Source organism: Haemaphysalis longicornis, unplaced genomic scaffold (assembly GCF_048455015.1).
Source record: "Haemaphysalis longicornis isolate Haplotype H1 unplaced genomic scaffold, Haemaphysalis longicornis Haplotype H1 scaffold_16, whole genome shotgun sequence".
In the NCBI taxonomy this organism is placed as follows: Eukaryota; Metazoa; Arthropoda; class Arachnida; order Ixodida; family Ixodidae; genus Haemaphysalis; species Haemaphysalis longicornis.
The window spans coordinates 14,436,949-14,581,127 of NW_027526266.1; the positions used below are offsets into that span (position 1 = coordinate 14,436,949).

The window sequence follows — 144,179 nt, forward strand, 5'->3', positions numbered from 1 at the left end:
TGCACGTCCTCGTTGTCTAGTCCTTCGAAGGTTCCAGCGTCGTCATCGACGATAATGTCGTCCGCGACGTCGGGTTCCCTCTCCGGTGCTGCAACGGGTTGCGTAGTCGTGGCAGTAACGACGACCGTCTTCCTCGCTTTGTCCCCGGCTTCTTCACGACTGGCCTGGTCGCGGTGCCGCTTGCGAGTCGAGTCGGATCCGGCTGCGGTTGTGTCCATTTCCTGGATTTCTTCACACTTGTTCTCCATTTCGTCGCAAGAACACGCGGCGAACGTCGGGGCGGCCTCCAAGGTCACCCGGGTAGCTTCGGCAGCCGTGCACGTGGCCGCCGCCGGCGCCGGCGGCGTTAGGCTTAGCGAGGTCGGCTCAACGCCGGACGCTAAAATTGCCGTATCTTCGCCAAAATTGGGTAAAATGGCCCAAAATTGGTATCCACGTATTCCTTGAGTCAAAAGGAACACTCACGTACCAAAGTTGATCGAGTAGGGGTCGATGATCCGCTGTTAAATGGCATAATTGACGGAGCCGGTGTGAAGCACGTCTGAGACACGTGGCACGCGCCAGCCTCCTCTCAACGGCAGTAGAGGATTTTGAGGCCTGGTCGTCAATGCAGCGTCACCTCCAGGTGCTGCATCTCCTAGTTTTCCGGCGAAGTGGCGTAAGGGGTCGGAGAGGACGAGCGGCGAAACGGCGGGGAGCGCGATTGGCGACGCTGCGGGGACGTTGAGCGGTCGATGCGAGAGGGCGAAGTTCGGGCGGCATCGTGTGGCTGGCGTCGAGGCAAGAACGAACGGGGGGCATCGTTGGCGTACTGGAAATCCGGGTAGGGGCGGCGCGTAGGCCGAAGAGGACGGCTTTGGCAGTATCTAGCAACATGGCCAGCCCTATGGCAGTTGAAGCAGATCGGCCTGTCGTCCCGCGTCGTCCATTCGGCTGGATTCCTGTAATTGGACGTGCGGTAAGTATTTCGGCTTGCCGTTCGGAAAGGGGTCTCGTGGCGGCCGGGATGGTCCACAGCGCAGACGGAGCGTATGCCCAGGTTTTCGATCTCCTGACGTACGACGGCTTGTATAAGCGGGATGGACGGGTGGCTGCTCTGAGATGCGTGCTGAAATAGGGAGGCTGGTGCCATTGCCTCGAGCTCGCGTCGTATGACGCGCGTCAGACTCTCAGGAGCATCTCGGCCAACGTCAGACGGGGACTGTCGGCGAGAGGGTACGGGGTCCTCGCACGAAGATGTCGGAGCGGTGTTCGGCAGTCGGGTGAACGGCGCTGTGATGCGGCGGCTTTTGGCCTGCTCAAACTTCTGACATTCTTTTATAATAGCGCTGACGGTGGTGCAGTCTTTGCAGAGCAGCAAGTGAAAAGCGTCATCCGCGATTCCTTTGAGCACATGGCCTACTTTGTCGGCCTCTGTCATCTGGGCATCAGCCTTCATGCAGAGGGACAGCACGTCCTGGATATAAGACACGTAGGACTCGGTGGTTGTTTGTGCACGCGTCGCCAGTTCCTTCTTCGCCGCGAGCTGACGTACTTCTGGTTGCCCAAATAGTTCCTTCAATCGGGACTTGCAATCGTCCCAGCTCGTCAGGTCGTGCTCGGTCGTTTCATACCAGACTTGCGGTGTCCCCCTCAAGTAATATCCTATGTTGGCCAGCATGAGTGTCGGATCCCACCTGTTATGGCCACTGACGCGCTCGTACATCTTGAGCCAATCTTCAACATCGACGCCATCGGTGAGGAACCCGGGCTCGCGAGGGTGGGAGATAATGACGAACGGTGGCGCGGATCCAGAGGCTCCAGAAGCCAACATCGTTCCTGCTGGGATGCGGCGGCCGCTCCGAAGCTCCGTTTTGGGTAGCACCTCCACCACAGATGTTGCAGAGCAAGGAAAACGCTTGTTCACAAGTAAAGGAATGTGTCTCTATTGGCAGATAATTAAGGCAAATTTGAACAAACAGCTAGGTCTTTCAGCTCGTGCACACGCTAGACCACCAGAGCGTCTTCTTCTTCCTCGACTGATAGCCAGGCTGCCGCACAACCACGGCACATGCCCACTTTGGGGGATTGCGCCCTTTGCAAGTCGAGTGTCTGGCCAGCTCATTTCTCTAACACGTTCCACGCAGCAATATGAAGTCTATATCATTATGATGCTCCCCATTCTGACACTTCCACGTTCACTTCCGGCTCTCCAGTGTGCGGAATAAGGTATTTATGATGTGTAGATTATTGCGTTCTGCGAACTCTACTAGTAAGACCCCTCCGTGTTTTCTACCACCAAGGCCATAGTTCCCAACTTCGGTGTCTCCAGCCTGCGTCTTGCCTACTTTTATTTTGAGGTACCCCATAACTACGGTGTACTGTGTTTCTACTTTAGCTATTGCCGATTCCGCATCTTCATAAAAGCGTTCAACTAGCTGGTCGTCGTGGCTGGTTGTGGGCACGTAGCCCTATACAAGCCTGAGATTTTATCTCAGGCTGGTATAGGGTGATTCTTCCGTTAATGCTGTAGTATTCGTCTATGTTTCCAGCGAGGCATTTATTGACTAGAAGTCCCACTTCCAGTTATCTTCTGTCCGCTAGGCCACGGTGGCATAGCGGGGTCCAATTTTCAACACTGCGAAGGCTTCACCATTCCTTCTAACGTCACTAAACCCTCTTACATTCCAATTATTGCCCTCTAGTTCCTTGAGCAACACCTCTAGACTCGCCTAACTAAATAAAGTTCTCCTGTTAAACGTTGGCAGGTTCAGATTACAAAGGCGGCCTGTCCAGCTCCAGGTATTCTTAGCACCCTCTGCTGCGTCACAGGTCTGACCGCCGCCGTGGTCAGTTGCTTTGCAGGCACTGGAGGCCGAGGCCCGTGGGTTAATTGGCGTATTCATGGGAGGTTGTGGCTATTACTGCACAAGGGTGGCCAATCCTGCTGTAGTGAGGGAGTGCGTTGCCGCCAATGGTCGCCGGGATCAGGCCGCACCGCAAGCCTCATTCTGCAGATGCATAAACATGTCGACTTTTTATTCCGGTGGGAATTGTGCGGCACCGGGATTAGAACCGCGGTCTCTATGCACGCGTAACGAGTGAGCTGCCTCTACGCCACCGTTGCATGTGTCAAGGCATTTGTAACAGTAACTTCTTGTTCTGTTGGGGCAGCAGCAACGGAGGACAGACGTGTTTTTACCTAACCAACTGAGCATAGTTACAGCTGCTGCACTCCGCCTCCAAAATTTCCGTTATCGTTTCCTGCACGGAAGGACACATTGCTGCCCCTGGAACTCCATCTACTGTTGCAGTGCCCAAGACTACACCTATGAACATTCCTGCTTACTTTATAGTGCCACAGCATCTCCGGGGTCACACGGGCACCACCTGTTAACTAGAAGCAGACGACACTTCCGCTGCAATCATCTGTTGTAGGAAGCAGTGCAAGAGGACAGACGTCCCAGCCGCCACGGTGGCTCAGTGGCTAAGGCGTTGCGCTGCTGAGCACGAGGCCGCGGGTTCGATTCCCGGCCGCGGCGTCGCTTTTCTGATGGAGGCGAAAAGCAAAATCGCCCGTGTGTACGAGATTTCGGCGCACGATAAAGATCCCCAGGTGGTCAAAATTAATCCAGAGCCCCCCACTACGGCACGCCTCATCGCCTGCGTTGCGCCGGCGCGTTAAAACCTGCAATTAATCAATTAGGACAGACGTCCCTTTGCCTAATCAGCTGCGCATCTTTACACTTGCTGCACTACGCCCCGCGCCCGCCAAATTGCCCCTACTGTTTCATCTGCGGATAGACGAATTGCTTCCCCTGGAACCACAGCTGCCGTTCGTGTGCCGAAGACTATAACTTCCAACATTACTGCGCACCTGATTGCATTATCTTACGTCCGGGATCACATGGGCACCGCTATGAACTACAAGGAGACGATGCTTTCAATAAAATCGTCTGTTGCGTGTACAAGCGTGGCAGCACAAACGTGCCTCTACTAACCAGCTATGCGTCATTACAATTGTTGCACTACGCACCCCAAATTGTCGCTATCGTTTCCTGCTTGTAACGGACGCATTGCTGCCCGGGAACCTCAGCTGCAGTTCTTTTGCCGAAGGCGTGAATTTGCAACATTCCGGCGCACATGACTGCGTTGTTGTTCCACAAAATCTCTGGGATTACATGGGAACCCCCTGGCAACCAAAGAGAGAAAATGCTTTCTATTTAAATATTTTTTTTTATTTTGTCGTATGGAAATACAGCATTGTAGAGGAGGGGAAGCTTACATAAAAGAGCAAAAGAATCAGCAAAAATGCATGCGACAAGTATACCAGATTGTACAGACACAAGAAACGATAACACATGTAGTGCAACAAGCGCAATGAACACAGCAATAAACGCAGTCAGATTAGGAAGAAGAAACAAAAACAAACGAAATGACTTCATTCACAGTATAACAAAAGTGTGTACTTAGAAAACACGGGTCGATACAAGCGTGTAATATACTGACAAACAAAAAATAAACAAAAAGAAAAAATACACATTACAGTGAGCTTAGTCAAAGAAAAATAATTAAAAGAAAAAAAACAACAAATTTCAAATCGAAAGCGCTTCCAGGAAACGGTGAGGATTAGTAATACAAGCTATTGAAGCATGCAGGTGTTTTCACTAACGACAGGTATTCGGCAAATAGGAATGAGAGTAGGTCACAGTACTTTGTTGCGTGATCTGAAGTTTGCGATGATGGTCAATGAGTACAGATACGAAATACTCGGGTTGTAGCCAGCGTAGTTTGAGCACCTGGTTCTTGTGCAAAGCTTTACGAAAGATGCACAGCCGGGACAGTTTTTCACGTTTAGCCAGGGGCAGTAGACATCATAGAAATTATCATTGACGAGGGGTTATATTTTAAAAATAGGTACAGCGCGAATGTAAACATGGACGCAGAAACACGACGGTACGAGTGCTATATCTTCTGTGTCCTTGTTTATATTTGGGCTGTAGCTGTTTTGAAATAAATTACCAACTCGCCCGACAGTACACGTTGTGGTGCGGTTACAGTTAGTATAAATCTCACGGAACGGTTTTGTGCAGATATAAGTGATTGGCTGGAGTCACATAGCCAGGATACCATGCTGATGAAGCATAGGGGCGCACATAACGCACCACTGGTTTTTTGGAGAAGCGGGTGCAAGGCAAAAATTGCGCTTCATGTGTGTAAGTATACGGTTAGCCTTTGAAATTATTATATTTATATGTCGAGAACAGGACAGATTGTCAAATATGTGCAATATAAGATATTTGTATTCGAGTACGGATTTTGACAGGGTACTGTTAAGAAAATAGTTAGGGCACGTTAGTGGCGTGCGGGATACCCTCATCACTTTACACTTAGTTATGTTGACTATCATATGCCAGAGGTTGCAACAAGAAGTAACAATATCGAGGTGATATTGCCTGCATTCAACCCTGCAGGTATTACTAATTTCAGGCTAAGGCACACAACTATTCGAAAAGGCGCAAATACAAGTAGAAATATTAGTAGGCAAGTCATTAGTTTTTACCAGAAAACGTACGGTCCCAGCAAACAGCCCTGAGGTACACGTCCGCACACTGGTGCATCAGGGGACTCACTTTAATCAGCAGACACAAATTACGTTCGGTTAAAAAAAAGTTTACTCATTGTGTGATTTCAGGGTCAATTTTAAATTCTTTTATTTCTATAAGGAATGATGGTGAATACTTTAATCTAATGCTTTATAAAAGTCCCAAAATACCAAGTTCGTTGCAAAAGATAGGTCAAGAGATGCATGCAAGTTGTTTGTAAACGTAATAAGTTGCGTTTCACAAGAAAAGTGGTTTTGAGAACCATGTTGCGATATTTGAAAAAAAATGATTGGGCTCAAGCACGTTAACTAAATGAGTGAACATTATGTGTTCCAGAATTTTACAAGGTATAGATGTAATTAAAATGGGATGGTAGTTTAAAGGGTTATGCGTGTCACCTGACTTGTAGATGGGAACCACCCTTCCGGTTGTCCATTCCTTTGGCAAGTAACTGTCGTTAATAGATTTTCTGTATATGAAATACATTATAATTGAACTGTACACTTCGGTATTCTAAAGCCATTTCGAGGTTACGTCATCAGGACCACACAATGACGATCTTTTTGATCGGCTTCCTGTCCGAATCGAACGAATGACGAGAGCATCCAGAATTATCTGAAATCGTCTGTTTGGGGCAGCAGCGACGGAGAACAGACGTGTCCTTCTCTAACCGGCTATGCTTCGTTAGAGGCGTGTACTTTGGGTATACATTTGCTCACCGCCACTCTGTTATACTGTGCTTCGGCGATGCTGCTCCCGTTTGGTCTCATCGGGCTTTGTCTAGCGACATGGCCTTGTGTGCTTACCCTTACACTGACGTGCAAATAGTTTAAGTGCATTGCTGAGTATAATTTCAAGCACTAAATATCAGGTCAGTTTTTCTTCCGAGGGAATGCATGATAAAATGTTCCGAGTGCCCTGGGCTGTACCATCTAGGAGTGTGATCCGGGATTTAAGTAGCAGTTTCAGTACTAGAGGAGATGAACACAAAAAAACCTGAAAATGTGAGGATTCCGTGAACTTGGCAGACGCTGCTTCACCGAAAGAACCTTTGGATCCCGTTGTTTCCCTACTTGTGACATAGGCCGGAACCTTGGAAACTTCATGACGTGATACCACTAAAACGACGGTTCCCGAGATAGAAAAATGAAGAACCGTGATATCAAACAGGTATGTCTTTGTACCCACAGAAGTATACATGCATTACTTTGAAGTTAAAACTCTAAAAAGTCGTATCGCGTCACTAGAAACCACATTACCTGAAGCCGAGCCTCACAAATTTTCCACTGTCATAAACAATCTTGGTTACCAGAGTAGTGAGCTCAACACAAAGATGCATGTCATCGCCCAAGAAAAAACTGAAACTCTCCTCAGCAAAGTCAATTTCATTGACAGCGCACTAAACATTGACACCTCACTAAGCAAGGGGTGTCAGCCATGCATCTGCTTTCATCCAAAAATGATAGAGTACCGGCATCATGGTTCGCTTCACGAGTAAATTAGAATAGTGGCTTGAAGAAAAGAAATGTCTTCCCGATTTGATGCCTGGAATTATTTCACTGAAACTCTGTTGGCATATGACAGGAGAGTTCTAAAGAGCTGGAGAGATGGGGAAGAAGAAAAAAACTTTAGGTACTCGTCAGGCGGGATGAAGGCGACCGCTCATGCGTCATAAAACGCTGCTGAACTTGACAGATTACCGTAGGATAAGTGAGGAAGCACGGCGAACTCTTCCATATGTATGTCGTGCGCAGACTGGGTGTGCCCCATTGTATTTCAATCGTTTGTTGGATCCCAACATGAGAAAGTGATAACATGTGTTGATACCATTTGTAAGTCAGGGACTATAAAATACAGGGCAGCTTGCACTCATGCGCAAGTCTTCAATCACGATGCTGTTTTAGGTTATCATTAATGGACAGTTTCAGTATCACGCCCTGCCTTTCGGCCGCGGCCTCTTCCCTGGTCATGCCAACTATCTGCGGGCGGGCCATGCCCAAAACTGCAATGACGCTGCGTACAGTCTCTTGTGCCATACTGAGCGCATGCGCACGCTCCTGTCGAATGTTGCAGGGGCCGCCCTCGTGTGCCTTTGCAGTGCCAAGTGGGTAATATGAAATCTACACTACGCCTAGTGGTATCGTTCCTCGCGGGGAGTTTTCGGTGAGCAAGAACCCCGAACCTATGGCCAGTAACAATAGATCCGCTGTTAAAACAGAGGAATTAGCTCGTTTTTCAGCACAATGCTCCAGGGTTGAAATGTTGTTTTCCAGCACTATCCAGGTTGGTGAGTCAGGAGGCTTATATTTCAGAAAGATGAATCGTATAGCGCGTGTTTGTACTATTTAAAGCTGGTACTTATGTTTTTTTATGGACGGAGTGCTTCCGAACTGAAGCATATTCCAGTTTAAGAAATATAAAATCTTGAAGTGCAGTAATTTAACATGCATCGGCGAAGCCTAACGTTTATGCCACAAAAAGCCTTACTTGCGCGTGGCGGATTAGCAGATATTTTTTGTGTTTGGAACTAGACATAATATTGGCAAACTTTACGGGAAGCGATTTTGTCGGCATTTATTCTTATACCACTGGTAGAACACAACTGATGAATTTCTTTCAAACTATTTTTTCTCTAACCTTGTTCGTCTGCGCCCGTAACTTGTTCTAAAAAAAGGCAGTAGTCTCAAAACAATTTTGTAGAAACTCTCGGGTTTATAGCAGATGTTATGTTATCGATGTAAATATAAAAAAGGACCGGTCCTAAAACAATGCCGCCTGGAGTGCCAGGTGTTAACGGGTTATGGTATGGTACGCCTTAATCAGGGGTATGATCCTCGAGTATGATGCTATGATGGTATGGTATGTTTTGATATGATGTGGTATGATATTAGGGCATGATATGGAATGATTACAACAGGGTATGATCAAGCATCGACGTCCTGCGTTTTGGCCAAATATAAATATTTCATTGAATCGCAATCGGACTCGCGTGTCGGTGGTATGCTTTATTTGCTAATTGAGATTTGAATGCGAGGAAAAGTGATCAATGCAGTTGCATTTCAAGTTATTATGAAGTGATATCTGTTTTATCTACCAGGGCGGTATACCCTGTTTTTTGCAGCCCACCAGAAGGGAATATTGAGTGATTGTTTTTCTTTGCAGGATTTTCGATACGCTCATGATAATCAGTACAGTGCTGTTTGTGCTGGCGGCTACAACACTAACATATTAAGGAATCCAGCAGTAAAGCTTTCGCTTGAGATGTTACTGAAATCACTTGGGTATTTTAATGTGGTACTGCCCCCAGCCAAAACCAAGTGTCACACAAGCTCTTACACTAACCGTTTTATTACAAATCGCCCTATAGAGGATACCAAGGCAGGTGTTCTCTCTTAAGATTGAAGCGATCCCACGCCAATCCTTTCAGTGTGAAACGAGAGGATAAAAAAATTCAAATCAATCATGCATTGTCGTTAAATTGAGAAGACTAATCGCCTTGAATGCTGAAATAGAGACATTAAACTGGAAGACAACTTTCACTTACAAACAAGGCAATTCATATTATGCAACAATTTTAACGGTCTTTAAACAAATATCTGAAAATATATTTCTTTCCTTATATATCCCTTCTGTCCTTCTAAGATACGGAAGCCATGTATTACCTGAGAAGTGTCTCTCAAAATCAAAAGTAAGCCGAAGTTACGCAATAAGTTCATTAGTATTTGGGGCCCTATAGATCTGTTGGGTTTTACAAAATTCATAACTAAAGAAAACAGTGAACTTCAAAAAGAAACAGCTAAATACTATGTTGAATCTCTTTATTCATGCAAAATAGACCCAAGAAAAAATGAGAAAACACTGTAGAACGTACTAAAGCGACTGCAACGGTATTGTTGATAGACACAGTTTCTAATAGCGGCGTGGATGTGCCCCCAAATTTACTTGCTGATGCCTCTCACGATCATGAAACCCAATATTACCGTAACACGTAATATGCATTCGCGTATATAGCGCATCATTACAAAAGTACAGTCTTTCGAGCACCTACTACAGAAACAGAAGTAATAAATGCCGTTTCTGCTAGAAAAATGTCGAAACATTTGACATAGACAACTTTCAAATGAACCCTGTGGAATTTGAGACGATATTGTAGCCCCCATTCCAACACACATAAAGAACCTACTTCTGCGTACGGGTGCATTTCTGCGATAATGAAACTTTCCAAAGAATTTGGTTTTTAAATAAGGTGACAAAACTAACGTATCAAACTACGGGGGTGCTATTCCAGAAAGCCCGAGTTTGAGCGAAACTTGGGCAAGGCGGAGCTGTGGTGATAACAATAAGCTCATGATAATATTTCAGGGCAGGGCTAAAACGCATTAAAAAGGCGATTCATGCCATTTGCGGATTATTCGGGTGACGTGATCGGCACAGGGCAGCGCGGACCAAGGATGCGCGACTAGGGCGTGGCGCATCTTTCAGTGGTTTCTCTCACTCCCCTGCTACACTGGTGGCTACTGGGGGCACGCAAATCTAATTACTTCATTTTATTGTACTTTTATTTTATGAATCTGTATTTCACTGCAATATCCACTTCATTTTTTTTATTTATTGCGTTCGTATGAGCTTTTTGTTTGGAATTGTTTGTCCTAAGAAGTAGTTTCTGCCGTTGGTGGCACACAGTGCAATCACGTGACTATGGCCGACTTTCAAAGAAAGAAAGCAGGTGATGAAAGCGCGCCACATTCAAAACAGTTGCTGCTCCTATTACGTTATCGAAACCCTCCGGTTTTTCACACGAAATTTTCTCGGCGTGGTCCAGTCTGCTTACGTGCTTTTAAGGCGAAACCCTGGTGAGATGTGCTAGCAATTTCTTTTTTAATTTATTGTACGTGTGCCATTTTCCTCGCTTTCCTTTGTTTTTCTTTTGGCACGAATTACTTTAAACGGCTTTTTTTTCTTTTTGCCTGTTTGCGTAAGTTTCTGCTGTTTCATTTGTTCGTGTTACAGTGCAAGAAGACTGAAACACGCCACAGCCTCCCTAGAATTGGGGTTCTGGGGGGGTGGTGTATCACCTGAACTACTCCCGTGACATCACGTGCAGGCTTCACGCTGCACGCACTATCCTACAAGTATTACATTTTCGAATCCACAGTGTTAGGAGTTTTGCGAACTGGGCACGTTAGTTCCTGAAAGGTCCCAATTCCTGGCCCATCCCCCAAGTGGCCATGTGTTACGAAGGATGGAATAGGAACAAGGAAAAGGACTTTTCATGTTTGTTTGCTTTATTTTATTTTGCTCTTCACCTCTCTTGTTCGAATAAGCTCTTCAGAGTCGTTTGTTTTTCGTAGAGTTCAATCCCCTCACAACCATCTCTTCCTTCGCGCCCTTCCCACTACCGCTTACCCTTCCTATGGCGTCACGCGGTTCCATTAATTCTTAGCTCTCCCCTTTACTCGCTTTCCATGCTGTGCTTCCTACCACGGTGAAGCTGAACAAAACCTATTGAAAGATGTTTGTTCTCACAAACCTCTCACAATAGGCACGCTTCGTTAATTGTATTGTAGAGAGGATAATGAAAAGATGCAACAGGCCATCAAGCTATCGCGGTATTCGCCGTTACAGGCTCGACCATGTGGAAGAGGAAGGCAGGAATATGTCCAATCCAGACCCGGGATATCCGCCAAAGACGTGCCAGGGGAAAGAGATGAACTCCAAAGGTGCATGCGCAAGAAACTAGCTGGGTTATCGCAACGCTCGGACCACACCCATTGTTATGGCCGACTTTTTAGCAATAGCTCTCGCCCTACGCAAAGTACCGCAGCATGTATCAAAAATCATCATATTATCTGATTCGACGGCAGTTATATCGGCATTAACTTCCTCTTCGAACTCTCCATTGTACCGCACACTATTATGTTTTGTCCCCAGGCACGTGAAGGAGGTACGCTTGTCTTGGGTACCTGGCCATAGGGACATCAGGGGCAACGAGCAAGCGGACCATTTAGCTAATCTCGCTGCGACAGCTCCCATTCAATTCGGAATTCCTAATCTGGCTCTATTTGCATCTGCGAGATTAAGACGATATTGGCATTTAGACGCCACCCGTTCCGATTCACTTTTATCATTTCAAGAGTTCCAACATTTAATGTTCGCGTGGAATGTTCTTTTTTGTGGCTCTCGGCAATGCGAGGTGACCTTCACCGAGCTGCGCTGCAGGGTTCCAAGGCTTAATTTCTATCTGTTCAGATCAGAACTTTCACCTACAGAACTTTGTGTGCGGTGCCAGGTGCGCGAAACAATCGAACATTTTTTTCTCGACTGTCGCCGTTTCTCAACAGCTAGACAACTGTTCTTGAAGGACCCAATTGAGCGGATGGGGTTGACCTTATCGATAACACTTATATTATCTATTGGTGCATCAAAGCTGGGGTTTGCAAAAAGGGATATATATAATTGCATTCAAAATTTTCTTTCTGCCTCAGGTCGTTTGAATTGCTAAACGGTGCTGAATAATTGTAATTCGGGTTTCATTCACAACTAAGTTTCCTTTTACAGCCTCTTTCCGGAAATAAGTATTTTGAAGTCCCCACGTATTTAACCGGTTTAGCCCTGGCCAATCCCCCCTTGTGGGTACGTGCCAAAATATTTGAGGACATTATCATCATCATCATCATCATCATCATCATCATCATCATCAACGCTCGGACCTGCGTTCCTATCGGCTTCACCACTGCAAATACACCCCGTAAACCGATTATCGGTGCGCCGACTGTCTCCTGACAGCATATGTAATACGTATAAGCTATTCTGTCAGTAACGTCTTCACAAGAAATGCGCGCTACGCAACCCCTCGAGAGAGACTGTCCGCCGCGCTCAGGATAAACAAAACACACGGTCATGAAACGCTTCGTTCGAAACTGCTTTGCGAGCAGACGATAACTGAAGCGCACGCTCTGGCTGCAGACTGATCGACGTGCGGCAAGAAGCTGCGGAAGCCATGTCCGCCAAACCACCTAAAAGAAAGGCGAGGTCTGCAAAACACGTCTCCACTGATTATATTGCGCACACACTCACTGACAGTCGACTGGTGACGGTCGATGGTGCGGTCGCCGCCAAGGTTTCTGTAAAAGCTGCCCGCCATGTAAAACCGCAACACACACTACACTTGCTCCTCGACGTTCATGCAGCTAAAGCCGCCTTAAGTAATAGCAAACGGTGGTCTGTCGCCAAATGACTGCACAGCCAATGTAACGCACTTTTCGAGAGAAAGAAACGGGCTCGAATTTCCTATTGCGTTTTAAAGACCTGTCGGGACAGATATAAGCGTGCTACGTAGGCCATAAATATAAACCACGCCGACGGGCGTCCTGAGTTCAACTCGGCCGTGCAAAATCAAATCCGAGTTTCCTCCGAGTTTCAATGTCAGTCCAACGCATCCAGACCCTTCGGGGGCGCGGCGTAACAACCGAAGCCACACCCACCCTTGGCGTCCGCTTTGTGGGGGCGTAGCATTGTAGCCACTAAGTCGTGACTTGATGCCCCCTAGCAGCGACAAGAACTTAGCACGAAACAAAAATGAAATCACCAGGCCACCGTCAGCTAACGGTGCCACAGTCGCGAGGGTGTTCGGTCTGAACTGGAGTTCACAATTGTACAAGCCGACAGGAGAGGCAAAAACGACACGATTTTCCCACGGGAGCCTTCTTCATACACCGTGAAAATATAGTCTATGACTAATGACACAACTTCGACGCCTAAAGCGCACTCGCCAATTCTCAAACACGCTCTTCAATTGACCGGGACGATTTCTGATAAGCGCCCGCCGTGCACACTCAAGCAAGCCGTAAACAAAAGCCATATTTGATGGTCGGGGCCGGGCGCGATCGATTCCCTACAGTGGACCCGCTTGATTACTTGGTTTGCGCTTGCGCAGAGCTGCACTGGGACTGCCCTCAGCCCACGTTGCAAATATAATTCAGTGGAAGAACAGAACACCGAGAAAAACGGACCGCCCCTTACTGGGCGTGGCCAACAGCCACGCTGGGGACTTAAAGAAGCAGTGGGGTTACCTAGTTTATGCTCGGGAATGAGCATTGCCGAGCGATTTAGGAGGGTGCTACATGCGGAAGATAGCAGGCGTCGTACTGTATCAGCGAAAGTGGCCCCAACGCAGCACGCTGAATATTCCAGGCGTGCTGCGCGCGATCCCGGCGGTTTCGCTCTAGGTTCATCGAATACTCCACTATCTCTACTTTCATAACCCAGGCAGCTGGAAACTCGGGAGTAGCTGATACTGGGGCCTTCTTGAATAGCGCCCCAGGTCGATTTCCATATGTCGTACATTTTCAGAAAGACTTGTACTGAATATGTTTAAGCGCATATATGATTTCCTTCCATATAATAGGCTACTAAGAACCCATGAATATGGTTTTACGAAACAGAAGTCTGTGGAGCTCGCATTTGGAATAAAATGTTTGGTATTAAAAACTCTTCAGGAGGTTCAGCCTATTCCTGGGGTGTTAATAGATTACAGCAAAGCATTTGACAGTATCAATAGACAAAATATTATGCTATAGCGTTCGCGGAGTCACGCAAGAGCTCATTAAATAATATTTAGGTTGCAGTCATCAGTTCACCCGTAGAAACGGCATTTGTTCACTACAAAAACTGATAAATGTTGGCGTTCCACTTATAGTATTGCAGGTCCTGTTCTGTTCTTATTGTGTAAAAAAGAGCTTGTTAACGTTGACGATGATACCAAATATATTATATACGTGGAGTAATTCACATAACTATAAAAAGCCGACAATCCCAAAAACATCGTTATTATTCTAGACTCTGCAAAATAAAAAGCAAGCATGGTGCATACAAATGGCTTAAGGATCAATGTTAACAAACCAAAAGCAATTCTATCAAGACTGAAGGTACACATACAAATGTTCATTACGATCTTCAAAAAAACTGGTGTAAAATGTGGACGATATGTTCTGCAGAAACTCTCGGTGTCTACTTTGACCAAGCAATGTGATAAAATATGCACATAGGTTGTGTTGCAGGTAAACTTTCGCAAGTTTGAGGACAACCATAGTTAATTTGTCATCTCTATCATCACCCGAAACTACTCATGTATTGTTGTCTTTTTGCAAGCTGACCTAACTGCTGCTGTCTTTTTTAGGGAAGGACCACCGCGCCGAATATGCGCCTATCTCACCACCTAAAAGAAAACATTCGGTTTGTTTGCAACCCCTGTTGAGCTATCTCGGTGTACTTCGAGTACAGCACCACTCAATCATCTACTTTGCGTTTATTTCCCTCTAGAAATAAAGGAATACTAAAAATTCTATTATTACCTTAGTAATCCCAAAACTAAATATTCACCCCTCAGGTATTCCACCAAAAAACTGCAACGGTAGTTTATCTCGCTTCGGCGCACGTATTACGTCATGCCAATACTTTCTTACAACTTTTAAAAATTACTGAACCGCCTGTTATTTCAGGGAATTGGTGTAGGATAGATTGTGTTCAGGTGCTAGCGTTATTAGTCACCTAGTCTTATGCAACTCTCTAGCCTTCTTGCACTTTAGTGTTAAGCCGCTACACGTGCAAACACGTGCTTTTTTTTGTCTCTTCTTGTTTTCAATCTCCATTCATAGTTAATGCGTGTATATAGTCCCACCAGATTGCTTTCAAAACGAATACATAAGAATGTGTGGTGCATTAATTTTGGCTCTGCACCCCTGCACCCCTCCACTCTCATTTTCGCAATGTTACTCTTTCTGATTGTGAGCGTATACTGCGAGATTGTTTTTTTTTCAACGTTGTTTTATTGTCTCCTTTTGTATAGCAGTGCATGCTGCTTTTGCTTATTTTGTCTTGTTTTTGCACTCCATTTACGAGAAAAGTAGCTTGATTGCATATTTCCCCTATTGTCTTCCATAAGCTCGTTTCGGGAAATAAACATTTATTCATTTATATTATTTTCATGGGCACAATAGCATATTCAATGTACCTATATAGTTTTCGCGGATGTGGTATATTTCTCCTTAGAATGACGTGGGCTCCCGTGCAGGCATATTCAAGATTGCTCTCATTAATTCCAATTATTCATCACACAAGTAAGCCTTGTGAATACAGCTAGAAGTGCATGTTACTAATGAATAATCGATACCGAAAGGCCAAACTTACTCTTTCTGTAGACATACACGCTCTCAATACTCTCCACAAGCGTAAATACATTCCTATTACAAATAAACATAAATCAGGAAGGAACCTCCTTCTTGTGTGAAGGGTTCGCGATTCTGGAGAAGCCCGGCGAAGATACGCTGACAAGCAAAATAGAAACAACTAGTTTATTCTGGGACAATAAAAACAACATGCGGAAAAAATATTCTCTTGTACCAGAAAGCTCATGCGAATAATGCGATATTGAAAAGGTAGCTGTCCCAATTGTGCAGAAACCCTTTTGCTGCATATTACCAGGAACCGTCAACCTGGTGCCGACCCTTGTACTGCTTTCGTTGTGCGAGGTATGCCAGATCCAGGTGTTACCTAGCCTCCTTGAGTCGATCAGGCTACTACGAAGATCCTGCGCATACTTCAGTGATGATGATTTATGTTCGTTGGCGCAAGGCTAGCTGGGAAAAAGAGCGCCAAAGACACGGGTACCTATTATACATTTGGAAGGGTAAAACTAAAAGATTACAGTAGAAACAAAACAAAGGTGAAGAGAAATAAAAAACAATTTCGATGGCTGGTGCGTAGGGCTAGTTGATTACCACTCAAGATAAGAGGTGAGTTGTAAACAGTGACTCAAGGTCGAGAACTGGGCCAGTTGGTATACATTCATTCTGAGGGAGCAGCGCAAACTAGACAGGACAATGGGTAGGACACAACACGAGCGCTTACTAACAACTGAAGTTTTTATTAGAAATTAGAAGAACATATAAAGAAGCCTGCGTACTAACACACCGTGACATAGGCCATGCGCAGAACACTTGCTCACACTGAAAGTTGCAGCTCATGCGCGGTCAAGGTAATCAACTTCACAATCTAGCAAGCACACCGAGGGGGAACTAATGCACTCACCACCATTCTTTTTGATAAAGAAGGCTTCGGATATCTCCCTTGTGTGTGCGTCTTTGTGTGAAAACAAAATGCTTGTCCTGTTTAGTTTCGGATAACATCCATGCTTAGAACAATGTGACGAGAGTTGGGACGAAGGCTTGCCCTTTACATCGGAAGGCTTACCCTTTACAGCGTTGCGATCTTCCCGCAGACGTTCATTTATGCATCTCCCCCTCTGTCCAATATATATCTTATCGCACGACAAGGGAATGCAGTACACGACGTTACTTCTGCACTCAACAAACTGTGAACGGTGATTTACGCCACACCCCTTTTGCACAGCCTTACTTTTTCTTTCCGCCTTCCTGTCAATTGCGGGACAAAGATTTCCGAGCGTATTTTTGGCGGAGAAAACAACGTCAACATTAAATCTCCCGGCTATCTTTTTAAACCTGTGCCAAAGAGCGTGAATGTACGGAATAACCGCAAACCGCCGGGGCTTTTCCTTTGCCAGAGTGCACCTTCCAGAATTTTTCAGTTTTGAAAGCACCTTCCTGGCAGCACAATCAATTAAATGATACGGGAAACCAGCCTGCCTTAGTCTAATAACCTGGGACGCAAAACTGGCACCCATACTGTGCACACATGACTTCGTTACGGACGAGTTCAAGCTGTTTACAGCTATTCCCAATTTTACCACCTTGGAGTGGCAAGAAGAAAAACATAATAGAGGTTTTTTTGATCTAGGCAGGTAAGTCCAACACACGTGCTTATCCTGGAACAAGAGTGACAAGTCTAAAAACTGAATAACGCCTTCTTTGGAACACTCGGTGGTGAAGGCCAACCCATGACCGTTATTCTCAAACGCACACATGATACGAGACATTTTTTGCTTAAAGTTACTGTCCCGGACAACCAAAAGGTAATCATCGATATACCTAAAGGCCTTCACAATCAAGGTATCCAATTCTTTCTCAAGAACGACATTCATGGCACTTAGAAAAATGTTACTCAACACAGGAGCCACGCGAGAACCAATGCACACCCCCGATTTCTGAATAAAAACACTATTGCCCCAGGCGACGAGGGTAAACTTCAAGTAAAAGCCCAAAAGCTCCAGGAAACTCGAGATGGGAATGCCACACCTGTTAACAAACTGCAACTCGTCGTTTTGTTCTGTAATGCAATTATTGGCACAGGACATAAGTTTTTCATGGGGAATAGAGTAGAACAAATCGGTAACATCGATACTAAACGCTGAACAATGGGTAGGTTTCTCTGTAGACAAATATTCTACCGCCTTGTCAGAGCCAGAGACAAGAAACGGGTCTACACATATTAGCGTGCACAACTGGTTCTGCAGGTACGTAGAAACCCTTCCCTGCATTGACTCCCTTTCTATGATGATAACCCGAAACGGGATGCACGTTTTATGAGTCTTCGCAGAGGAGAAAGGCTCCAACGTGTCCTTTTTCGACTTACTGACAAGAGTGGCTAGCCGGTCCAACTTCATACCATTAGGCAGCGCTACGGCTCGCTCCTTTACCTCGCGTGGTTTTAACAGGGTTTCTCTGAAATTTTTATTAACAGCAGCAAGGGCCTTATCACCAAACTGGTCTCCTGGAAGGACAACAAAAAACCCTTCTTTATCTGCCGTTAAAGTTTGTTGTCCTTCCAGGAGACCAGTTTAATAACCAAGACCAGTTTGGTTATTAAGCGATAAATTTTAAAAGCACAAAACAAGTCCATGTACCTCCGTTGGTTCTCATTGAACCGATTGATGCACTCGATATACAGACTTTGGAATGGGCTAGTGCGAGAAGCACCCGACGCAAGATGCCGACCCAAGTGTAGCACTGGGTCAAGCATTCGCAACGCTGTTTTAGTCGCCGACCCATACACCACACTGGCATAGAAAGAGTGCCAACCAAAGCAGTATACAAGCGCAGCAGGACCTCTTTGTCAGCCCCTAAATGGTGGGCAAGAACCTTAAGGATATTGTTTGTTTTCAGACATTTATGTTTAAGTTCCTAATGTGGGGAATAATTGTGATCACAAACACAACAGCTAAAAACTTGTGCTCCTTGATCACAGGAATGGGCACGCCATTACGAGTAATGAATGGGTCTGGATGAACCCCACGTTCCGTGGAGAACACAACGCAAGAGCTTTTTCCAGGGTTAGGTTTAAAACCATTTTTGTCTGCCCAGCTGGCAAGTTTCTTGATAGCCAACTAGACTTGACGTTCGCAGGTGGCCACATTACATGATTTAAACTATATCTGGATGTCGTCTACATACATTAAATAAAATTGTGCTGGCAATGCCTTTCCAAGAGAGTTCATCCTAACGATGAAAAGAGTGCAGCTCAACACGAAACCCTGCAGCACACCATTTTCTTGCACGTGAACGTTTGAGAGGGCACAACCAACTCTCACCTGCCGCGGTGGCTCAGTGGCTAAGGCGTTGCGCTGCTGAGCACGAGGTCGCGGGTTCGATTCCCGGCAGCGGCGGCCGCTTTTCTGATGGAGGCGAAAAGCAAAAACGCCCGTGTTTACGAGATTTCGGCGCACGATAAAGATCCCCAGGTGGTCAAAATTAATCCGGAGCCCTGCACTAAGGCACGACTCATCGCCTGCGTTGCGTCGGCGCGTTAAACCCCACGATCAATCATAAACAACCAACTCTCACTCGAAACGTTTTTTTTGACAAGTAAATAACAAGGGTGGTTAACACTTTACCCGAAGGACCGAATGATTTGATGTTACTAAGGATCCCGTAACGCCAAGCGGTTGCGTAGGCCTTCTCGAGGTCGAAAAACAGTTTCACAATGCTGTTCATTTGGGGAAGGCATCCTTAATGTACAAGTCAAGTTCGACGAGTTCATCGTTCGTCGTTCGCCCCACCGTGAAGCTTGCCTAGCAGCTCTCGCGAAGGCCGACGTGCACAAAGGAAGTAAACGAGCCTGCGGTTTATAATCTTCTCACGGAGCTTGCGCAGACAGCTCGTCAGTGCTATAATACGGTAACTTAAGGGGAACGACGGGTTCTTTTCCTCCTTCATGAAAGCCACTACTATTGCCTTCCTCCAAAAATGTGAATTGTGCCCCGAAAGCCATATTTTATTATATAGATGTAGGAGTGTTTCAAGTGTGTCTGCATGTAGGTGTTGCATCATTGCTAATGTGAAGCTGTCTCGACCTGGAGCTAAGGGTTTACACGGGCTCTGAGCAGTCCTCAGATAACGCAGTGAAGAATGAGTCATAAGAAGTTGTTTAATTGTCGTTATCTAGTAAAGTATTTTAGGCCTATTGTTTGTGTGTATAGGTGTGTTTGCGTAGTTCGCTGAACTGGACAGGTGTTCTAATTGTTGTGCAAGTGTGTACAGCCTGGTTTTTTAGTGTGTCCCCGGTTGTGTTCCCCAGAGGCAGGCTTGCGTGTGTGTCAACGAGTTTACTGATGTTATGAGTGAGTGCAAACTCTCTCATTTTGCCTCACGCCACAAACGTTTTCCGAAAGCCATTGCCCTTTTGAACAATAAAAGGTTACCCGACTCGGGGTACCGATGAAGGATGCCCCACGGCTTGTGCTGGGACTTTCGTGCCCGCCTACTATCCTCATTGGACCACGGCCTCCCTGGGTTGCCCGGGGCACCAGAGGCCTGGGAAATGGACTTTTCGGCGGCGTTGAGGATGTGCGCCGTGAGCAGTTGGGTAGCTTCTTCCACGTGTAGGTGTTTTATAAATTTGTGGTGTAGTTAGGTGTCTCTGTAAATGTGTTTTAAATTGATGTTCCTTCGTTGAACCTATTAAGGGAAGATAAACTGCTTGGGCCTTTACCTATATATGTTAGTGAAGTGAGAAAGTGGTCACTACAATATGGGTCCGTGCCAACGCTCCACTCAAGACAAGGATAGAGAACTGTGGACCCGATACCAAAATCAAAATATGAGCATGTGCTAAGTCGTAAGTTATGGTATGTAGGCTGTTTCTTGTTGAAACGGCATGCTCTAGGGAATGGTCAAAACGTCTCTATCAGGCGACCTCGGGCATCTGTGCGAGAACATCACTAAAGAAAATTGTGCGTATTCAGGTCGCCTGTGAGGATGTATGGATCGGGAAGCTGGTCAACCAGCGCCTCGAAGTCAGAGCTAGAAACCACAAGATCAGGGGGAATGTAAATGGACCTCCGTTATCATCCTATCGAATATTACTGTGCGAATCACTACAGCGTCAAGGACAGTACTCAGAGCGATAAGTGGCAAGCTAAGGATTTCTGGGCGATTATGGCCACACAGCCCGAAGAGTGTGTAGCCATCAGTATCATTTCTGAATAACATATAACTATTTGGGAAATAAGTGTGGCTTTGATTTAAATAGGTTTTTTTGACACACATTACACTTCGCTGATTAGCAAGCAGTACCTCGTACACATCGTCAAGTTTATTAGAAAGCATCTGCAGTTACGTTAAACAATATTTTCTCTTCCCCTAAATAAATATTCAAAGCTACCAGAGTGTGACTATTTATGTAAGGTATTCCAGGATTAGACTATTGGAAAGGTTTTCTTATCTTTTTTTGAGCTTTAGATGAAGGGGCCCGCTCCTTCCGCTGCGAAGGGGACAGGGAAGCTCCGACATCCACCACATCATCAGATTTGAAGGGGGGGAGGTGCCGTACCCCGCGGACCAGGCCCCTGGACTTGGCACCTATTCCTGTGCCCCTCGTTCGAACCGCGACCGCCTAGGGCGTAAGGAGCGCCCCGGGTTGCACAAGCGGTGTGGTGGGTATGGAAACTGCCCCGGGATTCTCGGTCTCCGTTTCCTCCGTGCCCGTGCGTGTGCTTCTGGCTGGTGCAGAGGTCACAGTGGCTGTAGCCGCAACCACTGTTTGTACTGTTCGGACAAGAGGCTTAATTTCAACTGATTTCGTTATTTGGGAAAAAAATACATATAATACCCCACACAGCCAACAGCATGACCAACACAACGTGACGTCAACACTTAATCTCTAGCCTTCAGCATATTGCTAAGGTTGCACCACATATTTATTTTCTTTGTGCGAGAGCGCGACAGAAGGCATGCTTATACAACTTTCTTAAGGCCGCTCAATTTCGAGCGCTTCGACAACCTCGCGTGCGTGAATATTCTTCACTCTAATGATGGTTTCGCACTCACCAAGCAACGGGACACAAGCACATTTACTGCAGTGCCATTCGATATGTCGAAATCAAGTCTTTTCCGCGAGATTGTTATGTTTCCTGAGTCTCTCGTTGACGCACGTACCCGTCTAGCCTATATGTCCTGCCATAGTTTAACAGTAGAGGGTAAACAACGCCTTCGTTACAAAGGACAAACCGTTCGCGGTGCTTCTTCCAGCAGCCCACGTTTTCTCTGCCCCTCTCATTTACCATCGGACATAGCTTAGACAGTTTGAAAAACAAAAAACGTCAACGCCGGCGCTCCTACAATACTTCTTGAGATTGTGCACAATCCTGTGCATGTATGGTACCACCACAAACTTTTATTTCCTCTGTATTACCGCCATGCATTCCTGGTCGCCGCATTTGACCTCCTTCAACAAGGCACGAGCCACTGATGCCAGCAAATGATGTGGGAAGCCCGCTGTCATCATGTGAGTAACCTGAGCACTGAAACTTTTTTTCGATGAATGGTCACATTATTTAAAAAAGAAATTTTTAAGGCAAGACTTCAAGATGCCCCGTTTTACAGGTTTGGTGTGGTTGAAGCAAAACGGAAGCAGTGGTTTTGAAGCACGTGGCAGCTGGTGTGGCATGGGTGCTCATGCACAAGGGCAAATCGTGCTGTCAGCATCCTGTTCAGTACACTTGTCGATGTCAATTTCCAAAGATAAAAACAGACGCTGTACGTCTGAGCGGAAAGATGAAGCTAGCCTCCCTCGCTCGATCTGTAGCCAGGAAAAAAGGCACAAGCCTCAAGGTATTCTTTTCAGCAAAACTCCATAAACCGCACTTCGAGTTTTGTGCCGTTGTCATTGACTCTTTTATCGTACTGTCCGTGCCGTCGTCAAGACCATTGGTGATGTCGTATTGCGCGATATTTGTTTACACAGCGATGGTTCATGGGCGCCGTAAGGCGTTGTTATGCTGTGCCCAAGCAGGCGGGTCCGCTTTGTGGCAGCCGTGGCCGCTTTTCTGACGAAAGTGAAAAGCAAAAAAACGCCCGCGTGTTTTAGATTTAGGCACACGTTAAAGATAACCAGGTAGTCAAAATTAACCGGCAGTCCTCCATTATGGCGCTTCTCATCGCCTGCGTAGTGTTGGCGTGTTAAGCCTTTTAATGAATGGACCAATAAAAATATGATGGCAATCCTAAGAAGCTACGATGGCCTTTTTGACGGTCTGGGCGGGGAAAATCGAGCACAGCATTGACTATTGGATTCTTGTCGGATTATATCCTCGCACACCGGGCGACCTAACGCCGTAACATACTTACTTGCAAACCAACATTTCCTTCTGTTGAGGGTAATGCCAGCATTAAATGGCAAGTTAAAACTTTGATGGGACGACGGAGGTATTCAGGGGAAGTCGTAGAACATATAACTATGCCGTTCATTTAGGACAGGCACGTCTTCCAGTTCAGGCCGCGTAAAAGGGCATGAATCATGTTTTTATTTATTTATTATTTATTTATTTATACTTGCATTTCTTGTTTGTTGCTTATTTTTTATTTATTATTTATTTAGTTATTAGAGATACTGCTGCCTCAGTTTCTGAGGTATAGCAGGAGTGGGTGAAGATGTGCACAACAAAAGAGCGGCACAATTAAACAAAACACATTACGTCACTCTTTTCCTAATATTTCAGTACCTAGTCTACGCAGGAGTTCACCAAATTCATTCTATAACTCAAAAGTACAAAGGACATAGGAAACTTTAAAACAATGATTATTTGACCTGAATGGCACTATGTTCGAGGGACCAGATAGTTAGGTGCACCGTGCGGAAGGAGCAACAAAAAAATGGGCGCCAGAACCCTTGTACCCATGTGAACCATTTTTTTGAGGGGGTGGATGGGTCTCAAGTGGGCCGATGTTCGAGGGACTACAGAGACAAATCATGCCATGCGAAAGTGGCGAAAACTGCCAGTCGTAGTGACGGGAAATAAACCTCATTGCCTTTTTTGATATGTCATGTTTGTGATGAGTACAGGCGAGAACAAGGTTTTAAGCGCTGTCAGTTTGCCCACTTTTTTCGAATTGCTTAATGTACGTCTAAGATACCTAAGTTCTGGAAGAGCATTGTTGCAGATTGTCTCGACGTGTTTGTGCCACTTTATATTGTTTGTTAACGTTACACCGAGGTACTTAAACTCCGCGGCATCTGGTAGTGTGACGTCGTCATTTGCATATTTGAAAGGAAGGGGGCCTTTCTTGTTTGAAAAAATCATGGGTAGAGTGTTCTCTAAAGTGATAGGCATTTTCCAGATCTCACTCCTGTTACAGAACCATAAAAACGTTATTTAGGGCCTGCTGATCTTGAGCATTTGAGATCCTATTGTAGATGACACAGTCATCTACATACATTTGATGTTTTACTCCAGTGTCACCGATGATTTCTTCTCCGTCGTGTATGAACATAATGAACGTAAGGGGTTTAAGAACTAAGCGTTGAGGTAACCCAGAGGCACGGCGGCTGGATGAGAGGGCACGCAAGGTGCGGCCTGCCGCGTCGCCCGGATTTCAACGGGCGAGGGCGTGAGTGGCGGTGGTTACGTTTGCCGCCGCTTGACTCCCTCGCGGCGCTAGCGTTCGGGGACTGGTTTCGGGACGCAGCGGGGTGGTCCCCGTAGGCGAGCGCTTGCACCGACTGAGAGAGACAGCCAGCGCACGGGTTTTAAAGATGTGGTTGTCCTTCCTGGGCTACTCAACCGCGAAAACTGTTTGTCCGTATGTATGTAAGTCTGCCAGTCTGTCGCTCGATCCAGCCGCCCGGCCGTGACTGAACCAGCCAGAAGCTAAAATAATTCTTGAATAAGATATAGGCAATACATTTTAAATCTAACAAATCTAGAACGATGCTCTATATTCGACAACATTGTTAAAAAAAGATAGTATTCAACAAAAAGATAATAACCACCGGTTAGCTTTGTACAAAGCGTCTCACACACAGCACGTAAACCGCGTTGCACAGTTTAAAGCCGCAAGTTGATTAGTTACAGTTCAAGCGGCAGGTATTTGGTGGGACTTTATTCGTCCGAAATTTCAAAAATGTCACCTTTTCTCGGGAAACGCGGTGTCGACACACGGGAGAGCGATGAATATTTGCCGGCGACGGATTAAAGCTTGCCTAAAGACACTCCTTTGCAAAAACATGTTGGCCGGGCGGAATGCGCACCTCATAAAACGAGGAAAGTCGATAGGATGGCAGAAAAAGGATTTGAAAAGACTAGACATTTTGCTATGCGTGTCTTTTTTTTTTTGATACTCTTATACTGGCCCGATCATGTCTTGCCGCGCATAGAGATTAGGGTTGTTTTATTTTCGCAGGCATGACAATGCCTTTAAACGCGCTATGAAAACTTGATTACAGCTCGAGGTTGTATAGAAAGAAAAATAAATGCACCGTGCTGTGTTCAAGAAACAGTGCGTACGCGGTCCACGTTGCTAAGCATTTTTCAAACTTTGCGATGAGAACAAGCGCTATATCCTCAGTTATTTCACCGCCGATTTAAACCCATACGCATTTATCCCTGAAGCTAACGGCCGGGCTCCTGGAGCAGCACCAGTATGCGCTCAAATTAGCGCGCTCTAAAGACGTTGCGCTAGTTTTGATCTGTGAACATACTGCGCTTCAATTCGAATGAATTTTCGTAGCGTAGGAAAATTTTCACATACGTTGTTATTACGTCAGCTTTCTTTTTTGAGTACCCCAGCATAATCTCTACGTAATGCAACAAGTGCAATGCCTTGTATCTGCACAAATAATGCGTAATTCACGCAGTTAGAACAATTAATAATTATGATATTCAAGATGTACACTTGTTGGTTTAAAATAGCAAAGAAAACAAGAAAACGTGAAGTGGAAAAGCGGTGTTCGAATGCTTACGCATTATTAGGCAATTTTTGGAATTTCTGTACACTTTCGCTTTTTTCTTTCGTGTCCGGGCAAAAATTTAGCTTGCCAAGCTCGCCAAATATTTTTTTTTTAGTTTTTTGTCGACCCGGAAATCCCATCTGCTCTCCTTATTTTTTTTAGAGGCTACAGGGAAGAAGGAAAAATATCAGGTAAAAACTGGAATCGCTATTCATTCAACTGTACATATATATATATTATCAAAATAAAAAAGGGCCGACATGATATTAGTGTTACTTCATAACTAAATAACGTGTAATCAAGTCATATGTGCCGTGAGATTAATACGAATTGGGGTGTTTTATTTAGTGCACGAGGAAAAACCTACATAAAAGTTGGTTACGTCTTAAACATTGAGAAGTGTTGGCACTCATAAATAACAAGCGCCGTCATAAAACCATTGTTTCTGCTTGTCGGGAATTTTAATATATTCCCTGCAGTCGCAGCTTGCAGACAAAACGTAAATCTCTGCCGTGCATGAGGTCACAAAGAGCATGCCGGGCGACGTGAGACACAACGACACAGCAATGCGAGACAGAAGGCACACTATCAACGCGTAATGCTGCTGCTGTGAACGGAATTTAACTTCCACCTTGACCAAATTAAGCTCGGCCGCCGCTAATCGTCTTTGTCTTTTAACAGGCGTAACATTAGTGCTGGTAAATGCCTTATGCGGAGCGTGGAACGCCGATGATAAGCCCACACTTCGAAATAAGCGGCCCAAAAGCCGGCGTCCCGCGCGCTGCGCTCACCGCAACCAGTCCCGGAACGGTGGCGCCGCCGCGGCAGCGATGGGTACTAGACACCCTCACGCCAGTTTGGGAGCACGCGGCAGGCCGCACGTCAGTGCGCCTCTCATCCAGCGGCCGTACCAGAGGTCATTTGTACCTCAAGTGAATTCACGCAGTTGAACCTAACAAATTGGGAGTGACCCGCAGGTAGTTTGAAATCCAATACACGAGCCTGCTGTGACCATAATAAGGGCTTAGTTTGACTAATAGTTTAGCATGAAAAACCAAATCCAAGGACTTTGAATACTCAATAAATATAGCGTCAAACTTTGCCCGGTTGTTAAGACAAGGGGCAATATCGTGCGTGAATAAAGAAACTGTGTATAGTGAAATAGCAGGCGCGAACACCGGGCTACGATCGGGAAAGACTATTGTTTGCGTTGGCGTGTTCCACAACGTGTTTGAGAATGATTAGCTGTAAAAGTTTAGACCTGGTGGAAAGCAAACAAATGGGTTTATAGTTTGATACTATTTGCTTGTTTCCGTACATAAATACAGGTACGACGTCCGCCGATCCCCTCGGCTGGGAACTATGGCAGAGGTTGAAGGAATGAATGAAAGAAATCTTTATTTACAGCCACAGGTGCAGTTGTTAGGGCACCCGCCCGGTGGAGGGGATCCCTAGAGCGGGATCCCCTGGCTGCGGCTGGCTGCGCGGGCCCTTTGCACCGGGTCAAGCTGGAACGTAGGGTCCTTGCTGGTCAACCGTGCCATCCACTGTTGTATGGAGGGGTTGGGAATTGGGTGCAGGCCCGGTGTCTTTGGCACTCCCACCCCTGATGGTATAGGGTACCGAGTGCTGGGCAGTCGTGGCAGGTAGCTGGATAGCCTGTCAGATAAATGGCAGCAGGAAGGGTACGCTGTGGATAGGTGTTAGTTTAAAGTCGCTTGAACGTTTTTGGTTCATCCCTTGTGAGTTGGTGGTGTGGAATGGGGAAAATGTGCCGTTTGTGTCGGTAGTCTGCCAAGATATCTGTGTAGCGCAAGAGAGGTTGCGGATTAGGTGGAATAGTTGGTGACTGCCCCGTGAGAGAAACGGCCCAGTATATGTAATCGCGGGAAGCGGCGAGAGCCACCTCATTCCCCTCAAGGAATTCGTGTCCTGGCACCCAAACCTTATAAAGTTCGGGAATGCTTTGTCTTGTTAAAAAAAGGCGAAGGGTCGGTTTAGAAATTCGACCTTGTAAGTAATATATACATGCTGCCTTACAGTCGGTAAGTATGGTGATTGGGTATTGGACACTGATGATGGCGTGGCTATCGCTTCTTCTTCGGCAGTATCAATCGCTGTGGTACTGACGGTGCGGGATGTGATGTTTTGGCCCCGTTCATTCACAACAGAGGTTACGTGGGCGGGATGGTGGGGATAAGCCAATGCATCCACATAACAGGTATTTAGGTCGTTTGCATATCCGCCGGACATGGCTCGTGCTCAGGCAATTCGTCTGGCCTTGTATTCCGGATGCATATTTCTTGGTATTGGGGGCACTCGTATGTGCTGTCGAATCTTCAAAGGTATGCTTGTTTGCTGATCTTTAACCGGTGGAGTGGTACAACCTAATCTGGGAAGATTTGCGCGCCCGTCGTTTCCTTCAGGCGCTCTATCTGAGAAGTGTGGTGCACTTCTTGTAATTCCTCCCAACTGTTATGTACGCGTAATTGTAATATTTTAAATGTCGATGTGTTCGAGGGCAGCCCGATTGTAGTCTTGTAGGCTTGGCGAATAATTATTATTCTGGCTTTTTCGCTTGTTTTAAGGGCCAAGTGCTGTGTTGCGTATGTGATTCTACTTATGAGTACTGCTTGTAATATTTTGAGCGTGTCAGGTTCTTTGAGGCGATATCGATTATTACGCTCTGAATTATGTGTGTCAGCTGGTTGACAGTCTTCTAGAGGGGAGCGATTGTGTGGAGCCCAAAGCCATTTTTGAGGACAAGTCCAAGAATTCTCATGTGAGGCACAGTTGGGACGGGTTTCTCATTTATGAATAGGTCCGGGTCTTGGACGGTAGACTTGTTTTGTTTTGGGGTACCAGCACTGAGCGTCAAAAGTGCCGCTTTATCTGGGGCACATTAAAGGCCTTGTTCTCGAAGGTATATTTGCGTATTTTCTAGAGCGTCTTGAAGTGCTTCTTGTGCTCACCCATGGATTCTGTACGAGTCTAAAAGGTCAGATATTCTGCATAGATGGCGTGCGAAATGTGGGGAGTGTCTTGCAATAATGGTGGAAGGTCGTTCAGGGCAACGTTGAACAAAATTGGCGAGATGACTGACCCCTGTGGGGTACCACAAACGATCATTTTGGAAGGCGCTGACCGTAATTGTCCAGTTCCAATGGTTAGGGTACGTTTCGTGAGGAAGGCTGCGACGTGATTGTACACTCACTGCCCACAACCAAAGGATGAAAAGCCCTAAACAATAGCTTGGTGACTGATGTTGTCGAAAGCACCTTTAATGTCTAGAGCCAGGATTCAGCGCATATGGTTCTTGGGAAGCCGGTCAAGAATGTCTTTAATTGGTCGTGGTCTTCAATGAATGGGAAGAGGCGATTTTGGACAATATGTTTAAATAGTTTTCCTACGCAGGATGGAAGTGATATGGGTCTCACGTTCTCTGGTGTTAACAGCTTTCCAGGTTTAAATGTTAATGTTACATCGGCATGTTTCTATTGAGGAGGGATTGGTCCAGTTATCCAATTAATATTTATACAGTCTCGAAGGGCTTCTAATGCTTCAGAGTCGAGATTTCGGAGCAGCTTATTCGGAATTTTGTCCTTTCAAGGTATAGCGTTCCGGGTGAGGTGTTGTGCGGCGGCTTCTATTTCGGCAAGGGTAAAGGGGGAATCCCGCTCGGGGTTAGCGAGGCCATTGTACTGTGGGAGAGGAAGCGTAGGTTGGGCGCTGTCTTTACATGGCTTTTGTAGCTCATTAAAGAGTTCCGCCTCTGTCGTCAGATTGTTACGATTAGGTCTCTTTAATTGATCGGCTATTGATAATTTAGATTACTTGTTTCCCATGAGGTATCGAAGCAGATGCTATGTTCTACGGGTGCCCAGTGTACCCTGCAATTGCGTACAGAATTCAGCCCAGTTTTGTTGGCTTAGTGTTTAGGCGTAGTCAGCTGCTTCCTGCGTATTCTGATTTGTATTCGATTTTTTTTGTGCTTTCTCCATCGCTTGGTTAGCCCTCTCCGGGCCTCTCGCAGATGTAAGAGGTGTGCATCTGGAGCGGGGTAATCTTGCGTGAGAGGCAATTCTTTAGTTTGTTTTTTTAATTTACAACATTCTCTGTGCCCATTCTTCGATATCTTGAATGGGACCGGTTGGTGCGGATTTGCGGAATTTCTGCCAATCAGTTGTGCGGACAGCGCCGATCTTTTGTGATTCAGTGTGGTAGTTCAACATTCGCAATTGAATAATGATCACTGCCCAGCGTTTCAAAGAGACATTCCCCTGTTGGATCTTTAACTACGTGGGTTAAATAAGATTTTGGGTAGTGTATTGAGAGACACAATTACCTTACCGGGTGGGAGTGTCCCGGGGCATTTCACAAGTGCAAGCTATTACCCCTTATGGCATCGTAAAGTTTTAGCCTTTTTTGTTGTCCCTATAATATCCCCAAGCTGTGGGCTGCGCTATAAAATCTCCCGTTATTACCAAAGAATGTCCCCTGGTCCGCTGTTTAACTGTTTTAAAGAGGCGGTCAATCTCCCCTAGGCCGGCCGTCGTAGGGCGATAGATATTTAGAAGGGAAAGGCTATTCTGTTTTTTTTTTGGTGGCAGAAGCTCGATAAAAGTGCAGTTATTAGATGCGGGCAGGGAGTGTACTTGTGCTGTTTTACTCGTCTGTACGAGTATCGCTGTCCTGTTCTGTTGGTCCGTGGTGTAAGTTGTGTAGCCTCGGCGATGCGCTTTGTCCGTGTCTGTTTCTTGTAGCGCAATGGCGATGGGGGAGTGTTGAGACGCGTAGTAAAACAACGATGCTTGTTTGCTGCTAAACGAACAACCGTTCCACTGCCAAATAACTGTTGGTGGGTTCACAGAACACTTAGGGACCACCATTATTGCAGGTGTACCATTCGTCCTGTGAAGCCATAGCACTGGTCGATAAGCTGGGCGGGTCATTGGTAGGGTTGTCGTTCGGAGCTAATGATCGAGTTTCCTAGGCTTTTGTGTGTATTCTTTTTGCGGGTTTTCCTTTTCACCGACTCTGCAGCCTCTTGTCGTTGCTCCAGCGCTGTGATACGGCGTTCCATAGTTTCACTCAGGGATATGATAAGATGTTCAATACGCACGAGGTCAGGTCTCTGGAAATACGCACGAGGTCAGAGGCCTGGAAATTTGGCTGGACTGTGTTGGAGGGCGTCACTATTTCTAGCGCTTGCTGTACCGGAGGCGCCTGAAGCGCTGTGAGGCGGGCTAGTAACTCCTCGGTGCGATGCTCTAGGGTTTCGGTGCGAGCCGCCTGCATTTCAAGTTGCTTTCTGAGTTGTGCGTTTTCCTCCTGTAGCTGTTGCATGCGAGGGTCATCAATCGGTGCCGGTATTTCGGGTTGCTTTTTCAGTTGTGCGTATTCCTGTTGTAGCTGGTACGTGCGAGGGTCGTCAATCGGTGGCCGCGCGAGGACGGGTTGGGCTCGTAATGGGGGGAAATCTTGCGGCTGCGGTATCCCTGAGGCAACTACGGAAGACCAGTTGGCGAGAGTTGCATTGGTTATGGACGGCGTCCGCTGCTGCCCGGCTCGTAATGCGACAATAGCGGAGGGCTGGCTTGAGTTTGTAAGGGAGGCAGCAGAGGCGAAAGCACCTCTACACGGCGGAGACGTTTTCGTACATTGTTGTGGTGGGGGAGGACGAAGCTTCTTAGGCATTTTTTGCTGGCCGTTGGGTGTGTAAATCCGCATAATTTGCACTTCGGGTTGCACACGTGGTCTTGAGAGGGAACACGCTCATGACAGTGGGCACATGTAGTTACGTCTGGCTAGGGACAAACTTCGCATCGGGGACCGATGTCCCCGCAAAAAGTGCAGCACCAAATTGATCAACGGTACGGGTGGCACCAAGTTAGCATTCTATGTGCGCGGATGTAGAAAGGTACGTTGGGGCCTTCAAAAGTCACTACGGCAGACGGCGATTTGCCAAGCATTCGGGCTTGCACTATGCGGGGTCCAGACGACGCAATGATATTGGACAGTTGCTCGGTGGTGGTGCCAGGGACTAAGCCATGGGTGACACCTTTACCTCTACCCGGGAAGTGTTTCACGTAGGGGAGAACCGTATAAATGGCATGCGTTGGAAAGTTTCAGCGTTCAATTTCTTCGCTTGGCAGCACTAGAAACGGCCACAGACATGGCCGATGCGCCACGCACATGGACAAGTACCGCCATTTCGCGTAACCCACTGTAACGAGTGACGGCGCACTTACACGGTTGCACGGAGGAGAAGAGGGGTGCCTGAGCTACGGGCCGTGCGCACGACGTCGCCTAGCAACCGACGCTTGGCCACAGATATGGCGGCGCAGTCGCATGGTTGCCTGCATGCATTTCGCGCCACTGAATACCGACCATAGGTTACTGCACCTAGTTGAATTCACGTCATGTCACTGAGAGCGTTAGCGCATTCTGCGTTAGGCGTACTGGCTGCTATTAGATTTTGCATAGCCTAGACTTGGATTGCTACCTGCTGATTGAATGCGCCCTCAGGTATTGCACTGGCCGCTTGGATACGAGCGGTGATTTGGTGGTCACTACATGAGGCAAGTCGTAGGCCGTCTCGTGTCGAAATACTTTTTTGTAGTCCATTTCTCGGAGACGGGGGGCAGGCGCTGCTCTTAGAGGGGTAATGGGCTACCGCATGTTTGCTCGTGGGCTTGCGGTGGCGTGCGGCGTCTGGCGCTGAGCAGCTCTTTCCAAGGGCCGGGCTGGGCAATTGTTCGGCCTTTAAGCTCGTCGAAATCCATGGATCTCTCCTGGTTGTTGAACTGCGGCGAGTGTTCTAACTGATGAATATCCGAGGGCACAGGTGCGGGAGCTGTAGTGGTGGCTGCAGCCGCTGCGGCCACCACTTCGATCACCACTTCGACCACTTCGGTCCAAGCTTCGATCAGGCAGTGCCGGCGAACGGACGGTCCTATGTGGTTTATCAGGCGCAACTTTGCGGAGCAGAATATACCAACTACATACCCAGGCAGCACAGTACTGTTCGGCCTAAAACAGGCCGGTGTACTTTGGCCGGTGATTTTCGGTCCGGCCGTTTTCCGGCAGCCATGTTCGGCCCATGTCCAAATGTGGGCCTTTTGGCCGTATACGGCCGTACTCCCATGGCTGTCCAACGGCCAGTGTCCGTCGGCCAGTCGACGGCTTACGGTCATACGGCCAGATTCCAGCCGTAGGGCTCCGGCCATTCCAAAGCCACTCGTGTACTGCCGAAGTACGGCCGCCGGAGGACAGCCGAGATGCGGTCGTCGGACTCCAGCTGGACTAAAGCTACCGGAAATACGGCCGTGCTACGGGCATTGGAGTTCAGCCACAGTACGTTAACTGTACTGAGGACGGTCACTGCATGTCGCGCAAGGAGATGACTCATTCGCGCAGTGCAGAAGCAGCACAAACCCAGCATTTTGGGTCCAATGCAGCCACATCAAAGTGAGCTCGCGCGAAACCACCAGCCGTCAACCTATCAGCTCAGGCTTGCTTTATTACCAGCCTCAGTTGACAGCAAAATTCATTTATTAAACAATCCTCACAAATTGTCGTGCTGTGCCTCTTTTACTGCCGAACACAGAAAATATTCAGTTCTTTCTAGAGCTTGAATAGATGTGTTGTCCAGGTCCTGATGTCCTCTGTGGGGCGGCTTACCTGTAATAAACGGGGAAAGGCGGGCGGCGGAGGGCGCATACTTTAGTGGGGTGAATTTCAGAGAGATGAATTGCGCCGCATTTAGCCAATTTCTTTTAGGGCAATATTCCGGAACACTTTCATGCTATGACTACATAAACTATTATTATAACAGCTGCTTGACCAATTTTGCTGGATATAAAACCGGCGTGAATGCCTTTACGAAGCGTTTTGGTTCTCAGCAATACACTCAGGAGCATTTAATATAACTTCTTCACAAAAAACTATGTCCAGTTTTTGCCCATTTTTCTTGCAAAGACATTTTCTACTCGATCAACTTTTCTGATGATCATGCGCAGGGCTGATCCTAAGAAGGAGGGGATAGGTACTTTCATTCTCAATCTATTTTATTGTTGTTTTTATGAGTATACGTTCACACCACTTAATAGTCCAAAAGAACTTATTTTTCTTCTAATGTCATACTACGTACAAAAAATTCTAGACGCGTTGCGAATGACGCCCTGCTTCAGGTGGCTGCAGTTGTATCCCTCTTTGTTCACGCAAGGAAAGGCGTAAAATTAGAGTTACATAATTTCTTTCAAACCAATAACATAGCAATGGTAGCACGCGCACAGGAAACCTTGCATACTGCAACGAATAGGGCAATAAATATTTTATTCGTCATCTATTCCATTCCATTCGTCAAGGTTGAATGCGTACGGTTCTCAAGCCGTCGGAGGCAAACTTGCACCTCTGGAAGTTTATTTATTTATTTATTTGTTTATTTATTTATTTGTATTCACCTATTTTTTTATTGTTTTATTTATTTATTTATTGTTTATTTACATGATGCCTGCTTGCTTTTGCATGCATTACAGAAGGGAGATACATACCACTAAGCATTAAATATGAGACAAAATAACAACATAATTCTACAGAGCGCTGAAGATCGTCAATATAAACAGTTAATGCAATCGTACGTGGAAGATAATTACACTGCAGTATTGATGTAAAATAAAATGAATCGCGCAAGGCGTCACCTTTAAAGGAAAGTTAATAATGTGCTTTAAGCTAGCGGTCCCACTTTGCGATATGTAGAATGGCCCTTGGACATACTTCCCCCTTCTACTCCAGTTTTCTAATGATAGATATTACGGAAAAAGTTCAACCTGTGGTTTCGTCTGTGATCTTTCACGTCCTGCAATTTCAGTTTGCTTTTACTTTCTCTCATGCTAAGTTGAGCGTACCAATTACCTAATACGAATCGCACTGACATATTCTGTATGTTTTCGAGCGTATCAACCAGCTCTTTGTTCTAGGGATCCACGAAAACATATGCGTACTCCAAAATTGAGCGCACATGAGTGAAATACGGTTGTTCTTTTCAGTTAGATGGAGGTTCACTGAAATTTCGTCTCAGAAAGACAAAAACAAATGCAGCCGTAACTTTTATGGTGTGAACCTGCCTATTTAACCTCTAACCACTCCCTAAATAAACTCCGAAGTATTTATATTACTCGGCCGTTTTCACAGCAGCATAATTTACGGTATACGTATTCAAATGGAATGAAGGTTTTCTTGTAAATGTGCCTTTCACACACTGTTTAACATCCAAAAACGTTTCTGAATCAGCACACCAGGATGTTATTAAAATCGAATAAAGCTGCAGGTATACGGAATGACGTTCATTCGCTATAGTCCGGTAAACTACACAGTACTTTTGAACAAAGCGACAGGGCCAATAGTAATAACAATGCAAAAACCGATTCATTCAGTTCATAGGATGAATGTACTACGCAGAAGGTGATATAGAACACCATCATTTGCTTTTTTTCAGTCCAAGAATATACAGTCAACCACTTTAAGCTTATCTATTGCAAGAGCCAAATCGTGCGCGAACTTAACAATCTGCGTTGAGCAAGAAAATCCTGAGAAAATCAGTGTTTGCTAGGATGCTGGCGATTACGTTTAACCAAATGAGTCATATCCCAAGAGTAGCTAAGCTCACCTTCAAACATGGGAACTAAATTAACAGCTAGGCTTCGTCAGTGACAAGGCTCTGTTGTTATTGCAAATTTAAAATAATTTTTTTTCTAAATAGGCAGTCGTAAAATCCCATGAAGTAACAGTGCAGGGCATGAAGTTGATCCTACAAATGCACCAGCGAGTCTCCTCTACGTTTATCACCAACAACATAGTCCAACATTGCTTGTCGCAGTTTAATTGTAAGCAGAATAACTTGCGCTTTTGCTCGCACTTGCCTTTCTTTGGTGGGGAGTCCTTGACATGGCGGCGGTTTAGCTCCTGCGTGGTGGCCGCTTGCTCGACGCCCTTGAAGGCCAGTTACTTTGGTGAACAATCGCCATCTCGGATCGGACATCTCTGCCGGGTCGATGTCTCCAGCGCTCTCCATTTCTTGAGGGGGCGAATAGCCTCGAGCTGATGCGTCGATGAAGCCGGCGGCAGAGGCGTGGTAGCGGCGATGACTGGCGAGGCTTAGCTCACTCGTCCGTGTGGCACAGTCTTCTTGTGGCAATAACTGACATTTCGATGGACTAAAAGGTTCCCTGCTAATGTCCAGTGAGTCCTTGCACCTTGCCCGTTTACCGAGAACACTCATTACTGTTTGACAAACGATGTTCGTTCATTTAAAACGTAGAAACACGGAGCGGATGAAGAACGCGTCCCCGTCGTTCGAGCTTCGCTAACGGCTTTTTCTCCCCCCAGGAAAAAACCGGTCGGTCTCCTTCCAAACACGTCTGTGCATGTATTCTCGGCGCCCAGGCGCGTGCCGTTGTTCGGCTGTATGCCGTTTGCCGAAAAAATGACGTATAACCAGATATCTTACGTAGGCCGGTCTCCTCTTGAACATCGGTTGCCAAATATTCTGTGGCCATTCGCTTGCCGTAATTCGGCCGAGGACAGCTAACCGAATAAAAAACGTATATTCTGTTGCCGTACGTCGGCCGGTATCCTTCATTACACTGGTTGCCCGAAGAAAACGAATATTCTACCGCCGGACACGCGGTTCACCGCTGAAACAACGAATGCACGGCAGCCGCGCTCCGGCCGGTCTCCTTTCGAACACCAACTGCCGCAAGAATACGCATATTCTGTGGCCGGTCGCTTGCCGGGCTTGGGCCGATTACCGTTTCCCGAAGAAAAAAACGGATGCCCTAAGGCCGTACTTCGGCCTTTCTCTTTCTCAACATCGGCAGCCGTAAGAGAACTGAATATCTGGCAGCCGGTTAGCTGCCGTTGTGCGTCCATACATGGGCAGACGAAAAAACACCGAAGCGCTGGTTGCCGAATGTTGGCCGTTCAACGCATGATCAGTGGCTGCCAGAACGTGGATGCTGGCCGGACATGCCAGAAAGCGGCCATAGACGGGCCGGTCTTGGGGCACACTTTCTGTGCCGCGTGGGTAAGTAACTTTGCTGGGAAATTGCAAAACTCGTCGGTCAAAGCGGGAGCGAATGCATCCTGCGTGTTTTCCGATCGGCTTCTTCATCTTCTTCCTCCTGCAGATGTTTATGATTTTTAATTACTTCAGTAAGGTAGTACGCAGACAGTTCAAAATAACGCTTCAGAAACATATTTGGAATGCCGTCAGGACAAAACTTTTAGTAATATCAAGATTTTGTGTGACGGTGTGCATTCCGGAGGCAGTGAGTTCGAGATTAGGGAAAGAGGGAAGAATGCCGCACGCAGAAAATGAGGGGTTGGTGCCATCATCAGTGGAAAAAAAGGTTTTGATTGAAATAATTCAAATAGTTTCAGGATAACAGAAAGAGCGATGAGAAAAAATGATCGAAGAAGGTGCAGCGACTGCGGGCCCGGTCGATCTTCCCAATTCGGGTGGAATATTCTTTATGAATGTGGCCAAGGTATTATTAAAGTAAAATCTCTTAGCCTCTTTCATTTTCGCTCCTGATTTACACCTCAGAGTGCTAAGTAAACAAGGGTTACCCGTAGATTCAGAATGACGATGCTTTCGTAACCGCTTTGCGACGAAACTTTGGCTGGAGCGTTCCACAGGCCGAACGGCAATACCTTGAAATCGCACACGCCTACAGAGCGTAGAAAAGCTGTTTTTCATTGTCTTGCTCGTCCACGGGATTCTCCGAGTGCCGCGATATCAGGTATAGCTGAGAAGGTTTTTCAAAAGTAACAAGGTATACAGAGGTGCTTCAATTCGAGGCACCGGGTAGACACCCTTCTGAATTAAATTGTTAACTGCCCGGTAATCCAAGCAAAATTGTACACAACCATCCTTCTTCTGCACTAAAACAACGGGCGAAGACCGGGAACTCGTCGAATTTTAACTGTTTTTCTTCAGCACGTCGCCAAATGTTCTTGAACAATTCGGCTCTCCTCAGGTGAAACACGGTATGGGTGACGAAAAAGGATATAAGAGCCACCGGTTTCCTTTCGGGGGTAGCCGCTCATGTCTGCTGCAAAAGGAAGGAAAATTCAAGAGAGAGAGAGAGAGTAAACTTTATTCAATTTGCCAGCTGTGTAGCTTAGTCGTCGGCCGTGAGCCCTTGGGCTCTGGCAGCGTCCTCAGCCAGCTGGACGGCCCATAGTTGATCTTCCGGGCTGGAGCTGAGCAGCACGGTCTCCCACTGCTCACTGTTAGTGATTGTGCGGCCATTTATGATCGCCTGCGGACACTGCCATAGCATGTGCGCCAGGTCCGCTCGTTCCTGACATCTATGACACTGGGGGAATAGCGCCCTGGGTAGCAATAGCTATACACTAGGGGATTTGGGTACGAGTTGGTCTGTAGCAGTCGCCAGACCACCGAATGCCATTTACTGAGGGAAGGGTGCGCGGGTGGGAAGCGGGCCCGGCTTAAACAGTAATGACCGATGATATCACTGTACCATAACAGCCTGTCCCTGCCTGACATTGGGACGAGTTCCGCATCGGAAGGGCCGTCCGCTCGGTCGGTAAAGCCTCGAGCGGCTTCGTGCGCAGACTCGTTCCCTGCAAGGCCGGAGTGGGCGGGGGTCCAAATTAAGTTGATCTTGCCTGTCCGGTTTTCGAGGTGGAGACCAGAAATGAGTATTGCGGACGCCTCCCTTGATATGTGTCCTCGTGAGAAATTTAGAATTGCTGACTTAGAGTCGCTGATGATTGTCTTGATTTTTGTGGAGGCAACCATGGCTAAAGCAATGGCTACCTCTTCTCCAACCACCGAGTCTCTCGCTCGGATAGAGCAGGAGGCGATGGTGTTGCCCTGATTGTTGACCACCGCTATGGCCATTGCCTCGCGACCAGCGTAATCAGCCGCGTCCGCATAAGCAACGTTCTCCACTTTCGCAAAGCGTCTTTGCAGGGCACGGGCTCTGGCCTCTCGCCGCTCCCTGTTATGTGTAGGATGCATATTACGCAGGAGCGGAGAGACCTGAATATTTTCCTGTATCGTTGACGGGATCGCGACACTAGTAGGCGCACTGCGGGGGTGAGCTATACCCAGCGAGTCGAGTATGTGGCGCCCCGTTGTGCTGTAGGTCAGCCGTACGAGTTGCCCTAGCCGTTGAACCTCGATCAGTTCGTCCAGACTATTTGTCAGGCCCAGGGCCTCAAATCGCTCGGTGGACGTGTTTAGTGGGAGCCCGATGGCTCGCTTGTAGGCTCGGCGGAGTAGAGCGTCTATTTTAATTGCCTCTGCCCGCTGTAGCCGGAGGTACGGAGTGGCGTACGTCACCCGACTTATTACAAAGGCCTGCACGAGGCGTAGGAGGTTGGCTTCTTTCATTCCGTGGTTGCGACCAGCTATCCTGGATATTAGCCTGGTTGTTTGGTGCACAACGTTTTCGAGCGCTAGCAACGATTCGGAATTGTGTCCATTCGCTTGTATCCGAAGCCCAAGAACACGAATACTCGAGACGATGGGAATGCGGTGCGAACTGGTGGCAAAAAGTTGTATTGAAGGGGGAGTGGAAGTAGATTTCCTCCCTCTACTGGTGGGACGGTAGATAAGAAGCTCTGATTTTTCGGGTGAGCAGCTGAGGCCCCGGGCTGTAACGTATTTTTTGACTGTGTTTATGGCTTGCTGGAGAGTGTCCTCAATGTGACCGTCACTACCGCCGCACACCCACAGTGTTACATCGTCGGCGTAAAGACTATGCTGGAGCTCTTCTATGCTATTGAGGAGATTGGGCAGACCAATCATTGCAACGTTGCCTAGGTGAATTTTGTCTGATTTAAGTCCGCCAATAGTGATAGTTGCTGTTCGATCGGTGAGGAAGTTGCGGATGTAGTTGTACACCCTCCTTCCGATCCCCAGGCTGTTGAGATTCTCTAGGATGGCCGAATGTTTGACGTTATCGAAGGCTTTAACGAGTTCGAGCCCGAGGACGGCACGAGTATCTGTTGACGAGCAGCGTGCTCCGTCAATAACGTCGTGTTTCAGTCGAAGCATCACATCCTGTGTCGAGAGTTTGGGGCGGAAGCCAATCATGGTGTGTGGGTATAAAGAATTTTTTCCATGTAGGCGTTGATCCTGTTTAGGATTACATGCTCCAGAAGTTTTTCTACGCACGAGGTGAGGGAAATTGGACGAAGGTTTTCAATTTGGAGCTTTTTTCCGGGTTTTGGGATAGTGGTTACGTTGGCCGTTTTCCATTGAGCGGGAATGTGGCCCGCGTCCCAACACACGTTAAAGTAGCGCGTGAGAGTCTCGATGGAGTCGTCATCTAGGTTGCGGAGTATCTTATTTGTTATGCCGTCCGGCCCAGGCGCTGAGCCGATCCGGAGGGCCGCAACGGCATCCCGTACCTCGCTTAAGGTGATGGGACTGTCGAGGAAGGCGTTATCACTGCCCGAGTAAGGGGGGAGCGTTTCGGTAACCGAAGGGGAAATGTAGAGATCCTGAAGGGCCTGGAGAAGCTGTTTGTTTGTTCCGTTAAATTTGTGGAGGACAATATTTAGATTGTGTCGTTGCGTGGTCGTACTTTTGTCAGGGTCTATTAGACAACGCATGATCCGCCATGTCTTAGCCATCCCGATCTCTTTCTCCATGCGATCGCAAGCCGCGTGCCAATTTTGTCGCAAGAGTTGCTGAGTATAGTCTTCGATTTCCATGTCAAGTCGGGCAAGCCGACGACGCAGGTTGCGATTTAGTTTATATTTGCTGAGTCGATGTCGTAGACTGTTCTTGGCCTCCCACATGTGAAGAAGCCGTGCGTCTGCTTGAAACAGGCCTGCCTATGCGGGTATACTTTTGGTAGCTGTGTCAGCATCTCGACGTAGTTGCTCAGCCCATGCCTCAATATCGACTATCTCTGCCGCTCCCGAGTGGAATTTAGAGTCAGAGTGGCAAGCTCGTTCTGCTGCACGAATTTTTCTAAACGCGTCCCAGTCGACCAGTCGAAGCGTTTTTCCAGATTTATGCGTAACGCCACCGAAGACGCTTGTGATGGCTACGATGTAATGGTCGCTACCAAGATTTTCTTGCGTGTTAAACCACGTAGCCTCTCTCCGCATGTTTTTAGTGAAGCATAGGTCAGGCGTCGTGTCTCCACTCACACTATTGCCGATTCGGGTTGGGTACAATGGGTCTGTAACAAGGCTGAGACCTTCTTGTTGGGCGTCTAGCCAAAGGCTACGACCCTTAACGGTATCCCGTTTGTATCCCCACTCGGTATGGTGGGCATTGAAGTCGCCTACAATAAGTAAACCGTGGCCACGGGAGATTTCGAGAGTTTTCCTTATGAGGTTGGTGAATTTGGACTTGTTCTTGGGCGGGCTATATACGTTTAGGACAAACATGCTACCACAGTCCTTTTTTCAGGTTGGAATTAACTCTACGAGAACGTGCGCCGCTGACGCTGTGTCCGCGCCGGTCTCGTGGCGAATGGCCGTGAGGTTGCGCCTAACGAGGGTGGTGACAGCCGGTTTTAATTTGGATGATGCCACGGCTGTGTCTTCCTCCTTGTCGGAGAAGGATTTGTAATTTTGGAGCCTGGCAGAAGCGCCAGTTTCTTGGGGGCAAATTACATCAGGAAAGGCGTCCGAGTGGTTAAGTTTTATGTGTTGTTCGAGGTTCGCTCGCTTGTGCCGAAACCCTCGGCAGTTCCATTGCCAGACGGTAAGTTCGTCAGGCTTACGGGTGGTCTGATTAAGGGAATTAAGCATGGTCCGCAGGATTTTTAAAACTGTCCGCCGAGGATGGACGGAAGTAAGGTTGGGTGGGCTTGATGGGTCCCGCTCCCCCTTCGCGCATCGGTCTCAGAGAGGTGTTTTCGAGGGCTGTGACGCACGCGTTCTGACTGACGATCTTAGCATTAATAGTGTCTGCGAATTTGGCAAGCATGTTGTTAAATTTTGAATTGAGGTTCTGACAAAGGGTTTCACTGAGCTGGTCCCCGAATTTCTGGAGCATGGTCTGAGTGACATACTGAACCTGACTATCAGGTCCGGGGGGTGCGGTCTGATTTTCGGGTTGTGACTCCGTGACCCTGCGTTTCGGCGGCGGAGAGGTAGCATGGACTGTACCCATCGCGCTTCCGGAGTTGCGCCCCAATATTTCCGAGGCCACCGGTAGGTCGGAGCTGCTGGTAATGTCCATCGCGCTTGCGGAGGGAGGCTCTGGCAATTCTGCGGCCACGGGGTCGGCACTGCCGGTAGCTTGGGGGTGCTGTTCAGCGGTAGTAGGGGCGTGGGTGGAATTAGATTGGGCTGGACTGCCTTTGAGTTGAGCTAGCTCTGCTTTGAGCGCTCGGTTTTCCAAGAGAACCATCTCTAGAATTTGGCGGATTCGGGTAAGTTCGGAAGGCGAATTGGAGTCTAAGTCGCAAATGTTTTGATCCAGTGTGCCCCTACCCTTCAGCTCATTTGTACCGTGGGAGACCGTGGCTGCCCAGCTCACCTTGTTTTTGTGGTTGTGGTGGGTGGTCCTTTCGCCGCTGCGTGATGTGTATCGGGATGGTCGCCGCTGGAGGCTCCGGCCCTCTTTGCTCGGTTGGCGACGACGCGACGATGATCGCGAACAGCTGCGGCCCTGGGCGGAGGGGTCCCGGATTCCCGTTCGGCGGCCTGTGTCTCGCCTGCTTTCCCGCTCTTCTTGGGGCAACCGGGGGAAGGAGCTTGAACGATCCCGGCCTCTGTGCAGTGCCCCACAAGATTTAAGAAGTCTTGACGAGTTGCCTCCTTCAGGATTACCGTGTTGTTGTTGTCGACGGTCTTGCTGCTCCTTCCTTCGCTGCTTGTCCCACTTGCGCTTCTTCAGTACGTAGGGGGTTTGATAGCGGAGTCGGCATTTCTTGTCCCCGGTGGCGTGGTCCTTGCCGCACAGTGCGCACTTGGGCGCGCACCAGTGGTCCTCGCCCGGTGTCTCTTCGCCGCAGAGCTTGCATATCTTCTTATCCGGGGCTGGGCAGACATCCACGCGGTGTCCTAGTCGGCCGCATCCGTCACAGATTTCATGGCGCTTCTTGTGAAGGAAGCAGCGTACTCGGCCCCGCGGTAGTAGATGTAGTGCGGGACCGTTTTACCCTCGAAAACAATAAGAACTGAGTTGGTCCGGCCCATTCGTCTTGCCTGAAGAATGGTTGGATTTTTCTTGTACACCAGGCTGTTAGTGATGTCTGTGGCACTGTCGTAGTCTGGGATATTATGAATTACACCCTTGACGGTGTCTTCCGGTGGTGCCGCATACGCGGTGACCTCGTACGTCTTTCCTTCGATGTGGAGTGCCTTCACGTCGTTGTATTTTTGGGCACGTTGCAAGCTTGGTGTGCTCGCAACGATGATATTTTTCTTTGAATTAATGCGGAGGAGATCCTCGACTGCCTCGTCGTAGGTAAGGCCGGTGGCACGCAGCACCCCGTCACGAAGCCCCGCGTGGCTGACTTTGGTAACATCGAGGCCTGTTCTCGGCCGGAGCACTATCTATATCTTCACTGGGCAAGTGCGGTTGACTCGGCGCCCGATTCTGTCTTCGTAGTGACTGTTCGCTCGCGGCTTTCGATCCGGCTCACGAGAGCCAACGGCGCCTTGCTCGAGAGGATGTTCTGCTGTTGGGATCAGCTTGACAAGGGCGCGAGCGCCTCGCCGACGGTGGCTTGCTAGCCAGCCAGCTTCCTCCGTTATATCTTCCGGTGAGATTGGCTCACCCTCTACTTCGATGCCGTCCATTGCGCTGCTCCGGCTTTCGGGGGAAGTCGCCTGAAGCCTCGATGATGCCGGAGACGGGGTGGAAGTGGCTAGGGCAAGGCCGCCGCCGTCGTTTCACCTCGGTGCACCGAAGCTGCAGTTAGGGTTAGCGCTGGCTCCAGCCTAGGGCAGGGAGGCCGGCTCAAAAAGGCCGGTCCGTGGTCCAAACCTCCAGGGGTTGGTGTCCCTCTGTGTCGGAGAACTTCGGGCGCTCCCTGTGATAGGTTTCGCGAGGTTATCTTGAGTGGTTTCGCCACAAATACCGTGAAAAGGTAGAGCTGACGTGGAATGCATCCGCTCAGCTCCGAGCGATGATCAGGAAAATTCAAAGAAATTTTTTTTCACAAGAAGAGTCAACGGAGCGTTCATCATGTGTCAGTTACTACATATACTCACGCTCAATTATTGCGTATTTCAGGAGAACAAAACGCACAACACCTTACACAACACTTCACGTTTTACTTTAGAAGAAACGTAACATGATAATGAATACGAACGAAACACTGCCATCTAGTGCCCGAAGCTTAATGAACATAGAAAGGTTGCCCCACAGCTTTCTTGTTCAACTGCGGAGTGTGATTGAAAACTGCAACTCAAGAAATACTCAGCGTGCCTTCCCTCTGCAGCGACACAATCTAATACCAGGCCACTCTCTCGAAAAGGGGACGAGCAGCACATGCACGCAGCACAAAATCCGCGAGCCAGATGCCGCAAGCATCACATGATGTGAGCTCCGTTCACACTGTTTATCCCCAAAACCTCTTCAACCATCGCGGTCTCAAAATACCGTGCACACAGTGCTATCCAAAAAATACACATGTGCGCCCGTGTAGTGCACAAGATTCGAAAAACTTCCTTCTCAGCCAGTACAGCGGGAGTTACAAACCTCTTGTATTTCTTGGAACCTCGCTGCAGACAAGCTCTGATTGATTTATCGCTGCTTATGTCTTTTGTCTTTGATTAGAATATCTCAACCTTGTCCTCACGGTCCACGCATCTGTCTTTTTGCTTTAAATACGGAAGCCCCCTTCCTAAAATTGACGAATGTATGACGTCGCTGCAAGTACACAGCAAGGCATTTGGAGGTTTATATTAGAAGAATGCTTTTTTTAATCATTTAGGTGTTTTTATAATCATTAGAATATCTTTTTGGCCCCCTTGAACAAGTTTTTTATAGTTTTACAAACATTTTTGTGCCTTGTGTAGCAACGTAATTTCCATGCTTTGAACAAAGAAGAAGTTTTAGATTAGTTTTTTTACCACTTTCTCAAAACAACGAAACTACACACATTATAGGAGAACTGCAGGAAGGCCACATAGCAATTGTTTTGCGTGTACGAGTAGTTGATCCTTTTGAAAACAATAGAATTTCGACAAAGAGTTACACAATAAAATTCACTTTAAATGTACGTCTTGCGGAAAGTTGGCAGACTGCTCACAAAAGTACGCCACGCTTGAAATAAGAGCCAGAATAAATCCTGCCAGTACGCGTCACAATACCGGACCGGTTGCATTCCTCATGGGTACAATCGGACTTCTTTTAGCCGTTATCGGCTTAGCAGTAGGTAAGTGCACCCGTAATACAATTTGGAAGGGCTAAACATTAGAGACGGTTTTATGTATAGATACCTTCCAAGTGAAAATACTGCGTCTAGAAATTTAAATCATCTGAACCCCCGCCATATAGTTTTCTGCTATAAACGCTTGTTCACCTGGTGGCTTTTTACAGTTACAAAATACAATTTACCAGCCACAAAGCAAGTTTGCTTTTGTATACGCAGGTGTGTTTTATTTATTTATTCTATTTATTTTTCACATACTACGGACAAATCATCGTCCGTGCAGGAGAGGGAGATACAGTTGAAAATTCTGAAGTGCATGCTGGGGGTGTTGGGAATTTCGAAGAGAAAGAAGATGTGGCTCCTGGTTCAAGGGCAAGAGTATTATTATCATTGTAATCGAGCCATCGCCATTAAAGTGACATTCGATCAGGGATCCCAAGGCTTCGTTTCCTGGTGGCGCACCCGCAACATTTGGTGCCGAACCCCAGGAAAACGAGCGGCTCCCAACGACGTGGACAACGGGTGACGGCGACGACGAGTTTCACCGAAAAAAGGCCGCCACAGCACTTCGTCCTCATCGGAACCGCAGCCAGGGAGACAGTGCGAGGACCGCGCTGCCTGCCAAGCGAGTAAGCCGGACTTTTTCGCTTCAAGATGGACCGGCTGAAGGCGAAACGCGCTTCTAGGCGAGCACAAGCGACAAAAATTTCGACCGAGGCGACAGCGCTCATCGAGAGCGGCTGCTCTGACCGGCTGGAGCTCCGAAAGGTGCTGGACAAGCTCATGGCTAGCCGCGAGGAGCTTAGCAAGATCGACGCCCAGGTCGAGGACGCCATTCCTGTCGAGGAGCTGGATAGGGACTACGAGTCGGTGGCGCATTAAAACGACCAGACGGTCGAGGCTCTGACTTGACTTACGTACCGGCTCGAGGAACTGAGCATCAGCAGCACGGCGCAAACTGCCCTCTCGGCTGCGATTAGCACGCCACAGGTTTCAACGACGGTTTCATCCCAGATCGCTCGACCCCGTCTACTCATGCTCACCATCCAGCCCTGTCATGGAGACGTGTGTAGCTGGACATCGTTTTGGCAGCAGTTCAACGGCGCAGTCCACACCAACCAGGCTGTAACCACCACCGACAAGTTTCACTACCTCCGAAACTACCGGGAAGGGGACGCAGAAGCTGCCATCGCCGGACTGCCAACAACAAAGGCGTGCTATGAGAGTGCCATCCAGCTGCTCCAGGACAGGATCGCGGACAAGCGCCGGATCGTACAGCGGCATTTGAGAAGCCTCCACGGGCTTCAGCAAGTGCCATCTGCATCTGATACGACAGAGCTGCGCAGTCTATACGACTCCGTTCAGCTGAACATCCGTTTTGGAGGTCCCAACGAGCAGCTTCGCCGCGATGCTGCACGACATTTTGCTCGAGGTTTTGCCGGAAGAGATCGTCGTGGCGTTTCACAGGCCCGTCCGCCTCCAGAAGATATCAACGCCTACGAGATCATCTTCGTCTAAAAACAAAAACTTAACGGCTTGCCGGCACCTGGAGCAACTCTTGCGGTACACGCAAATAGAGCTTGAGGCAAGAGAGCAATGATCTCCAGTAGAGACTCCTACCGAATCGAGCGACCCTCTCCAACGTAACGGCCAGTCAACGTCGGTTCTTCATGCCTCGCATGCTTCGATGCCCAAACGAAACGAGTGCTTTTTTCCGGATCGGCCGAGCACAGTACCGAGGCTTGCGACGCTTCTCTGAGCATCTTAGAAAAGAAGAAGCGACTGGCAAAATCTATGCAGTACTACCGGTGTACGAGGAGGGGCCACCGATCGAAGGAGTGCCGAAGAAATGTAACATGCAAAACATCCCAGGGAAGGCATGCAACTGTCATGTGTGACCCAGACTATGCATGCGCAGTAAAAACGGACGAGGTGCACGCTGACCCCGCATGCAAGGTCCCGGTGCAAACGCAAGACGCCAAGGCAGCATCAACTGCCCTCACTAGCTGCCAGTTGAGTGAGGATGTTTACCTCCAGACCTTCAGGTCGTGGATTAGCGTTCCTAAAAGTTTATGTTACATACGACGCATTTTGAATGCTGGCAGCCAGCGAACGTTTATTAAAATACCTCGCGGCCAAATTGCGACTTAAAGTCGTGGGAGAGACGAGCCTAGCTGTAAATTCATTTGCATCGGCCGTCCCTCTAGAAGTACGACGATATCGGATAGTTGAACTGCGACTGCGTAGCTAGTTTGGCGACGCAGAGCATGGTCTCCAGGCAATTTCTGTACCAGCGATTTGCACAAACGTCCCAGATACAGAAAAAACACTGATTTCAACAAGCATCTATGGAAACTAGGCTACCTACTTGTGGACGAACAAACTGTTCCCCAACGAAGTGCGGGCCGACACATCAGCCTTGTAGTAGGCTCCGACCAACTGTGGAGAATAGCGACGAGGGACACGATTCGGTGCAACAAGGTTAACGGTTTAGTGGCCCTAAACACCATGCTTGGATGGACGCTGCAAGGTGCAGCAGAGAAACGGACCCCGACACCTTGCCCCCAGCAAGCAAAGTGCGGCGTTCTTCAGGCGTAAGTACTTGAGAGAGTGGACAGGAACGCCGACATTCACAACGCCTGCCTAACGAAGAACAACACCGACATGACCCACACAAAACCCTGGGTGGGCTTTTGGGACCACCGTCCACGAGGACCGATCATCACTGCTGTGGCAACAAAGCAAAAAAAAGATCAAGCGAACCGTCACATAACCTTCTACGGACGTCAGACGACTTCGCATCCATCGAACAGGAAGATCACATACCTCGACGCTCCTGGACAATGAAACTAGCTGTCAAGCTGCATGCACCATTGAAAGATGAGGATCGCGGTTGCACGACCAAAAAAAGGAAGAAACCTGCAAGAGGGCCGAAAAGACAATGTGCTCTGAATCGTCCTCCATGTTGTGTATTTGACTCGCTAGAACTACGGTGCGATGATTAGGCCAGGAGCCGCTTGCTACACGTGGACGTTGTTTCACTCTTTTGTGGCTGGGAGAATGTTGGGCATTGCGAAAAAGAGGGAGAAGATGTGGCTCCTGGCTCTAGGGAACGAGTATCCTTATCATTGTAACGGAGTAATCGCCATTAAAATAACATTCGATCAGTGCTCCCACGGCTTTTTTTCCTGGCGGCGCACCCGAAACGAGCTGGCCGATCCGCAACAGGGGGTAAGCAGAGCTTTTTATATTATCACGGGACGGGACAATCCCCGTGGCGCGATGGCCCGCCACTAAAGAGTACGACTAAGAAGAGCTGTGTGCATGACGTAGCCAGTCCGGGCTCGGTTATGGCTTGATGTATATAGTTCTCCACAATTCTTTATATACATCGTTTCATCGCTACATGGTTCGTGTCATATGCCGCCACGTTACATTTGGTGGAGTGTGTGGGTACGTTATGCCCATCCTGGCCCCAGCATCGCATCGCATCAGCCTGGACGCTGTATAACGAAGCCGCAGCGGGTCGCAGCAGCCCAGTCGAGACCACAACGAGACGATGTACCCAGCCCCGTGTTCCCCAGCCCGAAAGACCCGAATGAAGACAAGACGAAACAAGCCGTGCCTAGAGGACCCCAAGATGTGTTCCCCCGCCCTTCCGTCCGACGTGGCTCGAGGACCTTGGGTGCTTCGCCGCGGTTGAAGCCATTGCTGTTGCTGGGCCAGTCATTATCGATGCCGTCATCGTCATCCGTGGCGGTAAGATATTCGTCAGTGCATTTCTCATCCAACCCTCATCCGCCTTCAATCTCCAATTTGCCTCGGCGTTGACCGGGACGGTTTTCATTAACCGGGGAGTTAATGTCACAGGACAAGACAATCCCAGTGGCGCGATGGCCAACCACCAATGATGAAGACGAAGAGTTGCGTGCGTTACGCAGCCAGGCCAGGCTCGATTATGGCTTGATGTAAATTGTTCTCCACCAATATGTAAATACATTTTCATCGCTACGTGGTTCATGTCACCTGCCACCTTGTTACAATATTACGATATATTCCCTGGACTCGTGATTTATTATTAAGCGGGTGCTAACGCATGCCGACAGTACACCTTGCTTCCTTCTAAAGTTATGCACATGGCACAAAAATACGCATACTTTTGCCTTTCATTTTTGCATTACAATGAGTGTGGCTCAAAATTTGTGAAGGAAACAGATATTTACGTATACAAAATAGGCAACCCTTGCGTACTATATTGTGTTATCAGCAAATCCGGGGTTGCTTTATTACCTAAAAAATAAACTTTTGTATAAAATTCTCCTATTTCAGCGGAAATAGTGCCGTATCCCGGATAAATTCTGTGACAACTCCCGTATAAGTGCTTTTATTTATTCAAAACACAAAATGGGGCATTAAGGATAGGACGGATATATTTGAAAATATATTCCCTCTGATAAAATGAACAATCCTAAAATTCTTCAATGCAAGCAATACAATCATCAAGGCTGTACGTTTAGTTTTAGATTATCAGGTAGTTATGAAATCCCAAAGAAGATGCATGCGTGAACAGGTTTTTCAAATGCATTTCAAAAATATTCCTTATGCACCACGAAGTGCGATTAAACGAGGGAGTCCTGTAAGAGCGCCAACACTGTTTTTGATGTGCTCCTCCTCTTAATTGCTACTGTTTATGTGTCTCTCCATCCCCTCCCCTATGATGTTGCAATACACGTATTGGGGAAACATGCAAAAGGCCAATTCAGGAAAGCACTAAATGAACGCAAAAACAAATAATTTGCTTCGTTAGTACAAAAAATAAAATATTACTCAACAAAGACAAACGCCCGTTGCGGCGTTCGTGCGACCAACCTTGAATATTTTGTAGTATTTAGGTTGGATGTGCATTCTGCGGTTGGTGCTGCGCCAATTCTTCCGGAGCCATCGTGTTCGATAAGGTTTAGAATAATAAAACTCTGAAATAACTATCTTTTGGACCTTTTATTTATATTAAGGTTTTCTTTTTGTAGCCTCATACAAAATAAAAATTCCTAAAATATAACGGTTGTTAGAGTATGGTGTTTGTGTTCTGGTTTGTATTTCTCACCGCATTCTCATAAATGAACTCTTGGTGACTTTCTAACAACCGGCATGCTATGGCAAACTAGTCTCTGATTTAAGTCTGAAAAATTGTTTTGTTCGTGAGTAATAGCGCTTTTCTGTTTTCTATTTTCCTTTCCTTAAAACACTTGCGAGCAGCAGTGCCTACCACAGATGCGTCCTCTCACACCGCATGGTACTGTTACCGCTTGGCTCCTCAATTTATCGTAAGTGTGCTTTACGGCATCTCTGATATTCCGGTTTTACACTCCTTATGTGATGTAACCTTAAACTAGATTTGCAGAATCAATAGCCATAACCTTTTTATCGGGAAACTTTTAGGTTTCAGTTTTGAAAATTCCTAATACTAATTTTAAAATTGACAGCACTTTTAAGACGTGACCGAATAGGATGGGTGGCACATGCTGGGTTTTCGAGAAAAGACAGGTACCTATATGTGACAAATTACAAGGGATTTGATGAAAGGCGGGTGATCAGAGAAAACGCCGCGCGGTCCCTTGAGTAATCTTGGCGACGGTATTGGGGAAACCGCGGACCCTGAGCCCCCCTACGCATGGTGCAATCTACCATGGCTAAGAGTTTTAAGGTGAAGCGCAGAAACCACAAACGGTAGCCGTCGGATCCCAAGTCAAGCCCCGGAGGATGGGCTTCTTGTCTGTTGATAAAGCTTGAATGTTAATGGCGCAAGGCCAACTGGGGCAAAGAGCGCCAAAACAGTGGTAATATATGACAGGTGAAAAAGTAAACACTAAAATCAGCTAGCAAGAACAGAAGCAAAATCAGTAAGAGACAGTGAGGATTGGTAGTGTATAAGGCCAGGTTGTGATCATGAGTGGTATAAAATTAGGTCCAAAAATTTACCCTCTGTTAAATGTGTAAAAATGCGCTTGTGCAGAAAATTTAGGATCATCTGAGAGGAAAAACGCAGGGTGTGACGGTATGTGTTGTCTGTAATGTTGGGTAAAGTGTTTGTGTCTGGCTGTGTCGAGTGCTTTGCATTGGAGTAGTACATGAATTACGGACAGGCCTCTCCACAGCTGCTACACAGGCGTCTTGGAGATCCTGTGAGCAGGTAGCAGTGTGTTACATGGGATATCGATATCGATATCCACAAGGATATCGATATTACAAGGATATCGATAGGCCTTATAAGGCCTATCGATATCCTTGCAAGGGCAACTTCAGTGTCTCTGTTGTGTGTGTCATGGGTGTATGGTCCCAAGAGTAGGTTTATTGTGTGTAGTTTGTTGTCTCTGTTGATTCCAGCGTGCTTGCCATGTTTCGCGAAGGTGTGGACTGATGGGTGGCTTGAGGTCAGTGTAAGGTACTGTTAATATGTCCAGAGTATTAGCAAGTGCACTGCAGCGGCAATCTGATCCGCGGTCTTATTTCTAGCGATCCCAGAGTGGCTTGAAACACAACACATTATCACCTCGAGATTTAATGAATACGATGACATAATGGTTTTATACGCTACATTAAGAACACCCTTTTTACAAGACTTGTTGGAATATAATGCATGTACAACACTCAATGAATGTGTGAAAGTGATAGACTTGGGTATTTGATGTTGGACTATGTGATTTAAAGCAAGCAAAACTCAATGGGTTTCCGCCGTAAAATTGCCGTTTTTCGAGTTGATGGTCTCAGAGACCCTAAAATCTGGTTCGTATGCGGCAGGCGACGCCGTAAGGGCAGTTTTTGATGCGTCACTATAAAATTCGGCACACCTGTATTTCTCTCGCAGAAACAAGAACTGCTGCAAAACTGCAGGTGTTGGCACTCGTTTTCTATCCATAGTTACAAACGACATGTCACACGTCACACGAAACAGCGCGAAGCTTCCGTGGTGGCAAAAGGTCAAAAACAGATGATTTCCAGGTTTGGGAAGAGGTGCTAGAGACGCTTGCTAGAGACGCTTCATCTCTAGCAGGGTGTGAGAATGAAGCAGGAAGAGATGGGCGATTTCAAAGAAGTTGGGACGTAGTTGTATCAAACATGACAGGCTTAAAAGTATGGTTTGCGAACGATGAAAACCTAAACGCGTATAAAACATCCATGTGTGCTCTCTGGTGATCCAAATAACATTTGTCGCATTCTACATACAGGCTCTTTACAGGAATAGTGCGAAATGCACCTGGCGCAAGGCGAAGCGCCAAGTGCAGCACTGGCGCCAGCATTTTCAGGGCTATTTTTGTGGCCGACCCATAAACCCCACTCCCACAATCCAAGAGACACCCTACCAAAGTCGTAAAAACTCGTAGGAGTAGCTGCTTGTCCGCACCCTAGGACTGGTGCGAGAAGACTTTCAGGAATCAATGTGAGGCTTTCTTCCAGCACTACGCCTAAGAACGTTTGTTCCTTTTTTACAAGAATTGAGTCACCATTAAGTTTATTCTCAGGGTCTGGCTGGATCCCACGCCTGTTTGAAAATATAACGCAGGTACGTTCCGTGGGGTTAAGCCTAAAGACATTTTGGTCTGCCTAGTGAGCAAGCTTTCTAACGCCAAGCTGCATTTCGCGTTCAGAAATGGACAGATTACAAGATTACAAGATCCACATACATAGAATAAGAGATAAGGTGGCAGTGCCTTTCCCAGTGAGTTCATCATTACAAGAAACAATGCGCAGCTAAACCTCCCCCCTGAGGCACACCATTTTTTTGTACGGGAAGTGGAGAAAGTACAAAGCCTACTCTCACCCGAAATATTCTGACAGACCGGTAGCTTTTTAAGGTATTAAATATGTTACCTGATATTCCAAAAGATTTCAAATTTCTGAGAATGTCATAGCACCATGCTGTTTAATATGTTTTTTATATCGAAACATACAGTCTTGCAAAATTGCCTATGTAGAAACACATCTTTTATGTTTGATTCTAGGCTTACAAGTTGATCATTGGTGGATCACCCCACCCTGAAGCCTGCCTGGCAGCTGTCGAGAAGACCATTGTACTCCAGAAAGTACACCAGTCGTCTCTTAGTCATCCTCTCGAGCAGCTTGCTCAGGCAGCTTGTCAGGGCAATGGGACGATAACATGCAGGAGAGGCCCTTCTGCTCCTTCAGAAAAGCAACTACGATGGCCTCCCTAAAAGGCCCTAGAAGGCGCCCAGAAAGAAATAATTTGTTGTAGAGGATAAGGAGTGTTTCATATGTGTCGACGTGTAAGTGTTGTGTCATAGTGTATGTAATCTTATCTGCATCTGAAGCTGAACATTTACATGTGCTCACGGCAGCCCTCAATTCCTACTCGTGTTTGTCATGTAAGGGCTTTTTCTCTGCAGATGTTTTGTGTTGCATGAAAGTATTTATGTAGTGTGCTGAACTGCACACATGATGGAAGTGTTGTGCGAGTGTCTAAGCCTGGTCTTCCAGTGTGTCCCGTTTTGTACTAACCAGGCGCAGGCTATGTGTCTGATATTCATTAAGTTTTCGTATTCTTGTCCATACCTTTTGTGTCTTTATAAGTTTAGGGATGTGAGGAAGCCGCGCGGACTCTCCCTTTTCGCCTCACCACGCATATGCTTCCAAAGTGTTTTTGCCCGTTTAAAGGAGGTGAGGTTGTGCGACGTCGGGTACCAACGAAGGACACCCCACGCCCCTTGTTCTGGGCCTCGCCCTCCCGCCTACAGTCCTCGTTCCACCAGGGCCTCCTCGGGTTGTGCAGTGCCATGGAGGCCTGGGGAAGGGTCTTTTTGGCGGCGTCCAGAATGTGTGCCGTGAGTAGTTAGGCGGCTTCGTCTACGTGTATGTGTGCTATGGCAGTGTGCCAGTTTGCTTTTGATTCAATTAACTTGTTATGGGAAGATGGAGTGCTTGGGCCTCTACCTATATATTGTCACGAAGTCAAAGACGACGCAGTTGTCTTCAAGGAAAACAAGTTTATTGGTGCGAACTTGTGCTCCCCTAACAACTCAAAGAATACAGTGGCTGCGAAACGGCAGTCAACAAAGCGACGCGTGCAGGCGAGCTGCGGCGATTCGAATGCCGCGGCGTCTACTCTGCAGGCTTTTATCTTTCGGCGCAAGTGTTTCTGGAACCATCGATTCACATCCACAACATTATAGATCACGGAAGATTATTCTGAATAGGCGACGTTAGGGCGAAACAGTCTGCTTATCTGAATGTGGTAGCCCGTGCGGCATAAAAATAAAGAATGGAAGCCGCGCTTAGCTTGGAACGCAGATAATACAGCCCGGCATGGCCCGGCAGTAATAGCAAACTATACATAAACAATACATTGTTTGGGGCGATACCCCCCCTCTAAGAGTGCATCGACCCGATGCTAAAATAAAAGACAGTCCGAACAAACAAGAAAAAAAGTCCGTCATCTTGCATAGTAAGGTTTCAAGCGAACCACGTGGACGACTTTGGGCCGCGTGTGTCGTCATGATGTTCTGGAATCGCCATCGGGGATCACCTCGTAGGTAAGTTGGCCGACGTCTGCGGACCTGCTGCGGACGCGGAGCTGTTGACGCCGTCCGACGCAGGAAGAGGCTAGGCTAAGATATGCTCTGCATTTAAAACACGGTCCCCTGGGTGGTACTCGACGTCTCGGCGTAGGAGGTTGTAGCGCCCGGCATCCACCAGCTGCTGGTCTGTTGTACGAACTCGAGCGGGCTGGCGGGCCTCCTCCGCGCGCTGAAGGTATCCTTGGACGTCGGCATTGAGTTCGTCGTCTTCTACGTGCGGAACCATGGCGTCGAGCATCGTAGTCGGCCGTCTTCCGTAGACAAGCTCGAACAGCGTCATCTGCGTAGTTTCCGGGATAGCCGTGTTGTACACAAACGTGACATACAGGAACACTTTGTCCCAAGTCTTATGTTCAACGTCGACGTACATTGACCGCATATCTGCGATCGTCTTGTTCAGACGTTCCGTTAATCCGTTCGTTTGGGGGTGATACGCCGTCGTTCTTCGGTGGTCCGTGTTGCTGTAGCGTACGATTCCTTGCATAAGCTCCGCAGTGAAGGCCGTTCCGCGGTCCGTGATTAGGATTTCCGGGGCTCCATGTCGCAGCACAACTTGATTCATGAAGAACTTCGCGACTTCTTGTGCAGTCCCCCTCGGGAGAGCGGTGGTCTCCGCGTATCGCGTCATCTAGTCTGTCGCTACGATAATCCACTTGTTCTGTGCTCGTGACGTAGGGAACGGGCCTAGAAGGTCCGTTCCGATCTGTTGAAATGGCCTCGACGGGACGGCGATTGGTTGCAGTATTCCGGCGGGTCTTGTGGGTGACGTTTTTCGTCGCTGGGAGCCACGGGAACTCCGAACGTAGTGGGTGACGTCGGATGTAAGTCGGGGCCAGAAGTACTTCGCCTTGATTTTTGCAATATTGCGAGCTGTTTCGAGATTTTCGGAAGACGGGTTGTCGTGGCACGCTTCCAAAATTTTGTTACGAAGGTCTGCGGGGACGAGAAGTAGATAATTTGTTCTCGTTCTGGTGCTGAAATTCTTCTTCACGAGGATGGCGTTTTTGAGGATGAACGCTCGTGAGTTCCTCTTGAACGCCTAGGCGCGGCGACGTTGCGTCCTTCCAGGTAGTCGATCATGACGCGCAGGTCGGGGTCGGCACGGTGCTTGGTGGCTAGGTCGCTCTCTGTCACGACTCCGAAGGACGCGCTGTCGTCATCGCTGTCTTGTGGTGGTGGGTCGATGGGGGCGCGGGACAGGCAGTCGGCGTCGGAGTGTTTCCTGCCGGATTTGTAGACTATTTTAACGTCAAACTCTTGCAGGCGCAAGCTCCACCGCCCAAGACGGTAAGAGGGGTCCTTCAAATTGGCAAGCCAACACAGCGCATGGTGGTCTGTGACAACCTTGAACGGTCTGCCATACACATATGGGTGAAATTTTGAAATGGCCAATATGATAGCCACAAACTCTTTTTCGGAGGCAGAGTAGTTTATCCCCCTTTGACAGACCACGGCTGGCGCAGGCGATTACCTTTTCGCAACCGCTTTGCTTTTGGACGAAGAGGGCACCCAAAGCTATGTCACTGGCATCCGTGTGCATTTCCGTTTCGCCATTTTTGTCTAAATGAGCGAGCACGAGGTGGTTTTGCAGGCGTTGTTGCAGCTCGCAGAATGCTTTTTCATGTGCGTTTTCCCAGGCGAAAGGGGTGCTATCTTTGGTCAGGCGCGTGAGTGGCTCTGCAATGCGTGCGAAGCTTGCGACGAAGCGCCGGTAGTATGCGCATAGTCCGAGAAATCTTCGCACGCTCTTTTTGTCAGTCGGTCTTGGGAAGTTCGCTATGGCTCATGTTTTCGCGGGGTCAGGCAGGACTCCCGCGTCGTTGACGACGTGTTCCCAAAAACTTTAGTTCCTCTTAAGCGAAGCGGCACTTTTCAGGCTTCAGCGTTAACCCCGACGAGCGAATAGCCTCGAGTACAGACTCCAACCTTGCAATGTGTTCATCAAAAGTCCGGGCGAATAGCACAACGTTTTCAAGGTATACGAGGTAGATGTTTCACTTCAGGCCAGCTAGCACAGTGTCCATGACCCTTTGAATCGTGGCTGGTGCCGTGCACAGCCCAAACGGCATCACCTTGAACTGGTAGAGACCGTCCGGGGTTATAAATGCAGTCTTCTCTCAATCTCTTTTGTCCATGTCAATTTGCAGAAGCCGGTCTTCAGATCCATCGATGAGAAGTACTTCGCGTGGCAGAGGTGGTCGAGGGCGTCGTCGTTTCGTGGCACGGGGTGCACGTCCTTTTTGGTGATTTTGTTCAGTCTCCGGTGGTCAACGCAGAACCTTAAAGTTCCGTCTTTTTTCTTCACGAGTACGACAGACGCAGCCCACGGACTTTTAGATGGCTGTATTATATTGTCGCTGAGCATGTCGTCTACTTGAGTCCGGATGGCTTCGCGCTCGTGTGAAGAGACGCGGTACGGTCACTGTCGGGTAGGTGGGGCTCCATCTTCGGTTATTATCCGGTGCTTCGCCAGAGGTGTTTGACGTAACTTCGATTTCGACAATAAACACTCGCTGTAGTGATGAAGCAAAGCCAATAACTGGTTCCTTTCTTCTTGCGGTAGTGCCGGATTCACGTCGAAAGGATGCGAGAGCTTGGAGGTATCTTCGGGTGCGCGTTCAAAGTCGGTGACTGGAATCCCGTCACTTGCCTGCCGGTTCTTCGAGGAACCCAATTGCAGCGCCCTTATTTAAATGCTGGTACTCTTCGGTGAAATTGGTGACCAAAACGTGGGATCTGCGTTGCTTAAATCGCACAATGCCACTTGCGACAGACACACCGCGGTCAAGAAGCAACCTTTGGTCACTCTCCACAATAGCGTCGACGTCAGAAGCAGCACCTTCACACTAGACGGTGATCATCAAGCTTGCGTGGCGTGGCAGGGTGATATGATCATCGGCGATCCTTACAGCTGCACGGTGTTCGGGGTTCGGCCCCGGCGTCATGGAGTGATCGGAGGAAAAATTATAGACTTGGTCTGCAGAACAATTATTGCGCCGTTGTCCGTCAAAAAGTCCATTGCGAGAATCAATTCGCGGGAGCAGTGAGGCAACACAGCGATCGCGGCAGGGTACGTCGTGCTATCTATTGTGACGCGGCATGTGCACGTTCCACTTGGCGTCACGAGGTGGCCTCCTGCTGTGCGTATGTGCGGACCGTCCCATCTGGTCGTAACTTTCTTCAGCTTAAACGCAAATGGTCCGCTCATTACTGAGTAGTCGGCTCCCGTATCTACGAGGGCGACTACATCAAAACTGTCGATGGACACCTCTACTTCGGACGCCGCCTTCCTCGAGTTTCGGGTGCGTCGGGGCGTCGCATCTCGGTTTGTGCGTGTTGACGGTAGCGCTCTGTGCGTCGGCGTCGTCGTCGTCTTCTCAGGGGCAGGCTCGGTCATGTCGGGTACGCGTCGCGCCTTGTGGCCGTGTTCGGGAGTCACGCCACGGTTAGGTCGGGTCGTCAGGATGAGGGCAGGTCCTGAGTCACAGTCTTCGGCGAATCGTTGCGTCGTTGGAGGGTTTTCGTTTTTTCGTCGTTGTGCAACTTCACCTCCAGAAGTTGCTGGCTTTAGTTTCACCCGCGTGGGCTGGGGGACCTTCCACGTGTGAAGTCAGCACTGTTACGGCGGTTGAAACGGGCTGGTCCACGGCTGGTGTTGGACAGGTATTCTTCAATCTCAGATGAGCGCTGGCCGGGTCGGGGGCGTGGTGCGTCGAAGGAGAAACCACGAAGTCCGAGTCTCTTGTATTGGCAGCGACGGTAGATGTGGTCGGCCTATCCACAGTGGTAACACAGCGGGCGATTATAAGGCGTTCTCCACACCTGGGTCTTCCTTGGGGCCTGGTTTCGGTTTACAGGGAGTAGGGCGGGCGACATTGGGCGCCGGTACAGTGGGGCCTGTTGACGACGTCTTGGAACAGGGTGGGGTCGATGAACAGCCGCGGAGTGGGTCATAGCCTCTGGCTCGCGGGTTGCTTCGGATGGCATAGAAGTTCCCAAAGCCTGCTGTAATTCTTCTCGGATCACGTCAGTCAGCGAAGCGACTTGAGGTTGTGGCGTCGTCGTAGGGAAACGTTTCCGTAGCTCCTCCCTCACCACTGGACGGATGGTGTCGCGTAGTGAGTCAGAGTTAATAGCGCCGGCATCAAACGTCTCCGAAACCAGCGCAATGATTGCGCGGTCATACTGCCTTGTTCGGATTTCGAGCGTCTTCCCCATCGCGGCGGCCTCAGACGCGAATTCGGACACGGTCTTAGGGGGGTTGCGAACAACGCACGCGAAGAGCTCTTGCTTCACACCTCGCATCAGAAACCGTAGTTTCTTTTCCTCCGTCATTTGTGGGCCCGCATCGCGAAAAAGTCGCTTCATCTCCTCGACGAAGATCATGACCCCTTCGTTGGGGTGCTGAGTTTGAGTCTCCAGCAATAGTACCGCGCGTTCTTTTCTGACCACGGTAGTAAAGGTCTTCAGGAACTCACTTTTGAAGCGAGCCCAGTTGGTCAAGGAGCTCTCGTGGTTCTCGAATCTAGTGCGAGCTGAATCTTCCAAGTAAAAAAAACACGCCGGAACGTTCCTGCGTCGTCCCACCTGTAAAGATCCGGACGCACTCCAGTTTCTCCAACCATTCTTCTGGATCTTCTGCGGGGGCTCCTAGGAAGGACGGCGGTTCCCGTGGCTGCTGCAGGACGATTGGTGATGTTGCTTCTTGCACCATGGTGGTGCTTGCCGCGTTCGTTCTTTTGGGTCCGTCTGGCAGGAGACCAAACTCGGGCGGGAGGCCTTGCTTTCGGGGGCTGGCTCTTGTTGGACTGGCTTGGCGGCTAACAGGTTGTAGAGCTCATGAAGGGTGCCTACCCAGAACCTCACCAGATGTCACGAAGTCAAAGACGGCGCAGTTGTCTTCAAGGAAAACAACTTTATTGGAGCGAACTTCTGCTCCCCTAACAACTCAAAGAATACATAGGCGGCGAAGCGGCAGTCCACAAAGTGACGCGTGCAGGCGAGCTCCCTGATTCGAATACCATGGCGTCTGCTCTGCATGCTTTTATCTTTCGGTGCAAGGGTTTCTGGAACCGTCGATTCACATCCACAACATTATAGATCACAGAAGAATATTCTGGGCTAACGACGTTAGGGCGAAACAGTCTGCTTATCTGAATGTGATAGCCCGTGCGGCATAAAAATAAAGAATGGAAGCCGCGCTTAGCTTGGAACGCAGATAACATAGCCGGGCGTGGCCCGGCAGTAAAAGCAAACAATAAATAAACAATACATGCTTCGTGCCAATATCTTAGTAAAGTGCGGAAGTGGTTACTTCCGTATGGGTCCGCGCCTACACCCTACTCAAGAAGAAAAAAAAGAGAACTGTGGAAGCAATAGCCAAGTCCAGACATGAGTATGTGTTGTGTCCTATGTCAGGGTGTTAAAAACTTCTGTATCAGGCGACCTCGCGAATTTATGCGTAAAGAGCCCTAAAAAGAATTCTGCGCACTCAGGTCGCCTGTGAGGATGTATGGTTCGGGCAGCTGGTCACCCAGCGCCTCGAAGTCAGAGCTGGAAAGTTCCACATCAGAAGAAATGTATATGGAGGATACCGTCATCAACCTATTAAATATCATTGTGAGGATTGCCACAGCCTCAGCGACAGTGTTCAAAAAGACAGGGTGGCATGGTAATGATTTCGGGCGACAATGGCCAAACCGCGTGTGAAAAATATTTCTTTGCTTGGAATCTAGGCGTATTTTTCGGAGACAAATAACACTTGGCTAATTAGCTTGCGGCATCTCGTACAGATCGTCAAGATTTTAAAGAAGACCTCTGTAGTTCCATTGAGTTATGTTTTCTGTTCCCATTATTTACATTTAAGGATGACTGGAGTGTGTGTGTGTGTGTGTGTGTGTGTGTGTGTGTGTGTGTGTGTGTGTGTGTGTGTGTGTGTGTGTGTGTGTGTGTGTGTGTGTGTGTGTGTGTGTGTGTGTGTGTGTGTGTGTGTGTGTGTGTGTGTGTGTGTGTGTGTGTGTGTTGTCTTCCTGGGCTTTAATTCTGGAATTGGGCTTTTTGGGCCTTTCCATTGGCTTGGATGTCGGAGGCCGCTCCTTGCGCTGCGTTGCAAGCAGGAACGCCCCGACATCCACCTCCTCGTCGGATGTCAGGGGGATCACGATAGACCGGGCCCCCCGAACTTAGATCCACTACGAGGGACCTTAGTTTGAACCGGCAGCGCCCAAGGTGTCGGGGGTGACAGAGGTTGCACGGGCGGTGCGTTTGCGGTAGAGCTGTTGCGGGGCTTCCCGGTTTCCATCCCTTCGGCACCCTCCAAGGTACTGGAGGACGGGAAGTCAGGGGTGGGAGTGGCACCGGTCCCGACGGAGATGGTTAGCACCACAGCCTCTGCTGCCTCAGCAAGCGGTGTGGTGACGGGTTGGGCTGCCTGGGGCAACCCAGGGGGGGGGGGGGTGGCGAGACAAAGTCCAACTGCCGCTACTGAGCCCCATGCGATACCACATGCCGCTCTTTCCCCCGGCGAGGTGCGTCGGCGTACGTCCCCAGAGGGACAGCGGGGAACCTCTGTCGCTTTTCTATGAAGATTATGTTCTCTGTTGCTTTCACAATGATCATTGTACTTTTTTGTTCGAATTTCTCCCATGTGCGGCAGTACGCCACGGGTTTTCCCCCGCAGTTAACACGTGAAGGTGATGGAGTTGCAGTTATCGGTCGGGTGGCCCTGTGCGGCGCATTTGGCACAGTTTATTTTGCCGCAGCAAGAGTTTGTACGGTGCCCGAACGGCTGGCATTTTAAGAAGCGGCGCGGTTTGGTATGTAGGGTCGTACTGGACATTTTATGAAGCCTGGATATACTGAATCGGGGGGCGTTGAGCAGTCAAATGTGAAGATGAAGTGTTTTGTACGGATTTCTGTGTCATTTTAACACGTGGTTATTCTTCGCACTGCCGCCACGCCATGGTCTCTGAGGCCCTGGAGCAGATCTATCTCTGTTTCGTTCATCACGTCAGGATCGGAGATCACGACCTGGGAGCTGTTCAGCGTGCAATGAGGCGTGATCTTTATGCCTGTATCTACCATGCAGGTTTGTGTGAGGAGGTTAATAGATTGCTGCGTGTTGTTAATTTATATCAGGATTTCCCCTGGTTTGAGTTTCTTGGCTTTGTAGGGTTTTATGACAATGCCCTCAAGGAACTTGGAGATGAGAAAAACAGACTGCGCAGTGATGGGAGTTGACTGGTCAAGAAGTTCCCTTATTAGAAAGCGCGAGAAGTTGTCAGATTTTGGAAGTGGCAACTCAGGGAAGGCAGGAAAGGAGTCTTCGGTGCAGCCCCTTTTCAGGACCGATCACGTTGTGGAGGGGGTAGGAGTGAACTATCTATATGGCATAGGAAAGAGCAAGCAACGGGGGTACTTCCTTCATTGGGCTTATTCTGATAGCTGAAGAGGACCAGGAGTTTCGTGCTTGGTGAAAAGACAGGGCGCCCATCCTCCGGAGCTTGACCTGGGCTCCGATGGACACCGTTTGTGGATCTTACCCTTTACCTCTAAAGACATCACCACGGTAGACGACAGCTTATGTTGGGGGGCGGGTTCGCGGCGTCGCCAGTACTACAACCAAGATTGCTCAAAGTGCCCCGTGCGGGGTCTCTGTCTGTTTACCAGGCCGGCACCTGCGAGACCTCTTCAGCTATCAGGGTAAGGCTGACGAAGGACGTACTCCCGTCCCCTGCTTCTATAATATGCTATATGGCATTTTTAAAACCCACCCCTCCAAATGATCGGTGCGGGCCCTGGGCCCGCACGGTACTAATATTCAAACCGCAAACGACCATTGACCTCCGAAGCAACGACACCTTTTTCCCTTCTTTGTGATGCAATCTGTGGAGACAGAAACTCCTTTAAGTGAGAAATCAGTCTTCGTCGTTCCCAAGTTCATCGAAACAGTTGCAGGAAACAACTACAAGGCAAAAAAACTTCCGTCTGGAGAGGTGCTAATTGCAGTGAGCCATAAATAGCAGGCAAATAAGCTTCTGAAACAAACCAGAATCCATTATCTAGATACTACAATCACACCTCAGATAACCCTGAACTCTTGCAAGGCATGACCTCCGAACTCGATCTCATCAATAAACCAGAAACCGGCATACTTGAAGGACTGCGTAACAAAGGGGACACAGAAGTCTGGCGCATCACAATAACGTTAGACATAAAGAACTCAAAACAAAGCACACAATCCAGACTATTGACCGATCCCCACTACCAGAAGCCGTGACGACAGGTTTACTCCAATGTCCCACGCGCCCGTACGTAAAAGAAACAACGTCGCTGCTTAAAATGCCAGCGGCAGTTGCACGGTGCGAACTCCTGCCGTGGTAACTACCATGCGTGAAGTTTGGGCAAACTGACCGTCCTACAGACAACTGTGATGTTAACAACATCACTTGAACCAATTGCCATGGACCTGATGCCGCGTCACCAGGATCATGCGAAAAGTCCGAACATGCAAAACAAACAATCCCTTTGAAGGTCAAGTAGAGCATCAGATTTCCCGAAGAACGGAAGAGGTTTGCACTCTTCAGCTACAGAAGGTTAGCCAACGCTGCTCGCCGGGGGGCGGAGCAGCGCCTGGTTCAGGCGAGGACGCAATAAAGCTCAGCAGACTTGCTCCCGTCCAAGCTCCTCGCAAGGCTGCCGTTCCAAGCCGAACCCGTCACAACGCCACTTCCCGTATAGGCAGTGGTTGAGGATGCCACCCACTCGAATAGGAGTGGAGCCACTCGTTCTTGCCTGAGAGGCATCGAGCAAATCCGAGAACCTTGAGTAAATAGGCACTGATGGAACCGCACCCTCGCCAGTGATAGCTAAACCACCTGTCTTGAAAATGGCGTCCCCGACGCCCTCACAAGTGGCGGTTGAAGACAAGAGCAGGGAGCAGGGCCTGTAGGGCACACCCAGGGCATCTGGAGATGAGATGGACGTCGGGCTGCAACTGCCTGCCTCGCAGTTCAAGGAACGGCCTTCGACTTCCAAGCCAACATAAAGGCTGAACAGGCCTCTTCCAAGAGTACGAGCCCGAGAGACAAAACTTGAATACACACATTTCATTAGCTTTTAAATGGCTATAATTGGAAGACAAAATATCGTCCAATGTAACTGCATAGGCCTCCTAATAATCGTGATCATGTATTCGAGTTATTGCATACCAGCCAAGCAAGTGTCATTTATTTACAAGAAACACATTGAAACAGAAAGTATACCAACTCATCAACAATTATATGGTTTTCTTAAGGGACAGGAATGGCTGCCCAAACTATTCTCGCGGTGTAGCCACAATCACCCAAATTCCCTAGCATGCCATCCAGCCACTCTGAGCACTGTCATTGGGGCAGTTGCTGTCCGAACAATAATCCTTAACAGGCCTGTAAAAATATGTCCCTTATATCCCAGGCAGCACAGGACTGTTCGGCCTAAAACAGGCCGGTGTACTTTGGCCGGTGATTTTCTGTTCGGCCGTTTTCCGACAGCCATGTTCGGCCCGTGTCCAAATGTGGGCCTTTTGGCCGTATACGGCCGTTCTCCCATGGCTTTCAACGGCCAGTGTCCGTCGGCCAGTCGACCGGCTTACGGTCATACGGCCAGATTCCAGCCGTAGCACTCCGGCCATTCCAAAGCCACCCGTGTACGGCCCAAGTACGGCCGCCGGAGGACAGCCGAGATGCGGTCGTCGGATTCCAGCCGGACTAAAGCTTCCGGAAATACGCCCATGCTACGGGCATTGGAGTTCAGCCACAGTCGTTAACTGTACTGAGGCCGGTCACTGCATGTCGCGCAAGCAGATGACTCATTCGCGCAGTGCAGCAGCAGCACAAACCCAGCATTTTGGGTCCAATGCAGCCACATCAAAGTGAGCTCGCGCGCAACCACCAGCCGTCAAGCTTTCAGCGCAGCCTTGCTTAATTACCAGCCTCAGTTGACACCAAAATTCATTTATTAAACAGTGCTCACAAATAGTCGTTCCTTTAATTACTGTGCCTCTTTGACTACCGAACAAAGAAAATATTCAGTTCTTTGCAGAGCTTGAATAGATGTATTGTCCAGGTCCTGATATCCTCTTTGACCTGTAATAAAACGGGGAAAAAGCAGGGGGGAGGGCGGGAGCGAGGGCGCATACTTTACTGGGTTGAATTTCAGAGAGATAAATTGCGCCGCTTTTAGCCAATTTCTTTTAGGGCAATATTCCGGAACACTTTCATGCTATGACTACATAAACTATACTTATAACAGTTGCTGACCAATTTTGATGTAATAAAACCGGCGTGAATGCCTTTACGAAGCGTTTTGGTTCTTAACAAAACACTCAGGAGCATTTAATATAACTCCTTCACAAAAAAATATCTCCAGTTTTTGCTCATTTTTCTTGCAAAGACATTTTCTACACGAACAACTTTTTTGATGATCTCGCGCAGGGCTGATCCTAAGAAGGAACGGACAGGTACTTTCATTTTTAATCTATTTTAATGTTCTTTTTTCCTGAGCTACGTCCACACCACTTAATGGTCCAAAAGAACTTAATTTTCTTCTAATGTCATACTACGTTCAAAAAATTCTAGACGCGTTGCGAATAACGCCCTGCTTCAGTTGGCTGCAGTTGTATTCCTCTGTGTTCACGCAAGGAAAGGCGTAAAATTAGAGTCACATAATTTGTTTCAAACCAATAACATAGCAATGGTAGTGTGTATACACTAAACCTTGCATACTGCAACGAATAGGGAAATAAATATTTTACTGGTCAAGGTTGAATGCGTAGAGTTCTCAACCCGTCGGAGGCAAACTTGCGCATCTGGAACTTTATTTATTTATTTATTTTTAATAATTTCTTTATTCATTGTTTTATTTATTTATTTATTTGATGCCTGGTTGCCTTTGTATGCAATACAGAAGGGAGATAGATAAGACTAAGCAATAAATATGAGACAAAATAACAAAATAATTCTACAAAGCCCGCTGAAAATTGTCAATATAAAGAGTTATTGCAATCATACGTGGAAGTTAATTACACTGCCGTATTGATGTAAAATAAAATCAATCGCGCAAGGCGTAGCTTTAAAGGAAAGTTAATAATTTGCTTTAAGCTATCGGTCCCACTTTGCGATATGTAGAATGGCGAATGGACATACTTCTCCCCTTCTACTCCAGTTTTCTAATCACAGATATTACGAAAAAAGTTCAACCTGTGGTTTCATCTGTGATCTTTCACGTCCTGCCATTTCAGTTTACTTTTACTTTCTCTTATGTTAAGTTGAGCGTGCCAATTACCTAATACGAATCGCACTGACATATTCTATATGTTTTCGAGGGTATCAACCAGCTCTTTGGTGTAGGGATCCACGAAAACACATGCGTACTCCAAGATTCAGCGCACATGAGTGAAATACGGTTGTTCTTTTTAGTTAGATAGAGGTTCCCTGAAATTTCCTCTCAGAAAACCAAAAACATATGCAGCCGTAACTTTTATGGTGTGAACCTGCCTATTTAACCTCTAACCACTCCCTAAATAAACTCCTAGGTATTTATATTCCTCGGCCGTTGTTACAGCAGCATAATTTACGGTATACGTATTCAATTGAAATGAAGGTTTTCTTGAAAGGTGCCGTTAACACACTGTTTAACATCCAAAAACGTTTCTGAATCAGCACACCAGGATGTTATTAAATTTGAATGAAGCTGCAGGTATACGGAATCGCGTTCATTCGCTATAGTCCGGTGAACTACACAGTATTTTTGAACAAAGCCATAGGGCCAATAGTAATAACAATGCAACAACCGATTCATTCAGTTCATAGGATGAAATGTACTACGCAGAAGGTGATATGGAACATCATCATTTGCTTTTTTGCAGTCCAAGAATATACAGTCTACCACTTTAGGCTTTTCTATTGCAAGAGCCAAATCGTGCGTGAACTCAACAATCTGCGTTGAGAAAGAAAATCCTGACAAAATTCGTATTTGCTAGGATGCTGGCGATTATGTTAAACCAAATGAGTCATATCCCAAGAGTAGCTAAGCTCACCTTCAAAAATCGGAACTAAATTAACAGCTAGGCTTCGTCAGTGACAAGGCTCTGTTGTTATTGCAAATTTAAATTTTTTTTCTACATAGGCAGTCGTAAAATTCCATGCAGTAACATAGTGCAGGGCATGAAGTTGATCCTACCAATGCACGAGCGAGTCTTTTATACGTTTATCACAAACAACATAGTGCAACATTGCTTGTCGCAGTTTAATTGTAAGCAGAATAACTTGCGCTTTTGCTCGCACTTGCCTTTCTTTGGTGGGGAGTCCTTGACATGGTGGCGGTTTAGCTCCTGTGTTATGGCCGCTTGCTCGACGCCCTTGAAGGCCAGTTACTTTGGTGAACAATCGCCATCTCGGATCGGACATCTCTGCCGGGTCGATGTCTCCAGCGCTCTCCATTTCTTGAGGGGGCGAATAGCCTCGAGCTGATGCGTCGACGAAGCCGGCGGCCGAGGCGTGGTAGCGGCGATGACTGGCGAGGCTTAGCTCGCCCGTCGGTGTGGCACAGTCTTCTTGAAGCAATAAATGACATTTCGATGGCCGAAAAGGTTCCCTGCTAATGTCCAGTGAGTCCTTGCACCTTGCCCGTTCACCGAGAACACTCATTACTGTTTGACAAACGATGTTCGTTCATTTAAAACGTAGAAACACGGAGCGGATGAAAAACGCGTCCCCGTCGTTCGGCTCCCTAACGGCTTTTTCTCCCCCCAGGAAAAAACCGGTCGGTCTCCTTCGAAACACGTCTGTGCATGAATTCTCGGCGCCCAGGTGCGTGCCGTTGTTCGGCTGTAGGCCGTTTGCCGAAAAATTGACGTATAACGAGATACCTTACGTAGGCCGGTCTCCTCTTGAACACCGGTTGCTAAATATTCTGTGGCCATTCGCTTGCCGTAATTCGGCCGAGGACAGCTAACCGAATGAAAAACGCATATTCTGTTGCCGTACGTCGGCCGGTATCCTTCATAACACTGGTTGCCCGAAGAAAACGAATATTCTACCGCCGGACGCGCGGTTCACCGTTGAAGCAACGAATGCATGGCAGCCGCGCTCCGGCCGGTCTCCTTTCGAACACCAACTGCCGCAAAAATACGCATATTCTGTGGCCGGTCGCTTGCCGTGCTTCGGCCGATTACCGCTTCCCGAAGAAAAAACCGATGCCCTAAGGCCGTACTTCGGCCGTTCTCTTTCTCAACATCGGCAGCCGTAAGAGAACTGGTAAGAGAACTGAATATCTGGCAGCCGGTTAGCTGCCGTTGTGCGTCCGGACACGGGCGGACGGAAAAATACCGAAGCGCTGGTTGCCCAATGTTGGCCGTTCAACGCATGATCAGTGGCTGCCAGAACCTGGAAGCTGGCCGGACATGCCAGAAAGCGGCCATAGACGGGCCGTTCTTGGGGCACACTTTCTGTGCCGCCTGGGTATAATCCCTCCGGATATTGGCTAACAAGTTCTGATTTTGAAACACTGAAAGATCAGTTACCTGTACCATACATAATATTAGGTGGCCTGAATGTACACAACTCGCTCTAGCGCACATCTCGCACACATGCGCGGGGTCGCTTCATTGAAAGATTCTTAACATCATCAGAAGCATGCATATGTAACAAGAAACAGTCTATATACCATAACCTACCACAAAACACTTACTGACACACAGATCTAGCTTTTGGTTCAGCAGTTCTCTTCCCATGTTTAGAATGGGAGGTGGACAGAAACCCGTACGATAGTAACTCCTTCCCACCCTCACTAATATGTGTTGGCCGATACAGTTCGCCATCCCACAAAAAGTTCAATGAAGCCAGAGAACATTGGAACACAATCACAGAAACTTCTAAACTACACCACACATCATTAACCCACCAAAACCTAGAAGAGGCCATCAAACTGCTCATGGTGCACATTCTTGACGCCGCCAAAACTTCATTCCCTAGGTTTCTGGTGCACCACGCAACCAATGGAGCCCCTGGTTGAAGCAGCCCTGTAGGCAGGCACGAGAGGCCCAGAACCATGCGTGGGGTATCGTTCATCAATACCCCACTTCAGATAACCTCATATCTTTGAAACGGACGAAGGCCCGGGGGAAGAGCGTGCGCCGTGAAGCAAAGAGGGAGAGTTGGCGTGCCTTCTTCACACCCACAAACTCGTACACGGGTACGCACAAAGTCTGGACACGAATACGTAAACTTGAGGATAAACCGACACACAACCTGCCGCTTGTCAGTACAACAGGGGACACACTTGAAGACCAGGCTAAGACATTTGCACAACACTTCCAACTCGTATCCAGTTCCGCACACTGCAAAAACGTTTCACTAAAATATAAAACCGCCGTCGAAAAGTAGCCAATACGGGATGGAGGACGAATAAACTTTATTGCAGTACGTAATTTATTTGCGGGTGGTGTCCATTGGGCGCAACCCAGCGGTGAATTCGGCAGCACGTTTCACCAAGGCTTTCTGGATCCCTGGGTCTGAACCGCGCAACGCCGCCTCGCATTCATCAACAGTTGGTGTCGACATCTCCGCAGTGGAGGCATGGAGGTAATGGGTACTGATCGGGGTATATGCCAGAAAGGTGTGCTCGGCATGGAAGCGTATTAGTTTGAAGGAGCCGCCAAAAGCATTCTTCCTTTGAGGAAGAAAGTGAGGAGTGTGCTGTAGGGTATTTATGGCGGAGTAGGCGGTAGTGCGCGGTGATAGCCACCTGCGTAATTAGAGGTAACAGAAGGGCCTTCTCGGACAGTAAGATCTTGAGCTTCTGTATGGGCTCCTCGTTACCACCTAAGCCAGTGCGGGCAGGTGTCCACACGATCTCCACGGCCGTTTTGGGGAGATTGCGCAAAATAATTTTGGAGCAATAGCTGACATGCACCCTCGGGCAAAGTTCCGTATAGCAGATTGAGAACCGGACCAGATGATGTTTGGGGTAGGGCTCTGAGAAAGGGCTAGCGGTATTGCCACCTCTTCCGCCTCAGTTGGTAAATAAGTGCGAATAGTGAGAGATGTGCGGGGGGAGAGGAGTTAGGACTGTGGATGCCCACCAAGGCAGAGGCTGTGTGGTTTCGGAAGCTAGCGGTGGCCACATAGTGGGTTGTGGTTTGATAGGGTTTTTACTACAAGGTAACGAGAGCGTTGTTCTATTCGGGCGACGTGTTTTGTGAGGTGCATGTTGCGGGTTAAGAGCCGGGTTAGGAAATTTTCTCGAATAGTAGGGGCAATCGGGTTGGCAGAAGACATGAAGATGGGGATGCGGGTGTGAAATCGACGGAGTATTGCGAGTGCCGCACGGGATGATGCTAGAGGGCAGTATGGATTCATTAGAGGGTCCTCAATAAGTTCCTCAGTGGTATTGTGGATACGAAATTGTTTTTTGGCCGTGAAAGTGCTGTGAGGTACCTGCAGGGTGACTCGATAGACTTTAGTGACTTTAGTGCAGGGTGACTCGATAGACTTTAGAGGCAGTTTACTTTGTCAAGTTCTGCACGGGTGGAATTGAGGTACAGTAGGGAGAAGATGAGGCGACTGATAATGAAACAAAGCATTAAGTTGTCGCAAATAACGAGGGCGAAAAGAAGAGAGGACAGGCCGAGTGCGTCTTTTGTGCAACCTATAGCCGGTATTCAATAGCGAGGCACGCATGCAGGCAACCATGTGAATATGCCGTCGCTTGTTACGTCGGGCTCCGCAGGATGGCGATACTTGTCCGTTCTAAGCGCATGATATTGTATGTACTATCCAAGCTCTAGACCGCCGAACGCAAATTAATGCTTCGACTTTATTGCGAATGCGATTATTAGCAACTCTGTTGACACCACTTTTGAGAATTGGGTTGTAGGGGAGCAGATCATGCACGCCGGTGTAATTTTTTATATTTGGTGTGCGGTCACAGTGGCATAAGCCCTGCCATGTCCTTGGCGCTTCAGTTATGTCCGTGGGCATTTCAGTGTTGCCAAGCGAAGAAATTTACAGTTGAACTTTTCAATGAATACCGCCCATTCCTTCGTATATCATGGTCCAAGTAGCTAGCAATAAAGCCCTATTCATGATAGATGCTTGAATGAACCGTAGGCGTTCTGCCTCCTTGAGGCCGTAATATCCGGGAGCGATGTGTTGGAGAAGGCGAGTGGTTTCATTGATTTGGTAGTTTAATTGGAAGAGGTGTGGGGGTCAGCGCGATTTTTTTATATTGAGAGCCGCAGTGCCTTCAACCGGGGCACCGTAGGAGTTTTGCTCGGGCCGAGAGTTACAGTGATGGTAGGAGGGGTGGAGGGCCTGCCGCGGGGCGGGTTGGGAATTAGGAGCTCGGATTTCGTTGTGGAATAAGTGAGCCCTGCTTGAGTCGCGGCATCGAAGACCATGTTTGCACCGGTTTGAAGTATTTCGTCAATGTAGGCATCGCTTCCTCCAGAAGTACGTACCGTAGCGATAATCTAAGAGTTCGGTGTTGGCGCCGGAATATTTGTGGACGAGCTGAGTGAGTCGTGATTGGGTTTCAGCTTGGGTGGAGCTAGGGTCCAGCAAGTGTCGGAGTAGGTGCCAGGTACGACGTATACCCAGATTTCTGCGCATCAGATCACACGGTTGTGCCCATTGGAGTCGGCGACTTCAAGGGCGCGGGCCTCAATAGTTTTGTGTAAATTTGCTAATCTGGCGCGGACTCGGCTGCGGCGTTTACCTGCTCGACACCTTCTTTCGATACTTCCATATGCTTCCCAGAGATGATGGGGGACAGTGTCAACAACCCCGCTTGGAATTGCAGGTTAGACGGGTTTTTCTTGTGATCGTTTAGCTGCTAGAAGTTCGGCGATCCAATTGGTCAGAGAGTTGGCGTCGATGCTTCCTGGTGGCGAGATGTGCTCACTTTTTGTGGGGAACTGGTGCCAGTTGGTGGGATACTGCTGACGCAGGTTCGATGAAAGTGCGTGGATGGGCTGTATGTCCAGTGCAATAATAAAGTGATCACTGCCGTGCGAATGCGGTGTGATGTGCCAGCGTAAGCAATGCATGTTCGGGGAGAGACGGAGATCAGGCATGGTGTTGCATTGCACACTGTTTCCCATGTGTGTGGGGGTGGTCGGGTCATTTTTAATAGTTAGGGATTTGGTTTGGACAAGGCGCCACCGACAGCGGCTTTCGGGTGTGGTGCGATGGTACCCCCATGGGAGATAAGGACAATTAAACTCAACAGGAATTAGGACGGGGTGATACCATGCTGCTCGGATGGCATGAGTAAAGAGAGAGTTGAAGTTGTGTGCTGTGGCTTTGGGGCTACGGTAAACACTGCACTTAGAGGAGAAGAGCTGCAGGATAATGTAGAATAATAAAATCATGTGGTATGTCCATACCCTCAATGGGGCTGGACTCAACAGAGACGTTGCGGTGCAAGAGGGTAGCAGTGAAGGGTTTTTAGCTTATTGTAATGTTTGATAGCCCATGAGCTTTACTTTCAGCCCTGGTTCCTGAAGCGCAATGATGGTGGGACTCGGGTCTTGAGTGAATATGTGTATTTGCAGGTTGTGGCATTGTTACCAAAACCTTTGCACTTTCACTGCCATACTCGAATATTCAGTTTAGGTTTGCTTATCGTCAGAATCAGAAGGGGTAAGGGGGACTTCCTGTGCAGTCGGAGCTAGGCTAGCGTTTGTTGTGAGCGCCCGCACGCAAGACTGTATGTCTTCGCGAAGGTATGTTATAGTAGCTTTTAAAGCGTTCTGGGTGCTTAGGTTTGGTGTAACTAAAGATATTACTGCATTTGATTAGTTAAAGACTGTTCAATGGAGCCGACGCGGTCATTCTTTGGGTTATCAGTATGCGTTTTGTGGTTTTCTGGTGGTGGGGCTTTAAGTTAGTGGGTAGTGGCATGGGATGCTTCAAGTTCTATGTCGGTGTCGGAAGGCGTGGGAAGTTCGGGAGGTGCGTTTGTACTGGTTGTGGCGAGAGGTTTGCGGAAAGGGAGATTTTCCTGTTTGAGGCGGTTATTTTCTTGGCACAGTTGTTCAATCTCGGCAAGTAGGTCCTGTAGTTCTCGAAGGAGGTCTGGGCAATAGTGAGGTTCATTTAGAGGTGGCGGATGGTCGGGAGCAGACGTGCGCGGCTCACCTGGAAATGCTGAGAATCTTGCTGTGTTTGTTGTTGGCCGGTTGCTGTTGTAGCGGTGTGTCGTAGGTTAGTCACCAGGGCAGAACAGTTTGCACTCTGTTGTATCGATGAGTTAGTCGGCCCTCCAGTTGGCAGCTCCTGCCAAGGCTTGCACTGTCCCCTTAAAGGTTCCTCTTGGTCTTTGCTGCCCCAGGCGTGCCGCTCATGGGGGTTGGCGCAATTTCCGCGGTAGATGCCAAAAAAATTGGTGGAGGAATCATTCGGAATCTTGGCTAATTTCCCTTGTTCTTAGACCACCTGAGCGCACGATGGGGGTTCCTTGCGAGATTGGAAGAGCCAAGGACAGTATGCAGAGCCCCTGAGGTGAAGGCCATCAAACACTATGCAGCGGGTTGTGCACGGGTGGTTTTCCGTTGGATTCGTGATGCCGCAATTCGAGCAGTGCTGAGGGGATTTGACGTTCGGGCACCCCATTTTACCGATGCCCAGCTTGCCAGCACGCTCCACGTGCTTCCGTTTTGTGGCGAAATGTCCGGCACAGGTACGTAAACTGCCCAATATCCAAACCCAGAAAAAAACTCGGCGGCCATCGAACAGGATTTGAAATATCTTGAAGCTGCTTAGACGTTTAACTTGTAGAATTGGTAAATCTGGGTTGTAATTCAAAATACTCTCCAGCACTTGTTCCGGGGTGTCGTCTTTTGGAACATTGAAGATAACCCCCGTGGTTGTATTAGCTGATGCGGATACTTCGTAATGGTGACCGCGAACCACGAGGAACCTAATTTCGTTGAAGCGGGTGGCACGGTCTTATGAAGGTGTGCTAATTAGGAGGTAATTAGCCACATAGTTTACTCGAATTTGCCCGCGGTTCAGCGCCACTCCTGATTTGGCCTGTATTCCTTCTAGAGTGGTTGCGTTAAAGATGACAGTGCAAGTCCTCGAGGGCGAAGGACGATTTTCACATCAAATTCCTGGAGAGGCGAAGCCGGCGGCGGGTAACGCGGAGGACGCTTTCTGTCTTGCCTCGGTGCACGTGCAGCGCTCGAGGTGTTCTGCTCGAGTAGACGCTCGTGCTTTGTCTTGTAAGGCGTGTTGCCGGTGTCGAATTGCAGCCCACGCGGGCTGCTAGAGTCGTTCGGGGTCGATATCCTCTCCTTCCACGATGTTTTCCATGATGGTTGTTACGCTGAGCGGCAGTGCGTCTGAGCTGGCGCGGCCACTTGCAGATGTCGCGCTGGCGACGACAGTGGCTTTACTGGGCCTGTCAGGCATAGCGGAGCTGGTAGCGTGGCAAATCCACAAATGGCTGTCTGAACATCGCGGAAATCCACGGCCACAATATTGGTGTCCTAGTAATCTCTGTGACTTGACGGTTGTCGCGGAGCACAAAATGACAACGTGAATGCGAGTTAAACTGTAAGACAAACAGTGAGAGCCGATGAGGAACGCGTTTGCATCGTGCGGCTCCCTAGCGGCGTCTCGCCATTATGGGATATGGTTTAAGAAGTGGCTGGCCATTATGGCATAACAACACGTCAGCCACTTCGTATAACTCTGAGTTCTCTCTCCGTGCGCTGAGGGCTGCTGTAAGCAGCTGTAACCCCTCATCTCCGTGCCCATTCCAGCTTAACAAATACAATATTACACCTACACACAAACATTCTTGTAGCAATCCTTCTCATGTACTACAAAATAGGGCTTTCGGGGCACATTCTGAGGTTTTGGAGGAAGCCTATAGCGATTGCTTTCTGAAGGAAGAGAAGGACTCATCCAGTTCCGCTAGCTATCGCACTATCGCCCGGAGAAGGTTCCTGTGCACGCTCCTCAAGAAGATGATTAACAGCCGACTTGTGTACTTTCTGGAGTACAACGGGCTTCTCAAGAGTTGCGAGGCTGGCTGCAGGGCGAGGTGATCTACAAATGATCAACTCGTTGCCTCAGAATCCTATATTGCACACGCATTTATTCATAAACAGTACTGTAATACAGTATTTTTTTAATATCGAGAAAGCGTATAATACTGCGTGGTGATATGGATTTCTTCGCGACCTTCATTGTTTTGGTTTGTGAGGAAACATTTTAAATACGCTTGCAAGCTACATGTCAGAAAGATAGATAGATAGATACAATTTTATTTCAGCCATTGAGGTCACCGTGGAGGCGGCCTCCAACGGGGTAATCCCTTATTCACAGGGCCCATAAAGGGCCAGCACCTCCAGGCCCCGGGCCACTAGTGCCGCGTGGGTCGTTGCGGCGGGGCTGGACCGTAGGATCTCCCATCGCTCTTTGGGGGCAGGAGTGAGGCGAGTGTTGGTTGGGGATGGGATTTGTAAGGTGGGGGCTTTGAGTGATGTACTCGTTGGAATAACGTGTCGCAAAGTGCCTTTTTCTTTGCGACAGAAGGGGCATGTGTCTTCTAATTGTAGTGGGAACATGGTGTGTAGCAATGTTAGGTGGGCCAGTGACCCCGCCTAAATTCTTCCTAATATCGACTGCTGTTTCCCTGTTAGCGCAAGGTGCGGTGCTGGCCGTGCGTGCCTGTCCTGCCTGTAAATTTCTGTTATGTCTTTAAAGCTAGTTAGGGCAGTCGGGTTCGTCTTGTCCTCCACTCGCCTCCTCGTGTGCCCGGCTTGCCATCTCTCGGGCATAGTAGTCGGTAATTGTGTTGCCGGTTAGTGACGAGTTAGCGGGTGTGCATACGACCTTGACTACTCTTTCTGGTGGCTCTCTCTTGTTCATGATGTTGCTGCCGAGGAGGAAATCGTGCACTTCTGGTCGCTGCTTTGGGCCTTCTTGCTGTCAGTAACCACGACCTCGACGCCGGGTTGAAGCAGCGCTATTGCCATGGCCACTCCTTCCACTGTGGTGTGGTCTTGTGCTATCGTTAATGCCGTGGTGACCAGCCTGTTTCCAGACGTTACAGCCACTGTTTCTCTGTCGCTTCCCTGTAGTAGGTAAACGCCCGTGCACGAAACGTGAGGTTTGTCGCCGAATCACCTTCTCCAGAGCTGCTGTTCGGGCCTTCTTCCCTCGTCATCTCCCGGTGTCATGTTAGGTGGAAGGGGGTTGGACTTGATTTTTCAGTCCATCTTGGTGTCAACAAACTGGCTGACTCTGCGGACAGGATGGGATTTAGGCTTAACACAGAAAAGTGTACATGTGTTATTTTCAAGGATGCGGGGAATTCATGCTGATCTTGATATTAGGCCTATAGGTGTTTCAATCCCTCCCAAAACGAAACACAACTTTTTAGGCGTGGTATTTGATGAAAAATGCATTCATTCCGCACATAAAACACGTAAAAGCGAAATGCCTGAAAACCATGAATGTCCTAAAGGTTCTCTTGCAATGCTTCTACGGAGAGGACAAACAAATACTCCTCCGCCTTTTACCACCCTTCTTGGTTCACGGTTGGACTCGGGGAGTGTCGTCTATGGGTACGCCTGTGAACTGCTCATAAAATGTTCAACCCTTGTGCTCCACTTGAGGCTCCGTCTTGCATCTGGAGCTTTCCGAATGAGTCCCATTGAAAGCTTCTTTGCAGAGTGTGATAGGTGTCGCTTTGAACACCAGCCTTCTTACACATCAATGCTGTATGCTATTATGGCGACCTTCATAAAAAATCAACCATGTAGTTTTATCATCAACATATCAACCACTCCCTCACTCGCAGCACGGTCATGGATACCCGCTCCTTTCTCTGTCCTTGTGAGAGCCGTCGCTGAGCAACTAGAGATTTCGTTTGGGGAGAGTACGAAGTCTTCTTTTGCTGACCACATTTCGCTTTGGGACAGGTCAGCAATCTCTTGTAATATTTCTTTTAAACATATCGACAAACAAAATGCGCCCAGAGAACTTATGCTACAGCACTTCCTTCTGTTACAACAGAAATACTTGTACACCGCCTCCTACACCGATACTTTTAGGTATTCAGCCGTCGCATGTGCCGCACATGGCCCCAACTTTTCCATTGCAAATACAATGCACAGATATAGCAGCATTTCTAGGCAGAAGCATGTGGTAGGTTATTCGCACTACAGCAGATTATACAAACCAGAACAGAATGCTCCATTACCTTCACAGACCCACTAAGTGTAGTAGCAGCCTTACGATAGTTCAAATGAACAAAAAACATTGTCCTCAATATTCTAATCAAATCTTTAGAGTATGCTGATGACTGAAAACCTAAAATAATCATGTGCTGCTTTCCTGGTCACAGTGGCATTCTGGTGACCAAAATTGCTCACCGGAATGCCACTTTGGCTGATCTTCGCAGCATTTTAAATGTACCATATGTTCCCTACCTCGACCTGAAGCCGCTGCTACAAATAGCTTTGCGATAATCTTGGCAGGAAACAAGGCACATACAATCAGAGAACAAATTCGACACTTACGTAACACATTCACAATTTCTCACAGGCGTGCAAAACACCCGTGGGGCAGGTCTTGAGAGGGCATATCTGTAGTTCACATACTAATCACATGCAAGGCACTCCACACCCCACGACACAAACACTTTCCAGAGATCTACAGACGACAAATCCCACTCCACCCATCGCCCTTATTAGCCGATGAACCGATGATTTCCCTCAAACGGGTTTTTCTATTTATGAAAAGTTAAATTTCTGACTCTCATATTGTATCATGCATACCGACAACCAGGCATCTTCACCAGCCATCTCCATTGTCCTTATTTGTTTTTACCTCTGTTCCTAATCAAATTTAGTATACAATTTTATTCTATGCTAGCTAAGCATCAATTTTGGCTCTCCTTTGAATAGGTGGCCTTTCGGCAATAAAATCAACCATCATCATTATTACCGCACGGTGTCCAAATAGACAGCTATGAGAAGGTTAAAATAAATTCCACGAACCTGCCCTTCATCTGTGAGGGAGTAAACCGTGGTTTGTATATTTCAAAATGCTGATAAAATAATGATGAGATTGTCTATTTTTTATTAAAATAGGATAAACATTCTGGCCTGCCAAAGACACTAGGACTAGAGTGTCAGAGGCTGGTAGTCGCCTGAACCCAAAGTAATTAAGACCAAACAATGAGAGAACACTTGCACTACAAAAGCAAGTAAGAGAACAACAAACTCCGGCAATCAAGTGCACATAGATATGCATGGCAAAGGCATAAGGGGAGCCTGGCACTACATACCATATCCATTCCTCAGGACTTCTTCTGTCCCCATTTTGAATGTATGCTATAAGTACCAAGACGAAGTTGGTTGAACAACACGGAACATAGTGCGGTTTCGTCCTACGTCCATACGTTGGGCGACCAGAACCTCATCGTGTTTTGTTTCTTGAAAAGTGGGCATAACCTATTCCACGACAAAAAATGTACTTTGCGAGACCTCTACCGCATTTGATATTGGAGATGTAAGAACTCACCGGAGGAGCTTCAGGGGTGTAAATCGGAGACAAGTTACATCGAATGTGAAAAGAATGCCGAATCATAAATTTTAGACTATCATGTGTTTATGCTTGCACATTATTGGTGGGAATACTTTCAGAATGCCCGGGGGAGAGAAAAAAAAAGCAAAAATACGTAAGACGCGTAGTCACACACATACGAGTCAGGGACCATGGAAGCTTCATCCACTGATGGTATTTTCAGCAAACCTAGCCCATAAGCGGTCATTTTTTTTAAAAAGCGTTGAATGCCGAATTAAACGAGAACAGTACATCCGGAGTCCGCGCAGCATGAAGGTAGCCACAAATATTGTCGACAGGTGAAACCGAACAAAGTCTGACAAATGCAAATTAGGTAGGTCTAGCGCTCGAACGCAGCTCTGATTTTAGGCAAGTCCAAAACTGATCGGCCACACCATCACCAAGCTATCGCTTCATCAAACAGAACGTGCACCTTGTAATTGTGTCGTGCCATCGCGTTTCAGAGACAACCATCTAGGACTAAGGAGGGAATTTTGTGGTGGGTATACAAAAACGTTATGAACGTTTCTGCTTCAGCATAGGTAGGATTTGAAAATCTGCAGTAAAACAACCCTATTCGTGTGTAAGTGCGACAGATTAAAACAGAGGAAATATTATAACAAGAACTAAGTTCCCTTCCCCTCGGAGAATAAGAGTGACCAGTGAAGCAGAAACAAAAAACGTTCGTTTTTAATTTGCGACCGAGCAACTAATGCTAGATCAAAAAAACTTTGAAAGACTCTCGATTTATTCTAGTGGGCAAACCTAAAGCTGTCTGTTTCCCTTCCGCTTCATAGGTTTAGTACGAAATGCGTGACAAACTAACCCAATCCGGTCGACCACTGAGGGCACCACCGAAATGTTGGCATTAGGGTGGTGGCTCTACGCATTTAAACCTGCCGTCAGCACAGCGGACCTATCAGCACTCTGGGCATTAAACCTACATTAGCGTGTGCCGCCCGACTTCCACTTCCTGCACTCCGAACTCGTGCCTGATAACCCGGAAACCAATTATGTGCGCGTGATAGAAGTACACTGCACCGCTTGTCGCTCTGGAAGCTCCTGTAGCCTAACAAGAAATATTGGCTCACGTCGACGCCGCTGTTTATTCGGGAAAGATTACCAGCTACTCGTCTAGATAAAACTTGCGACGGAAACGGCGTCGGCAGCTGCTTTCTGTTGTTTTCGCACCCGTTCGCGATTTTTTTCCTGCAGATGCTCCTTCGACTCCCGCCGTTCTCTCTCCGGGTGAGCCACACGCGTCTGTCCATAGGGAGTTGAACATGAAAGGTCTCGAGCTTTATTTTATTGGAAAACATGCGGCTGTCCGATTCCGCGCCACGTGGCAGGCACGTCACTATCTGTGCAACACACCAACCCACACCTACGCCCCTCGACCATACAGAACAATTTCCCATTGAGCCGCGAGACTTACAAGTTTAAATTTCCCGCCAGCACAACGAGCATGTCATCCGTAGCGGCATGAAGACTAGTTTTGCATGCACGTCCCCCTTCTTCCACCTCCAACCAGTGCACGCATAAACCGGCAACCGGTGATGGGCGTGGGCATAGTAGTTAAATACACGGGCGAAAATGTCGCGTGGAAAGCCTTTCTTGCTGGGAGCACGACAATTCTAAAAATCGGCCAAGTTGCTTTGGCAATACGTGATAAATGCGCGACCACCATTATCAGCCGATTCTGCAGATTGCGAAAGAGGCATCGCTGGTGTTGAGGAGAATAACAATTGTGAAAGCGGTGTCGGTGGTGGCGAGGAGGAGCGCCCCCGCTGCGCCGAGTTAATTGGCGTCACCAGAATGAAAACTAGGGAGTTACACATATTGTCACGAAGCCAATGATGACGCACTTTTCATGAAGAAACAACAAGTTTATTTGAGCGAACTCGCGCTTCTCGAACAACGAAAAAAATACAGAGGCCGCGAAGTAGCAGTCAACAAAGTGACGGGCGCAGGTGGGTGGCGGCATATCGAAATACCATGGCCTGTGCACTGCGGGCATATATTTCTCGGCGCGAGTGTTTCTCCAGCCGTCGAATTAGATCCAGGCACTGTGGTTGAAAGAAGATTATTCTAGGCTGGGGACGTTAGTTTGAAACAATCTCCCTATCCAAAGCGATAACACGAGCGGCATAAAAAAAGAGTGGGACACGTGCTCGCTCACCCCACGGATAACAAAGCGAACACAGCCCAGCGCAGCCAATCTGCCAAAACAAAACATATGAAACCCAATGCATGGTTAGCGGCAGTACTGTCCCTCAACGAGTGCATCGACGTCATGTTAAAATGAAGGACAGCCCGAACAAATAAAACAAATCAGTTCTCTTGCGTAGTAAAGGTTCAGGCGAACAGCGAACAGGAGCGAATTCCTGTTGATGCATTGGTAGACACGGGAACCAGCATATCTATATTTCATAAACGTTTGTGCTCTCGACTAAGAAAAGTGAGGACTCCTTACTCGGGGCCAGATCTACGTAGTGCGAATGGGAATATTGTTCTGCCTTCAGGATATTGTACTGCGCGTATACTCGGCAATGAATGTTGCCATCACGTTCAGTTTGCACTACTCTCCTCGTGCGTTTATGAAGTAATTCTAGGTCGGGATTTTTTTACGTTCGGCATCTCCTATCATCTCCTGTAGTAAACCCTTCATTTCTATCGCCGATACAGAGCTTGAAAGTGTCGATAGCGTGTAAGATCTAAGTTTGGTGACGACTTCCCTGGCAAAGAAGTTGTTCTTTCAGTGTCATGACACCAAATTCTTGACGGCGACTTGTTGATTGCACCAACAGCAAAATTTTCGTTAAAGGATTGTTAATACCACCGTGCCTTGTCCGTTTCTCCCGTAAATTTGCCTATCTCACCGCTATAAATTCAACACCGCCGACCCTCTTGGTATCCCAACACCCTTTATTGCTTCTGGGCTCCACAATGATGCCATTTGACTTTCTTCCTCTTGACTCTATTGCAACAGTAAATAATTATTCTGATCTTAAACTACCGGCTCTCCCTGTTGTTGCGATTATAAACCTTTCAACACAGCAAACGAACACTCTATTGACCCTCCTGGAAAAGCACAAAGCTTTATTTGACACTCACTGTTCCGTTCTGGGGCAGATTTCTGTGGCCACTCATCGCTTTGAAACAGATGGTTCCTGTGTCGTCCGTCGAAGCCCGTACTGGGTTTCAGCTAAAGAATGTAAAATTATTCAAGAAAACGTGGACGACATGTTGAAGCGAAATATTATTCGTCCGTCGACTAGTTCTTAGGCATCACCTGTGGTGCTAGTTCAGAAGAAAGACGGTTCCGTGAGGTTTTGTGTGGATTACATGGCCCTCAACAAGATCACTCGCAAGGATGTTTATCCGATGCGGTGCATAGACGACGCGCTGGACAGCTTGCAAGGGGCTCAATTCTTTTCTAGCCTCGATCTTCGATCGGGATACTGGCAGATCCCCATGCACGAAGCCGACAAGGAGAAACAGCTTTAGCAACACCCGATGTCCTCTACGAATTTATTGTAATGCCATACGGGCTTTGCAATGCTCCCGCTACATTCCAAAAAATGGTAGACAATGTACTTCCTGGCTTTAAATAGAAAACGTGTCTCTATTACCCTGACGACATTGTTATCTTTTCCTCCTCATTTGCCGAGCACCTTCAACGCCTGGACCACGTATTAACTTTCCTCAGCGAGGCCGGTCTCCAACTCAATGCAAAAACATTCCACGTTGCAACCACATCCCTCAAAGTATTGGGCACGTTGTGAGCAACGATGGCATTCGTGCCGATCCCGAGAAAACAAGAGCCGTGACAAATTTTCCCCGGCTTCTCCGCCAGCAAGAACTTCGCAGTTTTTCTTGTACTGGATTCATAATTCCATCGATTTATCCGAAATTTTTCGGCAATGGCTTGACCCTTAAACAAACTCTTAGCTTCTGGCACACCATTTACCTGGTCTAAAGAATGCAAAACAGCGTTCCTGGGGCTCACACCGGCTCTTTTGCACCCGTACTTAACCATTTTGATTACAATGCTCCGACAATACCCCACACCGACGCCAGTGTACACGGTATTGCTGTTCTGCTCCTGCAACGCATTGCATCTTCTTTGGAGCACGTGGTTGCCTACGCCAGCCAGACGTTGACACCAGCCGAGAGGAACTACGCAATAACAGAGTAGGAGTGCCTGGCTATAGTTGGGTCCATTCAAATCTTTCGGCCATATGGTCATTGCTTCACCGTTGTAACGCATCACCATGAATTGTGCTGGTTATCCTCCCCCAAGAATGTAAAGGGACGGCTTGGCCGCTGGATACTTAAGCTCAACTGTACGATTTTGACGTGGTATACAAATCCGGCAAAACGCACTCGGACGCCAATGCACTTTCATGCTGTCCGCTGTTGTCAGCAGAGGAAAGTTGTCCAGCGCTACCTCTGACAGAGCCAGCTATTACTATTGCCTCCGCTGAGCCCGTCAGCCACGTTATCTTCTAATCAGCTCTGCTTACAACAAGCCGACACGTACGGCCGCAACTTTATAGACCTTCTAGACAGTTTATGAGAACCAGTCAAGGGCCGTTCATGTCGCCAACTCACCAAATTTAAACTAATCAATGGCGGCTGCCTTTACCACGTCAACTATCATCCTTCTGGCGACAACTTGGTCTCTGTCATTCCGCATTCCCTTCGGCAAGAGATATTACGAACTTTCCACGATGATGCTACCGCTGGTCATCTTGCCTACAATAAGACGTACGATCGCATAAAAAGCCGCTTCGTTTGACCTGGACTTTCAACTAGTGTCGCAAAATACGTTTCTTCCTGTGAACCATGTCCATGCCGCAAATAACCGACCTCGACTACAGCTGGGACGCTGAAACTCCTGCCATGTCCTTCGACTCCATTCGAAGTGGTAGGGATCGATCTGTACGGACCCCTTCCAGCCACCCCAGTCTGTAATCGGCGGGATGTCACCGCGGTTGACCACCTGACCCGCAATGCCGAAACAGCGGCTATTCGCACGGGTTGAACCTCAGAGGTTGCGGAAACCTTCTTGCAAGCCATGTTCCTGCGACATTGTCCGCTTCGCGTTCTGCTCAGTGAACGCGGAAGAACGTTTCTTTCTACTCTCCTTTCCGAAGTGCTTCTTGTCGCTGAAAGCGTTCACAAGACTACGTCCAGTTACCACCCGCAAACAAATGACATCACTGAGCGCTTCCACCGTACTCTTTCCGACAGGATTTCCTTTTACATTCAACCGGACCACACCAACTGGGACACTGTTGTCACCTACGCCTATAATACCGCTATACCACAAACAACAAGATTCTCTCATTTTTACCTTGTTTACGGCCGTTCCCCTTCTTCGGCACTTGACAGATCTTTCCTTTCCGCAGCCGATCCTTCTACGGCAAGCCTGCCCGACCAGTTTGCTTCCCGACTTGCGAACTGCCGCATTCTGGCCCGTATAAACACGGCAGCCTGCCAAAACAGCCGCAATTCTCGCTACGATGACATGCATCGTTCTGTCTCTTACCAGCCTGGGAAAAAAGTCCTACTGCCCCGCCCTATCCGTGCCCCTGAGTTATGCGAGAAGTTCCTTTCCCGAATCATTGACAGATACACAACCCCGCGAGCAGACCTCGCCAGTTAACTACCGCGTAACAATACTTCCGGTATCAGCCACGCCAGTGCCAAGGAACTGAGATTTGTCATGTTTCCTGAATCAAGCCTTTCATTCGACGGGCTTCCTCTACCTGATTGTGACGACCAGGATGGCCGCTTCCGCCGAGGGGAGATAATATTATAATAGCGAACATTAAATTTCCCGTCATCAGGCCATAGCTAATTATTAGGACTGGGCAATACCACCTTCAATTGTATTTGTCCATTCTCATCTCATCATTCTTCGTATTTCTAGAACGCGCCATCATCGCCCTCCTGATTAATCCTGTTCTTACCAGGGTACCACTCGCCGAAGAAACGTCGTCCGCCAAGTATACTGGCACTGCCCTTGATATATATATATATATATATATATATATATATATATATATATATATATATATATATATATATATATATATATATATATATATATATATATATATTTATATATATATATATATATATATATATACATATATAAGTTAAGTAGAGAGAGGGACACAAGAGAAAAACATTAAAAATAAAAATAGAAGTTTACTGACGTTTCAGGAAGAGGACTTCATATCTTCACAGTGCAGAATAAGTTCGTCTCAGGGTCATATATATAGAGAAAGTGTAGCAAGGGCGAGGGCAGGGCATGGGAAGGGACAGTTTGTACTATGGGATATTGCTTGGCAGCAAAAGAATGAGAAGTGGAAGAGAAAAAAATAAAAATAAATAAAAAATAATAAAAAAGATAACGAACACAGAGTCACGTGGCACTAAAGGGAAAAAAGAGCCAAACAAAAAAAGGAAACAACGACAAAAATTAACAACGTAATTCCCCTTTTCCCCCGTTGCAACAGGGTCGAAATAGGGGTCAGAACAACATATGCCCATGCAAGCATTTGATATCGGCAAGAAAATCTGTCACGAGGAATGAAGAAGGTCCAAAGAAGACATGCCCATGCTCGCAAAAGGCGAACATCTGTCCATACAAACCCGTTTTAAGAATGAGGGTCAGGGGCTTAAAACTTGGCTTCTGTTGGTTGGAGGCACGGGTCGCGCCCAAAAGCAGTGAGACAGGCAGTTTCGACCGAAAATGAGGATACATTCGCTTACAAAGAGCACAAAAAAAGCTGGAAAAAAGAAAAGCAGAAAAAAAGGAGAAGAAAAGGGTCGAACAAGTCACGAAAAGAAAGATAAGAGAAGGTGGGTGCACGCGTATGACCTGGCACCGGGCGGTACACATCTGGTCGGCACATGGTACCAGTTCAGGGAACGCCGAGGTGGTCAGCAAAGAATTTTAGAAAACAGCAATACCAAAAAGAAAGGGGAGCGGAAAGCAATCACACACGCTCGTGTGCTCAAATAGATCACATGGTAAGAGTATCAAAGTTCCGCAGCCTCCGCAAAGTTCTGCCGCAGCCTGCCACCCCTACGTGCTCCTGAGGCCACGGCCAAGGAGCACCAACGCATCACCTGCAGCCCATCCCCGAGAGTGCGCCGCGCCCAGAGCCTGCCGCACCCGCTCACGGGATCGACAGCGGCCACGGGAGCCCCAACCACAACCAAGCCACTAAAAAACGCCAGCAGCGAATCCGCACTGCGTTCTGACGCTCCAAAGCCAGCCCATGCCGCGCACAACCTTCGCAAGAAAGTGCCTTCTGCAATGTCAAACTGACTAGTACTCAGAAAATCCGGTAATGCAGCCTTCAACCCAGTGTCAAAACAGTTCTTAAGATTAAGAAAGATTACTGAAAAACGAATACTTTCCCAATTGCACATTTCCACACTTTCACAGTATTTGTCTGCCGAAGTAGCTCCCATGGGTTTGGAGGCTAGGCTGAGACCTGCATCGTTCGAACTGTCCCCATGCAACATGAGGAAGTGGCAACAGGTACTAGACAACGCATCCTTACAATTGACGCAGATAATTATAAATCACTACGAGCCTATGTACCATTCCCTCTGCAGGAAAAGAAAATTATTTGTAAGAAGGTAAGTGAAAGAGAATCAGGCCTTCTACGCAGCTCCAAATCCAAACCGGCATCCGCCATATCCGAAATAAAAGTCAGTAAATTTTCCAGAGATAATCTTCCTAGCAACGACTACACCCGTAAGAATAATGTTAGCCCCACTACTAATGGCTGTCCATTAACCGGAAATGCATATAAAAATTGCCCCTTTAACGCGAATAACACGCCCAATACTGACCATTCACCAGCTCACTTTAGCGCCGGTACTAATTCGTCTGCCAACGCAAGCCAAAATTTTAATCCCCCCTGTGTGAACTCTCCTCAAGCTATCAACGATAACAAAAATCTCACTCGAAATGTGATGAACCTCTCTAGGATTACCCAGTCACCACATCAGATGAGCGCTCTGTCAAAAGGTCTGAATTTTAGCCCGGCAATTGGTGGTTTCGACGAATTTGAACTTTTTAAGCACTTAGATAACTTCGCCAGTAATATGAGACTGCGAGAATACTTCCACGACCTTCCTCCAATCGACGAAGCCCGGACTGCATTACCTAGCCTTAAGTACTGGACCCCTCCCACGCAGCGCAATACATGCCTCCACATGCACATTAAAGCCGTTCATCGCGATATAGGACCAGCATACAAAAAGCAAATCTCTTTCCGCCGTAACATCACAAACCAGGAAAGAAAGCGCAGGAGGAACTCGGAGGTAGCCCCGAAATAGTAATCAAACTAGCCTAAACAAGGCGCCATCGTGATCCTCGACAAAGCTGACAATGTCAAATGAGCTCATAGGCACCTATCAGAATCTACGTTCTACAAAGTACTCCCCAGTGACCCCACTAATGATTATAAGCTCATTGTCAAAGCTAAACTCCCTGACCATGTTCAAATTTCGGAAATAATGGAAACAACTGCTCTTTCTGTTATCCCCTTAAGCCCAGTAACCGGTAGATTCTATCTTCTTCATAAGATTCATAAAAATATCAACCCAGGTCGCCACATTGTTTCTGGCATTAGAACTGTTGCCAAGGACATCTCGCGCTAGGTAGACTCTCTCATTCGTGACATTTCCCGCAGCTTTTCATCCTTAATTAAGGATAAAAATGATCTCACGGATATTATGAAGGTTGAAATTCCTAACTGTTTACTTGTTACCCTAGATGTCGTGTCGCTATACACTAACGTTCAGCATGCGGATGGAATCACCGCGGTATCATGTACAGCCGGTAAAAGGCTTGTCTATAACACAACTTTCGCACTCTCAGCCCTGTCCTGCCCCGCCGGAGCGGGATTTGAATAAAACTACTGCGGAATTCTGAAGCCTTAGCCCTTCGCTTTTGCCTCCGACATGTTTGGAACGAGTATGTTTCGGCAGTTTTCGGATGTAGCTGGTTGAAGTTGAAATCGCTGTTATAGACAAGCGTTTTACCGACTGTACGTATGAGCGGTCGACGGGGGACAAACCTATCTATTCTCTCACCCTTGAAACTTTCCGTCACCTTATCCTTGAGCTTAACAAATTTGAGTTTGATGGTGTCAATTACGTGCAAGTGAGTGGAACGTCATAAGGAACCAAAATCGGCCCCAACTACGCAAATATTTTTATGGGATGTCTTGTGTCAAACTTCCTCGCAACCAAAAATTTGAATCCATTGTACTACAAAAGATATGTAGATGATATATTCATACTATGGCAGCACGTAAAATGAAACTTCTTGCGTTTATTGAGGCTTTTAAGCTTGCGCATTCTACTATCTCCCTCTCTCATTTCTACTCTACGCACAGCATAAATTTCCTGGATCTTACTGTCACAGTTTCTTAGGGCAGTCTTCTGACTAATCTCTATAGGAAACCTAAGAACACGCGCCAGTATTTGCACTTCCAACGCAGCCATGTCAGGGACTGCATGACTGCAATACCTTATAGCCAATCTCACCGTTTTAGGTTAATCTGCACAAGCCAAGCGGATTTCGATTCTAACTGCAAAGAACTTAAAACCACACTCTTGGACAAAATTACCCAGACCAGGTAATAGATGACGCGAATACACGAGCTAAACTGTTGAACCGCACCAAAATTCTCCTTAAAAAAGCTCCAAAACCAAATACACAAAGAAACCTCGTTTTGACCCATTCGGCCTCTTCTACGAAAATTGCATCCGTTGCAACGAAACATCACAATATCCTTGCTCAAAGTGAACGCCTAAAAAGAAAATTTCCTGAGCCGCTACGCATTGTTTATAGACGCAGCAAAAATTTGGGTGACGTTCTCACCAAATCCAGCATCAGCAGACAACAGACAACTGGTAGCATGCCCTGTAACAAACCACGTTGTAAGGTAGCCCCACAAACGACCACCACACAGCGCACCGCCAGCAAAGCTTCAAACTATTATGTTAATGTAAAAGGGAGCTTTAACTGTGATTCCGCCAACGTCGTATACCTACTGGACTGCACCCTCTGCGGCAAACTATACATCGGCCAGACTGAAACACCCTTTCGTTTGAGGTTTAACGATCACCGCTCTCATGCAAAAACCTGCCATTCTTTGCCTCTATCAAAGCATATTTACACTCCTGGTCATTATTTTGAAAAACTGGATGCAACAATTATTTGTTTTTATTTATATATTTATTTATTTTTATTTATGTGTTCATTTATTCCTTTATTTATATTTTCTTTCTTTATTTATTTTTATGTATTTATTTATTTATTTATTTTGACTTACTGCTAGTCCCATGAGGGATTTTAGCAGGAAGGGCGTGAACATAAAATTTTGAATAAGTACACAATAGAGATACATACGTCGCGATAAAGTACAGAATGAAACTAACCGAATCAGACACCTTCAACAGTCACATCTATAACATTGGCGGGTGAGAGATGAGGGCTTCGGAATTTCGACGGGGCTGCAGTTCTTGCAACGGGAACTGCAGCCGTTAGTTTTCCTCAGCGGTCGGATTCTGGCGGGGGACGCATGGGAGACGGCGAACAGCGACGCGGGGAAAAGGAGCGACGGCTGGAAAAGGGCGGATGGTCGGCAGAGGACGAATTCGGTGCCTGACCAAAGTCTCCATGGGTGTAGTACGGTTGCGGTCCATAAGGAGGCACTCGATGTACGTCGCTAGCAGGCGGTGGCCGCCGACGGCACAACCGAGCTACGTGTCCGGGCATGCAGCACGCGTAACAGATAGGGCGGTTGTCAGATGTGCGCCAGGGGTTCAGTGGTTCAGGTGGTAGCCGAGGGTAAGGCGTCGCGCGCTGGTCTCTCACATGCTGGTACGCTTGGAAAGCACCGGGCTGCAGTTGCCGGACCACTGAAGCGTAACTGAAGGGAAGCGCTCCAGGAATGGCGGGGGGCACCGCCATCGTCACTGGTGGTGCGATAGGCGCTGCCACCGGTTGTTCGAGGGGCACTGTCACTTGCGGTTCGAAGGGGGGCGCCACGGGTGGCGCGATGGTCGCTATCACGGGAGCCGGCACACGTGTACGTTGGCGAACCACAGGAAACGCCTCGGAGACGTGCTCCCGGATTACGCGGCGAACAGTCGAAGGCAGCGAAGGCGAAGGCACAGGCTCATGAACACTGGGAAGCAGAGCCAGCTGTCGAGCAATTTCTGCGCGCACGAACTCCTCGATGTGCGGCAGAAGAGAAGAAAGGTCATGTGGCATCGTGAGAGAGGAAAGGCATCCCCGTGAGCACTCTTCATGGGGCGATGTGCGCTGGCGAGTAACGACACGCTGCTTGCGCAGTTAATCGTAGCTCAGGCACCATGTAGTGATTTCGTCCACAGTCTGAGGGTTCTTGTTCAGCAGCATCTGAAAGGCGAACTCTTCTATCCCTTTGAGAACGTGTCTGATCTTCTCGCTCTCCGGCATCGCAGGGTCAACTCGCTTGCCAAGGTCTACAATGTCTTTGATGTAACTCGTGTAACTTTCATTGTCTTGTTGGGCTCGGACGCGCAGGCGTTGTTCGCCGTTTAGCTTGCGTAGAGCGGGGCGACCAAACGCTGCCAGGAACCTTGTCTTAAAGGCCGACCAAGTTTGCATCTTCGGTTGATTGTTATGAAATCATGACTCAGCTGATCTGTCGAGGAAGAAAGGGACGTTGTTGAGTTTGGCAACGTCATCCCAGCGGTTGGGGGTGCTCACCCTTTCGTAAGTTGAGAGCCAATCTTCCGCATCGATGTCATCGCTGCCGGTGAAACTGGGGGGAGGGGTCGCGTTGACGCACTGACCCGGAGCAGATGACGGGCGCAGGCTGCAGTGAGGTCATGTCGTGCTCGATTCCTCGGGAGACGGGAGGGAGCACTCGCTTGCGTCGTATTTCCAGGCCGGGGACCGTACAAAGACGACCTCCACCAAAATATAATGGGGTTTATTAGCAAACGGCTAGAGCATGGTAACGGGGGCTAGTTGTACCAGAGGCCAAGCTAGCTCGGGAGTCAACGCGCAGGTCTCTCAGCAACAGTGTTCTCGATGGGGCTGCTTCGATGACTGAGCCTTGCACATAGACCCAGTTGGGAGATTGACGCCACCTGACAGTCAGCCTCGGTCTCAGTTGAGCACACACCCCTTTGGCCACACTGGCGCGCCTTCTAACGGCCACTATCTCTGTTACAATATATATATATAACAAATCTTTGAACGAGGTAAAAGCACGATTGTTGCCAACGTTTCAGCAAAGAGACTTGCTTTTGTCAAAGCAAGTCTCTTTGCTGAAACGTTGGCAACGATTGTGCAGTTTTCTTTTCCTGTATTCTCTACCATCTTCAAAGTTCTTCTGCTCCCTCTATATATTTATTTGTATATATATATATATATACCATCTTCAAAGTTCTTCTGCTCCCTCTATATATTTATTTGTATATATATATATATATATATATATATACATATATATATATATATATATCGCCGAAGGCTTGCCCCAAGCCGAAACGTTAATACATATTAGTTCGTTACAGTTTAGTCTTCTCTGTTACTGATAACGTTAATACATATTAGTTCCTTACACTTCAGTCTTCTATTTTACTGATATATATATATATATATATATATATATATATATATATCAGTAAAAGAGAAGACTAAGGTGTAACGAACTAATATGTATTAACGTTTCGGCTTGGGGCAAGCCTTCGTCGAAGGCTTGCCCTGACAAACGCTTGCCCCTAGCCGCAACGTTAATACGTGTTCGTTCGTTACCATTTAGTCTTCTCTTCTACTGTACATTTTTACCGGCCCCATCGTACTTTATTCATACGCTCTATATATATATTTTTATAGGTAGATAGATATAAGGCCTTGTCGCCAGTGCTATTCCGCTACTTCAAAGTGTTTTATTGCGTCGATGGCGTGAGTGCCCTTTTGGTATGATACCAGAATAAGGAAATCAAAGTAGAGAAAAATCCGCCGTTATCGCATGGGGGAACCTCATCAATGACCTCTGCATAATGCGAGCGGTGCGCTACCAGCTCCGCAATCACTGTGGCAGATATCCTCTCCACGTGAGCGGGGTCTTGCATATACAGGGTGTTTTAGTGAACACTTTCAAAAATTCCTGAAGGTAGGCTTTTCAAGAAAAATAGGAATTCTCTTAAGGAACAAGCTATCAGGTTCAGCGGACGTCAGCAATTATAAGAAACATGCGAATTACATAGTTAATTAACTAAAATTGTCTAATTAACTTTTTAATTAGTGAAGTTTGGCCGTTATTGCCAATGGCGAGTTTGTAGCCACGGAAACGACGATAACCGATCAGTTTTCAAAGCAAAGAAAAAGGCACTCTGTAAAGCCCTGCAGCCCGCAAAAAATCGAGCATTTTTCCCCCATGAAACCGAAACTCAGCGCACATGGTGCGCCGGAAGTGTAGTGCAAACGCAACATCCGCTGATGACGTGTTTCTGTGACTGTGTCGCCCAATTCAAGAAGGGGCTGGTGATTCCCCACGCTAGGGAACCAGCTGATATCAACGCCATCGCCTCCTGTATTTTTTCAGCGTTATGTTTTCTTTCGTTGGTAGGCGCAAGAAACAAAGGCCATCGCCCACTACACGGTCGCCCGTTTCGGCAGCCCTAGTGGACGTTGCCGACAGTTTTGCTTTTATTTTTTTTTTATTGTCTTGACCACATCTTAAGTGGCTACCAGACGTGCAAAGTGCGAAACGTCACCATCCGTTCATTTTTTTCGTTAGCTTTATCTGCTGCTCGTTTATAATCGCTGCGTGTTAGAAAGCGCCTCAGATAAAGGAAAGGCTTGTTTGCTGAGCCAGGAGGGATTTCGCGGCTATAGCTTGCGGCCTTGCGTAGTGCTTGCGGCTTTTCGCTTTAAAATGCTTCTTTACGCAGTGTGCGTGCGACATAGCCAAGACCGTACCACTGGTGTCACCTCTTCCATTTGAGGATCAAGGTTTCAAAGCCACCGCGTTATTATTGTGAAAATGGCTGCGCCAGCTCAACTCCAGTACTCCGTTGCCGAGAAAGTGGGCATTTTACTGGCTTATGTGAGTGCACAAAAAGGACGCGCAACTGGCATCGATGCTGTATGCTGCCCAACATCCTGGCCGTCGTGTGCCAGCTCGCGCCACATTTGTATCGATATTTAATCGGTTTAGAACCACTGGATCAGTCCATGCTCAGAGAAGGAAGCGGCCAGCCAGTCCAACCGAAGATTTTGACATCGATGTGCTGGCATACGTCGCTGTCAGGCCGGAAGCAAGCGTCAGGGAAATTGCGAGCGCATATGGAGCGAGCCCAGCTTCAGTTTGGAGGTCGCTTTCAAGACACAGCTACCACCCATATCATGTGTGTCTTCACCAAGAGCTCAGACCAAGCGACTTTCAAAAACGGCTTGATTTTGGCAACTGGTGCCTTATTCAATGCGACGAAGATCGGGAATTCCTCAACAGAGTGCTTTGGACTGACGAGGCCCAATTTTGTAGGAATTCGAATGTCAATTTGCACAACGCACATTATTGGTCTGATCAGAACCCCCACTGGCTCCGTGAGCATAAGCACCAGGTAAGGTGGTCAGTAAACGTATGGTGTGGTATTTATAACGGCTGTATTGTTGGTCATTACTTCATTGACGGAAACCTTACCGGAAAGAAGTACACAGAGTGCGTCTTAAAGGGCGTCGTCTCCGAGTTTGCCTTAGAGTTGCCACTGGCTGCGCTGAAAAAAATGTGGTTCCAGCACGACGGAGCCCCGCCGCATTTTTCCTCACTGGCTCGTAAATTCGTCGATGAGTCCTTTCCCAACCAGTGGATTGGGCGTGGTGGAACCACACCATGGCCGCCTAGGTCACCCGATTTGTCACCTTTGGACTTCTTCCTCTGGGGATATGTTAAAAATGAGGTTTTCAAGACTGAGCCGGCCAACCTCGAGTATATGAAGCAACGTGTGAGGAGCTCCATCGACAACATTCCCAGACAGATGATTTTATCCACTATGAACTCCATGAAAGAGCGCCTTCGTCTGTGCATTGCAATGGACGGAAAACAGTTTGAGCACATCATGTAAAATATTCTGTGCAGTCGTCCAAAATATTACTGTTGTGGAGCGCCCAAATAGGCCTACAACCAAATGAAACACTGAAATAAACCATTTTTGTTCATTGATATTTGTTACATGACTCAAAACCGCTAAAAAAAGTATGAGGTCAGGATTTACTAATCTTATGTCAGCACTTCTTACAACAACTGGAACGGAAGCTGGTACAAAACAATGTCGCGCTGCAATTCCAAAAAGTTGTCAGCTACGATTTTAGCCGTCAAGCCGATACCACGTAGAAATAACTTGAGTGTTGCATTCCGCAATACCGGCGCCGCAAAACAAGCTCTCCACTGGCACAAGAGTGTGCCTTTATTCTTTGAACAAAGCTAGTGCATTGTAAATGGTAATTAAAGGCTGCTTCCGGAGGTAAGTGCACTGGCGGAGCCTCAGGTTGGCTCCTAACAGCATTTCAAAATCCGCAGCTACGTAGTTGGCGATTACTAGACTTTGGCTTCCGCCCACTGAGTAAGCAAAAGTTGCGCATGATGCACTGCTTCCTATGCCTCGCATCGAGGCTCCCTAGCTAGGGAAAATTGCACTTACATTTCGAATTGGCCGCCAAATCTATTGAAACACGTCACCAGCGGACGTTGCGTTCGCTCAGCACTTCCAGCGCTCATCGAGCGGCGAGTTTCGTTTTTGAGCGCAAAACAAACGCAGGTTTCCTCGCGCTACAGGGCTTTAAACACCGACTTTTTCGTTGTTTTAAAACCTGATATGAAATCGTCTTCCCCGGGGCTACAAAATCACCATTGACAATAACCACCAAACTCTGCTAATTAAGAAGTTAATTAGTAGAGTTTAATTACCCACCTAACTAATGTGCACACCCTTGATACTATCTGGCGTCCGCCGCAGCTAGCAATCTCCTTCTGAAGAGGGTTTCTTTTTTTCTCGAAGAGCCTATTTTTAAGAATTTTTGGCAGTGTTCGCTGAAACACCCTGTAGAGAGGTTCAGAATCTGGTAAACAAGCGCCGCCCCTCTACAGCCACGGGAGACCCGGAGCATCTTTCGGTATCCCAGTGGCTCCCCTCATGAAACATGGTCAATCACGTGAAACGTGGTCAATGACGGGGCAGGCCAATTGCATGTCCGGACTGCTGCAGAAGGAACCATCGTAATCAATTTTGCAGAACGGAAATATATGGGATGAGGGATTTCGCAAGAACACACATCAAAGATGCAGTCCTTACCGACAGTGGTATTAGGCTACTTCAAAGTGCTTTATAGCCCCGAATGAGGTGATTGTAATTTTAGTACGATACGGAAATCAAGAAATCAAAGTCGAGAAAAACCTCTGCGGTGATCGGGAGCAGAAATCGAACACACGACTTCCGCATAACGCGTGCGGTGCGCTACCAACTTCGCTATTCTGGCGTCGGATTTCCTCTTGACTTCAGCGGAGGCTTATATTTAGAGAGGTTCAGAGAAAAGTCAACTAGCACCGCCCCGCGAGAACCATAGGACATGCGAAGCGTCTTTTGTTATCCCAGCCGCTCGCCATGTGAAGTGTGGTCAATGTAGCGGTAAGCCAATGCATTTCCGGACTGCTGGTGCCGGAACCCTCATAATGCATTGTGGAGAACAGAAATATATAAGACGAGGGATTCCGTAAGAACACGCATCAAAGATTCAGTTCCTATTACAAGTGCTATTCGGCTATTTGAAAGTGCTTTATAACACCGAATGATATGATTGTCATTTTTGGCCAATACAGGAATAAAGAAATCTAAGTCGAGAAATAATCCGCCGTGATCGGAAGCGGCGATCGGTTCCGGCTCCAGCATTTCAGAAATGCCATTGGCTAAACCCGACATTGAAAAACTTATAAAAAATCGCCTTTGGTTCTTTTGGCCCTGTTTTCGCGCTGTTTCGATGAAGTCGCGGAAAAAATCAATTATGTGTTACTATTGTTTTCATACATGAAGCTATTATCTTTTCATATATAAGGCTATTATCTTTCTAGAAAGTTAAGTTTTTTGTGTGCGCACCTTATAGGCCCAGTTTCCTGTGTTTTTTTAAGAAGTAACCAGCTGAATCTCCATTTACTCGCGATAATGACTACATTGTACTACTTCTTTACGATGTGTAACCCTCTCAAACGGTGCCTAACATTTATGCAACGGATCTCCTATACGCATGATTTCAGACGTCTGCTGTGACTCCGTGCAAGTTTCCATGTCTTTTCCTATCCCCCAATGTGCACCCTCACATCGTTGTCCAACCAGAACTTGATGGAACGCCATGCCACGTATGTACAATCATGGGACATGATTTTAATGTTTTTTGCTGTATGAAAGGCTTTAGATCTATTTCTCAAAAGGATTGTTCTTATAAATAGTGACTTAGTTTACGTGTTTGCTGTAAACAAGAATATTTTTTTATTCTTTCAGCTTTCGTTGTTTTAAGACAATTTCACGTATAGTGATACCCACGCAGAAGGCGGAAATAAAGGTTCGAAATTTTACTGAATATAATAGCCTAACTTACGATAATATCCAATCCTCACTCTTAAAAGAATGATGTTTAAACTGCGGAGCCTTTTCAATGCAGCCTCAGTCAGTCCCAGTCGAAAACCCGAACTGATTTTATTGTGTCTCAGTGCCAGAAAGTGATACGTAGATGTCTATTTCATAGCTTCCGGGACCAAGGTGCGATTCCGACCACGGGGAGCGTTGTTATGGCCACCTATGTGCCTTTTGTAGAAACGCAGTGTGTATATTGGCTTCCCTGTACTGCATTTCAGGGTTAATGGTGTTGGGTTTCGAATACCACTTTCTACTTTGAAGCCAGTGGCTTGCGACCAATTAAATCTTCATGTTGCAACCAGCTTTCCCTTCGCCAACAATCGCCATCATCGTCGAATAAAGTTGGCTTTCCTGCGTCTGAATTCTCGAAACGACGGAACCCATTTTGAAGTGACGTGGTGTTGGCATGCAAACGCGTGTATTTTTGGTTCGGCGGCCTTGCTGCTGGACAAAGAGGTGTAGAGAACATATGGCGAGCTCCCTGTTTCAGGGCTTGCTGCAGGGCCCCATATGACGCTCAGCGTGTGCATCGATTTGTGCTTTGTTTTGTGTATTGGAGCACGCCCCATACCGGGATGTTGCCCGTGTGTTTTTACAGCTCCTCGGCCAGCAGAAGCAACCCCTACAGGAAAATACAAGCATTTGCTCACCCACGCTGCGTCACTTCAAACTTATGAAAGTGGTTTTGGAGAATTCGGCAGCTGTAGAGCGTTTCGGGCAAAATAGCCATCAATGAGACATAAAACGTTTCGCATTAAAACTACTTTCAGTATAAGCCAACTTCTGGCTTCATTCGATGATGATCCAGTTTTATAAAATATTTCACATTAAACTTCATATTAAACTGCAAGTCAGAGAGTAACTGAAAAAAATATTCTTCAAGTGTAGACTTCGTGAAGTATAGACTTCTTGAAGTACACTTCAAGAAGTCTACACAGGCGTTTTGGCGCACCGCCGTGGAGGGCTCCGAGTTAATTTTGAAGAACTGGGGAGAATCAACGTGCGCCAAAATGTCGAACACACCGGTGTTTTCGATTTTTGCCTCTATCAGAAAGGCTGCCGCCACGGCCGAAAATCGAACCTGCGTCCTTGGCCTCAGGAGGAGAAGAAAATAGCATCCGTCAAGCCAAAGCCGTATTCTACGCTAACTGGGCAATATACGGTTACCCAAGCAGGGGGGAGTGCTTCACAAATTGCCAGACATAACGGCAAGATTTTGGTGCTTCAATCCGCCTGGAGGAATCGTGGTCAATAGCAGAGTTTACGTGCAACGGGATGAGTAGAAAGGGTGAAGGCTGCTGAGGCACACGCTGTACACGTCCCTCATGAAGGACTGAAACCATACGTTTTCGACTTGTGAATGTGGATGTAAATTATGCTGGGATAAACAACAGTATCTCCTTGCACATCAGTCTCCAAACTACAAACTACACTGAAGGTGGTAAGAGACGAATATTTTTTGCGTTCACGTTGATGCCGAATTTATGTAACGGGTGGGCAAAGCGATGTACACGTCGCCTACCTTACTCTGCGCAAGGCATTTCCATTCACGAACGGAAAACGTGGGCAAGGTGGCGATGCATGTTGAACCACAGCACACAGCGACAAGATGACAGGGCGACAGCCAAAGGCCGCACGAAGCGCCGAGTTACAACTGGCTTTCTGGAAAACCCCAAATCCAAACGAAAATGAAGAAAACAGAACGTAAAAACATATAAAAAAAGAGGAAGAAAACCCCAGAGCTGACCATTTCGGCACATGCCCTGTTAAAGGGACACTGAAGTGATATGTAAACATTGCGGGATTACTAGCGCAAATTGTAGTCCGGAGTCCCCAGGCCATGTTTCGACCACTCTAGGCGCGTTTACGCGATTTTATTTAGTAGAAAAACTAATTCGGAAATGCTGTCCTCCTCTCTTTACGCTCGCCCATTTTCTGTGGCGTTTTCGTGTGACGTCAGGAGGGGATGAGCTGTCAATTGGCTGCGCCACGGCTGCGCTACTGCACGGCTCCCCGGCCGACAGACTCAGTCGGCCCAGCGTTTCATCCGCCGGCCGCCGGCGGGTCGTCGCAATCAAGGAGGTTAAAAAAAATTGCTTGGTCGCAATTCGTTCGCTTAGTTGAAACGAAGCCAGGACACGTTTGTGAATGGAAGAATGTGCCTTCCTTTACTTGGTTTGTTTGTACACTGTATCTAGCTCCAAGTCAAGGTCGCTTCACACAAGCGCTGCACAAGCGCACATGCGACGCTTCCCTGACTGGTACGCCAGTAGGAAAATATAAGGCCTCTTGAAGGCGGGAGAAGAGTCAGCGAAGTCAATATAGATACTAAGGAAATAAAATCAACTGATATTTTTACCGTACAGCGTAAAACTAGGGCGCGGGAAGCACTTTTTTGCGCTGGCCGAACAAGCACAGCGGTCAGCAGCACGACTACGCACCTGCGAACGCTTTTCCGTCTACGAAATGCAATTGCTAGACGTGAGCTACTGTGGAAACTCGGGCGACGCTTACTGCACGATCGCAGTACAACAAATAGTCACCTAAGCTGCTTGAAATGCCAAAACTAAATAAAAGTTTAAACCGGTTATACAATATATACCCTATATTAGCAAATCCTTCACGTCCCGCTCCGTGGCTCAGTGGTCTGGTGCGTTAGGTATGTCACCGCAAATGTTTTGCAAGTCACAAGTTCGAATCCCCGCGGGTACGTGCTTTTTTTTTTTGTAAGTTACCTTTTTTGTTTTCCGCGGATGTTTTCTATATTGAGTTCACCTTTTTTGGGCCGCAACGTTCATGGCTACACAAACTAGTTCACAAAACGCGCGCAGGCTGGCACTGGCGCGCTAGCGAGTTCTCGTTGGCGTGCTGTTGCCATAAGCACCGACTGCTTGCAGGCAGTGGGCACAGGCCAGAATGAACAGACCCTTGGCCTGGTGCGAACACGCTTTTTACGATACAGGCATGAGGGAGGCAAGCTCCAAATATGGGGGAAAGCGCATGACATTTGGGCGGCTGCGGGTACGCGGAGGGCATTCATGCACTGCGTAGGTCTCGGCTAGTGAATGCTACGACTACAAGCCGTCCTGGGAGGCTTATCTTGTGCATTTTACAGAAGCGTGGTACGATGATTACTGAGATATTGAGAATTCCCATCCAACAACGCCATTGGTTGTTTTACAGAACCGAAACCGAAACCGAAACTTGTGTGATTGCTAATCTTGGGCATCGTCCAATCACGGCGCCCCTCCTCCCAACGTCACAGCCTTAGTTGGTGCGGCCGCCGCAAACCGCGCATGGTAGTTTTTCTTCTTTCGCGCTTTGCAAAATAATTACCGATTTGCCAACCGGATAAACGATGAAAAGTGTGCTAATTTGAGCCAGTCTACGCAGTGCAAGCAAAAACGGGAGCTTGACAAATTCACTTCAGTGTCCCTTTAAGATATTTAGCTCCTTTTGCGTGAGTGCAAAGGAGGCTACACTGGTGCAATCCCCTCAGGATTGTTGTAAGGTAGGCTGGTTGGTAGTGTTCCATGGCGGTTGATAGCGCGAAACCTGAACGAAAACACCAAAAGGGAGAGACACGAAGAAGCGCTGTTTCGTGTTTCTTTCATTATCCTTTCTTCTTGTGTGTTGTTTCTTTTATATGTCAAGCGTTCAATCTCGGCGTCCTCGAGAGTTTCGCGGAAAAGTATGTTCAAGATTCTGTCGATAACCTTTTAATTTTCAAACAGCACCTCGCAGACGCAAGCGTTGCTGTGAGTGGCAACATGACCATCCACTTGGTTTTTAACCTTATTGTGGTGCTCCGCAGGTTGTCATTGAAACATGTTATGGTTTGACTGATATATCTGTTTCTACAATTTCAAGTAAGCTCGTATATCATGCATTCCATTCAATCCACGAAGGGCTTGCTGTGCTTTATCTGACTCAAGAGTTTCGCCCTGCCCGAACTGTTATTTATACTGCAGAGGGCGGATAGTTTCAGACTGAAAAGCACACTTCTGTCTTGCAGTTGGGAGCCTCAAGATTCCGGTCCTTGGCCCGACAATTACCGGTGGTAACCGAGGACCGAAGGGCCCAGGGTAGCATGAACCTGAAAGGCGCGTCGCTTGCGTTCTGAAGCAGGATAGTCATTTCTGTTGGGCAAACGAGCCGAGAGGTTCAAAATGGCTGTTGCCTTTTTCGCCGGCACACTCAAAATAGGTCAACAACAGCAGTTTGCGGCTGCGTTTTAAATGTATTCTTGCTAAGACTTGTAGCTCCAATGCTGAAGCCAGCTGCAGAGCGCCGGAGACGCTCCTTTTATGTTCAGGAGTGCTGGCCTCAGCTGCCGAAGGTAGTCTAGGGCGATAAAACAGGTGTTGTGAGCTCGCAACCACAAGACAACAAAGCCAACTGGCTCTTATCCTGCACCTTCATGGCCTCTCGCATCATTTAAGAAGGATGGCTGGTAGAGCAGGCATGCAGGTGTGATTTTCTGCCCCACAGAAACTGTCGATCCTCTGTAGCTTGAGCCGAAGCTCGGGGTGGGCAATAATCTCGTGTCAGATAAAGCAGACGAGCCACTTCGCGCATTGCAGGAAGGACGTAGTATACGGCAAGTCTTAAATTGGGGGGAAATTCATATCAGACAAACCGGAAGATGCCTCAATGACCGCCTGTAGGAGCCCAACAATAGCGTTAAAAAAAATCACGCCATATCCACGGAATGAATGATGATAAGTCGGGCGAAGCTCGAGAGGGAGAGATCATCGCTAACCCTATCTCTCCCGTGAAAGTTCGCCCATTACATCATTACGAAAGACGTAAGACTGTGTGCGTACATTGTACAAATCAACTTTTATTTTGTTCTTGTTCGTTTCTTGTTGTTGTTGTAGGGTTCGTGAGGCTCCAAGCAAGCGCTCGTATCGGCAGGCAAACCCCGATGCAGTGAGAGCTCGCGAGGCGGCTGCAAAACGCATCAAGCGAGCTCAGCCCGAAGCTCCTGACGCGCGGTTTAAGCGCGACTTTCTAGACGAGATGCTTCGGTCTCTCTTTCGCGCACGGCGGGATCCTGGCGGGATCCTGTCCGCGAGCGCGCGCTGCCACCGCCCTGCGCGCCCTCCGCTCCGCAGCCTTGTCAACAACCACCTCCTCCATCCGGTGACTCGTTGCGAAAGAGGTAGCGCGTCAACAGCGATTGCCTTTTACAGTGTCAGTCACGTGCGAGTGACGTCATCATGACGTCACTCACACCAGCGCCACCTGCGAGTGCGTCATCGAACTAGGTGGTCACGTAGCGCCACCTGCGAGTGAGTCATCGAAGTAGGCGGTCACATAGCGCCACCTGCGAGTGAATCATCGAACTAGGCGGTCACGTACCACGAGACACAAGGGATGGACAGACCCACCGCTTTAGGAGCTTTGCCCCTAAAAACAGATGGTTACCTTTCACCTACTGCGACGCACGCGGCTACGAGCCGCTGACTGAAAATTGCCGCGTTATCGACAGAAACTTCAACGAACTTGCTCGAGAAATCATCTAGGCTGCTGCGATTCAACGCGTGAGAGGGAATTGCATCAGCGAAGCCTGAACTGCACTAAGGAAGAAGGAGCAAGGATATCTTAACAGGGCCACTGCGGATAATGGTCAGTTGTGAGGTTGGCTTTCTGTTTTGCATGTCCACTTTTTATGTTGTTTATGATTTGCTTTCTTAATTTTCGTTTATATTTGGCGTCTGCGAAGAAAATACCATCTAACATGCCTTTTAGGAATACGGCGTCTTTGCTGTCTAGCAGAGATCAAGGAGGCTGCAAAGCTCGGGCACATTGGGCCGGGGGAACCAGTGATATACTTATAGGTGGCACCATCTGGATGGAAAACCAAGCGCCGCATTTGGCTGGGGTGCAGCAGCAGCCGTAGCTCCGTCGAAGAGGCTGCAATGAACGGCAGTTAACGCTTCACTCGAAATTTTTAGGACGAGAGGTAGCATACATACCACCCTGTCTTCTAATTAGGAGAAACTAGGCATGTAAATCTACAGCAACAGCGCAATTACGAGCGAAAGCAGATACACAGAGGTCTGGCGTTGCTAACGGCTCCGACATTCCGCAACAATGGCTCAGCTAAGGCGTCAAGTTCGCAATGCTGTAGATGAACTGCTATGTCCCAGCAGGAGCGTAGAGCTGGGGTACGGTGTCTGGAATTCAGCCAGCAAATACGTGCTGAGAGGAGTATATTTAGGCGATTCCTTTAGGAACAAGAAAATGGCTCCGGCTTAACTCAGCTAGCCCTGGTTACGGAAAGCGAAAGCTACGCTTAGCATAGTTAAGTCGAGTTTTTTCTTGGTTAAGCTTTCTTTACCGGTAATGATTATACTATTCGTCTGACCCTACCTTTGTGTACAGTTGTGGTCGCGCATCCAACGTTTCCCGAGGCGATGGGCTGGCCGGACGATATCCGCGGGGTGACCAGACACCGCTGGCCGATGACAACGCAAAGGTTGAGTACCGCACAATGCTCAGAGATGATAGGCCGGGACCACTCTCATTTATGGCTAAGACCTTGTGCACGTGGCAAGTCACGTGGTCAGGCGTTGACCATGTGCTGAGAGCGCATGCGTCAAGCCAGCAGCGGCGGCTGCAGAGGCGGAACCGACCGTTGGGGAGCTCGGACCGGTGAGTGACGTGCTGCGTTGCCAACTATGCGGTGCAGCTGCGGTGAAATGACTGTAAAATTTACCGTCACGGCGAACCCGTTCGAAAAGGGTAGTAAAGTTTGCCTTTAAGGTTGTAGGGCGGCGGCAGGACGACAGATGGGAACCATAGTAGTTTAGGCGATGATTCCATGGGGGCCTCGAGAACACGAGCCGAAGGCAACGTTCGGGTCTTTGATTCGGTGTCTTTACTGAGCCTGGCTTGCAGGATGGGGGCAACTGCCTGCTTCTTCTTCTTCTCTTCGCTATAAAAGAGTCGAAAGTTGGGCGAGTTGGTATTGACGCATCTTAAAAATCTAACTGCGCGCAAATTAACGAGGACGTGAACACACTGAAGACACCACAAGCGCAGACTCACAACTGGTTTATTGTTACAAAAATCAGAACATTAAATACCCAGGCGCCCCACATACGTCACATTCTCAGCGCTATCGGCTGCACACACAAATAAAAAACTCAGAAGCACACGAATGACAGATAATTCCGCGACGATAACACCATCACACATGAAATATCATCATGAAACATGAAAAAAAATGGTGGTGGTAGACAGGCCCTCCTGCAGAATTTGCCCCGACGTACTAAAGGTTTTCAAAGAGTGCGGTCAGGGTCTTCGATTTACCTTCGAATTACCTAGAGATAGATAGCTCCAGTTTTTGGATTTAAGGATGACTTTCGGAGAAGGGCACATGTGCTACGCGTACGCTCCCAGGTCTGTCAAAGCCCTTTTAAGCTTTGAGTCGGCGCACTCGAAAGTGGTGAAGCAGGGTATTGCACTTTCCTGCTTGAAGTCGGCCATTTCAAAATCGTGTGAGCATTCAATGCCCGAAAGTGTCTTACAGCAGGCGGAGAAGCTAAAAAAATCCGGGTACCCTGATCATGTTATTTCTAGAGCAAGTGAAAAACTGGTAAAGTGGGTAAAGTCGGATAGGGAGGCCATACCACCAAAAGAAAAGCCGAAAAACTTTGCCGTGGTGCCCTATGTTCACAAGATGTCACACGGTATAAAACGAGTGGCCGGGCGGTATGACGTAAAAATAGTGTTTTCAGCTCCTAATAAGTTAAGTAAGATCTGCCCAAAAGTGAACAAAAGGGCAGGAAAACGTCAAGGAGCATGTGGTATTAATCACAAAAAGAAGTTCGTCCAATGTGCCACGGGGGTTGTTTATTCCATACCACTTGTATGCGGCAAGGTATACATTGGCCAAACCGGGCGTTGTTTAAATACAAGACTTAAGGAACATAACTATTCGAAAGAAAAACGGGACCTCAGCCACATGTCTTCCCATTGCCGCGCATGCGTTCCTGAATGTACCCCTGAATGTACCCCTGTGTTTGAGCGCACAACCATTTTATTTAGGCATAAGAATCAGCAGACAAGAGAAATTGTCGAGGCCAGACACATTTTAAAAGCTGGTTCAGATTGTATTAGTCACCCATCTATTGCCTTGCTTAGTCGCGAAGTCGCCTACATAGATGGGCACTAAACATGAATTTGAAGCCTCTTCAGGGCATGCGTGGTGAAGAGGGGGAGGATATTTCATGTGTGATGGTGTTATCGTCGCGGAATTATCTGTCATTCGTGTGCTTCTGAGTTTTTTATTTGTGTGTGCAGCCGATAGCGCTGAGAATGTGACGTATGTGGGGCGCCTGGGTATTTAATGTTCTGATTTTTGTAACAAAAAACCAGTTGTGAGTCTGCGCTTGTGGTGTCTTCAGTGTGTTCACGTCCTCGTTAATTTGCGCGCAGTTAGATTTTTAAGATCTTCGCTCTAATTTTTCGTGCGTAATATATAGGGCGGCTTGGCAAAATATCTCCATCGGCCCTTGCACAAGCTCAGATGTAGCGGCTTGGCGTTTGATCTGCATAAAAAATGTCTGGGGACCGGGAGCATCTTGTATCTTTATCTTTATCGAATCTTTATCGAATAATAACGCTCAGCTTTCAAGGTTCGGCCTCCTTGAAGCAAAGGTCAGGCATGCCGCACGTAACGCGACCTATTGGCCAGCGTGGAATGAAACCGATGGCGTTTGATTCCTTCACTTTGGTTCATTTGTATATGATAGGAAGAAATAGCGCATAACTTCGTTAGCTGAGTCACGGTGGTTTCGAGTTGTAAAATTCTATGGGAGTCTGACCCTTTAGAGACTCGTGAGCCCGCGGACAATAGAGAAGTTGGAAACGCTTGGAGAACGGACATTTTCGATGTGAGGTTCATTCAGGGCGAGGTACTGGGGATACTTTTTCTGTCGTTTGTCCTTTGTTGTCAGTGGGTGGGGCCGATTTTATCAGAGACCACGTTGCTGTTAAAAACTGTATATACTACCCATACATCTATGAAGGGCTACTTGCTGGTTTTCATTGCATGCCGTGGTTTTCCACAAATTAAAGTCATCTGCGTACAAAGCGTGCTTGAGGTCAAGCATGATGCTTGCGTAGAGAAATCGTTCAGAGCAATGTTGAAAAGGAGGGACAAATTACAAATTCCAATGCCGTGCCTTGCGGAATAATGATAAACTGAGGTGAGGATCGGAAGAGCACTGTGAAGTACAACGCACGTGAAAACTCTGACTCCAACTCACCAATGCCGGGCATGCGATTCTCGTACGCATTGGATACGCAGCACCTACAGTCTGCTAAGTCGAAATACGGGTTCTTCTATTCATACAGAAACACATACTCGTTACCAAAATTACTAGCTGTATGCGCCCTACCAATCACATTCGACCTAGAGAGGCTAGCGCCAACTATCTGCAGGCGCAATATCAACGTTAAAAAGTCGTGCAATGCACAAATTCGGTATCGTCCACATTCATAAACGCATATATGATATCATGGGTGATAAATAAATTTCAGACCGTAGCTACTATCCCCACCTGACCCAACTGCGGCCTAGGAAGTAGCAATAGCAATGGCCGTCAGCACAACGTAAAGCGACTACATCACAATACTGACGGAATCTCAGGCCGCTTTTTGCAACTTCCTCCTAGGAACCTTATCCCAAGCATTCCTTCATACTGTCAAGGAGAGGGTTCACCCACACTACCATTTCTCAACTACCTGCTCTCACTACACGCCCCAACCGCAACTAACGTAGAATGACATACTCTAACACTATCGACTAACCCGCGAACAGTTTTCTCATCTATAAGCACTTCACCATACCTGAAGCAGTCACGGTTTGCCAGCTCTAAACTAACACCTTTTCTCAAAACACACCCCGGAAAAAATGTTCCCCACGCAATACTAACCGTTATATCTTCTGCCTCACAACTCAAAGTCTCAAACACTATACCAAAGTGTGGGCCCCAGCACCCCAGAGCGTCCTTACATTTGCCATCCTACCTCTTAGCAGTCGCCCACCTCCTACTCCGGCTACCAGCCTTGCGTGCTGCAGCCAGAACATCCTAGTGTGAAGAAACCCTCAGTGATCGAAAGGGACCATAATCACAACAGAGGGGGACAATAAAGTTTATTACCGCTATCCCTCTTTGTCAAACCACGTCATTTCCTAGCGTGGCAAGCAGAGGTAAAGAACGAAATGGACTGGAGCTAGCGCGTAGAGGTAGAGATTTTAGAGAGTAAAGAGGGTGTTGCTGCGAAGGATACGTGAGTAGAAGCGCGTCTTTTTGTGCATTTTCATGCCTTTGACACGCACTACCACTAGTGGTATCGCATGCACATAGCTAACAGCGCCGGCCCTCGGAAAGAAACGATTTGAACTGTCACGTAAGGCAAAACATCCCATGGCGCGCGTCTTACCGCTGGTGAGCGGCCAGGGTAGGAGTCTCCATTATTCCAAATCGAAAGCACTTGATGTGTCACGAATGTTATACAAGCAGCGCTACTCACAGTAACGTAGCGTCTATATGGTTACGCTGGTGTAAGGGCATGTGTTTGCCCGTCTTATAGTCGTTTGTCGGCAATGCGACGAGACGCCCACGCATTACTAAAGCTCCAATAAAAACTGTTACACGGTGGCAGGACAGAAGACACGTATCAGGATGAATGACAGGATGATTTAATTTGCAGCCATGACCGCAGAAATGGCACGCCCAGCAGTAGTATTTTGCGGAGAAAAGAAAAACGGGCGCAAAAAGTAGCGACCTCCCGTGACACTCATCTTGTCCGGTTTCAGGTTCCACCATCTCTGCACCATAAAACTCAGGTAAGACTTTGCATTTAGAGCATCACGTGAATTAAATAAGAAATGTGCGACAACAAAAGTTTACCAGTGCCTAAAATATTTTTGCGCAATAGTGGAAAAGAGCTTCAGTTCAAATAATAACAGCCTTGAAACCCTGTGAGTGTTTTTGCTTTTCTTACAAACGAAGAGTAAATTCCTTTAGTCAGGTGCATAGTACCTTCTGTTTTTTCCAATTTTATGAATACCTATCACCAGCAAGAAAAAACTAATATGCACGCTAAACTTTAGCACAGGGAAATTCAATAAAAACCTTTTGATCTTTAGCAAAACAAAAAAATCGGAACTTTCATGACAATTATTCTATTATGATCAATTTCAGGTTGGATCTTTCCTACACCATGAAACTGAGGTGAGACAATAGATGTCGTGTATCGCTCGTATCGCACGTAAAGAGTTCCACATAAAAAACAACGCAATGGCCTAAATATCGTTGCAGAATCACTGTTGAGGAGTTTCACTTGAAGTAATTGTAGTGCCTACACTATACCCATATATTAGAGACCGACCATGTACAGTTTTTTTTGTGTTTGTCGAGGTGTTATTTTCTTAACAAGCGCCACAACTCACTCGTTCTGAATACCCTAATGAGACGAATATTGATAGATAAGGCGCGCCATGCAACTGACACTCAGTGTGCAGGAATGTCCTATGCATCATTTTGAGCACAGCGCTATAACCAGGTTTACTGCTCCAATGTGAGCTCTTTCTTTGCGTGAGGACCACAAAACAACGGGCCAAAAATCAAGGGCCGTTTTACCCATTGGTGCAGTCAACAGTCCAGTGGCCGTGAGGATCAGTGACTTCCGGTTATGAAAACATGCCTCTATATTACATATATAATACATAAAATTTCTAGCTCTAGAAAAATTATCTCGACGCTTCTAAATTCCCACTGAACCCGTGTGAGGTGTATCTTTTTATCTCTTTCAAAACACTTATATCCAACTTACGCAAACAGAAATGTCATTGTGTATAGATGATTCAAATAACTTTGCTGTTTTAACGTATACTCTGAGCGTTCATCTACATAATACAGAATCTCAGGGCATAGCACATCGTCATTTTTAAAACTGTACTTATTGCGAAGTAAGCAGCGTTACCGTAATTAAGAGATATAAATAAAAATTTATATGACCATTCTGTGCGTTCTCAATGTATTGAAATAATATTGCAGTGTACATGCCCCCGTAAACTGTCACATATAACGACTGCTCGGTTTTCTGTAATAATCAAAGCTAATAGCAGCGGAGGCGTCATTATGAAGATGGCGAGCACATCATTTCAGGAGAAAGGACCTCATATTACAATAATTATACCCCATCGAGCATAATGCTCTCACGTTGTCCTCGCTTAAATTTATTTTTGCAGCTCGCTTGCACTAGCTTGTTTTCTCATCGGCACCACTTAGTGTTGCTGTAAAAGAGCCGGTAACGTGATACAGTGCTTGATAACTTTTTATTGGAGGTCTCCTGGACTTTTCTTGTGAATACAATACCTCATCTTATATTGGTTAGGAAGTAGACGAAGGAAGCAGACTCCCAGATGTAGTACGCAATATCCCAACGCATGTGTGAAAGTGTAAACAAGAACGTGGTGTATTGCATTGATAAAAATGAAGTCTAAAAGGCTAAACTAGACCATTCTCACTACATAAAGGTGGAAGTTCCTCCAAATGACTGCTGGGCAATCATTTAAAATACCCGGCATGGTTACGTTACTGAATGGCACAAAACGTGGTAAGACGTGAAGTAATATTTGCATAGGCTCTCTGCAAGGTCTGTAAGTTTGATTGGAATTCGTACCTGTTTTATCCCCGCAATTCACACCACCGTACAGGTATTAAGCAGTGGGATTGTCTCACTGGTTTAGTGTGTTCTAATTTTGCAGTTACAGCCTCGTTTCTTTGGCCATCAAGATGAACTCTGCATACTTTCGCCATCATCTCCGTCATTATAAGGCCCCATGTCGTACAACGGCGTATAGCATGCAATATTTTACGTACATAAAGGAATGCGAATGATTCCATGTCCATTATTTCTGGCCTCGCTCTTTTGTAAAAAGGGAACAGACAAGCAATCCCCCAAGCGTTTGGGCACCACAACAAACCAATTCCTTTTCTCTCGGCAAGTGCTTTGTACAGCCTGTTGGTCAGTAAACTCATTTGCGGACACCAGGGGGATGCTTTTGGAGGGAGACACCTGTGAGTTTGGTTATGCGGTGTGCAAGTGGCGCTTAAAGTGCCATTCTCCGCTACTAGCACTCGAATGTGTGGTATGCTGAAGAACAAAAACAAAAAAAATGCGCAAGGACAGAGGATGTCCAATTTGACTTGCACTTGTTTTAGTGTAACGTGTTAGATATCTTGTGGTGGCAATTATTCACTTGCGAGCCACGTTAAGTGAATGGAGACCACCTGAAAAGTGAACCCTGATTTGCTCAAACGGTACTGCTGAGGACATAACCAGTTTAAGTATGCAGTCGGTTGGCCGAATGGCGACTTGCGCCGCTCACAAACGCGATCTTCCGGTGTGTCCTGGTTCACTGTCACCGAAAAGTTGAGCGTATGATAATACCGCTTTTCTCTATTCGACGTACGCTCTTAGCTGATGCGGCCAGCAGCAGAATAACCGCGCCACGCCCCATATAGTTCATGCTGAAGGCTAGCAAGTTAAAACGCTTTTGGATAGTTGGTTCCTGATTCAAGAAAGAACTGACAGCAAAGAATTCGGGAGAAAACACTAAGACCAGACGGGACTAGTGTTGAAGTTTTCAGGAGATACTACGGGAGCAGTTGCTTTCGTTTTGAAAGACGTTTTTCTATAAAGAAAGTTGTCGCTTGCGCTGGGAAGCGCTAGCCCCCGTGGGGACAGCTTCGGTGCATTGTAAAGTCGGATCATCTGGAAATAAAAAATGAAGCGCCTAACCCTCCGTTTGCTTTTGACAGACGGTAGCTTTTATTGTGCGTGGAAGGCAGCTTCGTCCGCATTATCAGTGTCGGCGTGCTTATCGAAGTCGTCACAGCCGGAATGTTGTTTTCCCAACCGGTGTGACCGTCAGGGCAAATCTTGTGTTATTATCTATTGAGCGTAGGTGTAACACTGGTTTTTAAAAAAACTCCATTCAACACAGGGGGTGCGGCTCTATGGCGACTTTAACGTTCCCACCCTAAATGTAAGCAAACATTGTGAGTGTTTGCGCCAAAAAATGAATTCTTGATTAAGCGACGACAATTTCACTGCTGTTATGCCACTGCTCAAGCAGGGCCGTGAGATAAATATTACCTGCATCTGCGGACTTTCCCGCCAGCATGTACGGCATTCACACGTTCTGCCTCAGGTACCCCACAATGGCCCGATACTCGGCAGTAAAAACAAAAGCGGTACTTGCACGTGTTGGCTCTGTTACTGAGGCCACGATGTTCGAAATGTTTTATAGAAACTGCAGCTGCACAGAAATGATGACGTCAAACAGCGCGTGTATGCAGTCGCAGAGAAAAAGTTCAGAGCACTTGCGTTTTTGAATTCTTTATCTTCGTTCTTGTTAACGACGTTTTTATGTCACAATGCAACAGAACCAACCTGCAAAATTATCAAACTTCGTTTATTTATTCGTACACATGATTGCATTCATTTCATTTCAGAAATTGGCAGGAACCAATTGAATTACAAATGTTTAGATAACAGGCCACTCCATGCTTCTGCTAGCACTTATAGTCGCCTGTGCGGATAACTACTGCCAGTGGCTAATGCAAATGCGCGAAATACAGAGTGCGTACAGGACAGGTAGCAAATTCTTGTGTAGAAGTTGCAAAGAGTTGGTTTTGCCGTCTTATTTATTTACAGGTGGGAACATGCAGAAGAGGAGTTTGCACTGTAAAACAGCACCCTCAAGTGCTAAAGAGAAAGAAGCGTTTTGTTTGTCTAATAGCCCTCGCCTCTCTCATAAAGGCACGAAGAGAAAGAAGGAAGCTCCGAGAGCAAATGGCAAACCTAAGACGCCTTGCCTATTACAACTCTATGGGTGGCGTAAATCGCGTGACTGGTAGTGGTGCCGGCAATACCAATTTCCCTAATAGGAGAATTGATGGCGCCGCAAATGAAGGCTCTACAGCAATCGAAATTCATGTTTTGCCGGATGGTGCAAGCAGAGGCGTTGTGGCTGGCAACTCCGGAGGAGGGATTTCTACACCATTCAATTCTGGGAGTACTGTTGGAGGTGGCATCCATGCTATCAACATCAGGGATGGTGTACCTGGAAGTGGTGGTGTTATTACCGATGGGGGCGTCAGAGGAAGTCCCGGCCGCACCAATCTTGGAAACTATGGAATTGTTACCCCTGGCCGTGAATACACTAGCGGTGCCAGTTCTGCTATCGATGGAATAATAGAAACAGCTGGCGCTGGTATGGGAGGCAGTGGTTCATATGCGGCTGGTGTAGGTGGTGCTGGAAACCTTGGTTTGGGAAACAGTGGTGGAGCTGTGGGCTTAGGCGGGAATTCCCGGTTAGCGGCAGGAATAGTCGGGAGAGGCATATCGAGCAATGGCGCGGGCATTTTGAACGCCGGAAGCGACCGTGGTGTTAGCATTCGCAATATCGCGGCGACTGCAACAAGCCGTAATGAAGGTGGAAGAGGTTCCTCCACAATGGTAGGCGTTGCAGGCGTAGGTATGACGGCTCATGGCAGTGGCGTTGGCTCAAATGGCGGTACTCGCAGGTCAAACAGTCGAGGCGGGGACACGGGCAATGGTGGATTACTTGGAGTCGGTGGCATCGTTGCCTCCAGTGGAACTCGTCATGGCGATAATGTGAACGTGAACGTAGGGGCCATCGGAGCTTCAGTCGTTCGTAACAGACGACCGGCTGGCTCTGGGATTGGTGGAGAAAATAGCGCATTCGCTGGTGCTTTAGGACGTTTTAGTGAAGGAACTGCGAGCCGTAGTAGTGGTAGAGCAGGTGCAAGTGGTTTCAATTCAAGAGATGATCTTTTGGGAGAAGACATCGAGGACGATCGTTATTTTGATTCCAATTTTGGAAATAACGGCGATGATGGCACTGATGGAATGGAAAGGCGTTCGAGATACAATTCAAGATTTCGAGGTTGAGAATTCGTAGGGAGTCATTGATAAAGGGATTGAGGCTGCGGTTGTGGGGGCTGTCACGGACGCCATGGTGACGATTCCCTTGTTACATTCGATACAGATACAGTTCTATATTTGTTTCTTCAGACAAGCTGTAAGCAAGCTAAATAAAAAGTTTTTCAGCAGTCTTTGTCCCGTGCTTTGAAAAAAAAATAAACCAAATTTTATAAACTCAAGCGAAACTGGGTCTAGCGTTGATGTCTGAATATGACCTTGAAAATGCTCCACAATATGGAGTCGATGTGGAACCACAGAGGACATTCGGCGAACACGCTGAAAATTTTATTGACCGCGGTATGTGCGTTTGGAAGGCAATTCATTAATTACTATTGTCAAGAAAAAGTTCTTTCCTCCTGCCCTACAGACGCTTTAAAGCAATGCTGTCTATGCCGCCTTTTTCGCTCATAGCAAGAATGAATACATTGGCTTAGACTGACATTGCTGCCAAGTCGAGAAACGAAGAGCACACGTTTGAGATGGCTCGGTATTTCGACCAGTTTCACCGGTTAAAGCAGACTTCATTGATCTGCGATATACACGGGTATCGTGGGTGCTACGCATTGCCCAGACACCGACTTCAGGACACTCGGGTCATTCAACAGTGTGTTACCACCTTTAACGTTTCTGCTACTACGCACAGTGAGTTTTCCACTCAGCATAACACATTGGCATCGTCTCTGGTGTACAAAGCCCGGTGCATGTGTCCACTCGGTGCACCACTTTGTAATGGTTTTCGTCCATGGAGGTGACTGCGCTGGGAAAGGAAATTCAACATTGACCTTATCATAAAGGCTAAGCGCCTCAGCACATCTACTAGGACGCAAAATTTATTTTATGGCAGCAAGGTTCATTTCTCGATCCGCTATTGATCCCCACGTACCGATGCAAATCCTATCACACAAGACCGAAGCGTGCGCCCCTACTGGCAAAGGGGCACCGGCAAGGTGTCTGCTTCAGAATACAACCCTCCCTAAGGTGCTCCAGCTGTGGCACTTCGAGCCCCGCAAAGGTATCCAAAGCAACCTTACGTATTGTGTGCGAGGGCCCACACTTAATACACTCCGCGAGCTCTCCGCTGCGGATCGAGTCTTAAAAGCGATTGGCTAGCTATGCCCGAATGATTTCCAACAGCCAAGATGCACGATTTGCCACGACCAACCTATAAAAGAGCCATGAAGACGCCCAAAAGGATGCGTATTTGGACGCCTGTCGAAAGCCGTGGACTCTACGAAACTCTCGTCAAAGGAGAAAAAGGCCCAAAAACCATAACTCCTGTGAATGTACGAGCACCTTAAAACTCCCTCTAGTGGCTCTTCCCATTCTCGCTCACAACCTTTAGTATTCTACTATAGCATTATTCAGAAATTTGCTGCCGTTACACTAGCAAAAGTGCGACCCTCCGGTCAGGAAAAGAAATCACTCAGCCTGGAAGTTGAATATCGCAACTGCGAATCCTCGCTATCCATTTCGTCCCTGCCCAAACACAAAATGCATATGACAGCCGTAAGTCAGACCCGAAATTTCCTAGCCTGGATGAATTGCTGTAGCTCGTTCTTTTTTCTCACCATTTGTTACAACTCCATAACTCAGTAGAGCGCTCACGCACGCTAACGAAATAATCACAGCTTCTTTATAACCACCGCGAAACGACATGCACACAACTTTTATTTATACCGGATAAGTATTTTTAAAATAATGAAAGAATTTATAAAGAACACCTTTCCAACAAAAATGTTTTCTCCGCACGTTTGCACGTTTTGAACGAAACCACAGAAACGGCTTTGTAATTCTGAACACAACGATATTCTAATCATGAGAATCCGTTTATAAATAACAATGTCACACAACTTTTTGTCAAAAGCTCGCCTGACCCACTAACACTAAAATGAACTTTGCGCTATAAGCTCCCAAAAAAAACGCGTAAGAAAAAAATATCTCTGCAATCCTCACAAAAACGCTCACCTAACCACAGAAAGAGCGCCTTCCTAAAGCTTCAAACTTCAAAAAGAGTTCAAACTTCGAAAAAACGCGCGATTTTAACACGTGGTCGACGGAAACAAAACCGTCAAGACTAGCTCCGTAAAACATTGTAAAACGCATCCCTCGTCATATAACCTAAACGTGGACACCTGAAGCATAGAAAGTGGCCCCTAAATAGCGTTGGTATTAATTTTTGACGGGCTTTTGAACTTTGGGAGTCAGTAGCCAGAGCGTCGGGGACCCATCTCTGGGTGGTTACGCTGCTCGCAGCAACACAGCTCAAAACACGCAGCGCAGTACTAGATGCAATACCACGTTGAACACACAGACACCCTAACCGCTAACATCGCACTGCAAATAAGCAAATGAGAGATTTTTCCAAGGAATTTCAACTTCTGGAGTTGAACGATTTCATTCAGCCCGCACTACGCCATGACATGTTCTCGGCCAGACATGCGGTTGTAGGACCGCATCTACTCCAGTTCGCTCAAAACTAACGCGAACACACCTTCCTGGCGGCCGGTACTTCCAGGTACTTGCTAAATCGCGCGTGTATCAATTTTTTATGAGAATTTAAAATTGTAAACTCACTTAGAACCCGGAGCGTTGATTACCCATCTTGGGGCACGAACGTGGCCCCACAACGAACACCGCACACAAAGTGGAGCGTAACGCTACCTGCGAGTCCGTGGTGAACACGGAGACAGACTAACCGATAAACGGGCACTGCAAATAAGAAATTTCGATATTTTTTCTAGTGATTTCAGCCTTTAGACTTCGACGATTCCTGCACGAACTTAACCTTGAAATTTTCTTGGCCAGACTTGCTATGGTAGTACTTCATCTAAACACTCTAAGCCAACACGAACAGCATTTCCCGACTTCCTGACACCCCAGCCATCAAGTAGGGGTCCCATTTCGTCACAAGTTCTCGGCACGCTAACCGTCTCGGTCCCCAACGACGTCTCCGTACCCCAACCATCAAGCAAGCACTTTGGGAAGCAGGGTTTTGAGCCACATTGCCAGAGCACTACCAAACCAAATGCGAAGAAAAAATCTAATGGGAGCAAACACCCCAAAAACGTCCTCCTCACGACATTTCTCAAGATACTTTGTAACCTGAACCTCCTTATCCAAGCACTGCAGCCAACACACATTAACCCAGGTCTCTCTCGAAGCATAGAAAACCCGTGTAAACCTCTCAGCGAATTCTCAGAGCACGATTGAGGCCCACTAGCCGAGGCCAGCGCGTGGTTCAGTGCTCAAGAACGAAACCTGAGACTTCGGCCACGGATGATGACCATGAGAGACGAGTTTTAACACAAACTCGTCTTCAGCACGCTCAACTGAGCCGTACCCGGAACAAACGATTCCAGAACTATGGGATCTTGTTCATCACATTCCCCCTCACTTTCGCCAATCCCACACACCCTTTTCAACACCACCCCTTCTCCTCTCCAATTCAACCTCCACGAAACTGAAAACCCTTCTCCCACATCAAGACCCACGTCACGGTTGCCCCTTCCATCCCCGCTAAACCAAAAAAGCTAAACATACCCCCTCCCACTTCTGATTCAGGTCCAAACAACCCTTTCTCCTATACGCAAGCATACGAGTGCCGGAATCATCCACAAGCGCACAAAACCACATGATTCTCTCCTAGACGCTGCCATCAGCTACCAGACGGAATTCATGATAGCACTTATTGCTGTTTTAGCGGGATAGCCTCACGGAACAGACAAGTAAGCGCCTCTTGGATGCGTCCAAAATGAAAAACAATTTCACCATATTCCCGTAGGGGAATCCTGAGTAGTATGCGGATCAGCCATGGGTTCGATTCAAGTTCCTATTAGCTTTCGGTTCGATTGCGGCGTTCCGGGAGGTGAATGACGGGAGCGGAGCGCGCGCGGGCGTCATTTATACCGCGGAGCTACAGCGACGCCGCAGCGGAGTTTTCAGCGGCTACCGTCGCGTCTAAATACCCAAGCGGCTTCGCATTATCGCGCGTGGAGCCACAGGTGTTGCCATTCGTTGAGCAATCCCTAAGAGGAGATCAGCTCCGGAGAGGAGAGGAGTAATTTCGGGGAGGAGAGGAGCGTCGGAGAGGAGAGGAGGAATGCCTCGCATACTACTCAGGTTTCTCCTACGGGAATATGACGACGGTGGTTGAACGCAGAGCTATCCCGTGATGGGTTGTTTGTTTAGCCAATCCCTAGGGATATCCTCCCACAATCATCATGAGCGCTGCCTGGCCAGGCTTGTGCAGTGGGGCTGTAGACGACGCACAACGGCGCCCACACAACGGCGGAAGGAACAGGCTCGACCATAAGCTGCTTCGCATCTAAAAGCATCCTCTCTGTACGAAACGCTGAGCATGAAGGCGTATCATGGCGTAGGGAAGACGGCCTACAAGTAGTCCCTCCCTCAACCGCTCCTGAACGACTTTGGTACCATCCACGTGAGTCCTCAAACCCCTCTAGCCCACCCGCTTAACCACATCTCTTTCAAACCCTCCCACCACTTTCTATACCACCCTATCCCCTTCTTCAACCCTGCCCTCAAGCATTCCTGCGAAAACAACCCTGCTTCCCACTCCTGCCATGTTAACAAGAAATGCCCAGTACCACGTCACCCTCTTCAACTAACCCACTCTTTTACTCCCCCCTCTGCCTCCGAAACACCCCTCCCAACCTGTTGACCTTCGAGCCACCACTGTTGAGAAAGAAGAGGCCTCTTAGTAACGGCTTCCGATTAGTTGAGAATGAAAAAGAAAAAGGTGTAGCAACATTAAAAACACCCGCCCCTTGTCTCGTTCTGACGTTATTTCACATCTTATTGCCAAAACACCGGTTTGATTCGGACAACTCGAACCTTTAATACACCTAGAAGCGAGACCACAACGATGCCGGTTCAAGCGACCAATTTGAAGCGAAAGATCCGCCGTGGCCAAACAACGAGGCTGCTCAACGAGCTTAAGTTCATCATCCAGTCTGGCACATCTGATGTGGTGAGTCTTCAGTCAATGCTTGATCGTCTAACCACTTTCAACGCAGATCTCATCGCCCTTAATGCCGAGTTAGAGCCACACCTTCCCCTAGACTCCACGAATGCAGACATTCTGCACTGCATGGATATACAATGGTATATTCTTGATTCATTGCCGATATTCCAGACTACAATAGAGCAAACAAGAGCTGTTGTCGTACGAACAGCTTCCGGAAATAGCGAAATGTCACAGGCGCAATTAGAATCTAGGCACATACGACCTATGCTTCCACCACTTGAAAAAACACCATATTCCCACGTGGGAACCCTGAGGAGATGCAAACCCGTGGAGTAGTAGCGTGGTAATTGGTTGTTAGAGTAAAGACACGTGTAGTAGCGTATTAATTGTCTTCTTTATTTATTGAGTAGTCGGGAACGTTTTGCGGCTTCTCGTTCTGGAAGCGAGAGATCCGTTGTTCGACGCTGGCGTTTCGAAGCGTTGTGACGTTGCCGAACGCCATCTGGATCAGCTAGTCGCCACTGGCACTTCAAAGCGGCTTCTCGTTTTCGAAGCGAGGAATCCGCTGCTCGACGCTGCCGTTTACGTTCGGCGTGCCGAGCTCTCCTCTGTGCAGCCTTGTCTTCGGAGGTGCTCGCCGTTCTGACAGTGTGCTGGCTGGCGCTAGTTTAAGGTGTGCCAGCCAGTTCGCTGACAGAATCGTTGGCGTCCATTTCCAGTCATCGGACGGCGCAGTACTGAAGAAGCAACTGAGCGGAGCGCGGACGGGGTTTATTTGCAGAGCACAGGGAGTGTAGGTGAGGAGCAGCGCGCATGCGTGTGATTGGACAGTTGGTGGGGAGAGGGGGGCGTAGAGGACAGTGCCAGCGCACAGGTAGTGTGGAGAGGAGGAGGGGAGAGCGAGCGCCGTTATCACAGCTGTTGTGGAGACGAGGAGAGGTGCGGACGCCGGACGACGGAGGGTCGACTAAGAGATCCTTTGCATCTAATATTACCATTTAGCGGTGACAATACGAAGTGGTGGCCCTTTTTGGAGCCGTTTTAAGCAACCATCGACCGAAACAACACCTTGGCACAAATCGAGAAGTTTAACTATTTCCGAAACCTTCTCACAAGTAGCACAGCAGCCTGTGTAGCCCCTTTGCTGACAACCAAGGCGTGTTATCCTACTGCAAAATTTATCTTGAAGCAAAGATTTGGCGACACCGAAGGAATTGAGCCGCATTATTTATACCGGTCACGATTCCTGCAAGGTGTTCTTCCTCGTCCAACACTTAAGCTTCTAGAAAGCTTTATGATGAATTGATGAGCCACATCGGAGGGCTCACAGCAACGGACGTGCCGACTATGTGTATGCTTCCATGCTTATTGATATTCTTCTGAGGACCTTCCACCAACATATAATATTGGACTACCACCGGAAGAAGACTCACGAAAGAACTCCCTCAGCCTCTTCAAAACGACTTGTGAAATAACGCGAGAATGAATCAATGAATAACAATTTATTGTGAAACAACCAGCCGGTTTATGTACCCTCAGTTAAGGGGACGTCTAACAAATTTCTTCATGGAATATGCAAGGCGGCGTTGGTCCTTTAGGGCTGTGATTGGAGTGCTGCTCGCTCTTCAGGGAACAGGATAACGCGAGAAGGAAACAAGGGACAGGTGTTCTCCAATATTGCCACACCTACTTCTTTCTCTTTATTCTCTACTAATCGGAAGCTGTTACTAAGCGGCCTCTTCTTTCTCAAAATCTTGCCCCGGGGATTTTAAATGCGCCGAACAAGGAATTTTTGAGCATTCGATTTTGTCGTCCACCCCTAAAACCCAAACACATCTTCAAATACCAAGCGCTTTGTCTCCCTAGACGTGACCATGTCTAGCGACTGTAGGCGACTTCAACGGCCTCAATTGTATGCGACTTCAACGGCCCCAATGTGGAGTGCGGTTATTCTCCACATGACTCGCAAAGGTCGTGTACTATCTGAACGTACCCACTCCCTTCAACTCACACTCCACAACGGTACTCCCTTCCCCACACGCATTGGCAACTGTGCCCAGCGCGACTCCATTCCTTACTTTACCTTCAGCGCCCGAACGCTCACCCATGACACCTTCAGGACATCAAACACACTTGGCAGCGATCACTGCATTAAAAGCACATCCCTTACCCTTAAGAACATCACCACAACGTACTAACTCCCACCACAAACTAGCAAAGATTGGGATCTCTTCCACACCGAATGCCCCCTCCGCCAACTAGCACCTGCGACTCCGAACTGATAACAATAGAGGACCAACCGTCTCTGAGATAAACAATTTGTAACGAAAACCATGGCACCCGCAACTCTAGTGCAATATGTAGACACGCACCCCCGAAATATTTTGGTGGTTTACACCAGCATAGAGGAGCGCTGGTTGAAACATGAACACCGACGCCCCCTTCGCCTCAAATTACAAACCTTCCATACTAAGATCAACGCACGCACACTCACCTTAGGCAGGAACCAACAGAACAACACTTGCGACGAAATGCAAGGCCAGCTGTCCACTAAGATACTTTGAAACATCTTCCGAGCCCTACTCAATCCTCCCACCACTAAGACCCAACCTTGCCACCAAACCACTCAACTCATAGCGGACACCCAGCATTAACCCACTGCCCTATGTTACAGCCTCCGCTCCATTTAAATCCCACCACCCTCACCATACAACGTTGGTTCACCACAATACACTGGCAACCCTAACCCACAGCACGATGCCCCTATCACTTTTGCAGAAGAACAAGGGGGATACAAGCACTGGAATGTAATACCACTCAAGAACGTGACAACATCACTAGCGCCCTCTCACCTCTTCTAGACGAGGAGTGCCTCGGACGCCTTGTGCAACTTTTCAACCAACACTGGCTTTACCACACCCTCCCTTCACCTGGATATACTCCAACCAGGCCCTTATCCCCCAACCTGATAAAACCCCTCCACAGAAACCTTCGCCCTAGCTCATTCAACTCTCGGCTTGGCAAACTTCTTGAACAGGTCCAGCAGAATCATATCAATGCAGACCTTGAACGCGCATACCGCCCCCCCAACATGATCGGCTTTCAAAACAACGGATCCACGCAAGGCGCCCTTATACAGTACCATGATGATTACCCCCAACACACCACGCAGTGAGGCCCCACGTCTATACTCTCGCTAGATCTACCAAAAGCCTTTGACAATGCCTCACATCATAGCATCATTCAGGCAGTTCCATCCCAAAACGTAAGCCTACACTTGTCTATAACTTTCTGTCTATAACTTTCTCACCCAACGTACTGCTACCATCCGTTTGGGCCACATCTAGACTGATCTTTTCCATATGCCAGACCACGGAACGCCACCAGGAGGGGTCCTCTCGCCCACGCTCTTTAACCTCGCCCTTACCCCACTTGCCCGTTCTCTCCTCTCAATACCCACACTACGCAGAAAACTGTACGCATATTAAATTGCCCTGTGGGTTCACTCTCGTACCGACATACACATTGAAACAACAGTCAAACGCGGCCTCAACTAAGTCTTAAACCACATCGAACCGTTCGCGCTCCAGTTCTCGCTCCAAAAAAAAATCGCTCTCCTAACGTTCACGCGTGTTCGCAAGAAACGCTTCCAAACCACCATCCAACTTTTTATTAACTCTGACCCAATACGACACACACAACAACGAGTCTTAGGCCTGACCTTCACACACAACAGATCCCCCGTGCCCACCCTCCAGCACTTAAAGAAATACGTTACCGCAGCCACGCATCTCATTAGACGGATCGCCACCAAACACCACGACATCACGGAACAGGACAGTCTTCGCCTCGTACAAAGTGGTCTAGTCAACCATAACTTGTACCACCTACCATACATTATTCTTACAGCCACCTTACTGGACTTCCATGATGCCTTCCTCCGGAAGACGTATAGGCATTACTCCTGCTTCCGTCATAGGCACCAACGCATCGCTTACTCGACCTTGGCCACCACGTCTCCAAACTCACACACCTCGAGTCCTCCCCTACAGGGCACTTTTTCTCAACTCTAGAAACGTAGTACCACCCACCATCCCGATTCCCCCACCCCCCCTCTACCTCACATCTGCAACAGCATGTAGAGCGCCGATCAGGCGAGAGAGATGACACCAGACATCTTGCCGCAACAGGAGTGAGTGAACAACTTTTTATTTGCCCAGATTCCTCGCTTAACCGCCGGTCTGGAGTCCTTGGTCCTTGACGGCGGCCGTTGCCATCTGGACGAGCCGGTGTTCGACACCCGGGTCGGAGCTGGGTAGTGCGGTCTATAACTGCTCCTTCGAACTTATGTTGAGTGCATGCTGCCCTGCCCTACTTCTTTTCAGGTAGCATCTCCGAAGAGGGCAAGGCCATACCATGTGATGTAGGTCAGCCCTGTCACCGCACGCCTTGCATTTATCTGAATAGAGCCCTGGGTAACATCGGCTGTAAGCCACTGGATTGGGGAAACAATCTGTCTGCAGCCGTCGCCACGCTACTGATTGCCAGTTGCTCAGTGTCTTGTGTGGCGCTGGGTATTGTGCCCTTTCTAGCCTATAGTGCTCAACTATATCTCTGCAGTACCCTAGCCTGTCCCTGCCTGACCATCGTATCGAGTGAGCGTCTGTGTCAGGAGTTTCGACATGGGCTCGGTCAAAGAAACCTTACGTCGCGTCATGCGGACACTCATTCCCGGCCAGGCCTAAGTGGGCCGGTGCCCATATCAGTAGTATTTTGTTCCCTCACTCCATCGTGAAGCCGGATTTTAGACTTTGTAACGCGTCGGCTGAGATGGATCCCCTCGCATAGTTTAGAATGGCTGATTTGCAGTCGCTTACAATAACTTTGGTCGTGGGGGACGCGTCCATTGCCAGGGTAATGACCACGTCCTCGCTAACCTTCGGGTCCGTCTTCCGGACCGAGCCGGAGCTGATGCAATCGCCCTGTCGATTCACTACTGCTAATGCCATAGCATCACGGCTAGTATATTCGGCGGCGTCCACGTTCATAACGTTCTCGGATTTTGCGTATCTTTTGTGCAGAGCCCTGGCTCTGGCCTGTCGGCGCTCCTGGTTATGTACCAGAGTTACGGATGCATGTTCATAGGGAGTGGTGGGATATGTCTGTGGGTTCCTATCTCCGCTCGTATTTCGACTTTTGCCCCTTGTGCAACTTTGTGGTTTATGTTAAGAGAAGCGAGTATTTGTCTCCTTGTCTCCCTGTCTGACTCTTAGAAAGCCATTCCTTTTGGGTGGTTAGCTCGGCTTTTTTTGAGCTCATTGAGCGTGTTATGGAGGGCGAGCGTTTCAAGCGTTCGTTCGATGCAGTTACAGGTGTACACAGGGCCTGTTTGTGCGCTCTCCTTATCATAGCGTTCATTTTTTTCTCCTTATCTCGCTTTAGGTTTATTTATTTATTTATTTACAAATACGGCAAGCCCTATTGGGGCCCAAGCAGGAGTGAGTACATACATAGTACAGATACATTAATTACAACTACCGCTAACATATATTTGATTACAATAACAAAAATGTGCTTCGCAATTCGGAACACGACAGTAATACAGGTAACAAAAGCCTGCACCAATCTCATTAGTTTATGCTCTTTCCTTCCGTGGTGCCTATTTGCGATGCGCGAGATAAGCCGAAGTGTTTGATGTACGCTTTTTTTTCAGCGTGCGTATGGTTTCTATGTTGTTCCCGTTGGCCTTAATTCTTAGGCCCAGGACCCTGATACTCTGAACTGTCGGGATAGGCTGCGTACCACCTGCAAAAAGGTGAAACTTTGGAGTGGTCCGGTCGGTTTTGCGCACCTCTGCTGGTGGGACGGTATATTAGCAGCTCGAATTTTGTGGGGAGCAACTCAAGCCTCTCGGTCTTACGTACCCCTCTACAGCCTCGATCGCCCATTGTAGAGTGTCGTGCACATGCCCGTCGCTACCCCTGGCCACCCAGAGTGAGACATCAGCGGCGTACACGTTGTGATGAAGTCCCCCTATCTTGTTTAGGATTGCTGGAAGGCCCATCATGGCCCCGTTGAAAAGGAAGGGCAAGAGGACAGACCCCTGAGGACTGCCTCTTCTTCCCAGCTGTAACGTGGCCGATTGCAGCCCCCCTACGGAAAGTGTAGCCGTTCGATCCCTAAGAAAGTTCCTGACGTATTCATACGTCCTGTGGCCTATTCCTAGTTTGTCCAGGTTTTCTAAGATAGCCGAGTGTTTTACGTTGTCGAATGCCTTAGTTAGGTCAAGCCCCAGATTTGCCCTAGTGTCTAAAGGGGAACGGCTCTCCCTGTCAATGATATTATGCTTAATCCTGAGCTTGATGTCTTGCGTCGACCATTTTGGGCGAAAACCTATCATCATTTCCGGAAAGAGTCCTTCCTTTTCTGCGTATCTATTAAGTCTTTTCAATACCACGTGTTCCATTAGTTTACCGACGCATGATTAAGTCATATTGGTCTTACGTTCGCTATCTGCTACGTTTTACCAGGCTTCGGGATCATCACAACCTCGGCTGTTTTCCACTGCCCCAGGCTCTGACCTCGGTTCCAGCACACCTTCATGTACCGGGTCAAGGCCTCGACCAAGCCTTCCTCCAGGTTGGGCAGCATCTTGTTCGTTATGCCATCTGGGCCCGGTGAAGATGTGGTCCAGAGGTCCTGAATGGCACTTGTTACGTCCGCCACCGTGATTATAAGGTCCATGACTTCATTCTCCTTGCCCGTGTATGATTTCAGCTCCTCTTTCGGGTTCGTCCGTATATATCTCTCACGAAGGGCCTCAAATAGGTTATCGTCCGACGCTTCGAATCGGTGCAGTAAAATGCTCAGGTTGTGCTTTTGAGTGGTTTTACTATTTTCCGGGTCAATTAGGAAGCCAAGAATGCTCCAAGATTTTCCCAGGCGAGTCTGGGGTTCCATGCTGTCGCATGTACTGTACCAAGTTTGCTGTGAAAGCTTGATTGCATAGTCATCAATATAGCGGTTCAAGGCCTCTCTAAGGACCACATCGTCACGATGTAAGGTGATGCGGACCCGTCCAGCGTGATTTTCTCCGACGCTTCGGAAATCGGTGCATCTCGTGGGGGTTGAGAGCACGTGGTCGTTAAGACTCGCGAGCGGGTGCCATTTCCACTTGTACGACGATGGTAGTGTTGCTCCCGGCGCCGGCTTCTCCATTGGCATCTTCGCTGGAGTCAGCGCTTCCTGGTGTCCCCGACTCTGATCAGCGCACCGGCCTTCAGAGTTGTATCTCACAAACCATCAGGTGACCCTGGTGGTGGCGAGCTCGTGAACAGCTACCGTGCGTCCGGAACGGTGATCGTGGCAGCGGATGGTGTGGCTTCCAGGAGCCTCCAGGGGGGGCGCCAACCGAAGGCGATGATCGAGTGGTAAAACACTCGTCTCGTAAGCGGGAGGTACCAGGTTCGAATCCTGGGCCACCGGATACCCACAGGTTTCTTTACAGGGTACAAGCGTCCCCGTAACGCCGCTTGTCTTGACGGTAGAACGCTTGGAGCTTGACCACAAGCAGCCATGGGGGGCCATGTGGTAGGTCCCTCGAACCCCTTCAGGCGGGGTCTGGGACCGCTGGGCACCCACCAGTTCAAAGGGCACAAGCGCCCCTTGTCTCGGTGGGGGATGAAGGGCTTGGACACGCACTACCGCTGCAGCAAACGTGGTAGGTTCCCCTGGAGCGGCTGGTCACCCACCACAAAAAATATGTGAACAGGCGCTCGCCGTATGGGGGCTCCAGTGTATTGGGAACCGCTCCACCACGTCGGTTTGTACCATGGGGTACGCGAATGTCGGAGGTACTTCGGTACCGCTGGGAAACAACCAGTAAAAATTGGTACAAGCACCCCCTGACACGGGGATCTCGTGCTTGGCAAGTTACCCGAATTTGTCGGGAAATGCTCCGGTGGAAGGACCGTAACTTTTCCCCGACGGCGACGGTCGAGTTTTAAAACACTCGTATCGTAGGGGGGATGTAACAGGTTCGAATCCTGGGCCGCCGGATACCCACCGGTTTTTTAAAGGGTACAAACGTCCCCGTGCTGTAGGTTGTCTCGACGGTACAACCGACGGTTGGAGCTTGACCACAAGCAGCCATGAGAGGCCATGTGGTAGGTCCCTCGAACCCCTTCGGGTGGGTCTGGGACCTCTGGGAACCCACCAGTTCAAAGGGTACAAGCGCCCCTTTCTCGGCGTGAATGGCTTGGACACGCACTACCACTGCGGCAGATGTGGTAGGTTCCTACGGAGCCACTGGGCACCCACCAGAATCAAAATGGGAACAGGCGCCCCCGTACGGGGGATACAGTGTATTGGCAACTGTTTCACCACGTCGGTTTGTACCATGGGGCACGAGAATGTGGGAGGTACTTCGGTACCGCCTGGCACCAACCAGGAAAATTGGTACAAGCATTCCTTGCACAGGGGATCTCGTGCTTGGGAAGTTACCCAAACTTCGTCGGGAAAATGCCCCAGTGGAAGGGGTAGTAACTTTGTAGGGGTCGCAACCTTGTAGTCGCCTTTGTAGGCTTTGCTTGGCCTTCCACATATGCAGTAGCCTAGAATCGGCATGACGGATGTTTTCCTCTTCCGGTATGTCTTTAGTCGCTTGGTCTACGCTACTAGGTAGCTGGGTTGCCTATTCCTCAACGTCTTTAATATCCTGCTGTTAGGTGCTGGCGTTATCACTTGAGCCAAGTTCTTCTGTTATAAACTGACGGAAAGTATCCTAGTGTATAATTTTGAGTCGTCTCCCCCCTTTGTGTTTTGCGAGCCTCGCCTCGAATGTGGTCGCAATTATGAAGTGGTCGCTGCCCAAGTATTCTTGTGTAATTAGCCACGCCGCTTCTGTTCATGTGTTTTTCGTGAACGTGAGGTCTGATGATGTGTCTCCACTTACACTGCTTCCTCTCCGCATAGGGTGCGCAGGGTATGTCATCAGGGTAAGGCTCTCCTGCTGCGCGTCAAGCCAGAGTTTCCTTCCCTTGATCGTTTGCCGCTTCCATCCTCACTCACGATGATGGGCATTGAAGTCCTCTACAATTAAGAATATGTTTCCTTTAGCAAATTCTAGAAATTGCCGGACCAGCGTTGCAAATCTGCGGTTTTTAAGAGGGGAGCTGTATACTTTAGGTATGAAGATACTGCCGACTTTCTGTTTCCGCTCTGGTATTATTTCTAAGATCACGTGATCCGCCGACGTTGTGCCGTCATCACTGTCGCGACGTATGACCAGCAAGTTACGCCTGAAAAGGGTCGCCGCAATCAATTTATTTTTTGGTTCATCATCCGAGCCGTCATTCTCCAGCTCACAGTAGGACTTATAGCCTGATAAGTTTGCTAGGCCACTCGTCTCCGGCAGAGAGATGGCATCCGGCGTATCATCTCGATTTTCGGTTTTAAGAAATTGCTCTAGGTTACCCCTGTTACGGTGGAAGCCCCGACAGTTCCACTGCCAAACGATTAGTTTGTTTATCTTATTCCAAACCATAGTTCCTTAGCTGAGCGTTTTCTATAGTGGCCCGAGCACTTTCCGCTGAAGTGGGTCTGGAGTAGGGTTTGGTAGGTATTATTGGGCCCGCGCCCCCTGCTCCTCTCACGCTGAGGCCCTGGTGGCGGTTTCTAGTAATGTCACTCTCGTGTTCAGGGCAGTAATTGTGACGGCAATGCTCCCGGCGAATTTTGCCACCATGGGTTCGAATTTTTTGCTTAGTGTCCCACTCAGTCTTTCCGTAAATTTATTAATCATTACTTGATTTTCACATTCACTTGCCCCGTATACCTCGGAGTTTCTCGAGTGGCGTTGTGCTTTGTTAGTCGCCCTGCGCTTCAGAGGGTGGCGGCTCAGGCAACTCAGGTGTCGACTCCTCCATCTGGTCGCAAACGAAGTTTTCGATAAGGGGATTTGCGATGGCTCTTTTTCCACAAGTGGTTTTTGAATTGATCCTGGATGTTACCTGCGGCCGTGAGGCTGTGATGTGATGTGCCTGAATTCTGAGGCGCGGCCACTTGATTACATTTTGCGCTTTGGAGTTTCACGATTTCTGCTTCAAGTGTCCTATTTTCGCTAAAACTATCTCCAGCATCTTTTTGATTTTAGTGATCTCTGATTGTTCTACCTCTGCCGAGCTAGCTTTGCGGCCACCGCCTTACCCGTTCGTCCGCGGAGCTAAGCTGTGGGAGACCGCGCTAGCCCAGCTCACCTTGCTCTGTTCGTTTCTACTCGGCGGAATCCTGCCGCTGCCAGATGTGGACCTTGATTGGTGCCTCGAGTCCTGGCCGCCCGCGGCACTGGGGCTTCGGCGTCGAGTCTTCGATCTTGACTGGTGCTGTCTCCCGGTGGAATCGTCTTGATCACCCACTGCACGGCTTGAGTACTTCCTGCTCTGGCGCTCTTGAAGAGGGAGCCGCTGGAAGGAGCTCAAGCGATCACGCCTGTCGCCTTCCTTGTCCCGCTTCTCGCCGTGCTTGAGTATGAACGATGTGTCCCCACGTCGGCCGCACTTTTTCCCTTGTCGTTTTCATCTTGCCTTTGTTTATTCTCCCACTAACGTTTTTAATCACGTAGGTAGTACGGTTTTTTGTCGCCCATGGGGTGATCCCGTCATACAGAGCGCATTTTGGCTCGCACGAATAATTTTCTGGTGGGTTTTTAATGCAACAGTTTTTGAATACCTTGGTGTCTGGTACGGGACACACATCGGACCGGTCTCCCACTCTGCCGCATGCGTCGCATACTTCATGTTGCTTCTTGTGTAGGATCTCGCTAATAGAATTGTGGGGTTTTTCTTGTAGACGAGCTTTTTCGTTATAGCTTCGGCGCTGACATTTTCTGGAACCTTGTGTATCACCTCTTTGGCGGTGTCTTCTGGGAGAACCACGTAGGCGGACACCTGATAGGTCTTCTCTCCGATGCGGAGCTCTTTGATTGCGTTGTACTTCTCTGCCCGCACCATGCTGGGGGTGCTTGCAACGATGATGTTCTTGGCTACGTGAATGCGGAGGACGTCGTCCTCCGCTTCCACGCATTCGAGGCCGGTTGTGTTAAGCACGTCGTCCCGCAGACCGGCAAGGCTGATCTCGGTGACGTCCAGGCCCTCCCTCGGACGCAGCACGATCTTTATGTCTTCCTTGGGCAGGTGTGGTTGGCGAGGCATGCGCCATTGCCTGCGCAGTTGGTGCTGAGCACGTGGCCTGCACTTTGTTGACCTGGCGCCACTATCATCTTGCCAATGAGGGAGCCCAGGGGTCCGGTTCATGTTAGCGATGGCGCAAGCGCCACGTCGACGATGGCTTGTAAGCCAGCCGGCCTTCTCCGTATTTTCTTCAGGCGAGGTGGGCTTACGTTCCACTTCGATGCCCTGTGTTTAGCGACTGCAGCCCTAGGGGGAAGGTCACCCGTGAGGCTAGGTGGGGAGGTGGTCTTAGCCGCCGTTCCTCGGTGCGCCAATGTTCAAATAGGGTAAGCTGGGCGGGGCCGCTTGCGATGGAAACGTTGGCCGAAAAAGCCCAGCCAGGCTTCCTATCTTCCACAACTTGGGGTCCTCAGGCAGCGGATGCTTGGAGACACTCGATCCAGGGATTTTTCCGACATGGTCATAAAAGTATTGCCACACAAAGTGAGAAAATACAGAGCCCAGGTGCACTGTACCTCAATGGCTTGGCTCCCTGGTGGCGAATCTCCCCGCAACAGGAACCGGATTTTTTTTGTTGCGTGTGGCTCAGACTGCTTACGAAAACACCCGCGGTAGATGATGATGATGTTGGAGTGTAGATGATGCTGGTGATAGGCGGTGGTGATGATGATCATGCCGCTACAGTGGTCCCCCCTAGTGCGGAGCGCGGCGTCCGGCAGGCGGCATCAGCCAGACACTCTGCCGCTAGTCACTCAGCATCCGCTAGGCACTCTTGATGCCCGAGAATGCTTCTTCAGCAGCGTGGTCCCAAGGCAGCGCTGAATCACCAGATTTACTACCGCTACAGTGGTCCCCCCTAGCACGATGCGCATTAGAGAAATTCGGAACATACTAGAGGAAAGCGGCTGAAGGTCGTTGACTACGTGGGAATTTCTGGAGCAATTATTTTTTGTGGTGGTGTTTGACGGGCAGCACACGCTACCGAACGTGGCTGGCAGCAAATTGCATATGGGACACTTGAGGCGCGCCTGTATGTAGAGGGTCTTTTCGAGGATCCAGAGTGGCGTTAACCATGTAGGCGTGCTTGAACCTCTTGCGGGCAATAGTGTCAGGGCAGCCGTTCATGTACGCGAAGTACGCTGACGAGTGTCGCTGTAGTATCAGGAAAGGGCCGGCATAGTAAGGCTGAAGTGGCCTGCGAATAGCGTCCTTGTGCGCATAAACGTGAATGGTATTTCAAAAGTCCGACGTGATGCAAACGTCTCTCATCGGGAAAGGTCGTGTAGGCTGAGGATGAAGTTGCCGAAAGAGCATGCGCAGTCTTTCCACATAGTCACCGTTAGGCAGTGATTTTGCTTGCGGGCTGAAGAAATTACCAGGGAGCCGGAGTGTCGAACCGTAAACGAGTTGTGCGCTGGAACAGGACAGGTCCGTCTTCAGGGTACATCGAATAGCAAGAGGAGTCAGCGGAGGGCACTGCACAAACTCAGATGGCGTCTGAGTGAGCAGTAAGAGCTACCTTGAGGTGGCGATGAAAACGTTCCACCAGCCCGTTGGACTGGGGGTGATATGCACCGTGTGGAAAGGAGTCGTCCCAAGCAGGTGGAGGAGCTCATAAAAGAGGGATGATTCGAATTGGTGGCCATGATCTGGATGATGGTTGTTGGACAGCCAAACCGCGACTCCCATGTGGAGACGAACGCTCCGGCAACTCTCTTAGCCGTGATATCAGGGATTGGCGTCGCTTCGGGCCATCGCGTGTACCTGTTGACGCATGTTAACAGCTAGCGAAACCTTGACTGATAGGCAGCGGTCCAACGATGACGATGTGGACCACCACAAAACGCTCCCTAGGTTGGAGGAAGGTTGAGCCGGAGGAACTGGATAGCGCGGGACCTTGGCTCGTTGACCAGAGGCACAGGCACGTACGCAGTGCCTGATATTGCCGTCCAGACGAGGCATTTAATGGCACATATATCATTGTGGGCCGTTCTGTGCAGCGCGTGGAAAATTGTCCTCAGCATAACCGAGGAACAAAGGGACGAGGAACAGTAGTGTACAGATCGCACACGATAGCCATTTCGTCAAGGGTGACCTTTTCGAGCTTCGGGGATGTCGGAAATGCCCGGAACTGGGCCAGCTCTGGGTTTTCAGCCTGAAGTAATATCTGCATCTAGCTGCTCATGGGGAACTCCCCGATAGTCTGGAAGGGGGCGTTGTTCACCACTGGGAATGTATTGTTATTTGGGAGTTTTAAGGAGCTGTTGTTGTTTACCAGGGTAGCTGTGTATTAACGGTGTCATGCGATTAGTTTGCGCTGTTTTGAAGTGAGACGGGTCGAATAGGTGTCTAAGCAGAGACCATGTGCGTTTTCTAGTGAGTGTTCCCCTTAATTGATCGCAAATTTCTCCCCATCTACTGGTTGCTAGTTCAGTCGCATATTTTTCTGTCTTGTGTGCAAGTTCAGCTTTTTTTTTTCTTAGTCATTTATTATGCTTACTTGCTTTCCACCTGTCCCGTAGGCTACTCAGGGCTGTCCACATGCTATGGAGGCGCGATTCTATCATGTCTGCCTGAATTGCTGGATCAAGTAGCTGTTAATGCGCTTTCTTATCACTAATAAGTTCCGCAACCCATGTGTCTAGGGTTCGTTGTTCGGAGGACCATTCATAGCATCGGTTGCGGGTTATCCTGAAGGCATGCCAATCCCTTATACATTTTTGTTTGCGTTCCGGTAGAAGGGTGACTCAGGATGGGATGGTAAGCTGTGTGATATAATGGTCGCTGCCAAAATTGTGATCTGTGTTGTTCCAACAGGCATTCAAGGGGTGACACTGCAAGCTACCTCGCGCTATGCAGCGCGAAGTGGCAAGTTTCACGGTGCAACCGCGACAAGGTCTCCGCAACCGCGACAACCTTCGCGGTTGTCGCGGTGCAACCGCGACAACCTTCCTTCATGATGTTTAACTCTTCTTGCGGTGTTCCTAACGGGCCGCCTGGAAAGGCGTCAGGAAGGCGCCGCTAATTTCTTTCTCTCCAGCATTGGTGCCAAGGGTGCTATCACGGTGCTAGGAAAGGAGCTGAGGGCAACAGGCAGTGGGGTGTCTGTCATTGGTCGATGGCGTGGCTGAACAGAGGTCAGAAAAACAAACAAAAAAACCGTTTTTTTTGCAGCCTTGTCCCGTCGGTTACCCTAAACTTTCTTTTTGCTTTCACGCTCGCACTCCCGGTCCCGCAATGCCAGCGAGTCGCCGCAGCGAAGAGGGAAAAAACTCGCCTATCTGACGCCTCGCTTTGCCATTTTTTTTTATTTTTACTTTAAAGGGACACTGAAGTGATTTCTAAACATTGCGGGATTACTAGCGCAAATTGTAGTTGGGAGTCTGTAGGCATTGTTTCGACCACTCTGGCCGCGTTTACGCGAATTTATTTAGTAGAAAAATCAATTCGAAAATGCTGTCCTCCTCTCTTTACGCTCGCCCATTTTCTGGGGCGTTTTCGTGTGACGTCAGCAGGAGATGAGCTGGAAAATGGCTGCCCTACGGCCCTACTGCACGGTTCGCCGACCAGCAGACCTACCGATCCAGTCAGTCGGCCCAGCGTTTCGTCCGGCGGCCGCCGACGGGTCGTCGCTATTCGCTCGCTCAATTGAAACTAAGCCACAACACCTTTGTGAATGAAAGAATGTGCCTTTCCTTACTTTGTTAGTTTGTACACTGTGTCAAACTCAGAGTCCGGGTCGCTCCACACAAGCGCTGCACAAGTTCACATGCTACGCTTCGCTGACTTTACGCTAGTAGGAAAATCTACGGCCAATTGAAGGCGGGAGAAGAGTCAGCGAAGTCAATATAGGTACTAAGAAAATAAAATCAACTGAAACTTTTACCGTGCAGCGCAAAACTAGGGAGCAGGAAGCACTTTTTGCGCTGGGTAAACAAGCACAGCGGTCAGCAGCACGACCGCACATCTGCGAACGCTTTTCCGTCAAAGAAATGCAATTGCTAAACGTGAGATATTGTGGAAGTTTGGGGGACACTTACTGCAGGTTGATATACAACAAATAGTCACATAAAGTACTTAAAATGCTTAATATAAATAGAAGTGTAAACTGGTCATACATTATAAACCTTATATATCCAAACTGGGCACCGCCGGCTCGTGGCCTAGTGGTCTGAGGCGCTGGATGTTCTGTTTCGAAAGTCGGAAGTTCGAATCGCCGAGGGCACATGTATTTTTTTTGTAAGTTTATTTTTTCGTATGCGGGCGACGTTTTCTGAACTGAGTTCACCATTTTTGGGCCGTAACGTTCACTGCTCCACGAGCGAGATCGCAGAACGGGGCGCATACTGACCATGACGCGCTAGCGAGTTCTCGTTGGCGTGCTGTTGCCACAAGCACCGACTGCTTGCGGGCAGTGGGCCCAGGCCTGAATCAGCACACCCTTGGCCTGGTGCGAACTAGCTTTTTACGAACAGACATGAGTGAGGCAAGCTCCGAATATGCGGGAAAAGCGCATGGCATTTGAGAGTCTGCGGTGACGCGGAGGGCGTTCATCCACTGCGTAGGCCTCGTCTAGTGATTTATACGATTCCAAGCCGCCCTGGGAGGTTTATCTTAGACATTTGACAGACGACAACATGGCAGAAGCGCGGTACCGCGATAACTGAGATATCAAGAATGCCCATCCAACAACGCCATCAGATGTCATGCATGTTGTTTTACAGAACCGAAACCGAAACCGAAACTTGTTTGATTGCTAACCTTGGGCATCGTCGAATCACGGTGCCCCCCCCCCCCCCCTGACGTCACAGCCTTTAGTTGGTGCGGCCGCCGCAAACCGCGCATAGTAGTTTTTCTTCTTTCGCGCTTTGTAAAATAATTACCGATTTGTCAACCGGATAAACGATGAATAGTGTGTTAATTTGGGCCAGTCTACACAGTGCAAGCAAAAACGGGAGCTTGACAAATTCACTTCAGTGTCCCTTTAATGACGTGCGGGTGCTATAATAGCCCAAAAGCGCGGCTACGTTTTAATTGTGCGCTCCTCTGTCCGTCTAAATAATGCACTGCGCATGCCCGCAGCGTCAGAACTTCCGCGACTATAAGCCAAGCTTCTATGGCTAGGGTTCCGTGTATATTTCATGTCTGAAAATAAGAACTCATGAGGCTCCATGCGTGTTCGAAGCATGCAGAATTCTGAAGCCTGAGACTTTACAAAACGAACGTTCCGATGTGTTTGGTACTACATCAGAGTCACCACTAAAATTTGATGGCGTACAAAACATAATTTTAAACTAAAGCTTATACACCTGCCAACATGGATACGTATCTTGAGTACATTGGTTAGCGATATGCGGCATTTGCAAGATCAAAACAAATTTGGAACTTACACAAGCCTCATCACTCCGATACGCATTCAGAATAGATTAGTTATGAAGAAGCGTCTTTTCCGAAATCCGTGCCTGCGTACGTGCTTTCTTGGGTATGGGCTACAAATATCTACGTAACTGTCAATGAGGTTGCCTGCTAAAAACGGGTGTCTACCGTAGTCTTCACAGTGACCAGGTCGCAAACGGACTGCGCTTTGCTAGCCACGGAAGTTGAAATTCCAAGCATTACGATGCGTATATTGCGAGAAATGATGCTTTGGAGGACCAGGTGAGCCAGAATGTTCGCAAATTATCCATATCTTACGCGCGGAAGCATAATTGTCCGCGCCATTGATAGGGCCCACTAAGTATTGAGTTATGCAAACAGAGATGCTTTCAGCCCGTGAAGACGTTTTCTGCGCACGAAACGCCACCTTCTTTAAAAACATTTTAAGAATCATTCAATAAATGCATTTTCAATGGCTTTTGTGATGTCGCGTGCTCTCTCACTCAGTTAGCTCGTACAGTTACCCTCGCCTGTGCGCAGTACACCTGCAGATACGTAATCGTAGCCCCAGCGCACGTGTGGAGTGCAATCGCATGCACGTACCAGCCCACCAGAAGAAACGGTGACCCCGGCCATTCGCAGCCGTACCTGTGCTCTAACAAGCCTCATCTGCTACAAGTTCACGATGCCTGATAAGGGGTGACAGCCGCTACACATTGAAATCGTGGTCGGGGGCTACGGGCTTGATAAACTTAACCTAGAGTGTGGAGTGGGAAGTACGAGTGGCGGGTATAGGCCTCCTGCGCTGCCCAGGGGGCGCTGCTCAAGCGGCTTTCGGACAGTACTTCCGGGTAGTACAAAGATGCGCGGGTACCATAAGATCGCGTGTTGACAGAAGCTAAATGAGCTCGATGTTCCCGGTTGTTTTGCGACATGGTCACCAGCCGATTCCCGACGCGGCCTGTCTCTTCCGGCGATCAACTTTTTATTAGGGCGAAAAGCTTTGCAGCGCTAAATTCGTTTACAGCACCGACGAAAGGGCCGGGACGGTTACGGCGCTCTCCCACTCGCAGGTTACTGACCATTTGAAGTGAACCTTCTAGTTTAAACTAATACTCTAGGTGACAACGACTTTTCGACAACAGCCGATCAAAAAATAAGAGGGACGCAATAGGCGATGATCGCGCTTTAAAAATCCAGCCCCTTCCGGCGGACCACAGCCACACCTGCTGCGGTGCGCCGCTCTGTTGTGTACCTGTGTACTATGCGTGCACTTTCATTAAACAGTGCTCATTTGCGTTGCCGTTACGAATACATGGTGCAGCGTTAGCTTGTCGTTTTGGTGCATGTCTCAGTGAGAAATGCAGCGAGCGTCGGAAGTGTTAAATGTTTTGTGATTCCGAAATTAGTGGCGGTAAAATAAGAAGGTCGGGTGACCTGAGAGGCCACTCACTTTCCTTGTTTGCTCTCACTTTACTTAATTACGCCCTTGCATAATGTACTACCAGTTCGCACTTAGTAGGTACAAGGGTCAGCAACGTTTTGAAGTGTAGGGCCGAGTTGTATGCAGCCGACACGTCGGAGTGCTGGACGGAAAATTGGGTGGGTAGGGGCAGGGAGCTTTGCAAGGAAAGAGAAAAAAATCAGGGAATTGCCAATGATATTTGAGGATAATCTGGTGAAGTGTGAACATGGGGGACAGTTCATCTGGAAGCGATCAATTCTCTGTTCTTGTCTCGCTGCCTAACTCCATTTGAGGACAAATCTGGCGTGACCTTATTCAGATTGTTAGCGATGACCCCTGCATTATAAGATAACCAACAGATTCAGTGATGATCGTATGCAAATATTTGGGGCGACGCGCCGTTTATGCGGCTGTTATGTTATGCAAATATACAAGTACACATCCTTGCAGGTAGCGGGCTATCGATTTGGTGCTTGTTTTGTGTCCTTTAATATCGCTTAATGTGTACATTTGACGCTACTGGCTAACCTACTCGCTAGTATACATGTACCCTGCCGTTCGTAAATTGTGCGGCGTAAAACGTTACGCAAGAATCATTTAGTTTGCGAAAATTCAAAGCAAAATTTCCACTCGTTTTCAAGGCGGTGCCAGGCCAGCAGTGTCAGCTGAGTCGGCTGCGCGATTCTTGCGTTTGCTTACATGCTCCCGCTGAAGCAACCTTTTGCAGTTACCAGCAGCGGTCCGTGTTTATGCCACTCGTGAACTTTCCTTTGTCGACGGCACGCAAGAACAAAGAACGGTAAAGGTCTTCCGGAAGTTCGGCCACCCGACCTGGCGATACTGTCCCACGCTGGCTCAGAAGAAAGCCGATAAATTGGCTTGTTTTAGCGAATATTATTTTGTTTAGCCTCTGAACCTGCTTTAAGGGCTATTTCATACAGTATGTAGTCATTTAAACGCGCCAAAAAGCGATTAAACTAAGTACAAGCAAATTCCACTGTGGATTGTAATTGAAAACACAAGGAGGGTGGCGAGGGTCGCCTGCTTTGTGCTGAGGGCAGCAAGTATTCGCTCGTCCATTTCTGTGCTGCATTCGCATGGTGACTCCGAGTATATTATATATATTCGGTCCAGCTTCAAATTATGCAAGGTGGTAAATATATTGTTGCAAAGATATAACCATTATCATCGTTACAAATATCATTGTTACCGTTTGGTGCAGTGCAAATAAACTCCACCAATGCTTATTTAGACAACGGTAGCCTTCAACAGGGGACCAAAGTTGCCATACATTTCAGCGCTCTCGAGGCACATCGTGTCCCTGAACTTTCGTCAGCATGTGTTTCTTTCTCCGATTGTCATTGTTTGCATTTCATTTCACTGTCGTGTAGAAACTTGCTTTCTTAGTGAGAATAAGTTTTCGTCTGTTTTGCGAGGTCAAACCAAGCCTGTATGCAGGCTTAAGGGAAAAATGTAATAGGACTTGATTGTCTGTCGAGCAGTATCGGCTACATCCAACCAATAGCCTCAGTTACGATTAACGCAACGTTGCAATCATGCGAAGTGGTACAGATGACTCAATGTTGTTTCATGCAACGTTCCGTCATCTTTGGTAGCTCTTCGCAACACCTCTTATGCAAGTAGTCCTTCCGAGTGACTGATTGGCTAGCACACTTTTTGCGACTTAAAAATTAGTCCACTGGCACCCTGCAGAACATGACCATTGCCATTCAATGGCATTATTGAACCCGAAAAATGATCAGTGATCATTGTACGATTAACGTGTCTTGTGTTCTATTTCGTGTTCTTCTTTTGCGCGGGTGGAGGAGACGGAACAACTTTCCGGAGGAGTTGGAACCAAAAAAAGAAAAGAGCGGTCATCGCGGTACAAAAGGCACCAAAATTCATGTATGCGCACTACCCAGGCGGCACAGAAAGTGTGCCCCAAGACCGGCCCGTCTATGGCCGCTTTCTGGCATGTCCGGCCAGCATCCAGGTTCTGGCAGCCACTGATCATGCGTTGAACGGCCAGCATTCGGCAACCAGCGCTTCGGTATTTTTCCGTCCGCCCGTGTACGGACGCCCAACGGCAGCTAACCGGCTGCCAGATATTCAGTTCTCTTACGGCTGCCGATGTTGAGAAAGAGAACGGCCGAAATACGGCCTTAGGGCATCCGTTTTTTTTTCGGGAAGCGGTAATCGGCCGAAGCACGGCAAGTGACCGGCCACAGAATATGCGTATTCTTGCGGCAGTTGGTGTTCGAAAGGAGACCGGCCGGAGCGCGGCTGCCGTGCATACGTTGTTTCAACGGTGAACCGCGCGTCCGGCGGTAGAATATTCGTTTTCTTCGGGCAACCAGTGTTATGAAGGATACCGGCCGACGTACGGACCCAGAATATACGTTTTTCATTCGGTTAGCTGTCCTCGGCCCAATTACGGCAAGCGAATGGCCACAGAATATTTGGCAACCGGTGTTCAAGAGGAGACCGGCCTACGTAAGGTATCTGGTTATACGTCATTTTTTCGGCAAACGGCATACAGCCGAACAACGGCACGCGCCTGGGCGCCGAGAATGCATGCACAGACGTGTTTGGAAGGAGACCGACCGTTTTTTTTCCTGGGCGGAGATAAAGCCGTTAGGGAGCCGAACGACGGGGACGCGTTTTTCATCCGCTCCGTGTTTCTACGTTTTAAATGAACGAACATCGTTTGTCAAACAGTAATGAGTGTTCTCGGTGAACGGGCCAGGTGCAAGGACTCACTGGACATTAGCAGGGAACCTTTTAGGCCATCGAAATGTCATTTATTGCCACAAGAAGACTGTGCCGCACCGACGGGTGAGCTAAGCCTCGCCAGACATCGCCGCTACCACGCCTCTGCCGCCGGCTTCGTCGACGCATCAGCTCGAGGCTATTCGCCCCTTCAAGAAATGGAGAGCATTGGAGACATCGACCCGGAAGAGATGTCCGATCCGAGATGGAGATGGTTCACCAGAATAACTGGCCTTCAAGGGCGTCGAGCAAGCGGCCACCACGCAGGAGCTAAACCGCCACCATGTCAAGGACTCCCCACCAAAGAAAGGCAAGTGCGAGCAAAAGCGCAAGTTAGTCTGCTTACAATTAAACTGCGACAAGCAATGTTGCACTATGTTGTTGGTGATAAACGTAGAAGAGACTCGCTCGTGCATTGGTAGGATCAACTTCATGCCCTGCACTATGTTACTTCATAGGATTTTACGACTGCCTATTTAGAAAAAAAAATTATTTTAAATTTGCGATAACAACAGAGCCTTGTCACTGACTAAGCCTAGCTGTTAATTTCGTTCCGATGTTTGAAGGTGAGCTTAGCTACTCCTGGGATAAGACTCATTTGGTTAAACATAATCGCCAGCATCCTTACAAACACGAATTTTGTCAGGATTTCCTTGCTCAACGCAGATTGTTGAGTTCACGCAAGATATAGCTTTTGCAATATATAAGCTTAAATATTCTTGGACTGCAAAAAAGCAAATGATGGTGTTCCATGTCACCTTCTGCGAAGTACATTTCATCCTATGAACTGAATGAATCGGTTTTTGCAATGTTATTACTATTGGCCTTATAGCTTTGTTCAAAAGTACTGTGTAGTTTACCGGACTATAGCGAATGAAAGTGATTCCGTATACCTGCAGCTTTATTCGAATTTATAACATCCTGGTGTGCTGATTCAGAAAGGTTTTTGGATGTTAAACAGTATGTTAACGGCACCTTTACAAGAAAACCTTCATTCCAATTGAATTCGTATACCGTTAATTATGCTGCTGTGACAACGGCCGAGGAATATAAATACCTAGGAGTTTAAATAAGGAGTAGTTAGAGGTTAAATACGCAGGTTCACACCATAAAAGTGACGGCTGCATATGTTTTTGGCTTTCTGAGACGAAATTTCAGTGAACCGCAATCTAACTAAAAGAACAACCGTATTTCACTCATGTGCGCTCAATCTTCGGGTACGCATGTGTTTTCGTGGATCCCTACACCAAAGAGCTGGTTCATACGCTCGAAAACATACAGAATATGTCAGTGCGATTCGTATTAGGTAATTGGCACGCTCAACTTAGTATGAGAGAAAGTAAAAGCAAACTGAAATGGCAGGACGGGAAAGATCACAGACGAAACCACAGGTTGAACTTTTTTCGTAATATTCTATCATTCGAAAACTGGAGTAGAAGGGGAGAAGTATGTCCAAGCGCCATTCTACATATTGCCGCGAACCATACATTGGGTTTGTTTATTTGTGTTTTGCTTTTACCGCCCGGCTGCGCCGGTCTGTGTTATCTCTGCGCCAAGGGAAGCGCGTGTTCCATTCTTTCTTTCTGTGCCGCATGTATTATCTGTCGTGATAGGGAGAGCATTCCGATCTAACGTGAACAGCCCAGAATAATCTTCTTGGATCTACTATGTTCTCGATGCGAATCGACGTTTCGAGAACCACGCGCGCCAAAAGATAAAAAGCCTGCAGTGCGGACGCCGGGGCATTCGATTCGACGACACTCGCCTGTGCAAGTCACTTTGTTGACCGCTGCTTCGCCGCCTCTGTATTCTTTTGAGTTGTTAGGGGAGCACAAGTTCGCTCCAATAAACGTGTTTCTCATTCAACACCACTGCATCGTCCTTGTCTTCGTGACATCTGGTGGAGGTGCTGGGTACGCACCCTTCATGCCCACTACAACCTCGAAAAGCCGCCAAGCCAGTCCAACAAGAGCCAGCCCCCGCCTGCAAGATTTACCGCCCGAGTTCGGTCTTCTGCCAGAAGTGCCCAAGAGAAGGAACGCTGCAACCAACACCATGGTGCAAGAAACAACGTCGCCAATCATCCTGCAGCAGCCCCGAGAACCGCCATCGTTCCGGGGAGCCCCCGCTGAAGACCCCGAAGAATGGTTGGAGAAGTTGGAGCGCGTCCGCATCTTCAACAGGTGGGACGATGAAGAAACGTTCCGGCATGTCTTCTTTTACTTAGAAGATGCTGCTCGAACTTGGTTCGAGAACCATGAGAGCTCTTTGACCGACTGGACTCAATTCAAGAGGGAGTTCCTTAAGACCTTCACTACCGTGGTGAGAAAAGAGCGAGCTGCGCTTTTGCTTGAAACTCGAACGCAGCACCCCAACGAAGGAGTCGTGATTTTCGTTGAGGAGATGAAGCGACTTTTTCGTCGTGCGGACCCTGAAATGACCGAGGAAAAGAAGCTCAGGTTTCTAATGCGAGGAGTGAAGCAAGAGCTTTTTGCTTGTCTAGTCCGTAACCCTCCGAAGACAGTGGCCGAATTCGCGTCTGAGGCGGCCGCGATGGAGAAGACGCTAGAAATTCGAACCAGGCAATACGACCGCCCTGTCAACGCGCTGTTCTCGGAGACCATCGGTGCTGCAAATGGAAGCTCCGATACATTGCGAGAGACCATCCGAGCAGTGGTCAGGGAGGAGCTTCGGAAGCTTTTTCCAACGACGCCGCAACCTCAAGTGGCTTCCCTGACCGACGTAATCCGAGAAGAAGTCCAAAACGCACTGGGAACTTCTACGCCGTCGGAAGCACCCCGCGAACCACAAGCCATGACCTACTCCTCGGCTGTTCGTCAACCCCGCCCTGCTCCAACCCGTCGTCAAGAGGCTGAGCCATACCGCCGTCCAACGCCGCCCGCCCGACGCCCTGTAGACCAATACCAGACGCCAAGGAAGACCGACGTGTGGCGAACGCCCGATAATCGCCCGCTGTGCTACCACTGCGGAGAGGCCGACCACATCTACCGTCGCTGTCCCTACAAGAGGCTCGGTTTGCGAGGGTTCTCCGTCGACGCCCCACGCCCCCGATACGGCCAGCGCCCTGCTGAGATCGAAGAATACCTCTCCAACACCAACCGAGGACCAGCCCGCTTCAACCGTTCACCGTCGCCCTACCCGTCTCAGTCACCAAACCGCCGCAGCACTGCTGACTTCTCACGTGGAAGGTCCCCCAGCCCACGCGGGGGAAACTAAAAGCAGCAACTTCGGGAGGTAAAGTTGCACAACGGCGGAAAAATGAAAACCCTCCAACGACGCAGCGACTCGCTGAAGACCATCATTCACGACATGCCCTCATCCCGACGACCCGACCTAGCCCTAACGAGACTCCTGAACACGACGACAGCTACACGGCGCGACGCGTACCCGACCTGACCAAGACGTCCGTTGAGAAGACGACGACAACGACGATGCACAGTGCCCGACCATCAACACGTACAAGCAGAGATACGACGCCCCGACGAACCCGCAACTCGAGGACGACTGCATCTGACGTCAAGGTGTCCATCGACGGCTTTGACGTAGTCGCCCTCGTAGACACGGGAGCTGACTATTCGGTAATGAGCGGACCATTTGCGTCTAAACTGAAGAAAGTTATGACCAGATGGGACGGTCCGCACATACGCACAGCAGGAGACCACCTCGTGACGCCAAGTGGAACGTGCACATCGCGCGTCACCATAGACGGCACAACGTACCCTGCGGCGTTCGTCGTTCTGCCTAACTGCTCCCGCGACGTGATTCTCGGAATGGACTTTTTGACCGACAACGGCGCAATAATTGATCTGCAGACCAAGTCGATAACATTTTCCTCCAATCACTCCACGACGCCGCAGCCGAACCCCGATCACCGTGCTGCTGTCAGGATCGCCGACGATCACATCACCCTGCCACCCCGCGCAAGCTTGATAATCGCCGTCTACTGTGAGGATGCTGCTTCTGACATCGACGCTATCGTAGAGAGTGATCGAAGGTTGCTTCTCGACCGCGGTGTCTCCGTCGCAAGAGGCATTGCGCACTTTAGGCAACGCCAATCTCACGTTTTGGTCACTAATTTCACCGAAGAGTACCAGCATTTAAACAAGGGAGCTGCAATTGCGTTCCTCGAAGAAACGCAAGAAGCAAGTGATGTGATCGCAGTCGCCGACTTTGAACGCACACCCGTAGAAACATTCAAGCTCCCGCAGCCATTCGACGTGAATCCGGCGCTACCGCAAGAACAACGGAAAAAATTATTGGCTTTGCTGCGTCGCTATAGCGAATGTTTTTCGTCGAGCGCAAAACTACGTCAGACCCCTCTAGCGAAGCACCGAATAATAACCGAAGATGGAGCCCGACCTACCCGACAGTCACCGTACCGCGTCTCTTCACACGAACGGGAAGCCATCCGGACTCAAGTCGACGACATGCTGAGCGATGACATTATACAGCCATCGAAAAGCCCCTGGGCTGCGCCCGTCGTACTCGTAAAGAAAAAAGACGGCACATTAAGGTTTTGCGTTGACTACCGGCGACTGAACAAAATCACGAAAAAGGACGTGTACCCCCTCCCCCGAATCGACGACGCCCTCGACCACCTCTGCCACGCGAAGTACTTCTCATCGATGGACCTGAAGACCGGCTACTGGCAAATTGAAGTGGACGAGAGAGACCGAGAGAAGACTGCATTTATAACCCCAGACGGCCTATACGAGTTCAAGGTGATGCCGTTTGGGCTGTGCACAGCACCAGCGACGTTTCAAAGAGTCATGGACACTGTGCTAGCTGGCCTTAAGTGGCACACCTGCCTCGTATACCTCGACGACGTAGTGGTATTCGCCCGGACTTTCGACGAACACCTTGCAAGGTTGGAGTCTGTACTCGAGGCCATTCGTACGTCGGGGTTGACGCTGAAGCCTGAAAAGTGCCGTTTCGCATACGGGGAACTCAAGTTCTTGGGCCACGTCGTCAACGCCGCGGGAGTCCTACCTGACCCGGCAAAAACTTCAGCCATTGCGAACTTCCCAAGGCCAAAAGACAAGAAGGGCGTGCGGAGATTTCTCGGGCTGTGCGCATACTACCGGCGCTTCGTCGCAAACTTCGCACGCATTGCAGAGCCACTCACGCGCTTGACGAAAGATAGCACCCCTTTCAGCTGGGAAAACGACCAAGAAAAAGCATTCGGCGAGCTGCAAAAACGCCTGCAAAGCCCGCCCGTGCTCGCTCATTTCGACGGAAATGCCGAAACGGAAATGCATACGGACGCCAGTGATATAGGCTTGGGTGCCGTCCTTGTCCAAAAGCAAAGCGGCTGCGAAAGGGTAATCGCCTATGCTAGCCGTGGTCTGTCGAAGGAGGAGAAAAACTATTCTGCCTCTGAGAAAGAGTGCCTGGCTATTATATGGGCGATTTCAAAATTTCGCCCATACGTGTATGGAAGGCCATTCAAGGTTGTAACAGACCACCATGCGCTGTGTTGGCTCGCCAATTTGAAGGACCCCTCTGGCCGTCTTGGGCGGTGGAGCTTGCGCCTGCAGGAGTTCGACGTTACAGTCGTTTATAAATCCGGCAGGAAACACTCCGACGCCGACTGCCTGTCCCGCGCCCCCGTCGACCCACCACCACAAGACTCTGATGAAGACAGCGCGTTCTTCGGGATCGTGACGGAGAGCGACCTAGCCGCCCAGCAGCGTGCCGACCCCGACTTACGCGTCATAATCGAGTACCTCGAGGGATGCAACGTTGCCGTTCCTAGGACCTTCAAACGCAGTTTACCAGCATTCAGCCTGAGAAACTCCGTCCTTGTGAAGAAGAATTTCAGCCCCGGAACAAGAGCGAATTACCTTCTCGTCATCCCCGCGGACCTTCGTGACGAAATTTTGAAAGCGTGCCACGACGACCCGTCTTCCGGACATCTGGGCACAGCCCGCACTATCGGAAAAATCAAGGCGAGGTACTACTGGCCCGGCCTTACCTCTGACGTCACCCACTACGTCCGGAGCTGCCGTGACTGCCAGCGACGAAAAACGCCGCCGACAAGACCCGCCGGACTTCTGCAACCGATCGCCGTCCCATCGAGACCATTTCAACAGATTGGAATGGACCTTTTAGGCCCGTTCCCTACGTCACGATCACAGAACAAGTGGATTGTCGTAGCGACAGACTACATGACGCGCTACGCAGAGACCGCCGCTCTTCCGAGGGGGACTGCACAAGAAGTGGCGAAGTTCTTTATAAGTCAGGTTGTGCTGCGACATGGAGCCCCGGAA

General features: G+C 48.3%; 1 long non-coding RNA gene across 1 annotated transcript; it reads left to right on the plus strand.

The window, feature by feature from the left end:
• Window positions 1–44,988: 44,988 nt before the first annotated feature.
• LOC144166124 (uncharacterized) lies at window positions 44,989–112,200 on the plus strand. Its single transcript, XR_013321587.1, has 6 exons — window positions 44,989–45,115; window positions 50,369–50,436; window positions 95,681–95,782; window positions 106,897–106,926; window positions 107,285–107,314; window positions 110,808–112,200. It is a non-coding gene; the product is annotated as an uncharacterized LOC144166124 (long non-coding RNA).
• Window positions 112,201–144,179: the final 31,979 nt, after the last annotated feature.